A 144,179-nucleotide genomic window follows, 5' to 3' on the forward strand; every position below is an offset into this window, starting at 1 on the left:
AGATTAGCACAGGAGAAGAGAACTGGGATTTAAAGAAGGAGGCGGGTGGAAGAGAGCAGCAGATCAGCACAGGAGAAGAGAACAGGGAGTTAAAGAAGGAGGTGGGGTGGAAGACAGCAGCAGATCAGCACAGGAGAATAGAACAGGGACTTAAAGAAGGAGGCGGGTGGAAGAGAACAGCAGATCGGCACAGGATAAGAGAAGAGAACAGGGAGCTAGAGAAGGAGGCGGTGTAAGAGAGCAGCAGATCAGTTGGGGAGAATAGAATAGAACAGGGAATTAGAGAAGGAGGTGGGTGGAAGAGAGCAGCAAATCAGCACCGCAAAAGAGAACCGTGATTTAAAGAAGGAGGCAGGTGGAAGTGAGCAGCAGATCAGCACAGGAGAAGAGAACAGGGATTTAAAGAAGGAGGCGGGTGGAAGAGAGCAGCAGATCAGCACAGGAGAAGAGAACAGGGAGTTCTAGAAGGAGGCGGGTGGAAGAGAACCGCAGATTGCCACAGGAGAAGAGAACAGGGATTTGGAGAAGGGGCGGGTGGAAGAGAGCAGCAGATCAGCGCGGAAGAAAAGAACAGGGAGTTAAAGAAGGATGCGGGGTGAAAGAGAACAGCAGATTAGCACAGGAGAAGAGAACTGGGAGTTAAAGAAGGAGGCGGGTGGAAGAGAGCAGCAGATCAGCACAGGAGAAGAGAACAGGGAGTTAAAGAAGGAGGTGGGTGGAAGAGAGCAGCAGATCAGCACTGAGTGGTATTTGGAGTGTATGTTGCATTGAGTAGAGTGTAATTATGTGGTGTAGTTATGTGGCACTGAGTGGTATTATGTGAAGTGTATTTATGTTGCATTGAGTAGAGTGTAAGTATGTGGCGTGTAATTATGTGGTACTGAGTGGTATTATGTGGAGTGTATTTATGTTGCATTGAGCGCATTGTAATTATGTGGCTTGTAATTATGTGGCACTGAGTGGTATTTGGAGTGTATGTTGCATTGAGTGCAGTGTAATTATGTTGTAAATAATGATGTGGCACTGCGGCAGAATGAGGCAGAGTGGGTAATGCTGTTACACAGCTGAGCCCATGTACAGAGGCTGGGGCACAATAAGGTGGAATGAGGCACCGTAAGGAACAGTGAGGTAGAGTGAGGCGGAATGAGGCAGAGTGGGGGATGCTGTTTCAGAGCTGACCTGGGTCCCTGGTCTCTGGGATGTCAGTCTGGCGAGGACGATTGCTCCATATGGACCTGGTCAAAGATGCAACATACCAAAATGTCTCTGGTTGGATACATATAACAAGCATTTTCAATGCAATGGTTTCGACTTTGGAAAAGTTGGAGCTATTGGCATTGTAAATGTCAAAATTTTAATTTATGTGTTTTTGTTTTGAGAATAGCCAAATAGATGGCATTGTCAATTACATTGCCATTAGCTGAATCTCTTGCAAATCTTAGACTTATGGTACCCTACGGATGAGCTCAGCAGACAGCAATTACTACTATACACACACCTAGAGTCACAGACACACAATGCAGCCACACATACACTGAGAGACACACACACCCTGTGCCACATATAGCCACAATATAGCCCATCGAACCAAGGAAGGACACCGGAGTGGCGCACGCACCTGGCCGCGTCCTCATCCGGCCCTTCTGAGACCAGCGCATATTTTAGGCCAGAAATGACGCAGTGATGGGATTGGGGTGCGGGCTTTCTGAGGGAGGTAAGGGGGATGCAGCGCCTTCCACCGCAGGCTCGCTCCGCTACCAGCAGCAAGAGCAGGGAGGGGTCTTCGGCGGCCCACGCGGCGCTATTACAGCGCACTGAAGTGGAAAATGGGCTTCCAGGCCCCTTTGTACCGAGGGGAAGGTGCAGCCCCCCCCCCTCCACAGGGGTAAGCAAACTCAATCAACTTATGGACGCTAGTCTTTCACCACAAAACGGAGATGGGGAGGGGGGTCAAACAGCAGAACTCGTCCCTCCCCCCACCCCCAGCACTGTCGCTCTCTCCACCTCACACCAGCTACATTTTATTTTTTATCTATTTTATTTTATGCGGTTTTATATAGCGCGAACTTTACCCGAAGGTGTCAGAGCGCTTTACATAAGAACCAGGTGCAAAACATAAGGATTTAGGATTACATGCGTTATATAAAAGAAACAAACAGAAAAAAATGCAAATGTACAAGATGTAAAGTCACACATCCGGGCCCCCAGCACTGGCCTCTCACACCAGCCCCCCCCCCCCCCTGCCAGGACTCTCCGTCGGGGGAGCCCAGAGACACTGCACCCCGTGAGAATCAGCCCCCCGCACAGACAGACATACATAGGTGGCTGCCAACAGCAGCGTCCCCCTCCCCCCCACCCCGGTGCATGGTCTGGGTGTCTCGGGGGTGTTTCCACTCGTGGGGGGGGGGGGGCTCCTCCAATGCGTTCCGTGCGTCAACAAGTCCCACAAACACGCTCTGGGCGGGGGTTTGTTTGTTATTCTTCTTTTTGTTTTTTTGCTCTGGGAATCGTCCTCTGGGGCTCACTGAGGAGTTAAGAGGGAAAGCGGCACTACACGCGCTTCCCGGATCGTGTGAAGGATTGGGTGGCAACACAAAAACAGCAAACACCCCCTGCCCCAGCCCTCCACACTGCATTAAAGGCAGGGCTGGTTGTGCGTTCAGGGCTGAGGCGGGGGCCTCGGGGCCCCCCTGAGCCTGTGTGCACCGCAGCATCACCGCCGTGGTGATACATGTGAACACACACACCCCGTGCCCCAGCCCTCCACACTGCATTCAAGGAGTCAGGCTTCCTTGTGAGTTCAGGGCTGTGGTGGGAGGCCTCGACGCCTTAAGAGCAGGCCCGCCTGGGCTGCGTGCACCGCAGCACCACCACCGGGCCTGTGTGCAGGAGCATCACCGCCGGGCCTGTGTGCACGAGCATCACCGCCGGGCCTGTGTGCACGAGCATCACCGCCGGGCCTGTGTGCACGAGCATCACCGCCGGGCCTGTGTGCACGAGCATCACCGCCGGGCCTGTGTGCACGAGCATCACCGCCAGGCCTGTGTGCACCGCAGCATCACCACCGTGGTGTCACATATGAACACACGCACGCCGTGCCAGCATGCAGCTTCAGACTGGTGTGTGTGGCACAAAAGCTGTTGTCTCTGCACCCTGGTGCACAGGGCAGGGCTGCCCAGCCCAGGGCCTCGACAGGGGTGCACTGAGGAGGGGGGTCAGCTCCGGAGTTGGAGGGGTGGGGGCGCAGGCACCCGGGGCTCCAGAGACTCTTTGTTGCACCATCTTCGGATCAATGCACATTATTCAGAAACGGAGGTCTGCCCTCCTACAAATGAAACCCCCTCACGCGTGCTCACGTGCTCTAGAAAGAAGAGGCCGAGGGTGCTGTGCACGCTCCGCTGTGCACGCGCTGCACTGGGAGGTCGTCGGTGAGTGTGTGTCACCGCCTGTCAGGAGCACTTTCCGTGTCTAGGCGCTGCACGCATACATGTGACCGCACGACGCGTGTCCTCGCTGCGTGGACGCGGGGTGGCTGCGCGCAGTGTCTGCCGCAGCTGCCCTGTAAACACACGTGTTCATGTGGGCACTTCAAATGTGAACATGTGTGGAGAGCGTTAGTAGAAGGGAGCGTTAGGCCGGCAAGGCATGTTTAATCACATGTGAGGGATTCTGTACAACAGCAGAGAGGTGTGTGCGTGTGTTGTCTGTGCGTGTGTTGTCTGTGCGTGTGTGGTGTGCCCTCGTGTGTTGGGTGTGCGAGTGTGTATGGTTTAGTACTTACCATTGCTTTTTATAGAAAAGTGGTTCCCTTGGACGGTAAAACGCTTGTTTCATCTTCGGAGCGCTAGCTTCGCAGTACCATCTATCTAAATGCAACAAAACCTTTATAAAAAGATAAACAATATGCATCTTACCTGAACGAAAATATAAACAACACCAATCCCGCTGAAGACACTCCCGTAAAGACGAAAACAACAGGGAAAGAAAAAAAAAAGTAAACCCCGCCCACCGCCGCACTGACGTTTCCAAAGGGGCCGGATGAGAAAAACATCCCAGGAACGCCCACGAGTCGCCTCTGGATTTGACGGACGCCTCTATTTGCCAATGGCTAGCGTCCATTTATGGAGCTAGCCAATGACAAACAGAGGCGGTGCCGACATCCATACTGTTGACAAAAGTTTTCGATCTGGGAGGGGCACTTCGTGCCCTCGCCAGGTCGAAACCTAAAAACTTATTGTTGATAAAACGTTCTGCAATGATGAACAGCACAGTTTCCCTGTGTTTTATTTGGGGCACGGGAAGGAGACCGGAAATTGTTAGAAGTTTGCAAACCGTGTATGGACGCTTTTTAACAAAATATAATATAGGAAAGTGAAAGGGCGATGTTTATTTTGACCCAGACCGCGGGCGAGGCTTCTCCAGTCACTGATGCAGTTAAAACTCGCAGAGCGGAGTGTTTGAACACGAGAAAGCTCCTCATTCTTTGGCGTCTCACCTCACACGCTGCAACCCAATTCCCGAGAAGGAAAACAACTAAAGTCTGGTTACTCTAGCCTTGAGTTCCCAAGTAGTGTAAAGCAGGCCTTCTAGCGCTTCAAAGTCTAGTCAACACTAGACATACAATTATAAAACAAGTAACAAAAATAAACCCTTTTGGCAGTTCCTGGCATAGCAATAAATGGCAACTTTCAGATCCAATGAGCCCTTCAGCTCTCTGTGTCCTGGTGCCACTGTGCCTGCTGGACCAATGGGAGCTAAGCCCCTGAGTCTGAGGGATCCGGCCACATGGGACGACTCTGACACTTGTGTTCAGCTGGCTGCACTGCTCTCGCCTTTGTTAGTAAACACAACAGAGACTCGTTTTGTCAGCAGGCTAGGCTGGCAAACACCAAAGGGTGCCCGGGAGGCAGTGCTGCAGCGTGCCAACAGAGCTGCTTCGCGAAGCCTCTCTCAGGAGCAGGGCGCGTAAGAAGAGACGGCACCAGACACTGTAAAGCACATCATAGTTGTTAACTCTCCCTACAGTCACAGTGCCCCGGGCCACAAAGCAACACAAAAGAGGCATTAGGGCCATAGATGAATACATGACTCAGTATGAAGAGGATGGAAACTAGAAAGACAGGACGCACAAGGTGCCTCGGCAGGACAAAGCCATTAGAACAGAAATGTCAATGATCAAAGTAGTAATTCACGTTATCTTCTACTTTGATTTATGTAGTACAGAAATCCAGGCTCCCCAATATCTTCATTTGTTCACGTCTTCAGTAGTACCAAATGGATTAAAATATACTAAAATTAAGACTACATCATGTCGCCTGGGGCACAATGTTACGTTTTGGGGCTTTCATTTACTAAGACTACATCATGTCGCCTGGGGCACAATGTTACATTTTGGGGCTTTCATTTACCAGCACAATGCATTGTGGTACTTGTAGTGTTTATTCATTTCAGCTAAATCAATTGGACTAACCCAACAGAAAGCAATGAATAGTGAAAGGTGGATATAGGACAGTAACCCAGAGCACCTGATGACATAAAACCGTCTGAGAACATGAACTAAAATGGTGCCCAAACAATCAACATGCAATATGTGAGACTTTTGCTGTGGTTAACTTAATAGAAAAGCACGTGCAATTAAGTTTGTATCTGACAATACGGCTTTCCAAACCCTGCCAGGTTAACACCATAACTGATAAAGTGACTTTTACACAGGATGCATATCGAATGCGTGAGAGAATGCTTCAGAATGCTGCGCCTGTTCCTGAAAACTTGGAGCACAGAAACTATTATTTAAGAGGTTTCTTTTTCTAACTATGAAGGAAGGAACGCGCCGGCAACACATTGTTACACTGAAGTCTTCCCTGTTATTCTGCACTCGTCCAATTTGAAGATGGCACGTCAGGTTTATAGAAATTAAGAAACGGACGCAGACTGCACATCTAATTTTAGGGTAAAGATTCATGCACTCAAATACGAGCCTTTGCAGAATGTTAACTCCGTCAATTGCAACAGTCTTTTCAGCTGATCGTTAATTTCCTCATTGCTGTTACCAAACGATGTCTGCAGGAATAAGACATAGAAAACAAGAGAATGCCTAGAGCGAGAACACCAGTTCATTGCGGCTTTTAAGTAAAATGACGTTTATGACCGCTCTAGGAAAGCAGGCGAGATAAGCCTGTTAATGAGTGGAAAGAGAAGGATGTAAGCGTGAGCGGAAGCCTTTGAAGTCTGATGCGATGATGCAAGGCACAGACAAATGGTGGTTTGTGACGTGGCTGGTGTGGCAGGGGGGGGGGGAGCGGGAGGCATTCCTTTGAAGTCTGATGCCGAGGCTCGGGGAGCAAATGGCAAGCGCGCGCACGGTCACATGCACTGTCCATAATCCGCCTGCCAAAGCCCTCTTGGTAAGCTTTCCTGGTGTACCTCTATATCTCTCGCCATAGCGATTGCTTAACAGCAATAACTAGCCGAGACCTAAAAATGCAAATGTACAAGTTGTAAGGTCATTAAAGGAAGAGTTACAAACAAATGAAAACTGCAAATGTTCAAGTTGTAAAGTCACTCAAGGAAGAGATACAAACGGAAAAACTCTAAATCACATAGGGGCAGTAATCGCAATATAAAACGTTGCAATACAATACAAGTCGTTACCTTTTTACTGATACATACTGATGGACTGTATGAATATTCTGAAGGGTCGCATCAGTAAACAAGTATTTTATGCTTTCAAAACTGAAGGCAATTGAGTTGAACCCTGCAAGCGCCACCTGAGAGCTGCCTGCATCCTGGCGGTAGACTTTCTAAGATAAAACAAAAAGAAAAACAATGAATATTCTGGAGGACAAATATAAAACATCCATTCAAACAGGGAGAAATGGTAACCATTGTTGTTTCCCGATTTAATTTAAAAAAAAACGATTTGGCAAGAAGTTTGACACCCAACTATGGAAAGCTTGGGGGAAATCTGGCTCGGGGGCTCCCCTTCATTGGAGTACAAGCACCGGGTCGGAGGGGCTCCCCGGTGTTCCTGCAGCAGGGCTGCTTCCTGCCACAAAGTGCCACGCATAAGCAGCTGAAATGTCACACGCAGTCACGCTGAAAACAAGGAAAATGTCAGAAATAAGACAATTGAAAACCTGACAATTATAAAGTAATTGAGAGAGTCAGACTTTAACATCTCGAAATGAAAGGTTAAAACGTACTGTGCATTTTAAGTCGACAACGTTCCGTATCACCATGCATGCATGATTTAATGCAAGATCGAGGCTTGAGTATGGTGGCCATCTTTGACTGTGCCATATCTGTCACAAGCCACGACCAAACAAAGGCCGAAAATGCTGTTTTATCTTAGAAGCAGCTTTAGAATGTTAAATCCTTTTATTTTTACAGACACGTTACATGTATTTTAAGAAATGTTACCCTATTTAAAAAATGAGTCAGTTTACGGATCACAAGAATTTATTCTGAGTAAAACCTTTAGTTTAATAAACGCGTAAAGCTGCAGCATTCCTCCCATCTTATCTCTGCGCAACTAAACTGGATAATGCATATTTATCTTTCTTATATTCGGATGATGGCTGAGATTGAGGCACAGCCGTACCCTGTCCCTTTTTTGTTTCTAGGGTCACATGGCGTATCTGTTTTAGGGGGCGGGATTTCGCGCGAGATTTTATTTGAACAGTACGGCGCGCTCTCGCTCTGTACAGAAGAAGATCGGTAAAATGTCGCGCCAGCAATTTGTCCAGGAGGGCATCACGTTGAAGGGCAGCGCGCAGATCGTGGCCGAATTCTTCTGTGAGTAGGGCCTCGTCCCCCTCACGGGCGCAGTACCCCACACGCTGCTTCATCTAGTACCGCTGTCCTTCAGAGATGTTCTAGATTTCAAGTTGCTGTGCTTTTAGGCATGCGCTTGATGCTGCATTGTTTCTAAACGTCATTTAAAGCTCTAGGTACAGGCCTTCCAAACTGCCTATCTCACCCCCAACTCCCTACATGTGCTGGCCTGTGTGATTTAAGCTACAACTGCTTCCTTCCTCAGCTTGAGGCGTTTTTGTATGTTGGCAGCCTTAGGTCGTAGCTTGTCTATGCTGCTGAAATGAGATCAAATATGTGTAGATTAGGCTCAATTATGACTACGAGTCTGAAACGGTAATGCAATAGCAACATACATATGCGAGAGTAAAATCAGTGTTTCAAATTACAATCCCGGTAAGATAAACTTTACCAGCCATCTGCTTCTAACCTTCACATTGCTTTTTCCAGTATCCGTAAGATAAATGCAGTAAAACAGGCCACGCGATTAATTTTCTGCTGCGAGTATAGAAAAGATCTGTGCAACCTGCACGTCACATGATCCCTGAGCCGCTTTACTCTGCAACAGGGTGGTCTTCAGTCTTTTTAATTCCCCTCTCCTAAGTGAAAAAATAAAATTAACCTCCCCTCCCAAATCACAATTGTTCTATTGAGCCGACAGTGTTTTACTAGGTCTCGAATTATTTAAACATATATATTTCAAAATATAAAACATATTTCAACATTGCATGTAAATTCTGTCACCGTTTTAAAAATGCAACCAAATACATAATTGCCAAACATACTATTCAGGTCAGGCAGGCCATATGAACGTGTAAAAATATCCACAGTGTAACTATTAGAAATCGGGTGAATATTATAAATGGTGGGATGGGAGGGGGGGAGGGGGTTTGAGAGAATATTTGGAGCCTCTTACTTTTCGACATACTCCCAGCTAGGATGTTAATGACAAGATGTTAATAATGGCTCATTGGAGATTACTGTTGCTCATTCAGTTCGGACTTGAAGCAAAGCACTGTTTTCAGCATAATGCTTCTTTTTGTCAGAGCCCGGAGCCCTCCTTTGGATTGATTTGATTGTAGGATTTATATAGCGCACAAATGCCCAGGACGTCTAGGTGCTCTGCGGAGGAGAATGCGAGATTCATTTTGAAAAGGAGTGCGTTCGTTTGTAAATAGTCAGGTCTTTAGTAGCTTTCTGAATCTGAGCAAAGTTGGACAGCTTTTAATATTTATCGGGAGCGAGTTCCAAAGTTTCACTGTGCCCAGGACAAAGCTTCTTCCTCCCCAGCAAGCTTTTTAAAATTTTTGTGTCTGAAGGAATTTGCTCTATGCCGAACATAGGTGTCTAGGTGGATGTTACCAGGTGAGGAGATGTTTCAAGAATGCTGGCCCTTTTCAGTGTACAGCTTTGTACCCCAGACATAGGGATTTGAAATCTATTCTTTTCTTCATAGGAAGCCAGTGAAGTTTATTCAAGCCTTCTGAGATGGACTGGAATTTGGGAGTGTCCAGCAGCAATTTGGCGGCCGCGTTTTGTGCGTGCTGAAGCTTTACCATGTGTTTTTGAAGGCCAAAGTATAGGGCATGTTAGGAACACCAAGGAGACCGCTTTGTTGACCTGGTGTTGGAAGGTCAGGTTGTCGTAAAAAATGCCACGGTTCCTCATTTTAAATACTGGTTTAGGGTGAGCTCCTATACTGGGGAGCCACCAGTTCTGTGACCAAAAGGAGGTATCTGATCCCAATAGGAGGACCTCTGTTTTGGTTCCATTGAGCTTTAGACAATTTGTCCCCATCCATTGGACACCACATGAAATGGACACCACAATTTGGGTGTCATCCACGTAAGATATTAGTGTGAAGCCAAATTGCCTGATGATATGAACTAGAGGGGGTCACATAAAGGTTGAACAGGGTGGCGCTTAATGAGGAGCCCTGCGGCACCCCTCACAGCAGCGTGAACTGCTCTTAGCAGGAGTCGCTGATCTGAACATATTGATATCTGTTGTTCAGATAGGATTTGATCAGCTTTTGTGCAGCGTTCTTGACTCCTACCTCTTTGAGCCTTTTGACTAAAATGTTGTGGTTCACGGTGTCAAAAGCCGCTAATAGATCCAACAGGATCAAGGCAGCCTTGGCACCTGTGTCCAGTGTTGCCCAGACCTTCTCTGCTGCCATGATCAGGGCAGTTTCTGTGCCATGCCCTTGTCTGAAGCCGTACTGAGAGGAATCCAACAAGTCTGCTGAGGAGCTGAAGGTCGTAAGTTGGAAGTTGAGTTTTTTTCCCAAAATCTTGGCCGGGAAGTGAATCCTTGCTATTGGTCTGTAATGGCTATGATCACTGGGATCTAGATTGGGTTTTTTCAATAAAGGAAGAATTAACACCCTTTTTCAATGCGTTCGGAAAGACCTCTGAAATTATTTCTTTGAAAAGTATACAGAATTTGCGGATATGTCTGGTGCCATGTGAAATATGCTGGGTGGACAGGTTTCTGAGGGTGCTCTGGATTTTATTGATTTGACAGCCAGCAAGACTTGTTCTATATTAGGTGGAGCGAAGGAGTCCAATAACTTGGTGGGGCATGGTATGGCTGTGTCGGGAGTGACTGCCATGCCGTCGTCCCAGTCTGTGAGGGATTCGAATATGGTTTGCACTTTGTCCTTAATGTACCCTGCGAGTTGGTTGCAGAATTCCTTATTTTGTGGTTCGGGAAGTTTGACTAGTTCCTTCAATGTTGTGAATAGTGCTTTGCTGGAGTTGCTTGCCTGTTGTATTTTATCCGAAAAGTAGCTGCTTTTTTGTTCCAGTATCTTATTTTCATAGGTGCTCAGTGATCGGGAGTATAAGGCTTTATCGGATAATGTGTAATTACTTCTCCAGCGTGTCTCTGCAGAGTTGTTTCTGTTTGCGCAAGGTGTTACAGAACCAGGGCTCGGATTTCTTTGTGCGCTTGCTGGTGATGCTTTTTTCCAGCTTTTTGCTAGGTTTGCTTCAGATTTGACATCCGGTTTAGAGGATGTTAAAGTACATTGCATCTGCTGTGGGCCTATATTCCTCCAATTACATCCTTTAATTATTTTATGTGATGTGTGGGCTGGGAATGTGATGAGTGGTGGTTACTGTGAACAGGATGGCTCTAAGGTCTGACCATGGAATTGGCAGGACCTCTTGTAGTTTAAAATGGGGATTGGATGTGAATAATCCATCCAAAGTATGACCGGCTTCATGTGTAGGCTGCATGACTTTCTGTTCTAGCGAGACGCTGGCCATCGTCTCTATTAATGATGCTGTGGTCTTCTACATTTTCGAAGTGGTAGTTAAAATCACCTAGTATGCAGTAGTTCTCTGAGTTAGTGCTTGTTTCTCTTATTGGGCTGATGATTTCCTCGAATTTGTTTTTACTTTTCGTGCTGGGAGGTCTATATAGTAGTGTACCGTTGAAGGTATAGTTAGCGCTTATGGTGATTCTAAATGAAAGTAGTTCGCAGTCAGAGCTACTTCTTGCCGGTGACCCTTTCACGCCCAGAGAGTTGTTGGTTATGATCGCTAATCCTCATCCCCGATTGTCTTGTCTCATTTTTTGTAATTGTAAATCCTTGATGAATAGCTAGGGCCAAGTCAAGATCAGAGGTGCTATTTGCCCAGGTCTCAGTGACGAAAGCCGTGTTTACTTTGTGTGCAGTCAGCAGTTCTGCAAAGTCTGTTATGTTTTAACAGGGAGCGGGTGTTAATAAGCAACCCTATGAATGTCTTGGGGGCTGGTGTTTGCCCACATGAGATTTTTAGGTCTCGCTGAACTAAAGCGCATGTGTTGCTCTGCGAGAGTATAGTAAAGGGGGTTTTCAAAAATGCTCCCAAAGTCTGCAGGCGGATCGGGCACAGTGCATGTGTGCCGGGCGCGCTCACCATTTGTCCGCCTACAGCCTTTGGGAGCATTTTCGCGTCCGCTTTGATGTTCTCAGTGAGCCACGGGGCCACTGAGAACATCAAAGCAGCTGCGAAATGCTCACCATTTGCCACCCCGTCCCTTCCTGCTGGCATTCCCCCCTCCCTTCTCGCCCAGTCCTTGTTTTCTGTCCTCTTTTACACTTTTTTACACTCAATTTCTTTTTCCTCCCACTCCATTCACGCTTGGGTTCCCCTCCCCCTCCAGCCTTTCTTGGACACTCCTGCACCAGCCACCTTAGACCGATCTCTGTCCTTCATATCCTCTCTCCGTGTTTATTTTTAATATCTACTCCCTCTGTTTTACTCTTCCCTTTTACCCTCCTCCGATTCCCCCACCCACTCCATTTGGGTGCAAACCCTTCCCTCCCTCCTTTACTTTCGTCTCCTCTCTGTTCTGATCGTTTCTATCTCCCTGTCTCGTATTTTCAGTTCGTCTCGCTATTATCCCTCCCGCCCACACCAGTTTATGGTTATCTGCAAGAGTGGGAGGAAGGCTGGCGTGCAAACTGATTTTATAGGCGTAAAGTTTTCCAGTGCTGGTACATTCATATAACGAGTGAACCCTATTTTTGAAGTGTAAGTATCTGTACCCTAGGGCAGTCTGATATGTCTGCTGGTATAACACAATCAGCTGCATGAACCGGCAGGCAGTGCTGCATGGCACACGTGTCCAAAGTGTGTCAAGAGAAATGTTCACTACAGACCAACTGCATCAGCATCCACTTAAAGTGTTGCCATTGAAAGTTCTCCAATATGTTCCTGAATGTCTGGTCTGCCTTGAGCGACCCAAGCAAGAAGGGGGCGTACGTCAATGAATATCAGAATTCGCTTGTCTTAATTTTCCGGCTGAAAACTGTTAGGTTGGAATGTTCAGGATTGATATTTTTTTCTACCGTATGTTATATAGCCAAATGCCTATATCCGCGTTTGTTTTCAGTCGTCACTAGAGGGAGCCAAAACATCTATTTCAATAAAAAAAAATGACGCATGCAACTTATTTTGTATTTTCTCGAAACATTACTAAAGATGGAAATTTATGAAAACTAGGCAATGGAAAATATAAAGGCGTTACAGATGTAATTTAGAAGTGATATTTTATTTTGTGTCTGTAATTAATTTAGCTTGTTAACTAAATTACCCCATAGCGCAAACATCTTATTACAAATAGTTCCCCTGTGTCCAACATCCTGGAAGTTTGGTATCTATGGTCAATGAAATGAGGTTCCCCATTAGTCGCAAGCCAAATAGCAGAGAAGTGAAGTGCTTTACAGTGGCGCTTTAATGCGGAATCTTGAAAGAGCCGTAAGCTGACTCTTCTCTGAAGCTTTCTGTGGCAGCATCACGCCAACCAGGCATATGTTAACGAAGGCCTACTGTGCAGGTACAACAATAACCATAACAATATCTGCAGTATTTAAAGAGCTTCAGAAATGATTTTAATATTTGTATATTGGAACCGCCGAAAACCCCTCGACCATTCGCCCCGCCCATGAGTTGTACGCTGAAAGCCGTCTTGTTGTTGCGATGCTCACACTGACCTCAAACAAACTTGTGGTCATTCTGTAGTCTTTATGTGCTGCCTTTCACCCCTTCCACCACTCTCATCCACATCAGTAAGCAACAATTCACCTGGTATTATTTAAAAATCTCTAGTTCCATTTGAAATTTAAACCCTATACACAACAAGTCGCCGTCACACTGAAAGCAAATTATTCCTGTCACCATTTCTGTTCCTCTTCGTTTTTACTGCTTTTTTTTATATATATATTTTTATTATTTTTCAAAGAAAAAGAACCAAATAGCAGGTGATTTACAACGCGTAACGAAAGGATAAGCAGTATACATACAGGGCCCAGTGAACGAAGAACCATCAATAAAGCGTACGCAGCAGCTACACCAGGAATGTGGCTGCACTACATTCAGGATAACCAGACAAATGCCCACCCCAAACCCCACCTCCCCGGAAACAGGATAAACATTGAGCAGCAGACCAAAATAGGAGGGAGGAGGGAGGGTATCGCAGTGAAATGATACGAGGCTACAGCCACATCCTGAATACAACCATATGTTACGTCACCAATGACTGAGTTCTGCAATAATACCTACACCAGAACCCATCCACCCCAAAACACTAATGCGCGCCGCAATGAGGCCACCAATATCCGGATTATAAAGGATTATAAATACAAAAACTACAAACACTAACTAGACGAACACCCAACCCCCCTCCCTGCACCCCTGCATATGGCTTGCGCCTATCCCCAACTAGCAGTGTGCCTGTCGCCCCATCTAACTAATACTACAAAAAGTAAACGTGGAGGAGGACATCTCAATACGGGCCCCCGGTCCCCCCTCCCCCGCCGCCAGAACCACGGATCCCCAGAATGAAACACATGACCAAATCAAGAAGCAATAGTAAAACGAGACCGGGGAAACAATAAACACCACCCGACCTCCCGCAAATACAATGTTGATGAATCCCTCTTCAAACCAGCATTGGAAATGCAATAGGTCTCGCATTAGAAAAGTTGGAGCTATTGGTCTTGTAAATGACAAATATTTTATTTATTTGTTGGTTTTTAAAATAGCTAAATTGATAGCTTTGTCATTTACAATGCCAATAGTTATAACTTTCGCGAATGTGACACCTATAGCATTTGGAATGCAACATGTTTTGTATTTACGTGACTTAGATGGCAGCTCTGGTCGTTAGGCCACATCTCTAGAGAGCAGGAGAGTGCAGCAGGGGAGAGAAGCACAGCAATGCAATAGGTCTCGCATTAGGAAAGTTTGAGCTATTGGTATTGTAAAGGACACATTTTTTATTTATGTGCTTGTTTTGAAAATAGCGAAATTAATAGCTTTGTCATTTACAATGCCAATAGTTTTATCTTTCGCAAATGTGACACCTATTGTAACACAATATGTGTTGTAGCACTGAGGGGTGTGAGGGGGTGTGGGTGTGAGTGGGTGTGAGTGGGTGTGAGTGGGTGTGAGTGGGTGTGAGTGGGTGTGAGTGGGTGTGAGTGGGTGTGAGTGGGTGTGAGTGGGTGTGAGGGAGAGGGTGTGAGTGGGTGTGAGGGAGAGGGTGTGAGTGGGTGTGAGTGGGGGTGTGTGAGGGAGAGGGTGTGAGTGGGTGTGAGTGGGGGTGTGTGAGGGAGAGGGTGTGAGGGTGTGTGAGGGAGAGGGTGTGTGAGGGAGAGGGTGTGAGGGAGAGGGTGTGAGGGTTAGAGGGTGTGAGGGTGTGTGAGGGTGAGGGGATGAGGGTAAGGGTGTGTGAGGGTGTGTGAGGGTGAGGCTGACTGAGGGGGTGTGAGGGGGTGTGAGGGGGTGTGAGGTTGAGGGTGTGAGGGTGAGAGGATGTGAGGGTGTATGAGGGTGAGAGGATGTGAGGGTGTATGAGGGTGAGAGGATGTGAGGGTGTATGAGGGTGAGAGGATGTGAGGGTGTATGAGGGTGAGAGGATGTGAGGGTGTATGAGGGTGAGAGGATGTGAGGGTGTATGAGGGTGAGTGGGTGAGTGAGGGTGAGTGAGGGGGTGTGAGGGTGAGTGGGTGAGTGAGGGGGTGAGTGGGTGAGTGAGGGGGTGTGAGGGTGAGTGAGGGGGTGTGAGGGTGAGGGGGTGTGAGGGTGAGGGGGCGAGGGTGAGGGGTCTGACTTGTTTAATGCCACAGATGCAACAATTATTAGCAGGGACTCCATATACATTCTCAGTAGGACTGCTGCATTTTTAAAAGCCCAGGAGCAGCTCATAGCACAGGAACGGATGTACAAGTAAGAGCACAATACCAGCTACACAGAATAGTGCTCAGCTTTCCTTTTAACAGCCGAATGCATTCTGGGAGTTGTCGTCCTGTTTCATTTCAACTATAACTGATGTACTAATGCACCCTAAAAGGTAAAGGCAAGCCCAGGGCAAAGCTCTGGAATCGCTGATATGGTGTCATCTGGAGAGCATAGTATGGAAGACAACACTTCTTGCAGGAGAACTGATATACATTTAAATGTACAGCAGCAGATACACGTGGAAGAAGGAACTGTAATTGATCTCAATACGACTGCAACTTTCTGTTGAAGGAGCGAAATAACTCAGAAACACATGTCCAGGAATGCATTAAGCATTGGCTGTGCAAACACATATGTTAAAACACATCGAACAGGAACTGCATCTGCCATAATGATTTGCGGTATGTAATGCTGACCTGCAGTGTGCCCCCGCACCCCCTACCCTATTGAAAATTGGACCAATTTGCCCGAAAACAATGACGTGCAAAAGAAAGGCCTGAACTGGGACCCGGAGTGGCAGGGACCCGGAATAGCTGCTGACGTAATGCCATCTAAGAAGGAAAGCAGTTCCCAGGGTTGCCAGGTTCACAGATGGGTGCCATTTTTCCCATTTGTGTGAGGAAAAAAAAACAAGGGGGCAGGGAGAGAACAGACGAGTGGAGGGAGGGAAGGGGTGTGCAGAGGTAAGGGACAGAGAGAAGTAGAGAACGGAAAAAATATATAAAGGGGAGAAAGAAAGGAGTGAGACATATAGTGAAGAGAGTGAGGTGGGGTAAAGGAGGAAACATGGGGAATCGAGAGGGAAAGAAGAGATGGCGAAGCAGAGGGAAGGGGAGAGAAAAAGGTGAAGTAAGAGGGATAGGGAGAGACAAAAGGAAGGCAGACTGCAACAAACAAGACGGAGGGCATTAATGTGGGGAGGGGGGAGGAGAATGATAACAGTAGAACCTGTGATTGATAGAACTTAGAAACGGCAAAACTATGATAAGAAGTGTTATAAAGCCTGTGATTGATAGAACTTAGAAACTGCAAAACTATGATAAGAAGTGTTATAAAGCAAAGCAAGCAGATATCGTTATTATCAACATGCAGCGGATTAAAAAGAAAAAAAAGAAAGAAAAGGAGACACGGCCGGCCAGCCGTGAAACTGAAAGCACGGCCGGCCGTGAAAAAGCCTTTGATGCAGCAGGGGGTAATTAGGGGAGGAGAATGGCTGGGCTGAGGCAGAGCGCCAAGCCTTTGATGCAGCAGGGGGCGGAGCGGGAAGAGCTGCTGGCGGCACTAAGCTGGCGATTTGATGCTGTGCACGCGCATTTTAACTAATTGCGCTTGCGCATTGAGTTAAAAGTGCACATGCACTTCATCGAATCGCCAGTGTAGGTAAGCTCTGTTTAAGCCCCCATAGTCTCGCTCTGCTCAATGCGCATGCGCATTGACAGGCGAGACCTAAAAACCCATGGCGCCAAGCCCCAACAATCAGTCTCAACCTTGACCCTTCCGATCAGTCTTGCAAGCCCCTTCCGGACGGGCAATCACCTCCGCAGGATAGTCAATGTGCAGAAAAAGTTCAATAAAGTTCCGTCCGAAACAAATCAAAGTTGTAAAGTCACTGGGAACTCTATCTGCATCAACAATGTTGCACATCGACAAGAGCTCACGATGACGTTGTCCCTGCAATCGTTGTGAAGGTGTCGGAGAGGGGAAAAACACTGTTTCGTTCCGGAGATAGTTCCCATCAAGTGTGTCCGGAGGGGAAGCACCAATCGATCCAAACATAGTAGGCAATGATGGTGGGCTTGGCGATCCATAGTGAGCATCGAGTGCACGGTCGTCGGCCATCATAGTACCATGAAGCTCCGACACCTCTCGTGGCACAGGGCACACCTCCGTTACAGGGACCTCTGTGGGCGGTATAGAACGAACAGGATACTGGAACGAATCAGGGTCCGGTCCTTCCTGCCCATGTCCCATTGGGACCGCTATCTTTTTCTGAATGATGGAGTCCACATGGGAATGCAGTGCCCAAAGCGCTGCCAGTACAGTCCGAATCGTCGGTTCAGACCCAATCCGTCCCTCCGAATATTTTTTCCGAGTCGACCATGTTCGCGTCCCCCAGAGGCACCGGTTCCCCCGGGGGAGCGGTAAATTCAGGACGGACTGGAATGGAGGGAGACCGAGGACTTATCACGGCCATAGGTCGAGCTCTGGTACCGCAAACGAAGACGCCGAACCAGTAAACACCAGCGGCGGGGAACCGGGTCTCCGGTTCAGGGGCCTCCGCCCACAGCCACAGTCGTGCCTCGTCAACCCTCCATCAATCGTAGGTCAGGGCAACAACCGCCGTCAAAATCGGGCAAAAAAAATAATTCCTCCACATCCATGGACCGGACCCTGTCGACCACCCACGGCCGATGTTATTCAACTGGAACCCAGCTGGGCCAGTACTAGAGTCCCCGGCTCACAAGCTGGTGTAGGCCCCAAATTAAAACTCGACGTAACTCCGTCCACCAAGCTGGTAAAAATCCCGGGATCGCTCCAAAGTACAACACGAAAGTTCACGCACCCGCCCGCCCATGAGTTGTACGCTGAAAGCCATCTTGTTGTTGCGATGCTCACACTGACCTCAAACAAACTTTTGGTCATTCTGTAGTCTTTATGTGCTGCCTTTCACCCCTTCCACCCCTCTCATCCACATCAGTAAGCAACAATTCACCTGGTATTATTTGAAATCCTAGTAAATTCAGGATTTGTAGCAGGATTATCGGGCGGGGGACGGAGGTCGGCGGAGCCGGGAGCCTATGCGGCCATCTTGGTTGTTAGCGTAGCTCCTCCTCCGTTTTTACTGCTTTTAAAGGAAATGTGTGAAACTTATCTCTCAGCGAGTTGTCATAGGAGAGTTGGGCTTCCTTATCACTGGAATGTCTGATTACAGAATACCACTTTCCTGCAACGAGCCAACAGCGCACTCAGGCCACCAGGGCAAAGCATCGCTCATCCACACATCTACCCATCCTCTTACCCACTCATCTAACCACCATCCTCCCCACTCATATCACCATCCTCTCGTCAATTTATCCATCCATCCTTTCACCCACTTATTCAACCATCCTCTCACTCATTCATTATTCTTTCCACCCAACCATCCATCTTTCACCCACCCACACATTCTTCTAGGCGCCCATTCATCTTTCACCCACTCAGTGTTCATCCTTTCACCCATTCATCCATCCATCTTTTCACCCACTCATACACTCATCCATATATCCTTTTATCAACCCATTCTTTCACCTGCTCATCCATCCATCCATCCTTTCCCACTACTAGCCCATCCTTTTTTCTTTATTGCTTTAAAGTTGCCTGTTTATCTGCCAAGTTGCAGACAGAAGAGGTACATATACAGCCCCACCCCGCTCTAGCTAGGGGGGTTCACAATGTCAATGCAATAGATCTATGATCTGTGGCTCGGAAGTTGGGGCGTGGCATTTGGGGATGCTGCCCACCGGTTATTCGCAGCTGTCTCTCCCGTCTCCTTGTAACCCTGCCCCTCCTTTCACCAGAGGCTCTCTATTTCTAACCCGGTCACTTATTTCAACTCAGCCTTTCAGCCTATCCTTGTGGCACTCCCCACCACCACTCTAGGCTGTCTCTGTGCTCTCCTAGTCACCCTGCCCCTTCCTTCACTAGAGTCTCTGCTTCTTACCGGTCTCCTCTATTCACTTCACCCCTTCAGTCTCTCCTAATTGCCCTCCCCATTGGCTGTCTCTCCCTCTCCGAGGCACTCCGTTCCTCCTTTCACTAGAAGCTCTCGACTTCTTAGTGGACTCCTCCTGCCACTGTCTTGTAGTGGTACTGCCATACTGTACTACACGGGCTATCTCTCCCCTCGTCATTATGTCCCTCCTTTCAGCAGAGGCTGTCCTTTTCTCAACCAGTCACCCATTTTATCTCAGTCTTTCAGTCTCTCATGGTGAGGATGGGGATGGAAGAAAGACTTGAAGGGACACCAGGGAGGAATAAAGTGATAACATTTGTGAACCTACATCATTCCAGTGCAGAGAAGCAAGGTGACTGGCCGCCTTCACCAGCTGGCATCTCATCATGCCAGTGCAACTAGGCATGGTAACTGGCTGCCTTAAGCAAATGGCATCTCATCGTGCCAGTGCAGTGAAGCAGAGTGACTTGCTGCCTTCAGTAGCTGGTGCAGGGTGGCTGGCTGCCACACACACACACACAACCACACCCACACCCGCCCAACCAACCACACACCACGCCCACACACAACCACGCCCACACACAACCACGCCCACACACAACCACGCCCACACACAACCACGCCCACACACAACCACACCCACACACAACCACACCCACACACAACCACACCCACACACCTGCTCACACACGCAACCGCACACACACACATGCAACCGCAGCACACAACCGGCAGTGCACACTTTCACCAGTCACACACACGCCACCAGCCGGCAGCGCACACATCAATTTAACGCATCCACAATTAACTATAGTAGCAATCGCAGTATGACGCACTTTACTTTTAAACATATTCATCTAAAGCGCATCATGCCACCATTGCAAAAAAAATAAAAACACATTTTTTGGGCATACAATTTATAGACTTTTGTTGCAATTGGTGTTGCAATATTTAGCAATGCCAATAGCTCAAACTTAATGCGAGACATAGTGCATTGCAAATGCTTGTTATCTTTGGTGCACGCCTTTGTTTTCACGAAGAGAAACTTTGTGTTGCAGTGAGGGCATGACGATATGAACAGCGTGACAGGTAAGGGAGTCAAGTGGTGGGAAACAGTTTAAAATGGATAATCACGTGATTAAGTGCATTAAAAGCAGTGGATCACTTGAGCGCCCCCCCCTTCTCTGTTTGAAGTCCCTTGCTGTCAGGCATGTTGTGGGGGAGTGCTGCATCTTTCAGTCTCACCTAGGCAGAGCATGCACTGTCTTTCGGGACATACTGTAGCTAGAATATGGGCTTTAAGCTCACCCATCTTTCTAATTGGCTCCTGAAATGGCTGCTTTTCTTTGGTTAATGTGATCAGTAGTCTCCTTTTCTAATTTTGTAACCTCCCAGGAGGACTACCCCTGTTAAAAGGCTTTTCCTCATCAGTTTATTTAGGAAACTTCGAAAGCATTATTTTTTTTTTTGTTGGCCTGCCTGGTAATGAGAAGTGTTTTTGTTTTGTTTACTTCGTGTTCACTGCTTCAATTGCTGAGTGCTTGATCTTTCCTCATGACCGCTGTGCTCTTGTTGTTTACTTTAGACGCGCTATGCTAATATTTTAATTCAGTCTGTCTTGGTTTGTGTCCACAAGAATATAGTTGTGTATACATGTGTAAACATACTTTAATTAATTACATGGTTTTGGTTCCCATGAGGCTTGCGCCGTGCTTCGTTTCATATAATTTTTTTTTCCTGTTAGCTGCTCCTCAAGGTAAGTTTGCTAGCTTTTATTTTATTGAAGGCATGGGGAGTCTGTGCTGAGGCTCGTACCCAGTTTCCCAGTTCTAAAATCAACAGCTCTAGATGTTATGCTACATCCTGTCTCCAAGAGAATCCGCATTTTTTGGGACTTTTATCCATTTCTTTCACTGAGTCACCGTCCCAGCCCACCCCGTGGATTCATGGGAAGGACGTTCCCATAATAACTCATGAATGCGTTGGGTCACAGGTTGGCCTTGTTGCTTTTGAGGTGTCCATTTCTAAGAGGTGGAATAAATACTGCTTCATGCACTTCACTCCACCTCCTTCGTGACCAGCGTGTCATCACCTGCAGTCTCCATCCGTTTCTCTTGCTGCTATTTAGAATACGGACCCATCCAGTGTTGCTGTAGTAAAGTTTGCCTTTTGTGCACACAGATCATCTTACAGCTGCGATCCCAGATCAGACAGTTTTTCATCTGACTCTAAAGCTTAATTCGTCGGCCCTACCACTGTTTAGGTCGCTGCATGGTGGGGGAAAGGAAGATGGCGGGCTGATCCCACTGCGGCGAGCACTCTCTCGGACCGCTCCCACCATACAGCTTCGCTTAACTGATTTGGGGTTGTTTCAGCCCCGTAGGCAGTTCCAGACAAAATTCCTCTGGACCAGACATCCTTTCAGTGGAGTTGGCAGCTTTGTCTTGCGGACTCAGTGCTGATGCGGTGGCAGCTCTGTTATCCTGCGGTGCTGTCTGCTGCAGGCGCGGGCCGTCTGCTCGCTGGCAGAGCAGCTCTTTCCTGGCAAGATCAAAAACCAGTGATGGCACCAAAGTGCCGGGCCATGCAGTAGAAGATGCGGGGCCGCACGGCTGCAACTACAGGCGAGGAACTGGCCCACGAGGCAACATCTGCTATGGCTTCCGACTCCTGCGTCGGACGGCCCCTACTTAAACTGCTCAAGTCTGGCAACGTGGCAGGCTTGCAGTAAGGGCAAAGTGGACGCAACAGATTCTACAATGCTGGAAGTGCTCTTGAACGCGGTTCAAAGCACTAAGGAAATTACTGATGGAGCCTTTCATGGATTTGACAACTGGTGCGATCTTGAATTTGGGGCAAGATGTTTCCTGCACTTATGGTGATGTTTTAAAAAAGACTGCAGATGTCCGTGTTTAAGCACACTCCTGGGTGGGGGGGGGGTCACTATCTTTTTGCTGAACCTTGTACCACACATTTCTGGGTCCATTACTGATAGCGCAGCGCTTGGCCTTATGGAAAATGACAATGGCGGACTTCAATCCCTAGTGATATTTGAAATAGCTGAGCAAGTTGAAGTAGGCAGTAACAGCTTGGAAAAACCTGCTTCATATCATTTATATACTTCTGGCTAGGTTGGCAGCAATAGTGGGACAACTGATCAGACAGAGATATGGGGATTTGATGGCCTTGAATGATCACATAGCCGAACCATCTAAAATTAAGGATAAAAAACGCGACATAAGACCGGAAGTGGGGGTAAAAAATGAACCATTCCCGGCTTTTGAGCTTCTGGATAGCAGTATTATTGGCTCTGGGAAGGTCCCAGGTAAGGAACAAGCCAGAGCAAAAGGACTAAGAAAAAAAAGGGATATGGGCAACACATTGATACTCAATCAGATCATATTGTCTCAACTCGCTCACAAACTGGTTCCAAGGATAGCCCTCCGCTTAAATGGGTTTCCTCCAAATGTGAGGTTAAAGCTTTGATTTCGTAGATGTCAAATATCGGCCCTGCTTTATAACCTCAATCCGCACTGCCCAGGTAGGATGATCATGCGTCAAATGGATGCAGCTCTAGCTCAACCTGTCTCTCCCAGATTAGGCAATGATAAATACTCCCCTGGTGGCCCCTCTCTTTGTGTGGCTAGATCTGGTGCTAATGCTATGGGCCATGCTAACTATGCTGATACATTAGGCACTAATGATCCTACTTTGTCAACCATCCTTCAATTTCTCCAGATACATCAGATGGAGTCTTTGGACTATTATGCACAGGTAAAGGCGGACAATGCGGGGATGCACCAGGCTCTCTCGCAAGTTACCAACAGGGTTGCCGCACTTTCGTCTAAGATGGCAAAACTTCAACAATGAGTGGCAAGTGTGGAAGAAGTTGGGTCTGTGACTATTAAAACAGTCTGGCAGCAGGAGAGTCATATGGCGCTTTTCCAGAGTAAAATAGAGCATCTGGAAAACAGACAACACAATTTAAGGCTTTTTGGTGTACCCAAGGGGAAAGAAGGCATCTACCCCAGAACTTTTGTGGTCAATTTTTTACAGAAGGCAATCCCGGAGTTATCAGACTGGGATATGGACTCTGATTCAGCAAGCTCATAGACTACCATTAGTTATAAAGCAAGATGTTCAGAGAGTTACTGCACCCCCGTCCTACTGTAATTTTTGTTTGTTATTTTCTGCTGAGACAGTGCATCTATTTTAAAGCACGTCCTGCCATGCGCCACACACTCCAGGTAGAAGATGGGCCTCTCATTACCAGAATGTGCAGCGCTCTCTGAGTGCTTGAACACTGGAACAGCGCAGTTGGTACACACTGCCAAGAACTAATTGAAGCTGCTTTGAGAGAGGATAGCTTATGAATGTTTTTTCAACTACCCCTCACGCTTTTCAACTACCGCTCGTGCTTTACAACTACCGCTTGCGCTTTTCACATAACCCTTGCGCTTTACAACAACCCTCGTGCTTTTCAACTACCCCTCTTGCTCCTTTACTCTTCAACCACGCCGAGCACCCCGCGCTCTCGAACACCAAACAAACCGAACCTGTCTGTGATTGTTGAAACACCTCAGAGTTGGACGCCAAAGCACACGCAACCACCCGCGCACACGCAACCACCCGCGCACACGCAACCACCCGCGCACACGCAACCACCCGCGCACACGCAACCACCCGCGCACACGCAACCACCCGCGCACACGCAACCACCCGCGCACACGCAACCACCCACCCGCGCGCAACCACCCACGCGCACACACACACACACACCCCGTCAGTGCACACTTTCACCATGCTTAGACCCCATCAGCCGTCAGTGTACTCTTTCACCGGGCACACACACACACACACACACACCACCAGCCATCAGTGCACGCTTTCACCACGCACAGACACACCACCAGCCGTCAGTGCACGCTTTCACCAGGCGCACACACACCACCAGCCGTCAGTGCATGCTTTCACCAGGCACACACACACCACCAGCTGTCATTGCACGCTTTCACCAGCCACACACATCACCAGCCACATACCCCTCCAGCCATCCGTGCACAATTTCTATAGGCACACACACCGCCAGTCATCAGTGCACACATCAATTGTTAATGCATCCACAATTAACTATTGTAGCAATCGCAGTATGGCGCACTTTACTTTTAAACATATTCATCTAAAGCGCAGCATGCCACCATTGCTACAAAAATAAATACACATGTTTGTGGCCTACAATTTATAGACTTTTGTTGCAATTGGTGTTGCAATATTTAGCAATGCCAATAGCTCAAACTTAATTAATGCGATACCTATTGCATTGCAAATGCTTGTTTTGTAAAACCTTATTGGTGTGGGAGCTACTGGGCCCTCACCATTATATCCAACATTGGAAAAAGCAAAAATAGTTTTTGGTCTTAAAGCACACACTGCCGCATTAGTTACTGGCACTGAACAAAACTACGTTGTGTGCTGATATGCTCCTTCTGAAGGAGCAGAAGCTGTCACTCGGTGAATCCAGCAGATGCGGAGAGGGACACAATTTTAATAAGCACAAATGGTTTTGGTCAATGCCACACCAAATTAGGGGCCCAATTAAGAAAGTCTCAAAAGTCCACCCATTGTATGCCCTTGCATTAAGTGCAGCAATACAGCTTTCGTGAATTCCCAAGAATTTACAGAAGTAGGACAAGAAATAGTACTCCTAAAAAATATCTGTGAACTGCATTTTAGCATGAATACAGTAGGGCGCAGTAATCGCACACACTCTAGTCGTGGTTATCAATATAAATATATTTAGTTACTTTTGATGTAGAAAATTCAAAACGGAAATCATAAAACCCAGAAGTATCACTGATGTGGTAGGTAACTGCAGCATGTAAATACTGCTTTGAACCGTTTGTGGTTATGAAGCACTCCTATTTTCAGCTATATTCTAGACACCCTGTGCCGTAGTGCAGGGTTGAATTGGTGTTGGTTACCGAAAGGTCTACATAGGATGTGTAGTGTGTGAGGTTTGGAGACGTGGTCTAAATGTGGTACAACAGCGTTGCTGTGTTTAAGCATGAAGTATTGAGGAAATCTGTGAAATGGATCTTTTACACATGTGGATGCCTCGCAGTTTGTAGGGTCAATTATAATGTAGTTACAATTGTTATGGGCTTTCTGGAATTCAGGCTGTTTTTCAGTAGCTGGTATTGTTGCTGGAATGCAGTTAACCCCAATACTAGACTTGTTCGTTGAATGGAGTAAGAGATGGACCATCCCAAATGAAAGTGGTCCGAACTGTTGGTAGGTACAGACTTTTGCAATATAAATCTAGTACCTGTTCAATGATGGACTGATTTAGAGGTGATGCTTAATTGGTGTTAAGGTTATTATAGCTGTAGCATTTTTATTTTGTCTTTTTTAAATTTATTTTGTATCAATCTGTCCAGTGGTTAGTTATAAACTTTGGCTTTTCACTTGGGATGTGTGATACACACCTGAAGGTTTCTCTAACATTTGGTGGGTTCTTAAGTCACATAAGGTTTATGCTTGGGCATTGATTCATGAAACAGCCTTTTAATTTATCTTGGCACACTTAGTGTCAGGGAGAGGATTGAAACCATGCATTAGATTTCTCACCTGAAGTGATGGCTTAGGCGGATTAGGGCCGCAAACCTTGGCTTTTCTTTGAAGCTTGTGGTAGTACGTACATTTTGTGAAGGGCCGTGTCTGTGTTTAGTTTAAGATACATTTTGTGTACACTGATCTGATTGGTTTAAACTAGAACTGGGGGTGACTGAAAAGTTTCAGCGCTCCGTCTATCATCTCCTGGTGTTTGCTTTGTTTGTCCTAAGTTGGCAGGGTATGCCCAGACGTGGGTCCCTTGCTCACTTTGGCACTGGATTCAAGCTAGCCTGGCTGATGAGGGCGGTTAGCCCGAAACCGGTCCCAGGATGCTTGTTTCCGGTCCAGGAAAGACATGGCTTGGCAGTTCGGGCTGAACTGTTCCCATGAGGCACAGGGTAAGACAGATTTGAATATAGCTGTGTCTGAACCGGGGGTGTCGAAGTGAGCTAAAGAACGATGATGAATTCAACCCAGATCTGTGACTGGGGCTGAGTGTCTGAAAAGCTTCAGCGCTCTGTCCAGCATCTCCTTGTGTAAACTAGAACATAGTCATATGTGTGGAAACATCCAAGTTTTTAGGACTCTTGTTAATTCAGAAGAGTTCCCCCATGTACAAGACTTGTTCAAGAAAGGGAGAGATGGGCGAATGGCCAGCCTGGATCAAAGTGGCCTGTTTTGAAGGAAGGTATGAAGTTTACACTATAAAAACCTGGTCTTGATTTGCAGCTAGAACAATAAGCTTTACAATCCAGAGTTGAATTTATTTTTACTGTACTATATAGAATGTGTGTGTATATATGTGTATGTGTGTGTGTATATATGTATATGCATATATATGTATATGCATATATATGTATATGCATATATATGTATATGCATATGCACGTATATGTATATGCATGTATATACACATATATATTTGTTTGGTTTTGGTACAAAATGCGCCGCATTCAGGAACTCCGTTTAACTTATTTTATTGGCACAGATCCAAAGTCTATCACACCAACGTGTTTTTTGTGTGTATGTATGTATGCTACCATATGTTTTACCTATTTGACGTTTGGCCACAATGGTGCCTTTTATCACCTTGAAGCTAAATATTATGTGACTGCTCTTTGAAACAACTGTATACAATCCAGTGTAGTAACCAGGGAAAACGTAGTGTTGCTTTTGGGGGCAATCGTGAAACTGAGCACCCACCAGGGTTTTCCACATACGATTGGCCACAAGCAGACTTGTTGTAGGTGCCCATGGGAATGAGCACAGCCCACTGGAATCCTACTTAGCACAGCACCTGCTCTTTTTTGTGTGGCAGGGAGAGTTGAAGTACCCCGGAATACCCATGTCAGATGGCACACATTTCATGGTACTGCATCAGGACAATAACTTTGCAGTCACAAATGTATGTACATAGCAGGAGAATATGTACTATCAGATGTATAATCCAATGTCCAAATACCCAGGCCAAGGTTTGCAGGTTGTAGCAGGTGTGTGCTCCCTACTGCTTCAGGAGTTGGTGAGGGGCAAGGGGTGAGTAAGCATACTTCCCCATACTCTTTTTCCCATGTGCCCTGATGTGCATCTCATATTTGTTGTAACAGGTTGCTGCAGGTGACCATTTCGCGGAGCAGACCAAGTTGATCTGCTCCAACCAGTGATCTCAGCAGGTGGGATCTAAACATCACTAGCAGGCAAGAATTCCTTGAAGATGCTTTCATTGTTTTTTCCACAGGCTCGGGGCTATCTTCTCCCAGGGCTTTCTCAGCAAAACTCCTTTCAGGATCTTGGACCTGGCGAATTCTTAGCAAGAGAACAGCCATCAAAGGCTCTATTCTTAGTTCATTCCTTCTCAGTTACACTTGTGTGCAACTCCTTGGGTTAGTTGGTGGTTCTAAAACCTTTTAGTCTTAGGCTTGCTCCTCTGACTCAGACGTGTATAACCACTGCAAAATCTAGACAAGCTTGGGTAGAGTAAACGGGCGCAGTTTCTGGGCTTATGTAAACTTGTCCATATAGAATGTACAACAGTTTGATACATGGTGCAAGATTACTCAGATTTTGATAACCAAATTCCCTGCCTGGAATGGACACACTATTTGTTTCACTTGATTAATGCAGTGCAGGTGCCATTTACACCTCACCACATAGAAACTTCAGCAGCTGCCACTTCACTGATGGCTGCTCGATATTATTTAGAGGTGGTGCTGATTTTTGATTCCATCCCAGGGTAGCCTATCTAAACAGCTGTCAAATTGCTCGAAACTGGACAAAGGATTCTCTTGTGTAAACGATATTGGATTTTATGTAAACTGGTCACTATCTTTATGAAATGCTGACATTCAACTTGACCACGTACAAGAAGCTACATTTCTCAGCCCATTTGGCTTCCTATTGCATTTGGTTTTGCCACTGAGATTGTTACCCTCTATATAATGTTTTTTTTGTTTCTTTTTTAATGGGCTGTTTCTTTTCTTATCCTGGTTCTTTCTACTGCTTTAATTTGATTTTAATTTGAAGTTTTATGGTAACTCATGACTGGCTCTTTCTTGCACAATATGAGTCAACAAGCCTGTATTGTCAATGCCAGCTCAAATGCTGCTATCATACCATGCAGTATTTCAGAAGGTTCCACCATGAGGGATAACGTTTTAGTTTGCATTGAGCTGGAGAACATTGTACACTGGTTGACTGACACATGAGAACTTTATCTGAAACTCCCCATACCGAAGTTCTTAAAAGGCTAAATACTTGAATCCAAATAGTCTTCCAAATCTGACCATGCATAATTTTACACCGCTCCAAACAGAATTAATCATGTCCGATTCGTAGGTTCTATCTTGGCTACAACAGAGTAGGAAGACTCGCATCAATTAACAACTGATTGCTTCACATACCTAAGGAAATTATCCATATACCGCCTCCAAATGACGTGGTGTTTGGTATGAAAGCCTTAGTTGCCTCTTTGGGTATTTAATTTACTTGTTAGTCCCTAGTGAAGTGCACAGTGTGCCAGGGCCAGTAAATCAAATGCTAATAGTGGGCCGGCAGCACTGATTGTGCCACCCACGTGAGTAGCCCTAAAAAGGTAACTCGGACCTGCCATTGCAGAGTCTGCGCGCAGTTTGTAACTGCCATGTTGACTTGGCGAGTGCACCCACTTGCCATGCCCTAAACCTTCCCTTTTCTACAAGTTTGTCACCCCCAAGGTAGGCCCATAGTACCTTTGTGGTCAGGGTTCAGTGTATGTGAAAGGTAGGACATGCCCTGGTGTGTGTGGCATGTCCTGATAGTGAATTAAATCCCATTTCGTTTTTCACTATGGCAAGGCTACCTGTTCCCCTATAGGAGAGAATGTTAAGTTTGTTTATAAAATCTTATAAACATAACTGGCCTTGGGAACTAGGTGGGAAAATAAAGTTTAGTATGCCTGAACCCAGAATCAAAGATGCACCTTTTAGTGAAGGTGATTTTTACATTCTGTTTGAAAATACCACTTTTAGAAAGTATATCTTTTGTTGCTCAGTCATCCTGTGCGCCTCTGCTGGAATGTGGATTGCCTGTCTGGGTTTTGGATGACAGAAGGCTGGGGAGCAGGAGTGGCTCCAGAAAGTCTAGGCAGGGTCAGGAAAGCGCTGAATAGACCTGGACTGCAATGGGGGAAGGGGGAGGAGATTTCCTTACCCCCTCAAAGGGCCTGGTCTGCCTCTGACCATGCCGTCTCCACCTCCTGCCAGGAAATCACACCAGAGAGGGCAGAACTGGTTCTGGTTGAGCACAGACACTCTCTGCCTAAGAGGTCAAAAGTTTTTGGGATATAAATATTGGGGCCCAGACCCCTGAATTTTAGAGATCTTTTGGAGCAAGAAGACTGCCAAGAAGAAGAGCTGGAGAACCTGTGAGGAGGGACTACCACTTTGCTGTGTGCGCCTGCAGTGGGTAATCTGTCTTGGGCAGGGAAAGGACTGGACTGGACTTTCTGCAATGCACTTTTGTTTTTCTACTAGGGCTTGAGGTAGAGCTTGCCCACCTGTTCAAGAAGTCTCAGGAACAGCAACAACTTCAAGCTCTTCTGCCCTCATCACTGGGGACTGTGTGTTTTGTACTGCAACAGAAGAAAAGCAACTAGCCGATGCCTACTTCGGGTACTGAAGGCACCGCGGAAGGCAACGCTGCACTGCGACCCTAGTCTCACCGACAATGCCTGCTGACGCGGCCACTGAGCCGCTGCTCGCACTGCGCCCTGTGGGCTCTGCACTGCTTCACAACGATGCCTGGGCAGCGCAGAGGGCACCGCCGCAACGCCACACCGCGACCCCGGTCTCACCAACACTGTCTGTTGGTGCTGCCACAGAGCCATTGCTTGCATGCACCGCGACCTGTGGGCACCGCACTCTGCCTCGCTTCATGACTTTGCCCTAGTATCCCAGACTACGCCGCTCCACACTGAAATCGACGCTGCTGTTTGCACTGTGGTTCGAAGGCACCGCTCGTAAAGTTACACGACGCATCGCCCTCATCCAGCACTGCAGCCTTGGCCATTGACTGCAGTTCGTCAGCAGACGACAACGCTTCAACGACGACGCTGCTTGCACCTTGACCTGCCAGCACAGTGACTTGCACCGCCTCATCCCACACCGTGACCCTGGTCTCACTGACGCCATCTGACTCACCACCGAGCCTCTGCTCGCACTGCATGCCGCACTGCTGCACTTCGCACCGCAGCACACAACGCCTACCGACTCATGGCTCCTGCCTCCCATCAGAGAAGAGATTGATCTGCAACGCGTGTGACTTCGAGGTCCCCGACGACTCCTGCACCGACCTCCGGGTCCGACGCCTGTGGAAGCCCAATTTTCAGAAGCTCAACGAGTGGTCATCGGCACCCTGCATTTCTAAAAGGTATTGTTTGCAGGTCTTCCCGACACCGTAGCTGGCCCGCGACGCTGCGGTCAGCCAGACCCGTTTGGATTTGTTTGCTCACGATGCCGTGATAGCCCCAGACGGAGCTATCGACATCCAGGAACTATTTTTAAAGTATATTTTGATAAGTGAAGATTTTGAAGTGCTGTATTGTGGATTTTTATCGTTTTTGGTCTTGTCTTCAGTATATAAAAAATATTGGATGTTTTTCTGAACTGGTGTGGTGTCCTTTTGTAGTGCTTACACTGTATTACTGTTGGTTAAGTGCAAATGCTTTTCACACTGCCTCTAAGTTGTGCCTGACTGCTTGTGTCAAGCTACTAAGGGGGTGAGCAGGGGTTATTTTAGAAGTCCAACTCCTTTATCCTGACTAGGAAAAAGGGTCCCTATTTGGACAAAGGTGCAAACCCTTGCCAACTAGAGACCCCCATTTCTAACATTTTGCACCCCAGTTCTCCATCTGTGGAAAGCCTCCGAGCCCCGTCACGGTGGGGAAATCAAGATTGTCCACAATTGGGGACATCGGAGATGGAAAAGTTGTTAGGCGCCTCCTTTTCAGCTACTGTATCCCATACTTTCATAGTGGACTAGGTTACCAGGGAGGAGTATAGTCCCCATGCCCTGTGTTTACTTGGGAGCCAATCTTTCCGCCAGATATTTATGCCTGCCACAGTTTGGTCTATCAAGGACCAGTATTTCTCCAAAAATGGCTGGTTCATTCAACGGTATAGCAGAGGTGTGCTGGCTGCAAATATCTATGAATCAGTGGTAGCCTGCAATACATCCGAACCATGCCAGCTTCAGCCGGGACCACCCGTCTAGGGCCTTTGATCTAAGAGTGCCGCGTAATTAAGCGCTAGGGTCTTGGATATAGTGGGGGCCAGGAGGATGCCCAGATAATGTAGAATTTAATCTGGAGGCCCTCTGCTAGTCTCGAAGATACTGAGAAATTTAAGATCTGTGACTTGTTTAAATTGACTTTGAAGCCCGAGGGTTCTCTAAAGCTTTCAAGCTCTTGGAGTAAACTGGGAGGAACGACATTTCGTTTGTCAGTGAGAGGATCACATCATCTGCATATAGGCTTTCTGAATTTAATGCCCTCAATTCGTGTATGGTCTCTGATCTTTTGTGCTAGCGGCTCCATGTTGAGAGCGAAAAGCAGGGGGGGGGCAAAGGGCAACCTTGTCTGTTGCCCCGAGCTATTGGGAACGAGCCAGATTTCCTGTTGACCCGGACAAATGCCCAGGGAGCTTGACCGATGCAGCCAACCAACTTTATAAACCCTTCTCCAAACCGGAAATGGCGCAGCGTGTCAGATACCTTCATCGGACCCTGTCGAGCGTTTTTTTGGGGGGATTTAGTATCTATTGACAGGAGAAGTGCTTATTTATGGGATTTACAAATCCCATCTATGAGATGGAGGAGTCTTTTGGTATTTTCGCCCCATTGGCATCTGGGGATAAAGCCCACTTGATCTGGGTCCACGAATCCAGTGATCGGTGGATTTAACGGGGCAGCCAAAATCATGGCGAATAGTTTCGCGTGATGTTTAGTAAAGAGAGAGGCCGTTAGGACCCACATTGTCTGGGGTCTTTAGAGGTTTCAAGGATGAAAGATATTGACGCTTCCAACATGTAAACGGTGAGTGTGCCTGTTTCAAGGAACAAGTTGAACCGTGTCAAGAGGCGCTAGCTCCTCGCAGAAGGCTTTGTAGAAGTGCGCCGGGTACCCGTCTGGGCCCGGGGCTTTCTGCACTTTTAGGTGGGCTATTGCTGAGATCACCTCTATTTGTATCGGTTGGGCTGCAATTGTTTCTGGGAGGCGAGTAACTGGGCAGTCTGAGATAAGTGTGGGTCTCAGATCTGTGTCGGAACACAGGGTTTGGTAGATATTCTTAAATGTCTCCGCTATCAGTGCGTCGAAGTATACTTCTTCGCCATTGGGCTTCTTTACTGAGGCGATTGCTCGCACAAAGGCTTAGAGCCAAGACAATTCAATCTGCCACAGCGGTCACTGCTCAAAAAATGTGTCTTAGTCTGAGGAGGGCGTACTCTGGCCTATCCAGATCCAGGCATTTCAGCAGGAGCTTCTTTTTTTTTTTCCAGCCCCCTCCATACACTCGGTGCCCCAGTCAGTTTGTGGATAATTCCATCTCGGCCACTTCCTGTTTTAGTCCCTGTCTTTTCTTCTTGTTCTCCCGGTTCTTTGCTGTAGATACAGCAATAAATTCTCCTCATCACCAGTTTCAAAGCTTCCCAGACTGCCGCCAGAGATGTTTCTCCCACATTGACCCGTAGGTACTCTAAAAGCTTCACGCGCATTTCTGCTGAAACCGCCGCAGATTGCAGGAGGCGCTTTCTTTCTCTATCTGGAGGGGGTGGAGTGTCCAACCTCTGCCTGGATTGTGGACGTGATCATTGCATGGTCAGAGAGGGATCTCAGATCTATGGTTGTGCTCATCAGTTTAGGGGAGAACACGGCGGAGGCCCAAAAAATGGTTTAGTTGCGCGTACGTCTTGTAGGCCGCTGAGTAATAGTTGAAGTTGCGAGACTCCTGGTGTTGTTGCTGCCAAGTGTCGTGTAGACCATAGTCCGCCAGCCAGCTCTTGCTTTCAGCAGAAATTGCCCCGTACTGCGCGGAACGTGAGCAGGACCTGTCTAATTCTGTATCCATTTCCAAATTGAAGTCTTCTCCCCCAAGGATAGCTAAGTCAGGGGTTACCAGAATGTCTGAAAGGGCATTTATGATAAAGGGTTGTTGATTGTCTGGAGCATAAATATTAGCTAAAGTGAAATGTAGGGACTCCCAGTGAATTCGTATCGCAAGCATCCACCCTTTTACTTCTAGCAACGTTGAAACTACTTTGTCCGCAGATTTTGCTCCCAAGAGGATAGCAACCCCATTCTTCTTAAAAGGACTTCAGTACCAAAACTGGCGCGGGAAGCGACGAGAACGCATGTGCATCGTATCCCTTGATAGCATGTGTGTTTCTTGGGGAAGACCTAGATCTCCTCCAGTGTTCTCAAGGATGGAAAGAATCACACGTTTCACTGGGTGATTAAGGCCTCGTACATTGAGGCTAACAATCTTTAGGCCTTTACCTATACTGAATCTATGAATGGGAGAATGCTATAGTGTTTCCTGTCCTCTGTGAAGCTGCAAGGAGGGGGCCGGTATGATCTTATCCATTCGCCCTTCCCAGGTGATGTCGGGGACTGGCATGTGTGAAAATAGAACATACCCTCTAGTTTTCAGTGCAGGAAAATCTCACCCACCCTTAAGGCCCGCCACTAAATTCACGAAAAAAAAGCACAATTAACACACAAACGTTGACAACAGTTTGTCAAGGAAGGAGAGTCCTTTGGGTGCGTCGCCTCACGGTCATCTGGATGTCGGTGGTGGGTCATCCACCCTGGTATCTTCAGCCCTTCTCACTTTGGAGGTGAGGAGGCGGTAGAGGAGTCTCCTGGTCCCACATAGGTTAAAGCCCCTTGCTATAACATAAATCCAGTTGTTTTGGGGCCGCCTAATCCGGTGCTCCAGTTAGAGTATATGACTGCCTACCTCTCCTTTGTTATCGTCTCAAAATCTGGTTTATTGTGGGAGGAGGCCTTCCCCACCCTCTGCCAACGGGGTTGTTTGTTGCGGGACCCACAGACGGCGTTCAGCACTTTCCTACGCCTGGGATTCCGTTGGGCCCAGGAGGTCATGAGCCTCTTTCAAAGAGCGGAGCTGTCTCGTTTGACCGGAATGCTAGTCTCGCGCAGTTTCAGCCAGAAGGGTCCCTGGAGCTAGGTGTCGCCAAGGTTCCTGAAAGCCCTGGGGCTAAGTCCATGCGCCAACCCGCAGAGATCTCACTCACTACCACCGTCTGTTACGTGTGAGGATTCTAGGCTGTGGTTCCCATACAGGGGTGAGGTTGTGTTCCGTGACCAATGTGTACTTGTTTGTGTGCTGCTCTTCAGGGTTGTGACACTTACCGCGCTAGGGACGGTGGCCTCAGTTCAGAAATGTCCAGGGGGGGTACCTCGCTCAAATCTGAGCACACCGCAACCCAGGGGGATCCGCTATCACCGGGCCAGCAATCGTGGGTGCCAGTCGGCTGCTCCAAACTCGGGGCCGCGCTGCATCCTTCGGTAGAGGAATGCCTTTTTCGCTGCACCCTGGTCTGTTTTCATGCCACCGCGGTGGTTTTGAAAGTATGTGCAGCGATTACAGCTGGAGCCTCCGGGCACTCTGCTCGCTTGGCTATTCTTGTTCAGGGGGCCAGTATCCACCCTTCTCCCACCAAGGCCCAGCACACAAGGACGCTGCGCAGATCCATTAAGGTGCCTGCCTGGGGCAATCTCGCTTCTCTCGCCCGGGAGCTCCAAGCGGCGCCACTTTGCCACTCTGTAGGTCCAAGAAGGGTCCCTGGGGCCCCAGGATCAGATCGGCAGGTGTCTTCCCCAGCAAGGTTCTGTGGAGAGGAACCTAGGTATATGCTAGTAATGGCAGGCCGGAGAGACAGAAGTAAGTCTCATCCGACTGCCATCTTGGCCATGCCCCTCAAGGATAAATATTTAGAGAAAATTGGCATGCATCTTTCTCCACCTGACATCAATCCGGAAAGTTTTACTGGATAAAGGATTCACCTTTTGGGGTTTAGGTGGCTATCCTTTGTGTTTGAAGGCAGACATGCAAGGGGTAAATTTTATGTGGCAAACAGAGGACCATCTGTTCTGGGTTGGTAGGATCAAGGCAACCTTCATACCGTTCTAGACCCGAACGGTGTTGATAAAGTATTGTTGGCGAATGATGGTAGTACAATGGGGGAGGAAATGGCAAACGGATAGCCTAAAGCTTTCGGCAAACAGTTGGGTATGCTGCAAAGATTTGAGCATGACATTGTGTTACAGAGTGATGCCATTTCCGAAGTCCACTGGAGGAGAATGGTGCCTAGGATGATATGGAATGAAGTATCCAAAGAATTGGAATAGTTGAAAGATGAATGTTATTGAACCAGTAGAATTCTCACACTGGATCTCTCCAGTAGTTATTGCCTGCCATAGTAATGGCAAGATCCATCTATGTGTTGACTTTCGCTGTGTGAACAATAACATTCTTATTGATCGCTTCCCTTTATCTAAAATCACGGAGATAGTATTGTTTCCCTTTATCTAAAATCAGGAATATGGTATCCGGTCTCAAGGGGGCCACATGGTTTTCCACTATTGACCTTTCGATTGCATACCACCAGATTTCTCTCTCTCACGTCCAGGAGGATAACTTCTCTAATCACTCCATGTTGATGCTTTCAATTTAAGTGCATGCCGTTTGGCCTTGCGTCTGCGGCAACTGTTTTTCAACACCTTATGCATAATTTGTTTGGGAAGGAAAGTGGTGTACGGTTTCTCCAAGATGACGTTTTAGTCTTCGGGGAGAACAGAGCTAAACATGAGATTGCATAAAGTGTTCAGGATCTTGGAGTGTAAAGTGTTGACTGGGTTAAGTGCAGATTTGCAGAGAAAAGTGACTTAGGATATGTGATTGGTGAATGTCAAACCGAAGCCTTCCCTGATCAATGCAATCACTGGAGCACCTGCTCCAACTAACAAGGAAGAGGTAAGGTAATTTTTAGGAATTGCATAAAGTGCCAAATGTATTCCCAATTTTCCTAAAGCGTTCAATGTAAGACAACTACTTTAGAAACACGTGAAGTTTACATGGGAGCCTTTGTGTAAGGAAGAATTTTGTTATATTGGGGATTGGTTAGAAAAAGTACCTACTTTGAACAGTTTTCATCCTAATTTGTAAAGCTGTTACCACTAATGCTAGTAATAAAGGTCTTGGGGCGGTACTTACACAGGAAGATGACCGAGGCAAGGAGAGCAACTTTCTATTTGCCTTGATCTTTGTCACCAGCAGAAGAAAGATATCCTATTATAGAAAAGGAAGCAGTAGCGTTTGTCTGTGCACTTGATATTTTCAATCTTTTGTTTGGGGTAGGTCTATTGTTCGGAGTTATCATAAGCCTTTGTTTACAACAAAGGCAGTATAACCGCTTCGGCGAGATTGTCTATGCGTATGAAAAACTATATTGACCGTATACATATGTTCCAAGGAAGGACGATTTAGTGACTGTCTTATCTAGCATGCCAAGTCCTTTAGAGGCGTGTGACGATGATCCATGGAATGATTTTTAAGTAGCCTTGATCCATGGCTCTGGGTCACCAGCTATTAAGCAAAAGGATTGGGAAGACTAAGGATGGAGTTTTGCAGGAAATTTTGAAGTACATGTCCAATGGCTGGCCTATAAAGAAATCATTATCTGAGGAATGTAGACCATTTTGGGAAATTAGGTCTAAGTTGTAGGTGGATAGACTTTTGTTTTGAGGTTGTAAAATAATTCCTCCAGTTGGTGTGCAGATTTTGATTTTAAATCTGTCATGAGAGCCATTTTCGAGTGGTAAGGAACAAGTGTGGTTAAAGTCGTTTTGGTGGCCTGGAGTGGATAAAGCGGTTGAGAGATTAATCCGCAGCTGTGGAGTTTGCTCTGCATCTGATAAAATTTTAAGTACCTCAAGACCTCCCATGAGTGAAGGTCTTATTCCCAAACAGCCATGAGAGAATGTATCAATTGATTTGTTGGGTCCTGTAGGTGAGGCGCAGGAGCATGATTGTCTTGATAGACTTGTTTACAAAATGGGCAGTTGTGGATATAGTGGAAAAAGGACTGTTACTGTGTTGAAATTTTGGACAGAGCATTTTGGTCGGAGGGGTTTCCAGCTGCACTTTTGAGTGCTAATGGGGTGCAATTTGTTTCAAATGCAGCTGAAATATATTTTGAAAGGGTTGATTTTAAGCATAAGACCACTGCGCTCTATAATCCATAGCAGTAATGGCACGGTTGAAATATAACGGTGTTAAGGGGGCATTTGAAATGCTGTAAAACTGGGTAATGAGAAGGTGTGGGATATGAAACATGTGGCCTTGTGTTCTAAAGAACAGTTCGAGTTTGAGAAGCTTATCTCTACCATAGAAACATATCCCCTTTGAAAGAACAGAACTATACTAGAGAAGTGTTATTGGTGTTGTGGATGGAGAGAAGTGTGCTGGAGCTATGGATGGACCAAGTACTAGTGGGGGTTGAAGATTATTCTAAAGGTAATGGGCAGGAGGATGGTCTGGGTAAGTGGCAGTAAGAGTTACCTGGATGGTTGAAGGATTTTGTTGTGGGGTGATGTATATAGTTTTTGATATAATTTTTTGTTTATTATAAAAAGGTGGTGATGTGTATTTTAGATATTAAAGTTTTTTTTCTCTTACTCTAAAGTTTAATCTTATCTTGCTTAAATGGTTATAGGGAAGGGGGTGTGTTATGGTTGGTATCTAGATGGAATGTAGTTATGACATATGGTTCCACTGTGGAGTTCTAACGTAGTACAGTTGGTGCTGTGGAAACAGACTCCGGTTTCTTGTGCATGTGTTTTACTGGGAATAAAGCCGGTTCCATTTACTACGGAGTTTGTGTCATATATTGGAAGGATCACCATAACGCAGGCATCCGGTACAGCCCAAGTTATGTAGCACTAAACTACTAGATGTGCAAATGACACTATCTTCAACTGTAGAACGTCTATTTTACTTCGATCTACACCAGAAGAGAGAGTAACAGTTTGTCAGTTATACGCTCTATCTGAAACCTATAAACGCAAAAGGATATGAGGGCTCTAATTGGGGAGGGGGGAGAATCATCATTTATTTATCTGCCTTCTCCACAGGAATGTTTCGCAATGGCAGCTCACCCACAAGTAATAGTGGCATGCCTCATCTATGGTGTCTACCCCTATATTCGGGTTGGTAAATACCACCCGAAGGTGCTCAACCACTTAAGTGGGAGCTTGTTGTATAGCGTTCCTTTCTGGAGGCAGATCCATTAATGAGGACCCCCCTTCTCTTCTGTGTCGTCTATTTTACTTACCAAAACGAGGCAGACACAAAACCATTGTTAATGAAAACTTTAATTGTGGGCATCGTAGTGGTTTGTGGCTCGTATTTGGAGTAGCTCAGGACGTTGTTTGTGAACTGCTCTTTGGCTAGCCACCAACATTTCACTGAGCAAACCATTTTTGTTAATTTTGAATGCATTTGGCCTTAATAATGGGCCTGATCAGGCACAGGATGTGGTTGAAAGTGTGGTTTGAGGTGTGAAGGGCTGAGGAATGTTGGGTACTATGAAGATCTTTTTAGATTAAGAATGTTCTTTTTTCTTAACTGAAATGTGTTTCCTCTGTCCTCCAGCCTTTGGCATTAACAGCATTTTATATCAGCGTGGAATCTACCCATCTGAGACCTTCACTCGTATGCAAAAATATGGACTAACTTTACTTGTGACAACAGATCCAGAGCTGAAAAAGTACCTTTCTAACGTGGTGGAGCAGCTTGAAGGTATCACTGTTTTGAATGAGCATACGTTTTATAATACAGAATGCTGGGAATTTTGAACAGCTGTGTGCTAAGCTGAAGCCTTACCCTCGAACGACCTTAAAATTAGTGGCACCCTATTTACCCGTCTTAAGATATTTAAAAGTTGGTGAATTATACTGCTTGGTGTATCTTTTGAGGAACAATGTGCTTTTTTTAGTGTTGCACTCTTTGGACAACAGTCCTTTTGAAAATTGCCCTTTGTGCGTCTGGCTTCTTTTAAAAAAGGCCAGACATTTTTCACATTCTTTGGTTTACTTAAGCTTACCCCACCCCACATCAAACTTAGCATTAAACAGGTTCCTTCTAGGCTGCAGGGTAGTTTGAATGTTTTCACCCACAAATGAGTTCGGCTAAAGACACATACAGCAATAGATGTCTGCTCGCTCATAGCTTTCACATCCAGGCATGAAAACGCCTTCCAATCATGCCACTCATGTATGTTACCAAAAAACCCCTTTAAGGTAATGTATACACGGAGGCAGTTGGATATCTCCCCTCAATGATTCAAGGAAACCCATCCTTTAAGCTTTTGATTCTGCCACCATTGATAATATTGGTAAAGATGTCAGTAGCGACTCTGATGTAGAGATGCAATTGAAGTATACCAGTTACCCGTAGAACAGTTCTGACCTTGAACCATTGCACAGGGAGTACCTTCTGTTAACTCATAATTGCTTACAAGCTAACACCGTGTCACACAGGGCTGGCTGTTTAACAGTCTCCCTAAAGGCATTGTCCCAGGTGTGCACTGGGGCACCCACCCACCGCAATATTTCAGTGTGCAGCTGCTCTGCGGAATGAATTTTCCAGTGCCTGGGAATGGTTCTGGATAGGGTGCTCTGTGCCCTACTCCTTAAAAATGAATGTGGCCCCACTAGATTGGATCCACAGGGCACAGATCCTCTAATTTCACTATAAAAGTACCAAATCTGTTTTTGATTTCCCTCCTCCGGCCCCCCAAAACAGGCCAAAGGGATGTAGTTTATGCCAAATCTGCCCTTTTGTTTTCTTAACCTTGTTTCATGACAGGTCATGGAGTCCCCGAGTCCTCAAATGACTGTCATCACATCTTTGTTGCTGTGGTGGCATGAAGTCTGATCTTATCTCTAGATCTGTTGGCTCTGTGGTGTGAAATACCTATATATTTTTTTACTTTAGTACTCAAACTCCTAAATGGAAGTACACAAAAACACAAAACATGCTTTGTGGACCAAGATCTAGCTTTCTGCCAAATTTGGTATAATTCTGTTTAGCAAGTTTTTCTGTATCACTGTTCAATTTTATTTTGGAATCCTCACTTTTTCTTGGATGCTTGATGGATCACCCTGGAACTTTCCAAGAAAGAGTATTTGAAAGTTTTGGGAAGATTCGTCAAACGGCTCCAAAGTTCTTAGCAAACAAAACAATCCATTTTCAATAGAAGCTTGGGCCCTCATTTATGGGGTATTGGTGTAGGGCAGTGGAGCAACTCACCTTGCTGCACTGCCCTATGCCAAAAAGTCAGAGGGCAGTAATGTATCGTTTTTATCCAATACAGTCCATTCCTGTCCTTTCCACCTGCGCTGGTGCCATTTCTGCAGCCTAGCGCCACTTCAGGCACCCTTGTTCATGGTGCAAGGGTCCCTGTGTTGTCTGCAGGGTTGTTTTGTGTAGGAAGGAGCAACTTCCTGCACAAATGCAATCCAGAGATGCATTTTCCTCTTCCTGTTTGTGCTGTAGAATGCAGCACACAAGAAGAAAATGAGAAATAGAGATTGCTCCTTGTTACGCCCACCTCGGGAAGCGCAAGATGTTGATGCATTCCCAATTTAAATCTGAGAATGTCAAAAACCATGGAAGGGGCAAGCAAATGCCCACTGCAATGCCCATGAAGCGCCTCCTTTTTACAGAGTAAGGAGACTCCTCGATCTTCCCTACTCAAGATTTCAGGTGGCTTTGCGTGGACTCATAAATCTGACTCTGAGCTTTGTGTCCCACATGTACCGCTTTGCATGGTGCAAAAGGGGAACAAGACTAATAAATATGGCTCTCATAAATATGCCCGCCTGGTTCTTACTGTAACTACCTAATGGTAACCTCCACTGAGATGTGGGTGTGTGTATATACATGTTCTAATTGGGTGAGAATTCAAGTGACCACGTAATGTTTTAAGCATATAAAACCATTGAAATTCACTAGTTACAGTTGTCTCTGGTAACTAACTTGTTCTGTAAGGTACCATAACTCTCACTCCTACCATGCACACTTCTCTCAATTTTATTGCAAAAAATGCAGTGATATGATCAATGTCATAGAAGATGTCGTGAATGATGTAGTATATGGTGTAATTTAAAGTGCACACGAGGGTGCAAGTTAGTTACCCTAGGACACAGGTGGGACTGCCACCTCCAGGCCTAGGCAGTTAAGGTTACCCTACACTGCCCCTGTGTTCTTTTTTTTTTTTTTTTTTTTTTTAATTATTGGGGACATTGATTTGGTGGCAACTGGTCCGATCTCGGCAGGAGATCTGAAAGCCCATAGATAATCTACAGCATGAAATGTACATTTTTGAGCATTAATTGCTCAAAAAACACTGAATGGATTTACACCAAACCAAGAAACACTCTTTCTGGACCAAGATCTATTTTTTATACCCAGTTTGGTGTAAATCCTTTCAGTGATTTGGGATGTAGCTGTCTAAATTTCACATAGAAAAATGATGGGGCGTCCACAGCGTTTTGGGAAGTGACCTTCTCTTTTTTTTTCTCTGCCCCTGCTTGATGGGTTCCCCACAACTTTGCAGAACAGAGCTGAGAATTTTCTGGGGAGGGGGCTGGGGGTGTTTATGAATATTTTTCAAATTGTTCCCTCCAAGATGTAAGCAAATAAAATGCATTTCCAATCCTAAATGTTACTAAACTTGCAGGTCTAGTGACTTAAATCTACTATTTGTAATGATCTTGACCCATAAACTGGTTACAAATGATGAGATCGTGGGCAAATCATTTAATCAGATGCTTTTGTTTGATTTAATAGACTAAACTTTCTTTCCATGTACAATACAAGTCGAGCCACATAGGATAAAAAACTCCTCACTTGCCTCTTAGTTAATTAACCAAATTTTCATCAGGGTAGGAACAGGAATTTTTCTCAAATCATGTTAAACCCATTATGTTTAATAAATACATAACTAAAGCATGAAGTGGTGGCACACTGTCATTTGTAATCAGCAGATCTTACATTGAAATGACCATAAACAATCCCACTGACATGCAGCTTTACTGATAAAACTATAGTGTACAAATGATGTTTGGAAATAGTTTTTCCAAATATGTGCAGTTTGCACACAACCAAGTAAAGTGTTCTGGTTTGTTTTTGCTCCTATTTAACTCTTTTTGTATCACACTTCATTACAAAAAAAATGCGCTTCTGTAATTCCTGTTAAATTTTGAAATATTTGTAATTTTCAGGCTATTTAAATGTTGTTAGAAAAAAATAACTGACCTCTTCAGATGGCCCCCTTGGCAAAAACCTCTAACTCTAGTAACAGAAAAATAAACCTCATTTTCCAAACAGCAATTAGTTAAAAGACCAACTGACATTTGACCTCTTTCCTTGAACAGACAGCAAATGTCAAGATAAAAACAAGATTTAATGGCATTTTTATTGCTCATTCACTTTCTGGATGAACAGAACACCTGTTCCTTTCCAGCCTAAGTTTACTGGTGGGGGGGCCGAATAGGTGGTAAAAAAAATAGCTCGACCTAATAAAAGTTTACTTGCAATTGTGGTGCCTAAGTAGATTTTTCGAGGCCTGCATGTGTGTGTATATGTATGTTTATATATTTAACTTGCTTCTTTTAGCTCAGTAATTTGAGGTTTAATGCATCTTTTAACATTTTCCTTTGTTACAGATTGGTTGTACAAATGCTCTGTTCAGAAATTGGTCGTAGTGATCAGTAGTATTGAAAATCACGAAACCCTCGAAAGGTGGCAGTTTGATATTGAATGTGACAAGACTGCAAAGGATGAGAGGTATATTCGAATGGTGCTATTTTTCTCTAGTACTACTGTATTTTAGCTACTTTGTAGATACATTGTGTTTATAAATTGACTTGTGACGTTTATGGCTGATTGTTTTTTGGGTTTACGGAGACTAGGAAAGTGGATTATAGGCGGGAGAAGAAAACAAGACAGACCAAAAGAGATGGGAATGGAAAACCTACCATAAAGTGAAGTCTCTTACTTTGTCATTTGGGCTCTGCAAGATACAAAATCATTACAATATAGATCGAATGAAAATCTGTTAATTGGGAACATGTTCTGTTTGCCCTGGCTGTGATTCTTCGTCACATCTTATAGTTACTATAGCATTGTTTGATTTCTCTTATTTGAGTTAGGTTTGTTAATGTTTGGGTGGAAGGGGGAGGATGGAAAGTGGTGCAAACTAACACCATAGGACCACAATGCATTAGCCTCTTTATATGGGGCACTGTAATGATGTACCAATGCCTCAGTTTTCAAACCTCTAGATTGTACCCTGGAATATAAGGGGCATGAACATGCTATTCAAGGGATTCAAACTGTGGAAAGCTGCCCAGTGTGATTTACTTGCAAGAACCCCACTTGGCTTTAAAAGATGAGATTAGGGTCTAAGCTAACCAGACAAGGGGTGTTCATGATGGCTATACACAAATTCCTGCCGTTACTAATAACAGAAGCAATTGCAGACATGCAAGTGTGAAGATGTAAATAGTAGTAGGCAAATTCAGTGGAAGAGATTCCACTGGTAGCCTCGTGTGCTCCTATCACTGATGAAGAAACACGCAAACATGATCTTTTCAGTATTAGAACTTTTTCTAGAATGAATGAGATTTTGGGTAACTCTGGACACAGCCATATAGGACTGATAACCCTATCGGACCACTTGCCCATTATTTGGTACTTTAGATGGGGAGAACCATGCACGAGGGAGAGAACCTTAGACACAAGATTTATCCATACTACAAGATGGACTTCATACTAAGGTAAAGACCAAATAGAATATTTAACATTTAGTAGTACAAAGATACACAGCAGACCCCATCTTGGCTGCCTTTGAGGTAGTTTGGGAGAAAGCAATTGTGATTAAAACCCAGCAGACCCCTGTGGGCTCTAACAAAAAAACTGGATGCAAATCGAAGGGTAAAAAAAAAAACAATATATGGAAAGGAAAATTGTTCTTGTTCTTCTATGAGAAATGGTCAAAATAAGGAGCTGACCTGACTGATGTTTAAAGGGGTCTGAAGAAAGCCTCCTGTGTCTCAAACAGAAATGTTATGAGAACCCAGTAAAGCTGATAAGCTACTAGCAGCTCAACTGAAATGGAGAAAAGATGGCCATTGAGTATTCTGTTAGACTCCAAGATGGGTTAGTGACTGGGACAGAAATTGAGAAACCGAAAATGTTCCTACCAGACTCTACCAAAGTCCACACCAGCCCTCATCACACAGTAACTAACTTCTTTGCACCCGTCCAATAGCTTCTTTAACTGCAGGACGCAGAATTATCTGGAACTGGAAATCCCATATGAAGTGGGTTGTTAAAAACATTCTGACCCACAAAGCCCAGGGATCCGATGGCCGGATCAATGGGTTCTCTAAAAGATTCACCTTGTTGCTAGCCCCTTAACTGATTAGGTTCTTCAACACTTTCTGTGAAACTGGGTGTGTGATAGTCTATGATTGAAGCAGACGTAATTTGGGTACACAAACGAGGCAACACTAAAGAACAGTGTGCCCCGTATAGACTTGTCTCACTTCCCAGACCTAAACATCTATAAGACAATATTAGAGAACAGACTGTAAGGTTGTAAACGTTTAATAAACCTGGGCCATTCTGGTTTCATAAGAAATCGCCAGATCTTTGGTAAGATTCAGAGTCCAGCATTTGCTCAAGAGGGCCAAGAGTTGCTCCATACCGATGTTAATATTGTCAAATGCAGAAAGCATTTAACTGTTCATGGCTTTTTATCGGAAAAGTACTGTTGCAAGGTGTGAATAGGACACCATATGCAAAAAGACCAAATTTGGATTACTAACTGAGGCAAGGAACTTGGTCAATGGGGATAAGTGAGACTGAGTCTTGTGGGATGAGACAGGGAAGCCCCTTATGTCCACTTTTTTCGCATTTGATTGAGCTTGTAGCCCAACTGACCAGAACAGACGCCAAGAGTAATGGTGATAGATTTGGGTGGGGGGGTCGTCCCATCTTAAAGCTTTACGGAAGGTTATCTGTATTCCAAGTGAACTATAAGAAATCTGGAAACTTGGGGATTAAAATGGACAGGCATGTCGGAGCAGAAATATAAGAAATCTCCCTGTTCAAGTAAGCAAAAAAGGGCTTCAAAGTACTTTTAAATGCTGATTACACAGACCCTTTAAGAACTGTATAAAGCAAACCATGCACCCCCTGTAAGAGAACTGGTGGAGTTGGGCCAGGCAGACAGATTTACTTCACAGCAGCACAATTGTGCATCATCTTTGGTCACTCCATTAAATGGTAATACATGGGCTCATCCTGGCTGGAAATGCACATATTGGGAACGTCAACGTGGGACCTATTTGTCTCCGCAAACACACTAGACAAAAAGTAGCTTATGTATATGCCATTACAAGATTGCTCATGGAAACAGTGGCCTTTTCAGCAGATCTAATGTGATAACTTCCCTTTCCTCCCCTTTTACCCTGGTGCTGAATAACCAATACATCCCATCGGCTCTTGATACAACACAATTTACATCTTGATGGGCCACACAGAGACCTGTTTCAAGGTCAAACAATGCCTTTCACCCTGTGTAGAAATGACTTGAACCCAACAAACTATTTACATTTTTATTTCCAAATGAGAAATACTTGGGCGATGCACCAAACAAATAAGGAGTCCCAGAAAAGAACTTGCAGTATTTAAGAAACAAGCATTCCCAATGCAATCGGTCTCACACTTGTTAAAATTTAAGCTTTTAGTGTTGTAAATGACAAAGTTACTTACGTTTTTTTAGTTTGTAATGCATCCTTTAAAGCAGATAAAATGAGCTACACTAACAACCAAAGGAATGTTTAAATCTGTAGCTGTGAGACCAGGCCTTAAGTTTGAAGAAAATGCACATTTGTTCCTAAAGTGTGGTAGCAATGTATGCGATTCCAGCTTAATCCACGTTGCATTCTGCTTCTTGCAGTCCCCTGGCCCATTATAACTGAAGAACTGCATGGAGGCAAAATGCCATTAAATAAAATAGACCCAGATAAACTGTCAGGAAAGCATGCACAATTTAAGTGCTGCCAAGCTCTGAATGCAGGGAGACAGCTGCTTCATGAGTCATTTATTACAAGGCCTATGTCGGCACACAGGGACAACTAACTGAATGACCTGTGAGCAAGGTTCAGCAAAGCAATGAGGCACCTACCTCACTTTAATTTTTGTTCATATTTGGAGTTGTGCTGACATTCTGCCTGTCCTGTTCCCAGTGCAGTCCCGACTTACTCGGCTTGGCGGCAGTGCTGAATGTCCGCTACCTTTTATAGCTTGGCTGCCGACAGGGCTGGGATGGCCAGGCCTCCGTTATAGAGATTCATCTAGTTTGTTTTGGGGCGTTTCACACCCTCACCACCTGCAACTGAGCTGGACCTAAAGCAGCTGCTTGCCATGCAGCTCGACAATCTTCATCCAGAGGACAGCCTGGTGAGCTGCTACAGCAGAGGCTACCTACGGTTCTCGGACGGAGGGTCACGAGTTCCGGGTCATCAGAGGGGAATACTGTAACCCCAGGAATATCATAGTGCATGCTGGAGTGCCACGACATGCACCACAAAGGCATGTTGTCACCACGCTTTAAAGATGAAGCACGGCTTGCTGCGTGGACCTGGGTATAGCACATGCAGGAGTGCTGCGACATGCTAAACAAAAGAGGCGTTCGGTCGCCATGCGCAAGTATAAAGCGTGGCGTGCCGCACTAATCAGGGCATAGGTCGTGCAAGTGGGCACGCAAACTAAAGAAAGACACGTTGTCGACACACTTTACGATAAAGCAACAGATAAAAAAAATCTGAAGCATGACGCAGCGACCAGACGTGAAACATCTTTAAAAGATAAAGTGCGTCATCCTTGATCTGGTGCTGCACTGAGTCAGGAAAGCAGGGCAGATTGGGAAGCGGGAGTGCTTGTAGTGCCTGCAACTGCAGCTACGAGAGTCTTAAAGAAAATAGTGCTCACAAACTATAAATAAAACATACTTTGTAACAACACATGTAACGGTTGGTTACAACGGGAAAAAAGGAGGTACTAAGGAGGAACTACTACTAAACAAATTAACCAATGGGGGAAAACACTTCCAAAAGACCGTGAAAGGAGCCAATAAAATACATGAGTGGAAAATGGGCGGATCTTAAAGCCCATATTCTGGTACAGCATGTTTAGAAGAGACCGCAAGTGCTGCCTAGACGAGACCTAAAAAAAAATTGTTCCCATACAATAAAATACCCAAACAACTTTTCTCTGCTCACACTGGAAAGCCTCGCGGACACTCATAAGTGGCCTTGGGTGCAGGAATTGGAGAGGGTGCTGAAGATGGGAGTACCACATGAGGAATGGGTAAAACTATGGAGGTGCTTACCAAAGACTATCGGCTTGCAGGTCAAAGAGGTGGTATAAAATTATGTATGACCTTTTGCCATAAACTATGATCAAACAGATTGGAAATATTGGAGAGGGCACAATGAAGAGATATCTGCACTATAAATGTGGGGGACCTGTCCTGTGATTAAATTGTTTGAAGAAATATTGAGCCATATAAAGGCCGCTTGCCTTCCAATTCCAACAGACCCTATAACCGTACCTGCCCAAATAATTGACGCAGACTGAAGAGCAATGGCTAGTCTGTAAAAACACATGCTGCTGGCACAGGAAATTGGAGTGAACTTTAAGAACACAAGACCCTCTGGCATTATGACCAGGGTACGCAGTTTGTGGACATTAATGGCAATAGAATATGTTGTGACCTGTGTGATGAACATACATTTGGTACAGCATGGAACCCAATTATGGACTATTTGCAAGGCGAAACGCTTAATTTGAAATGTACAAGAACAATGAACATAACAGCAGTTCATGCAAACACATGAGTTTGGTGTGCATCTGTCATTGGTGATGGGCGCTTAGACTCAACTTAAAGTTTTAACTTTTCTAAAAACAATCACCCAAAGCGGGAATTTGTTTGGAAAAGTTAGATCTAATAGAACCCATTTTTTATTAATGGTGGTGATGGACAGTAAATAAAAAAAATACAAAATTGCTGCATTCCCCCCCCCCCACACACACACACACAACACACCTCCTCTTAAACTCTAATTACGGTGGTTGAGGGTCGGTTGGCTTACCTCGGACAACCTCCCACAGGCTGTCAGAAGAAGGTTTATGCTGACAGATTTGACTCCACTGGCACAAACCTTGTGTTCTGCCTGACTTTGGTGGCCTGAGTTTGGTGAGCAAAGTACTCAATCCGTATTGCAATAAAGTACCTTTCTGCCAAACTCTAAATTTGACTCCTAATTTAAAATGTTTTAGAACATTGAGGGTGTTGAGATGTAACCAGACCAGAGGGAAACCATGATTATGGTGGTAGAGCACATCTTTGTTGGTACTCTGACACTATGAGGAGAGGGGTTGGGAGGTTGGAACAAAGTTAATTTGGGCTATTGTCTTTATTGTGAGCTGCAAACTAACTCTTTAGATAATGATTCATAGGATGAGATTATCCTAGTGGCTGGTAGAATGGTGTCTCATTCCTTGGAAGCACTTGCTGGGAAGATATATAATGGCTCATCTTTTTTGCTTTGAAGGCAGTTTTGACACTTAAGATTGGCTTCTGCGTTAAGTAGCTCACAGTCCCTGAACATATTATTGCGAAGCTACAAAGTAGCTCTGTCATGACCAACTTCAACGTTCACAGAAATGGAAAGTTCATAGATTTCATGGGCACTATGATAGTCTATTTCACTGCTATGTGAGAAATCTCCTTAACAGAAGTTTTCCATATCAATGCTCGCATGCACTACTAGGTGCCACTGTTAGGCTCCACACTTTCTTTCCCTGTCTCAGAGTACAGTTCGGGTGCCTCGCTGCCTCTTTTGTCAATATTGCGTTTTTTGTTGTTGTTTTTTTAACTCTAATGCAGTGTGCAAGGGAATATTGTTTCTACCTAAAACTAGTGTTTATATCCTGCCATGGCTGTCAGAAACCGATGTCAGTAACTTCGGTGTTCCTTTGGAGTTTATACTCGGGGCATGATTCCAAGTAGTGCCATGAGTTTGCTCTTTGTACCCAAAGGTGATTCAGGTCTGTCACACGAAGCTATTTCTCTGAACATTGAAGGAAGTCATGTGCCTTGCGTTAGTTCTGCTCCAATTTAAGAGAGCAAACTGGGTCCGTTCTAGAGGCAGATTCTGTAACTGGTCTTCACAGTCTGTCACCTGCAAAGTCCAAATCAAAGCAAACATAAGTTCTCCCCACCACCCACTCATCTGGCCAGAGTATCAAAAGAAGTGACGAGAGCATAAGGTGCCACTCTATCTTGCCCCTGATTGAGGATCGTAATCTGCAGATGATTCCGATGCACCCCTAGTTCCATGGGCTATTGGTGATGCCTCAGCAGGCCAATGCTTTTAAGAAAGTCACGCTGCATGTATTTGGCACATTTCCAGCTCCATCTGGTGTACCTTCAGGCCTGATTGATTAGCAAGGGCATCTAGTTGGGTTACCCCTGGCAGATCAGTCCTTGAGGCGCAGAGCCCCTAAAACTCACCTCTGGAGGTTCTGCACAGGGTGATAGCTTATGTTTTTTATACAGCAGTCCCTTCAACCTTTAGTAAACGCCATAGGCTGAATGTTGAATGCCAGGCTCATGTCCAGCTTGGTCAAGCCCTGCTGATGGCAGTCATTGGCTAAATCACATACCAGATATTTTTGGTGATGCTTTTCCCAAAGCGAACATTGATTGTAATCCTATAAATGCATTGGTTGAAATGTGACTTCATTTTAAAGCCTTAAGTAGTAATGATATCCATTTTCAGCAACTTAAATAAGAATCTCCCATTGCCATAAACGTCCATATGAGTGGAGGAAACGTGGCATCCAGAAGGCTGAGCGATGCGTTACAGGATATGATTCAGTTTGCAGCACAAATGAGCAAAGCATACCATTTGCAGGCCTAGGTTCACTGATTCGGGCACCCCTAAAACTAAGCAACAATCTACAACTCTGTGTAACCCAGAACTGGTACAGTACAGGAATCAGGAATACAAGCTTCTCTTGCAACTTATTTCAAGTTGATCTATACATGCAGTACATAGAAATACAGGTACTGCAAGTAAACTGATCTTGCTCACGCTCTGTCAACTCCCAAAATATTTCTTGAGTTATTTGGCTTGTTGGTGAAGAGTACAAGATGGGATAGATTTAATGTAACCTGGAAGTCTGTTCCAAATAGTTAAACATACTTTTGGCTTGTTCTATGGAGGCGCTGAATGATCTAATCTAATGTGTGAGCACAACATAAAGTAAGCTGACTATCAATAAATCTAAGCTTCACATAAATAATTCAAACTACTTAGTACAGACCACCGGTTTGAGAGAAAATAAATGCTGGCCGCTGGTGGAGCTAGTGTGATCTGGTTAAAGTGTGTAGCTTTGGTGCGGTTGTCATGGATAAAGGGCACACTATTTTCCTAAATGTATTGTAAAGTATGCTTTACTTTTAAAGAACAAGTTTGACTTTCTGTAATTTTTTTCAGTGGTCCCAGAGAGAAAACACCAAAAGCTATCCAGGAAGAAATTCGATCTGTTATCAGACAGATCACAGCAACAGTTACTTTCCTGCCCTTGCTAGAAACTGCTTGTAAGTATTGAGCAAAAATACCATTGCTCCAAATCATGTTTGATCTTCATTGTGGACTCATAATGCTGTATTCTCAATCCTGCAGTCAAGCAAGATAGCATTGTATCAATCAACAGAATTGTTCTCTCAAACAGAAGTCTCTTGTCCTGCAGGTTATCATTTGCCAGTACCATTTAGATTTAACAGGCTTTCCTGTACCCACCAACTCTCTCCTTGTTCATGAGCAACTTCAAATCCCCGTTTTGTTTTTATGGTTTGTACTCTTCATGGGAAGGATTTAGAAAAGTAGTAACCCGCTAAATGTTTTCATCCTGGTTTAAAAATAGTGTGTAAGACGTTTTATTTAAAGTAGAACTGGGAAATTTCCATAAATGGTAACTGGGTTCACAGATAAACTGACAGTCTGTGTTCAATGAGGGAGTCTGACACTTTACTTCCTTTATCTGACCATTGCTTGAGATGCCATTAATATTTGTTAAATGCATTGAGTCTGTAAGCCCTGACAAACACATGAAGGGTACCCATTTATTTTAGACTACATTTTATTACGGGAAATGCCACAAAATTGTTTCGAGTCTGAGCGGTGTTGGCTTGTTGGTAGATAGAAGCATCAAATCACTCCTGTTATGGATTCTTGTAAACTAATAGATTGGGGTTCACTCTTAAAGGACTGTGTAATATATTTGTTGTTTATTTAGTACTTATATGGGTTGGTTTCCAAACTAAATCTGCCTTTTGTAGAACTTGAGTGATCTGGCATGCTTTAGGAATGCTCACAAAGATATGAGAGGGACCCCTAGTTGAACCAAGGGAATGGAGGTACTATACCAGAAACAAAAAGGATGTTGCCTTGATTAAAATGCTCACTTTGCTGCATGCAATGCTCAATGAATTGTTTATGTATATGTATTTCTGATAGATACATCTGCCAGTGGATTCCTCACCTTGTGAATATCCCCTGCGCAGCAGCCAATCGGAAACTTTTGTAGCTCTCCACGCTGGCGAGGTCATGGATGACGTCACAGAGGGTACGACTCCGCTCGCGACCCCGTTGACGTCACTGGATCCATAATAGGGCCTCGTCGGCATGATGACGTCAGTTCCCTTTTTTCCGCGCCGTCGACGCCAACGATTTCTTGGGACTCTCCGTAGTAACATTGTTATTATAGTTGTTATGGTCTGTTCTTCTCGTTTCCTTTCGAAAATGTCTGGGAGAAAATCTGGTTTCAAGCCCTGCAGGGAGTGCGGTAAGCAGATGTCCATCACTGACCCGCACGAGGATTGCGTATGGTGCTTGTCTTCCGATCACGATGTCGATAGATGTGCGTGTTGCAGGAAGATGACCTCTAAGGCATTAAAGGAATGGGAGGCGAAGTTATTTATTGCCAAGATGAAGAAGAATAAGAAGGCGAGTAAAAGAAGATCGAGGTCTCGTTCCGAATCCAGATCGGGTTCGCCGTCGGGACATTCGAAGTCGAAGAGACATAAGAGAAAGAAGCACTCTTCGAGGCGTCACTCTGATAAGGAACCGGCACCGAAGTCATCTTCTCCTCGACGTCACGGAGGTGAGGTCGATCCTTCTTATTCAAATCCGGTCTCGCCAGAGAAGGAAGTGTCTCCTGAAGTAGAAGTCTCTCGATCACCGACGCCGGCTCCTTCGGATTCGGTCCATTCTTCGGATCCGGGTGAAGCAGAGCCAGAGCAAGAAGATCAGGAGCAGCTTTCCTGGCTCCAGGTCAAGACTCATCACACTATCTTAACGCATGTATGGTGTCTTTGCAAGGGCCATGTACCCCTCTGGTGCGCCTACGGGCCCCATGGGTCCTTTTGCCTACAATTTGGGTGTTCCTCAGGCATATGCCCAGGCTCCATTTATGCCCTTTCTTCCAGCGACGCCGTCCTGGAATTTTCTGTCGCCGAGGGCTCCGGCGCCTTACCGAGAATCTCCGACGCAGTCTGTTCGTCCTCGTTCGGCGCAAGCGGCATAGTCTGATCCGCGTTCGCCGCTGGTCCCTAATCCGATGGAGTCGGTTGTGGATCCATCGACTCCAGTCCCGAGGATCCGCTCCTGGAGGGAGGCCCAAAGAGTTGTGGAAGAGGCACGCTATCGGCAGGAGATGGAGGAAGGTGAACTTCCTGATTCTGAGGACTATTTTGCAGAATTAAAAGATGCAAGTGGTCTTGATGTTTCCCCTGAGTGGGATTTTTCTCCTGGTTCAGATGCTCCTTCGAAGGAGGTAGCCCCATATCACACAGTTGTGAGAAAAGCTGCTGAATTATTGGACATTAATCTTCCTTCCGCCGAATTTAAGTCCAATCTATTGACTGAAGTGTTGCATTCTCCATCCTCTGTAACTGAACCTTTGTTACCGTTTAATGAGGCAATTCTGGAGCCAGTGTTGGAGGTTTGGAAGAAGCCTTTGTCTGCTCCTGCAGTCTCCAGGACTGTGGCACTGAGATATAGGGTGGCACTGGAAGATCCAGAATTTTTGTCAGCTCACCCTTCGCCTGAGAGTCTTGTAGTTCAGGCGGCTTGCTCGAAGAGGTCTTCAGGAGCTTTCCCTCAGGTTCCAGCTGACAGGGAGTCAACTGATTGACCAGTCTGCTAAGAAGGTGTTTTAATCTGCGAGCATGGCACTGAAATCAACAAATGCAACTTGCTTGATGGGAAGGTATATCCATGCCTTGATGGAATCCTCTAAACAGTTGCTGCCAAAACTGTCTGATTTAGACAGGAAGAAGTTTCAGGAGGTTTTGGATGATACCCAGGCTGCTGCGCGCCAGGTCATTCAAAGTGGCCTGGATACGGCTGACTCAGTGGCTAGAATTATGGGCTCTGCAGTGGCTACGAGAAGGGGAGCTTGGTTAAAGTCTTCAGACTTTTCTCAGGATGTGCAGGCAACTTTGTTGGACTTACCTTTTGATGGTACAGGTCTGTTTGGTAAGAAGGCTGATGCCGCACTTGAAAGATTCAAAGATAGTAAGGCCACGGCAAGATCACTTGGCTTGCAGACCCAATCCAGATCCTTTTGTAGATACAGAGGATTCGGGAAGTCCTCCTTTCGTTTGCAAGGGCAGCCTCGTCAGCAGCAACAGCAACAAAATGCGCTGTATAAATCTTATAGAGGAAGAAACGGAGGTCGTCCACGAGGTAGTCAACCCTCCTCCTCTTCCTCTACCTCTCCTCCTGTCGCCGCAGCAAAGCAGCCCTAGATTCCCTATTACCAGTCATGTTGGTCCTGTGGGGGGTTGGCTTATCCATTTTCTGCGGGATTGGGAATCGGTCACTACAGACCAATGGGTTCTCAATCTTGTAGCAAATGGTTATGCTCTTCCCTTCAGGGAATTTCCTCCAAATTACCCTCCTTGTCAAGGTGTTTGCTCAGAGGAACATCTCGGTCTCCTTCAGGAGAAGGTTCTGACCTTGTTAAAGAAAGGCGCGATAGGTGGTTCCAGAGCAGGAAAGGGGTCAGGGATGCTACTCCCGGTATTTCCTGATTACCAAGAAGGATGGCAGGCTTCGCCCAATCCTGGATCTCAGGATCTTGAATCTTTATCTGAAACAAGAGAAGTTCAAGATGCTTACCCTTGCGCAGGTTCTTCAGGCGCTGCTGGAAGAAGACTGGATGGTGTCGCTCGACTTGCAGGACACGTATCTTCATATCCCGGTCCTGGAGTCGCACAGGAAGTATCTCCGTTTCACGGTGGGGTCGCAACATTATCAGTTTGCGGTCCTTCCGTTTAGAATTACTACTGCACCTCGAATTTTTACCAAGGTGATGGCAGTGGTGGCCGCCCATCTCAGGAGGGCGGGGATTCCTGTATTCCCCTATCTGGACGACTGACTGATCAAAGCAGAGTCTTCAGAGAAGGTGCTCCATCATCTGCAAGAGACAACTCAGTTGTTGTACAGGTTGGGTTTTTCGATAAATGTACCCAAGTCTCACCTGGTGCCCTCACAGCGCAACCTGTTTATAGGGGCAGTACTGGACACTACTGTTTGTCGAGCATTCCCTCCACCTCAAAGGATTCTCGACATTCAGGAAATGATTCCTTTGTTTTACAATGGAGCGGTCGTTCCAGTCCTGAAGGTCCTTCGCCTGCTCGGTCTGTTTGCTTCCTGCATTCTGCTGGTCAACCATGCACGCTGGCACATGAGGGCGCTCCAGTGGTGCCTACGCAGGCAGTGGTATCAGCACAACTGAGATCTCGGGGAGTCTGTGAGGATCTCCAGAGAAACTGCAGCGGATCGGTCTTGGTGGAGCGTGGAGGGCAATCCGTCTCAAGGAAAGCCCTTTCATCTGCCTCCATCGGTTGCCACAGTGATAACGGATGCCTCCACTCTAGGGTGGGGTGCTCATCTGGGGGATCTGGAGATCAAGGGGCTTTGGTCTCCAGAGGAAAGGTTGCTTCACATCAACCTTCTGGAATTGAGGGCGATTTGTTTAGCACTCAAGGCCTTCCTCCCTTCCCTTCGCGGTCAGTCGGTTCAGGTCCTGACGGACAACACAACCGCAATGTGGTATGTCAACAAGCAGGGAGGGGTGGGGTCGCATCTTCTCTGCAAAGAAGCTCTGCGTCTCTGGTCCTGGGTTCAGGACCACCAGATATGTCTGATGGCAAATCATCTGGCCGGAGTTCTGAACGTTCGCGCAGACAGTCTCAGTCGGAAGTTCTCTGCCGACCACGAGTGGAGGCTTCACACAGAGGTGGTTCGTCACGTCTTCCGGACGTGGGGAACTCCTCAGGTGGACCTGTTCGCCGCGCACGAGAACGCTCACTGCCCGTCATTCTGCAGTCTCCAGTATCTGTTGCAGGGAGCTTTGGGGGACGCGTTTCAGTTGAGTTGGGGCTCACAACTCCTTCACGCGTTTCCTCCCATACCCTTGATCCCTCGGGTTCCGAGGAAGATTCGCCAAGACCGGGCCCAAGTTATATTGGTCGCCCCGGATTGGCCAAGAATGGTGTGGTACACAGATCTTCACCTATCCTCGTGCCCGCCGCTCAGTCTCCCTCTCAGGGCAGATCTCTCTCAGATGGAGGGGCAGATTCTACACCCCCACCTCCAGACCTTACACCTTCATGCCTGGAGATTGAACGGGGCAACCTGAATTCTTTTTCTCTCCCGCCTGATGTGGTGGATGTAATTCTTTCGGCCAGGCGTCTTTCCACAAAGTCAATCTATTTCTATAGGTGGTCCAAATTTGTTTCCTGGTGTGGAGAGAAATCTATTGACCTCTTGAGAGCTAGTTTGTCCAACATACTTCAGTTTGCACTTTCTTTGGCCCAGCAGGGTGTTGCTGTGACGACTGTAAAAGGTTATTTATCGGCCTTGTCGGCATTCCTTTGTTTGCCGGACCAGCCGTCTTTATTTAAGTCACCTATTGTATTGAGTTTTATAAAAGGTCTTACCAACAAATTCCCTCCAACTCCATTTATTGTACCTCAATGGGACTTGAATCTTGTCTTAACCTACTTGATGGGTTCACCCTTTGAACCTTTACACAAGTGTCCCATGAGACTTCTGTCTTTTAAGACTGTTTTTCTTGTAGCAATTACCTCAGCAAGGAGGGTAAGTGAGCTTCAAGCTCTTAGTTCAAAACCCCCATTCCTGACCATTCATGCTGAGAGAATGGTACTTAGGACCAGGGCTGCTTTTTTGCCTAATGTGGGAACTCCCTTCCATCTGGGGCAGTCCATTACCCTCCCTACCTTTTTATCCCCCCCCCCACCCTTCCAAGGAGGAAGAGCAGCTTCACCGCCTAGAACCTAAGAGGGAGGTGAGTTTCTACCTCGATAGGACTAAAGACTATCGTGTGGACGACCAGCTTTTTGTTGGATTTGCTGGCTGTAAGAAAGGAAAAGCGGTGCACAAGCGCACGCTGTCGAGATGGATTATCCTGTGTATAAAGATCTGCTACGCCCTGGCTGGTAAGGAACATCCAGAGGGTATAAGGGCTCATTCTACTAGAGCAAAGTCTTCAACATCTGCTTTGGCTAGAGGTGTGCCTGTAGAGGATATTTGTAGAGCCGCAACTTGGGCCTCCCTCCACACTTTTGCAAAGCATTACTGCTTGGATACCGAGGTGAGGAGGGACGGCCACTTTGAGCGCTCTGTCCTCCAGGATTTCTTGGTATAGCAGAGTGGACACCCTCCTCCGGGAGTGGGGACTGCTGTGGGACTCTATTCACAAGGTGAGGAATCCACTGGCAGATGTATCGATCAGAAGAACAAGTTACTTACCTTCGGTAACGCTTTTTCTGGTAGATACAGTATCTGCCTGTGGATTCCTCACTGACCCACCCACCTCCCAGTTTGTCCACTTTTCTATACCACTTCTTGTGGTTCATTCTTTTTTCCAGAGGAGCTGAAAAACAGAGGATAATCTTTATCAGCAGCAAGAATGTATGTCAGACTAGTCTGAAGAATGAAAACTACTAGCACTACTCGTAAAATGCAAAATAATTGTGAAACTCTTTAGATCTTCTTATTGAGCTTCTGGCCCGAGAACATCACCAAAGTAAGGGATATTGTAAGAGATTGTGGTAAAATCTGATCAAACCAAAAATACAGCCAATGATTCACCTAACTTGGAAAATGAGACATCTGTCATGGTCTTTGAGATTTCTAATGGCTCCACCTCACAGTTCTGCTAATTAATCACAGTAAAACATTTTGGACCTACAGTTTTCAGGTTGTTCTTTGTTGACACACATGCAGTATCTAAACATGAGGACCGTGGCAGAAACCATAATCCATGTTCCTTGAAGCGAGGGGTGCTCCACAAGGTGCTCACATACTACTCGTATTTCCAAAGGCAGGCAGCTCAGGCAGGCAAAGCATGTCATCAGCCGACCAAGGGTATGGCTGCCCCTCTTCATAATGATTCATTGTGCTGCTTCTAAACGGCGCCCGTAAAGAATTGGGTTTATTGGGGATAGGGAGGCAGGCATTTCAAACTTTATCCTCATGGCCTAGGATGGCATAACCTTTGTTCTTTTAAAATATTAATGGTTCACTGTTTCTTGGTGCTGAATAACAAATGTTTATCTAGCAATTATATGCAGGTCATTGGTACTTGTGTTGTCTGCCTCAAAAGAATAAAGCTGACTGGATTTAAGCCAGTGACCATGTGGTCAAACAGATCCCTGTTGTGGGTACAGTCTATAAGCCTTTGGCACCTGGCTGACCAGAATACAATGGACTGCTAAATATTGTAAATAACTGGCAGAAAAGCATTGCTTTCCGAGTGTCTAGACCAGCTGGTAGGGGGAGTGCAGTCACATCTGCACAAGACTGCTGTTGCACACACCAAAACTACAAAAGCATACTCCTGATATGTTTTGGTAAATTGAGGTTGCATTCTGAAGGTTTTGTCTGATTCTAACATGTTTGTGTGGCAATAAGTGGCGTGTGTATGTATATTCACAGAAAACAAGGGCTAAAATAACAGTTAGGTGAACATTAACGTTTTGAACTAAGACGTTCATAGGTCATAGTTAGCAGAGCTAACTAACTTACGCACCTGCTGTACACTGCATATTACCTCACATTACATCACTCATATGTTTTATGACATTACTGTTGACATCTCAAATGATCGTTGACATCATCCAATGAGTTAGTTTGATTTACAGTTTCCATAGTAGTGCATAACTGCCAGTTTATTCGTTATCTAATTTAGGGCAGCCTATGTCCAGTTAATGGGTAGGTTTTCAAAACTCATGTGCCTATACTATTTTCTCTTTCTCTCTTAAGTCGAAGAAACTGGGGTATTTTACTGTGTAGATAAAACGTATTTTATGTATTGGAATATTGTGATTATTTTAACTAACTAGACCAATATTTTTCACTTTCATGTGCTCCTAATACATCCTAGATGTGTAAAGGTATTGATCACAATATAAATATTTGCTTTGAAGAGTAACCCTGTGTGCAGGTGACAGTTGATAATGTGTTCAGCATGTTCCATGCCCAGATTAGGCTCTGTAGAAAGCTTGCAAAAGGGTCAAGGATTATACATACTAAGTACTGTTAGCAACCTTGAATTATTAGAATCACCTCAGCATAACATTTTCTACGTAACATGGAAGACTGTGTGCACCAGGTATTAAGCTATTTACGTGTGCTTGTTTTGCTTCAGAAGATGGTTTATCTGTATAGTTTTCACCACAGTATGAAGGCTGCTGGTAGTATCTTTAGCATCTTCAAACGTTCCTTATTTTAAGCGAATAGTGTCTTTTTATGCCGAGTGTTGCATAGTATACACTGTTCCTAGTAAATACTTTTAATTACTCTGTAGTGTATTTCTCATGAGTTTCACTGTCTGCAAACAGTGTGGTGGTAAAGAGTAAACGCTCTCCAGAGTGAATACTGTATACAGTATCCACTTCTCTGCTCATATCAACTTCCTTTCTCAATGTAGATTCGGTGACTGTCAGAAGTGATATACAGATAAAAGCTGTCCGTAGTTGGGCATTCGTTTGGGACATACTTTTAGTGTTTTTAGGAACTTGACATTCTCTGAACAGTATACAATAAGGGTTTTCCTTATACCTGTAGTTAATAGTTAATGTGACTAAGTTACCAATGAAATGTATGGTTAGGGTCAATGTTGCACCTAACCCATGCTTTCTACATTTAAGGGAGTTTTGTCTGTGATCTGATTAATGATAACCTCGTTCATCTGAACTGTTTTGTACTTACTTTGTCTTCTAATGACATACTAATTTATAGCGCAATATGTGCCAAAATGTAGCTTAGATGACATCATGGATGTTATAGAACATGTCATGAGTGATGTAATGTGAGGTCCTAAGCTGTGCATGGGGTGGGGGAGGGGTGCAAGTTATAGTTAGCCATGCTAACTAGAACCTGTGAATTTGTGTTGTCACTGACCTATCCACCCATCTACAACGTTACTTTAGCCTTTGGTTTTTTTCAGTGTATTTCCAGTTTTTTTTCTAACCTAAAGTAATATCTTATTACCATACATAAAGCCAAGCCCCCTGCCATGCACCTAAAGACCCTGCAGCAAATCTCTCCTCATGGCCTTATGTTTTTTGAAGTGGAGGGTGGCCAAGTGCCCTCCCTACCTGACCCTCATTAAGTCAGTTAGATCCTGGGGACCTCAGAGCCTTACGTTTTTTTAAGGGAGAGGGCGTGTGCTCCCCCCCCCCCCCACCCCCCAGAGCCCTGGACATTTTTTTGCTCTTACTGCTCTGAGTTCCTTGCAACCATTCTCCAATACACATCTGGGGTGGGTGAAGGCTACACTTTGTGCATTCCTTCTAGACAGCCACAAACACAGGATTGGTAGGTGTCTGAGTAATCATCTGGGCAGGAATGGGGGATGGGTACTAACACCTGAAGATGCAGTCCCATTTCCCACACAAAGGTATGATTAGCCATCAATCTGGAGCCAGGGCTGGGAAGCAAGGACCTATGTGGACTAGGCACAACTGGTATAAGTACTGGGCCTCTGACTTTTTAGCATGACAGTTCACTACTGGACCGGTGAGGAACTCTGCCAGGAGTAGAGACTGCTGTGCTGCAAGGATTGTCACTCCGCTTGACTGGTGCTCTGGAAGAACTGCTTTTCTGTGCTGCCTTCTGATCTCTGCCCTGCTGAGGAAAAGGATTGGACCCATCATACTTGAACTCAGAGTGACTTCAAGGGCTTTCTGGCGTGCCTCCCTGTTCTGAAGTCTCAGGGCCATCAAAGACTGCCTTCAACCTTGAAACTGCAACTGGACTCCACCATCTGTGAGTCCTTCCCTGCCAAGTGGTGCCAATCCAGTCCTGGGCCCTTGAAAGGTGATTTCTTTTATGCTGATCCATTAAAACCAATGCATCTATGACTTTGCGCCGATCAGAACCAACACGTTGCCCTTTGACACATGCAGTTGCTGCTCAACATAGTTTTGACTGAATGGCTAGACGATGACTGAATGGCTAGACGATGACTGAATGGCTAGACGATGACTGAATGGCTAGACGATGACTGAATGGCTAGACGATGACTGAATGGCTAGACGATGACTGAATGGCTAGACGATGACTGAATGGCTAGACGATGACTGAATGGCTAGACGATGACTGAATGGCTAGACGATGACTGAATGCTTGACGCATCGCCATCACCGAAAAGGGGTTGCTCGACGGCCTTCAACTGCGTGGATCGGAACTGCTGCTTCGCCTCCATCCACTGGATCGACAATGCAACACCTTTGGCTCTTCTCACCAAGTCTTCAACGCTTCCTCCGTCTAATTTACTTTTTCAGCTGGACCTGCATGAGTCGGGTAGCCGGTCTGCCCTCCACCGTGACCAGGTGGAACTTTGGATTTACTCTGTTCTAGTGCGACCAGATGTCCCTGGTTGGCGCTTTGACTCCAAGCACTGTATTTCAATTTAATCTTTAAAAATTAATATCTCCGGTTCTACTTATTGGAATGTTGTCATTTTGATCTTGTTTAACTAAAACATCTGTTTCTAACACTGTGTGGAGTATTTTTGTGGTGTTTTCATTGTTACTGTGTGTTGCACAAATGCTTTAGGTAAGCCCGACTGCTCTGTGCCAAGCTACCAGAAGGTGTGCACAGGTTATCTTTGTGTTCCTCTAGCTTAACCTGACTAGAGTGGTGGTTCCCGCTTGTACAGGGCAAAATAGTCTGAGAGCCAGAAACCCCAGGTCTAACAGTTGGCCACTCGGAGCAGGGGTGCACACCATTCACCATGAAGGGTTCATTCTTGTCCCAACGCGAACTATCTTCATCTCTCATTTTCCCTACCAAAAAAAGTCCTTCATCTCTGAAAAGTAAGTTTACACTAGTGTCTAAATCTTAATTGGTTGTATCTGTAATGAAACGTCCTGTAAATATAGCCCACCAGCTCTACAATTTCCATTGAAATCGAAGAAAACTTTTTTTTATTCTGTGAGAAGGGGGTCTATGGTGGTTGGTCGGAGTTCTTCCTCGATTTCCTACTTAGGTGGTTGGTAGCTTAAGCAAGGGGTGATGTGAAAAAGTAATTTAACTTTTTCTACATATTTCTGCTTACGAGATTGGTTCAGACTTTGCATGAGTGTGGGAGTCTTTAATTTCTTGATATACTACAATGTGTGCAGTTACTCTGCTCTAAACAGCAATAAACATGGTAGGGGTGTTTGGTTTAGAGGACTGCACCGTATCTTAAAAAAATGCGCCATCTTTTGACACGCATGCTGGGATACTCACTAGCAGGGGTGACACGTTCTAAATAGGGATTTCTAACTAAGATGCTGTAGGGTTGCCACTCAAATTCTGTAGGTTATATTTCTTCCTCGGACTTTCTAGTGAAACTGCCATAGAAAGCGAACTAGTTCTTCATTTATTAACCAACTCAACTATTGTAACCTCCTTAATGCTGGTGAAGTGGCTGTTTGAACTGAAACAAGCAGGACCACACCAAGCCTGGGTTAATCTGACACAGGGTCTTGTTTGAATGGATTTGATCTAGATTCCCTATGTACTATGTTTTTTGAGCCACAAATGTATCTACCATAGCCACTTCTCCCATATTCTAAACCCCCTGCATATGTTACCCTGCTGTAATTTGGCAAAAACACTCCCCTCAAATATAAAAGCCCAAGTCCTTTCAATTAGGTACCTTTTTTTTAGCTCTCATCTAAACAGTGCATTTGCTCTGCTGCAAGATGTATTGTTTACAGTTCAATGGGCAATATTTAGATTGCTTAGCTGCTGTAGACTTCCGGAGTGAGGACCAAATACATGTTCTTCCTACTCTTTCGTGCTACCCTGTATTTTTGCAACACTTGTTTATTTTCTAAGCTTTTCTGTTTTTCTGGACGTGTAATGTGCTTTCCTGTTTTTTTAACACAGGCATACTGTTTTACTTTAATTGCTAGAATGCAGAACAGCACAATGTAGAACTCTACAGTGGCAGTCTCAGCTGTCGCACTGAGGGGGTTCAGTTGTGTTTACCCTGTTTCTACAATAAAGCTAATCTAAATCTACCAGACTACTGATGAGCTTCACTGGCGATGAATTAAAGTTGAACCCTGTGAACTTAAGGCATTATCATCTGATAATGGTGTGTGGTGTATATAATCGGACATGGCACATTTTGGAGGCAAAGAACATGCATTTTATGAAGGAAATAACTACGTTAATTTTTGGTGCAAAAATATGCCAGCGTTTTAGAAGGGTTTCCAGCATAATGATCATTAATTTTGTTAGTTTCTTATTTGGATTTTATTTTAACATGAAATCAGTTATAGGGCCTCCTATATTCCCACAGCATCCTGGGCAACCAGTCATGTTGTGGGTAGACTGGAAGGATGCTTTTGAGGCATATTTAGAAGCCATTAGATGAGACCATTTTATCCCTAAATTGAAATTAGCTTTACTTCAGCACAATCTTGGTTTTGAGGGTAGGAAAATTTAGACTTCATCTGTACAGGATGACTGAGGACAATGCGGAGTATGAGACCGCTGTCTGCTTTAAATGTTTATCATGGCAAAAAGTTTAATGTTATACCTTTCCAAGGGGCCAATTACTGGGGAAAAAGCATTGAACAATGTGTAGGTTGTCTGCGTGTGTTGGCACCCTCATGCAAATTCAAAGATCTGCATGAATTATAAGATCAATTGACTAATAATACCATTAACCGTTATTCAATAAAAATTGTTGAGCAGTGGTGAACCTACTTTTGAGAAAGCTGTTGCTAAAAAACTGGAGGAAGCTCTTATCTTTCAGTATTGAAATAAGAAAATAAAGTCTTGTCAGGAGTAGATAGTGGTCAGACTAACCAAAGAGGTGAATCTAGCGGCTAGAAAATTTGATTCACACATGTCCAACTGGGAGAAATAACACTCAATGTTTCATGTGTGGAAGTTTCAAACATTTGGCAACATTTGCTAACTGTCCAGCTGTGAAAGCAAGGTATTATCGCTACTAACGCACTGGCCACTTTTCAAGGGTATGTAAAGCTCATACAAAAAAGCGTAGGACAGGGCAGAAAAAACTACTTCTGTACAAATGAATGAAGAAAATTCATCAGAGGATGAGTAAGTGTTGGTTGTGAGTGTACCGAACTCAAAGTATGAAATGTATGCTGATATTAAACATCACATGCTGATTGTTAAAGAAACCTATAATCAGCCTAAGTGTGGTATTACAATTGCTGGTGAGGAGGTCAATATGTTGGCTGATTCCTGTGCACCATACCTTTATAATTGATTAAAAAAAATGCATTCCTGCAACGACCAAACTTGAAAGTACTGATGTGACCCCAGTAAGTTATTGTGGGAAGAAATTGCCTTATGTGTTGAATCTGTATTGGAATTTAAAGGCATTTCCATCAAGGCTAAGGTGTATGCGTTGAAATGAGGCAAACCTCTCCTGTGGTGGGGGAGCAAAAATATTTTGAATAACACTCAACCCCAACAATCGATGACAAGTGATTGCCATCAATATTGCTGAAGTAGATCATTGGAGTATTTCCCAGAGGGTTCCAGGACAGCCTTGGTAGGTTAAAGGGGTTCTCACATTGGGAACTGCACTTTCTGAGTAAGATGCAGAGTGCACAAGGTAAGAGTGGTCCACTTGGCTATGAAGGAAGCTTTGGGAGTGGAACTCAAGCTATGCTCTGAGGTCGTGATTGAGCCTATAGAGCCCTTGGTATGGCTTAGCCCAATTGTTTTAGCGAAAAAAGCCAATGGTGAAGTTCGAATGTCTGTTGACTTCCTCAACCTAATTTGCTGTATTTAGGTGGATCGCCATCCTGTGCTGAACATAAACCCATGTTAGGCACATTGGAAGAGAGAGTAAGTGCTTTTTCTACTTTTTGTTCAAAGCGTGCCGCCAGATTGTGTTGCATCCCGATACCTGACATAATTTGTGACACAACAAGGTGCATTTAGGTACTTGAGAATGATGTTTGGCTTTGCTCCACTTCTGCAGTTTTCCAACCACTCGTGCAGAAAGTTTTGAAAGGCATAAACCATGTAACTTTATTTCAGGGTTACATTCTGGTGTATGGAAAAATTGGCAGGACCATGACCTTGTATTAGAGATTGCAGGAGTCCGAAATAACAATTGCAATTTTTAAGTGTAAGTTTTCTGAGTCAGAAGTGGGGTACCTGGGTAATATCATAACTCAATCATTCCTCAGCCTAACCGAATATTACACAAAAAAATGTGAATCATTTGCCGGTCTGACCAGGCCCGTGAGAATTGCTCTTTCAGAAAGCGAACAGTAAGAGTGGTTTGATGAATGCTAAAGATCATTTTGTGTGGTGCAGGAGGGTATAATCAAAGCCCCGGTGTTGAAAGTTTACAATCCAAAACTGTACTTGGCACTGATGCCAGTGCGTATGGGCTTGGTGCGGTACTTGTTCAGGTACATCAGGGTAAGGAATTGTGCATTCTTCAATGACTTGAGGGGGGGGGACTAAAAGTTATTAGGTAATTGAAAAGTAAGCACTAGCCTGTTGGTGGCGGGGGGGCGTCAACATTTTAAGACCTATCTGTGGGGAACCAACTTTGAAATAAGAACGGATCACAAACCCCTGGTGCATGTATTCACTATAAAGGGAGCTATGTATGTAGGTTCAAGGAATCTAAAATTGGATGGTCTTTCTCAACTACCAGTAGCATCAACTGGAAACAAATGCATGGAGGAACAGGATAACTACGATTGGGTTGCTGCTGCCATGAGATGTTGCTTGAGGGAGCTATCACTGAGGATGAATGGAAACATGCTTTGGACAATGATGAAGAGTTGAAGAAAGTAAGCAATAATTTGTTTAGTGTGTGGAAGAAAGAATGGACTAGTGATGTACTGTTGGGAAAGTATAAGCTGGTGTGGACGGAATTGTCAGTTGTGGATATTTTACTCCGAGGTGAAGAAAGACTGTTCCAGATTCTGTTCGAAACAAATTGATAGGGTTGCTACATGATGGTCATGCAAGAATGACTGCTATGAAACGGAAGGCACAAATGGATTTTAGGTGGCCAGGGACAATGAAAGGTATGCGAGGGATTGCGATGCTTGCATGAACAGTGAAAATTCGTGTTTGGTGAAGGACTCACCTATTGTACCAATTGGATGTCCTGAGGGAGCATGGAGGCAACTTTGAATGGACATTAGTGGTCCTTTTGGTCAGCGACCGCTATGAGGAAGGTTTGAAAAATCAATCAGGACTAAGACAAAGTGGTCTGAAGTCCGCATCGTTGAGGAGGTAAAGAAAGATGTGGTGGTCAAATTCTGCTAAGATGCTATTGCAAGGGAAGTCTTTCTGTGTAAAGCTGTCAGATATTGGCCCACAGTTTGTTTCTCCAAAAATGTCAGATTTTCTCAGGTTGCATGATATACATCACAGGACAGCATTATATTACCCCAGAGAAAATGGACTAGTAGAGAGGTTGAATAATGCTAGGTGATTGTTTACAACTGGCTACCAAGAATGCGTTGAAGTGGAAGGACTAATTGAGACGTATGTCAAGAAACTATAGATCCAAACAAGACATACCAGTCGTAGGAAGTCTCATTTGATGCTTCTGAGAGGAGGGGGGGGAGAGCAAAAAAGGAGTGTCATGTGGATGAGGTGTAAAAAAGGTGATGGATTTGGTGCCGAAGAAGTGGTGAGGGAGAAGCAAGCTATTGTAGAAAATATAATAAGTGATATTGGATGGGGATGAGAAATGAACATTAGATTAGTTCCTCATGCCTGGGGAAGAAAAAATTGAGGATCGTTCTGGTAGAGTTTAATAGACCCTACCCTAAAAGAAAGAGGGTCCGTCCTACATGGGTGAAGGTCTATCAGATCGTGGATTAACTTCTTGTTTGTATATTACTGCATGCTTCATTTGGTCTAGTGTGACTATGCATATGTAAAGGAAAACCTGTATATATTGTTGGAATGTGGAAATTTCCTTCTAGGATTGGGGGTGTTGTGTTTAACTGTGCTGACAAGGTAGCGCTTCGCTGCTGTGCGCTTGGCGCTTGTGACTGGCGCTTTTATTGCTGATTAGCAAGCTTTTAAATTTCTTGTGAAATACTTTATTTTAATTGGGATTTCCTCCCCTGTTTGTTTGCCCCCTTACCTGCACTATTATTGTGAGAGCACCGCCGCTTGTGCGGGTCCGGTTCTGGGGTGGGGTCCGTTTTTGGATTGGCCGCCATCTTGGAGTGGTGTGGTAGTGGAGTGGGCAGGGACTACTTCCGGCGAGTGCTCTAGTGCGCAGGAGCTACGGAGGGGCAGGTACTTAAAGCTCCCCGCCTAGCGCAGCGGTAACGCGCAGCGGGCGCGTCCTCGCGTGGCCGGAATCGTGCCAGAGTCCTGCCCGTCTGCGCCCGTCCGCAACAGGACGCGCTGGACGTGGCTGGCCTCTGACTTTGCTCCTGGCGGTTTCCTAGTCCATCATGCTGTGTTACTCTAGAGACAATCTTGTTGCCATCAATCAGTCACTGGGGGTCTGTGGCACGCCTCGGGCTGATCCCTTATGCGGCCCTTTTACGTGTGGGTGTGGATGTTTCATTCTTCCCGCCCCCTTAAGTAGGGGCTGCAGGGATGGCAGCACTGTGGCTGTTAGTTCACAGCCCTCTATCAGCATCTGGAATCTAAACGCTAGGTCGCTTGTCAAGCATCATCTAGACATTTTTGACCTGCTAGGCGATGACTCTCCAGACCTATTCTTCTTGACCGAGACCTGGCTGCAGGATGCCGATACGGCCGTTGTCAACTTGGCCTTTCCGCCGGAATACTCGGTATTCACTCTTAACCGAGCCTCCAGAGGTGGCGGGATAGCTCTTGCAGTCAAGTCCTGTTATTCCTGCACCTGGCAGGGTCAAAGAATCTCGGGCTGTGAGAGCGCATTGTTTAAGGTAGCCATTACGCCCAATTTCACCCTGTCTGGGCTTCTGATCTATCGGCCCCCAGGGAGTGAAGTAGCCTTTAGAGCGGCGCTACCAGATGCCATTAGTGTACTGGCTGCAGGGTGTTCTAACTTCTCCATCATAGGGGATTTAAATATGCATTTTGATCTTGCTAGCCCTACGGTGTCCAGTTTCTTGGCAGATCTTGAGGCGCTCCAGCTGACTCAGCTGGTGTTACAGCCCACCCATTCAGGGGGCCATATCCTCGATCCGCTTTTCACCAACCTCTCGGAAGCCTGTATCTCCAGCTATACACCATTGGCATGGACTGATCATTATTTGATACAGATCCGTTGCCCGACACCGGCTTTACAACCTAAGTCAGTGGTGTGTTCCATCCCGAGACGGCGTTGGAACAAGCTAAAGCAGGATGAATTTTTCCATCTTTTATCTTCTGACCCATTTGACACTGCTGGGTCAGCGGATCAGGTCTACGATAGGTTTTGTAACTGGGTCACCCGGGCCTTAGACACCCTCATCCCTATTGTACGCTGTAGAGTGGGGACTGGTAAATCCAGCCCTTGGTATGATGACTCGCTGCGGGCACTGAAGGTTTCCTGTAGGCGCGCAGAGCAGGCTTGGCGCAAATTCTACGATAGCGGGAAGAAAATCTTGTACCTGTCTACGGTGAAATTATATCACCGGGCAGTGTGCAGAACCCGCGCCGCTTCTATGCCGCACAATTCAGGACGAGTTCTAACCCGTCTAAGGCTATCTTCAAGGTGCTGAAAGATCTGACTGCTAAAAAGGTTACGACGAGCCACCAGAGCTCCGATGAGCATTGTGAAAAACTAGCTGGTTTCTTCCTGGAAAAGGTCAATGCCATTTATCGGGCCTTCCCGCTGGCGACTCCCTCAGCTAATTTACCTTTTAAGCCACTTACATCTGAGGAGTTGCATTCTTTTCCCATTTTAACACCGGAAAGCCTCGATAAATTGGCTCACCAAGTGAAGTCGGGGTCCCCTGAGGATCCGCTTTGCTCATCGGTGTTTAAAGACTTAGCGGTACATGACACCTCACAGTTATGCTCGTTGATCAATACGTCGCTCATTTCCGGCATAGTTCCATTAAAGTGGAAACAAGCTGTGGTTCGTCCCATCCTTAAAAAACCTAATTTGGATGGCAGCAAGCCTGAGAGTTATCGACCAATCTCACTTTTACCTTCACCTGCGAAGGTGACTGAGGCGCATGTCAACGCGGTCCTCTCGGAACATCTACTTCATGCTGACGTCCTCGATGTGACGCAGAATGGATTTAGAGCCGGTCACAGCACGGAGACGGCTCTGCTGTATATGGTGGAGCATCTTCGCTCCATGCTCGATGCGGGTCAAACGGCGGCGCTGGTGCTATTAGATCTGAGCGCCGCCTTTGACACCGTATCGCACCCGATCCTTCTGCGGCGCTTAGAGGAAGTTGGTGTCACCGGCATCGCTCTCCAGTGGTTCCGGTCTTTTTTAGCCAATCGGGCCTTTAGCGTGACCGTCCCGCCGTACCAGTCCAAATACCATCCTTTGGACCTGGGGGTTCCTCAAGGCTCCTCGCTGAGTCCTACGCTGTTTAATCTTTACGTAAGGCCGCTAGCTGAGGTTGTCAGGCAATGGGGTATGACAATGGTGTCATACGCCGATGACACCCAGCTAGCGGTTACGATCAGCGGGGATGCCGATGTTGATGCCCCCAGGTTCCAGCAAGGACTGCGGGCGGTCGCCGGCTGGATGACGTCCAACTGTCTCCAGTTGAACGCTAGTAAGACCGAGGTCATGATTTTCGGCAAACAACCGGAACGCTGGGGAGAGAGATGGTGGCCAGGGGACCTGGGTCCGATTCCCATCCCAGTTGCCGAGCTTAAAAACCTCGGGGTCTGGCTGGACCCGTCCCTTACGTTTGCTTGCCATACCAAGCGTACGGCGGCCTGCTGTTTTGGTATTCTGCGCGGGCTCCGTCCAGTGCTTAAGTTCTTCGATGCCTCCACGAGGCAGCTCATGATCCAAGCCACTGTCATCTCGAGGCTGGATTATGCGAGCTCCCTGTTGGTAGGTTTGAACCAGGCTGAGATTGGACGTCTGCAACGGATCCAGAACGCTGCAGCAAGATCGGTGGTAGGATTACCTAGATCTTGCCCCACTTCCAGCACTCTGCGCTCATTGCACTGGCTCCCGGTGGCCCAGCGGATCCAGTTTAAGGTCCTCTGTGTCGCATACAAGATCCTGAAGGGGTCTCCAGCTGTGATTCTGTTGACACTCTTGGCCCATTACATTCCAGCCCGTGCTTTAAGATCTGCTGATCTAGAACTGGCTGTTGTCCCGCGCTTTAAGCGGAGTAGAGCTGGCGGGCGCTCCTTTAAAGTTCGGGCAGCGGTGCTGTGGAACTCCCTTCCCCCGGCGATTCGTGCCCTTGGGGATCTGCTTTCTTTTCGCCGAGCGGTGAAAACCTTTTTATTCCCTTAGTTTATTTGTGCTTGATTATTGTTTCGTTGTGTTGTGCAGCTGCCTTGTCTGGCGCCAGGACGCTCCTTGGCTGGAGCATCTGTGCGCCTAATAAAAACACATAACATAACATAACATAACTGTAATTGCTAGAATACAGAACAGTTCGATGTAGATCTGTGTCCGCTGTCAGAGGGTTTAGTAGTGTTTATCCTGTGTGTACAGTAAAGATTATCTAAATTTACCAGACTGCTGATCAGCTTTTCCACATACTGATCCATATTTGTTACTTTCACTCTATCTACTGTCTCCACTAAGGCTTCAGTTACTTACACCTACAATTTTACTACTCTCCCCTGCTCCACTCTATGCCATCTTGCATCACTTCACTCTGCTCCACTGCTCTCCGCCACGCCACTCTCCTTTACGCTCTGCTCTACTCTACTTATGTACTTTATACCAACAACTTTTAGCCATGCTGTTGCATAACATGCCTAAAAGGCAGTGGCCAAGCCGACGCTTGTTTACATTTATTTTGTCACGAAATATTCATGTTGTGTAACGGAACATAGAATATTCAGAGTCCTCTTTATGAAACACTACAAAAACTATCATTACAGAACGTTTTCAGGCTCTGCTCTCAAACGTGGTAAAGGTATGGGTAGCACCTCAAACTGACAGCTTGATACGGTCATATTAATGCCACTGTGTATTATACAACTGGCCCTAGTATTACTTGACCACATCTGCAGATGGCTGTGTTAACTGTACAGATATTGCTGTTTCGTCCTTGATGTTTGTGTTCGAAGTTGCACTATGATGGTAGATCTTCAATATGCCTGCACTACACAAACACTAGTAAATATATGGATTCCTTACTCCATGTTACTCTGATCTGTTCTAGGTGCGTTTGACTTGTTAATCTACACAGACAAGGATTTGGATGTCCCAGAGAAATGGGAGGAATCTGGGCCCCAGCTCGTCTCCAATTCGGAAGAAGTTCGTCTTCGATCTTTCACCACCACAATCCACAAAGTTAACAGTATGGTGGCCTACAAACGATCGGATTCCCTTTAAGCCGAAAACTGCGGTTTTATAGTTGTAGCTCACTTTTTGTAAAATGCAACAACGAACTATACTATTTTCAGCAGACCATCCATTTTAAATTGCATTTCAGGATAAGTGGAAAAACTGTTCACTAGAGTCTAGGTTTGCAGGACAATTGTATTTTGTTGCTGTTTGAGTAATTATTTTTTCACCTTGATTTGCCTTTCAATGGCAACCAATTCATGATTTAATGTTCGATTTTTTTTTTTGATTCCTACACTGGTTCTGATGGCCTACTTTCTTTAATTGTGAAGCAAAGCATTTCAATTGTTTTGGAGCCCATTTAACTATTAATATGTGTGTTTGCTCTGGAAGTGAAATAGCACCAATGTTCTACAGTAAACAATATTTTTATTTGGTGACTTCAGTGTGTCGCAGAAAAAAAACCTGTGGGCCTGTTATTACAAGTTTTGATGGCTCTTAACAGACCCACTTCAGAAGTCAGGAAATTGTTGCATGCAGTACTGAACACCCTAAAATGTTCGGAAGTACTGCATTTATCCACGAGCTTAGAGAATGTCCGTGCCAATGTCTTCTCGAAGCTGTCTTTAAATGTTGTTTGCAATGTACACTGTATATAATGTATTGTTCGTTTTTATACATGTGGATTGTCCTGTGTTTGTATTTTATAGAATAAAATTTTAAATGTTGCAGCCCTCTCCGAATGTACAAGCAGGTTATTCATACACTTTTTTTTTTCTTCGTTTTGTTTGCTTAACTTTCTTTCGTACTTTACCAGCACAACAGCTTGCCATAACTCAATTGCTAGATAGTGTTAAAGATGGGAAAAATCTTGAGTGGCCGCATGGACTTGGGCCGAGGGTGGGGAACAATGTCCTTAACCACTGGCGTGACATAAACCGATGTGGCCCCATTGTATACAGTGAAAAGGCCCCCGAGTTTAGCATATTTCAGATATTCGTTAGCCTTGGACAGAATGGGGCCACCTGGAGGACACCCTGAAAGGTTTCCCCTCCATCCACCAAACTGCGCAGCAGGGTCCTGCGTTACACTACGGCCAATTACACCTTTTGACAGAGGCATACACTTTTTGAGATGACTGAAAACAGGAGGCCATGAGACACATGGTTTGGATGGTTGAGCGGAGACATTTCGAGGCTGGAAACGTTGATTGACGTTTTCTGTTTTAATCTAATAGATAACCAGCTCATCTTCCCCATGTTCTCTCCATGACTGTCCACAAAAGAACATCGGATGTAGGGGCGAGAAGATGGTAACGATTTTTCATGATTGTCCTTGGAATTATCAAGATACCAGTAACTCAAGCTTTGTTTCTGTACCTTCCAGATTGATATGAAGTCATGGTTGGTGGGTGGGGATAGTGGGACACTCGCACAAAGACCATTAAAACTCGGGCAACACCTTTTTAAATGATCAATGGGTTTGTCAGTATGGTCTACAATGTGGTAAGCTCATGGAGTGACAGAAGGACCCACAGAGGGATTCCCGTTTACACTTAAATTAGATTTCTTTTTTTATAGGCCTGGATTATGGGCACCAGAACTTGGACTTCAAGTTCTGGCCCAGTGAGATTTTTCTAGGCAATTATCTAATGGCTGCCCTGAGGTTCTTGGTTCTAGCCTTGTGATGTATACAGATTTCATCCTTCCCACCTGCATACACCTATTAAGGCTGATTTTACATATTCCTTCTGCTCCTCTACTGATGAACGACTCCTGGACTCTCATCTCTCACCCTCCCTCTTACTTCTGGGGAATCTGGATTCTGAGGAGGATGAAAATGGTACTGTCCGAGGCCCAGTTCTTGTGACTTTGGATGAAGTGGTAGTCTTGTTGGAGTCGTAGGAGAACCTGTCAATGGTCTGAAATTCTGATGGCAGTTCTACCGGAAGTTCTACCCTCTGCTCCTTACGTATTATTTTTTTAATTAGTCCTGAGAGCAGCCTCCCTCTCAAAGCGGTTGGTGTAGAGTTCTAGAATTTTGCAGTGGCTAGAAGACCCCATCAGTGGTGGCGAGTGAGTCTGTTTTTGTGGATTTAGCTTCAGGAAATTGCAAGACATCTTCATACTTGCAAGGGACGTGTTCCGAGTCCTCAATGATGTTGAGGCTGACTGAAGGTGAGGTAACCTTAAGGCAAGCTGGATGTTGTCTGTGCCTAACTACAAACGATCCACTGCCTGCTGGAGTAATTTAACCAGGGATGCATGTAAAAATAAAATAAGATCTAATTGATCATTGCTTGTTAGCTCGGCTCAGTAACCTGGCTTCTGTAGTAGGGGATCTATGTGTATAGTCATAATCTAGTGAATAGTCCCGCCCAGGTGCGTGGATCCTGGAGCAATCAAAAATAATCTAAGTTGTCTTCTCTGCAGTCCTGTATAGACACTTCAGAGAAAATTAAAGACAATAATGCAGCCTGTATCTACAAGGCTACACTGTCCAGTACTTCAACTGGAAATGCCAAGGATATTTTACCAACATCACATTTCCAAAATGTGTTAAGTTCCATCCATAGACACTTCCCCTTCACAAAAACCTTGGAATGATAGAGAGGAAGGGATGGACAGACAAGCCTCCATAGGCTGCCATTATATGTCTGGAAAAGGGATACCGTGCCTTTAAGGAACTCTCCAGAGACCCTCGGTATCCCATGATGCACAGCAAACTCCTTTGACTTTCAGTTCTTTTTTCCGGCTCCTGCTAGCAGGATCCTGGAGCATTCAGCTCTCCCTTTTTGGGTTTAATTCTAATTTTTTGATACTTTTCAGTGTTTAGAGTGTTTCACTCGACAACCACCTGGTCCTTCTTCCTTTTGCTGGAGTTTTTTGCCAGTTTCTACCACTTTTTCTGTCAAATGCCTGCATTGTTCGACAGATGCCCTGAGTGTGCCAGGAAGAAGGCCAAATCGGATGGCCATCAACGTCGGAGTCGTCGACGTCGTGATGGTTCCAGGCACCGGCGCTCGCCGTCTAGGACCAGGCACTTGACGTCGAGGAGGAGATCGCCGTTGAGGAATGTGTCGACGTCGAGGCATTCGACGTCGAAGAAGAGGTCGACATCTAGAAGAGAGAAGTCAACCTCCAGGAGGTGATCCAGGGCAAGGACGGCGTCACCGGACTCGGTGGTCAGCCTGTCCTCTGCTTCCACGAGCCCCCGGGCGTGCCGGCGCTCGTCCAGTAGAAGGTCTGCTTCTAGGGCTTTGTCGCGAAGGCCGACAAAGAAGAGAGTAGTTAGATCTTCCGACTTGGAGTACTCTCAAACCTACTCCCCTTCTCGGCCAAGGTCGCCTACACTTCCTACGTTGCCGCAGAAGAGTCCCACTCCTCCACCGCTTCTGCCTCTTCCAAGGACTCCTCCTCCTCCTCTTCCGAAGACTCCGCCTCCGCATCGTATTCCGCCTCTTCCACCACGACTTCCTCCACGGTCAGTCTCGCTGCCACGCTTCCCGTCACCACCTAAGGGGACGCCACAGCCGAAGACTTCGGCTCTACCTCCGCAGCCAACCAGGCAGGTGGATCGTCCACGACCTCTGAGATCCAGATCACGGTCCAGGTCGCGATCCAGGTGAGGACGCCGTTCTAGGAGTGACCGACGTTCATCTACAAGGTCCCGGCGGCGTCAGTCGAGATCCCGTCATACAGATTCATCTTGTGCTCGGGGGTATTCACCCACCCTGTCAGATTCACCCCACACGAGAGTCACCAGTGGACGACATTGTCTTGTTTCAAGAGGTGTTAATGCCAGGGGCGGTGAAGCTGGGTATTACCCTGATGGTGCCTACGCCGTCTACGTCCGTGATCTTCGAGACTCTCCATAAGCGGCAGCTGGCTCGCCCCCTGTTGCCCTTGGTGACGGTGTTGGAAGAACCGGCAATGGAACTCTTTCTGGCGTCGACAAGATCCGCCCCCTCACGCCTGCAGAAGAAATACAGACCACCTGATACAGATCCGGCCTTTCTCAGATCGGACCCGATCCCAGATTCGGTGATTGTCACGGCAGCCAGAAAACATGCTACCGCTCCATCCTCCACGGTGCCCCCAGACAAAGAAAGTAAGCAGATGGATTCTGCGGGACGTATGGTCTGTGGGACGGCGGCTACGTCCATGAAAGCCGCCAGTGCCACGGCTCTCCTGGGGCGCTACGACCGATCGTTGTGGGATTCCCTCCAACAGTTTTTGGAGCATCTCCCTAGAGACAAGTGAGAGGATTTTCAGGAGATCATCAACAAGGGGATGATGGTGTCCAATCAAATAATTAGTGCGGCAGCGGATTCCTCGCTATTGGCGGCCCATGGATACTGCCATGGGATAAATCTGAGACGCCATGCCTGGCTGCGACTGACGTCGTTTAAGCCAGAGGCCCAGCAGAGGGTTATCAATTTGCCGTTCTCGGGGGGCGACATTATTTGGCAGACATGCTGATGAGGAGATGGCCCGCATGAAGGCGGAGGCTGAAACCCTGACGGTTGTCGGGTTAGAGAAGCCGAAGGAGCAGAAGAAGACTTTCCGCCCCTTCCAGAGGCGTTTTGGTGCCCAGGGCAGAGGGCAAGGTAGTCAGACTGGCTTGCAGCAAAATCAACAGCAGCAGTACCAGAGGCGGCCTTTCCAAAAGCGACAGAGGCAGAGGCGGCTAGCAGTCCTCCTCGACGCCCAAAGCCCGGCTGGCTCTAGCCCCTGAGGTGCTACTTCCCCCTCATTCGTTACCCGCTCCGGTGGGGGGAAGCATCCAACATTACTTGACAGAGTGGAGAAAAATTACTCCGGACAAGTGGGTGCTGAATATTGTTTGCAATGGATACAGTCTTCGTTTCACCAGCCCGCCTCCAGCAATTCCACCAATTTGCTCGCAGTTCCAACTGCGCGAGTTCCAGGCGGAGGCCGATATCCTGTTGCGAAAAAGGGCGATAGAAGATTTCCCTCTGTCTCAAAGGGGAAAGGGCCTGTACTCACGTTTCTTCCTGGTACAGAAGGACAAGAACGAGTTCAGGCCCATTCTGGATTTGTGACCAGCAAACAAATGGATTCGCAGGGAAAGGTTTTGCATGCTGTCTTTGCACTAGATCTATACTCGGCTGCAAAGGGGAGACTGGCTTTGCGCAATAGATCTACAAGATGCATACTTCCATGTGCCCATTGCACGGAAACACCGGAAGTTCCTGCGATTTCTAGTCGGCACCAATCACTATCAGTACACCGTACTACCGTTTGAACTGAAGTCTGCACCCAGGACGTTTTCAAAATGCATGGCAGTTGTGGCAGCGCACCTGAGAAAGAACAAGGTGTTTGTCTACCCGTACCTGGACGATTGGTTGATCAAAGCCTCCACCTTCCAGGAGGCACAACTGCACTTCAACAAGACGGCTGTTCTGTTGAGCCAGCTGGGGTTGTACATAAACATGTCTAAGTCTTTCCCGATTCCTGTCCAGTGCCTGCAGTACTTGGGAGCCTCCAATACGCTGTCAGCAACCGTGTCTCCTTCGGAGGAGATGCTTATCGATCCTTCGGAAGGCTCAGGCTCTCATAGCGGCTCCATCTACAACAGTGAGGACGGTGTCTTCTCTACTGGGGTCGATGGCTTCTTGCATCTTCCTCACTCCACATGCGTGCCTCCACATGAGGCCGCTGCAGGAATGCTTGGAGGATCAGTGGGACCAGAGAAAAGGGTGCTGGGACGACAGGATCCAGTTGTATCGTCACGCCCAACAGTCCCTGAGATGGTGGTACTCAGCAGAGAATCTCCACAGAGGGGTTCCTCATCGCTCCGGAATGGCCCAGGCAGTGGTGGTTCACGGACCTGCTTCACCGGTCGCTCCTACCTCACCGACGGCTGCCGTGTCGACCGGACCTTCTCACGAAGTTCGGGGGCAGATGGTGCACCCCAACCTCTCATCGTTGAGTTTGGTGGCATGGCTCCTGAGATAGTGCAATATGGCCACTTGAATCTTCCGGAGGATTGCATGGACATATTGAAGGAGGCTAAGAGGCCTTCCACTAGGACTTCTTACGCTTACAAGTGGAAGAGATTCTGCATCTGGTGCACGTCTAAGAACTATGATCCGACGACCTGCAAGGAAGATGTCATCCTTCCATACCTTCTGCATTTAGGTCTGTCTGGACTTAATTTCTCTTCCATTAGGGTTCACCTCGCAGCATTGACTGCATACAGGAAATGTCCTTCGCAGACGTCCTTCTTCCAAATTCCTGTGATAAAGGATTTTTTGGAAGGATTGAAGAAAGTGTTCCCTCTTGTTCGGCTTCCTTCGCCTTCGTGGGAGCTGAATGTGGTGCTGTCCAGGTTGATGAAGGAACCTTTCGAGCCTATTCACAAGGCTTAACTGCAGCACCTGTCGTGGAAGGCGGCGTTCCTCGTGGCCATTACATCGGCCTGCAAGGTGAGTGAAATTCAGGCATTGTGTTGCCAGGAACCTTATACTGTTTCATGCTGTTAAGGTTATGCGTACTCACCCTAAGTTCCTTCCTAAGGTGATCTCTGATTTTCATGTTAATCAGACTAACTTTACTAATGTTTTTTCAGAACCCTTCCACTCCAGTGGAGCGTTCTGTTCATTTCCTGGATGTCAGGAGGGTGTTGAAATTCTATCTGGATAAGACCAAGGATATTCGTAGGTCCGACCAATTGTTTATCAACTATGGGTCGGTCAGGACCGGTCTGGCTACCTCTAAATAGTCCATCTCCAGGTGGATTGTGTCATGTATCCAGCTATGTTATCAGAAAGCGAACAAGACCTTAGGGGGAAAGCCTAAGGCTCATTCTACCAGGGGCAAAGAAGCTACAACAGCTTTGCTCCGTAATGTTCCCATTGCAGAGATCTTGAGGGCGGCCATTTGGAAGTCGGTCCACACCTTTGCTAAGCATTACTGTCTGGAATCTGATGCCAGGGCAGATGCTCAGGTTGGGCAGGCTTCGTTGCGAAATCTGTTTGCACAGTAGTGGTGTGGCCTGCCATTTCTCCACCGCAGGGTTGGTTTTTGGGATGGGCTTGCCATTCTATTCACTAGATTATGACTATACACAGAGATCCCCTACTACAGAAGGAGTAGTTTCTTACCTGTAACTCCAGTTCTGTAGTAGGGGTATCTCGGTTATAGTCATAAGCGGCCGCCCTCCTCCCCGGTGGAGAAAATGGTACCGTAGTGTATGCTACAGGCCTTGCTGGATGCACATTAAAAAAGAACTGAAAGTAAAAGGAGTTCGCTGTGCATCATGGGATACCGAGGGCCTCTGGAGAGTTCCTTAAAGGCACGGAATCCCTCTTCCAGACATATAATGGCAGCTTATGGAGGCTTGTCTGTCCATCCCTTCCTCTCTATCATTCCAAGGTTTTTGTGAAGGGGAAGTGTCTCTATGGATGGAACTTTTCACATGTTGGAAATGTGATGTTGGTAAAATATCCTTGGCATTTCTAGTTGAAGTACTGGACAATGTAGCCTTGTAGATACAGGCTGCATTATTGTCTTTAATTTTCTCAAGTGTCTATGCAGGACTGCAGAGAAGACGACTTAGATTATTTTTGATTGCTCTGGGGTCCACGCACATGGGCGGGACTATTCACTAGATTGTGACTATAACAGAGATACCCCTACTACAGAACTGGAGTTACAGGTAAGAAACTACTCCTTCTGTCGAATGGGCAATTGCCTGATCTCTGTTGGCTAAAGGATTTCAGAAAGTCCAGGATAATGCCTTGGAACACTGCTTTGTCCAAAGTCTTAAAATATTATGATCTCTGGTAGTCGACTGGCCTAAACTTTCTGGTACTAATATTGTCAATTTCCCTCTGCGGATTCTCGTACAGATGTTCTACCATAGTGCTGTGCCCAGGTTATACAGGCAACCCTACATGAGAAGAACATGTTTTCTTGGCAGATTTCAGAAGCTGGCCGAAGGCAAAATGTCTATTTGCTCAAAGTAAGAGATGGGCCAAAATTACTAGTCTTCCGTGCTCTAGAAGAGTTTAGGTACAATCTTTATCACTGCAGATTATTAAGCTCCAGAGACGATACAACATTTAAAGGAGCTTTTGAAAAAAGTGAAGCTCATTAATCGCTTTATAACTGGTAGGATAAGGGTTCATTGGAGAGCCAGATTCTAATCTTCCATTGATGGCTGTCCATAATTGGAACTCTAACCGTTTCAAAGCTTTCTAGCCTTTAGTAAGCATCTTCATCAGAGAGATCGAAGTTAACAAGTATTTGGCCAAGAGGTGCCCATAGAGTGCAAGATGATGTCCTACTGTGAAAGGAGCCTCCTTCACCACTTATGATTGCCCTGAAGCATTAACTGATACTTATCAAATGTACTTGTATGGTAACCTGTCCTCTGGTTTAATCCTTTTTAGTGACTTAAGCTCTTAGCATTATACAGAGCTCTTTGTCCGCTGCACTGCTGGATAAGAATGCCAAGTTCATTGGCACAGTTGCAAAACTGTATGCTAAAATCCAGCCCTACATATGTAGCAGGCTAATTCCAATGAAATTGTGGTGAAATTAAACAGATGTACATATTTTATCAATATCACAGATCTTTGCTGAAGATGTTTGGGTAGAATTTGAGATTGTGTGGAATGATGTACTGCAGTCTTGCACTTTTAATATTATATTTGCCTATTTCAAAAAGTATATATTCTGTTGCAAATGTGGAAGCTGTACACTTCAAAGATCTAAGAGCGCAGGTTTCCAATTGAAAATTCTAAGAAAAGCTTCCAAGGGGTAGACAACAGACCAGTTTTATTCATTGTCTGCCAAATAAGATGTATTAACATGCCAACCTGAGCAGATTTTAATTGGACCGAACTAATACTAGCAGAAAGCCCAAACAAAAGTCTAGAAGACTGGCACAGTGCAGTGTCGCCCCACGTGATAGCTGACTGGAAAGCAACTGCCCCATAGTTCAAAGTCTCCCATTATATGTAGTATTGAACTTCACAAAGGACCGGTCAACTTGCTGCACAGACTTAGTAGTCCAGCAAAAGCTTTCCTCCCACAATGAATATTACTGTGAACATCATTGCCTTGGTTAAGATGGTTTATGACTTTTCATTAATCATTGTGTGTTGTATTCTGATATACTGGTATTGCCTTATGGGCCCCTGTGCATGGGCATTCATGGAGTTCTGTATACCAGTGTCGACTCATATGCATTTGGTAGGTATTGGCATCTTTTTCCTTCTATTTAGTGGCTGGAGAATAAAATGCCTCCATAGCTTTCATTGGAGGGTGGGAAGTGGGAAGGTTTCACCTGTTTTTATCCTTTCAAAAATGTGTAAATATCCATCTGGTTATCTTGTTGCCCAGATTTTCCAGAATGACGGCATTGTCGTTTTTAGGTATTGCTAACCAACAGCTTCTATCTTCCTGTGGTGTAACACCTATTGTGAAAATACAAATGCCAATGGGCCATCCCATTGCTTACTACTGGTTGACTTTCTTGTCAAAATAATTTGCTTGATTCTTATTTGGTTGTTTTAATTCAGCAGTTTGTAATTTTTCCTCCTGAACCATAGCTTTTTTCCTGTTCTCTTGATTGGATGGCTAGATCCCTATGTTTTCTCCACGTTGCTCCCTGCCAAGCTCTTCCACTCCACCATTACCCCTGGGTCGTTTTTATTTTTTACTCAATGTTACTTTTTTTGGTTTTGCAGCTGCAATTTGCTTCTGGCCGCTCCTGTCTGAATCTGGCTTCTTCCCTCACACCCACTTTCATGCACTGTGTTCTCAAAGATTTTATTTGCGATGTTAGAACTTTTCTTCTAAATCCTATTTTACATGTCATGAGTAAAAATATAAAAGATTATATAATAAGGGTATGGAGAAGGCACGAGTTATAGCTAATGTAGTGTGGCTTCAGAGTTGAATACACTGAAGGTGTGCAACTTCTAATAATTAGGAGGTGTTGCGTTACTTTGAAGGTGGTGCGTAAATTATACATTTTAAAGTAAAACTGAAGAATTTCTAATGTTTTTGTATAGAAAGAATGAATAGTTTATGCTTAGCTTTTTCATTGAATTTCAATTGCATTTTATTTGTTATAGTGGTTTTTTGGAATTGTAGTTTATGGTCATCGAATGTAGTGTCATTCAGTGAAGTGTCGTGCAGTAAAGTGTACTGTTGTACAGTGGAGTGACGTACAATGAAGTGGCGAAGAGTAGTCTAGTGTGACTGAATGTAATAGTCTACAGTGAAGTAGAAGGGCGTACAGTGTAGTGAGGTACCGTACAAGTGTGGAGCAGTGTACAGTGGAATACAGTATTAGTGGCGTACAGTGGAGTGGCATAACAGATAAGCATGGAGAGGCATACAGCGGAGTGTTCTGGAGTTGACTGACGGATAGTGGAATAGCATAGTGTTCACTGAAGTGGCATGCTGTTGAATATTGTATACTGGAGTGGTATTGAGTGGAGCAGGCTAGTGGGGTAGACTGTAGTAGTATACAGTGGAATAGAGATCTGTGGTGTACAGTGGAATGGCGTACTGTGGAGTTGCATACACTAGTTATGTAGAGTGAAATATTTGTTACTGACGTACAGTGGAGTGAAAGGATGAGCGGCATATAATGGAGTGTCGTACAATGCAATAGGGTATAGCAGCGTGAAATGGAGTGATGTACAGAGTAATAGAGTACAGTGGGTTGTATTCTAGTGGCATGTACTGGTGTAGACTGGAGTAGCATAGCACTTAGTTATCAAATCAAAATACTTTATTCAGTTTCCAAGTTCATAGAAAACCATAAAAGTTCATAAGAAAAACAGTGGCAGCATAAAATTACAGTACATACAGAATAAAAATTAATTTTGTAGTTATTAAGAACAATATAAAATACAGTTAAAAATTCATAGTTCATCAGTATTCGCACAGACCAAAACCCAGGTTTCAATTTCTCATTCCCTCGGTTATATTATCAAAACATGAATACTTTAAATCTTGTTAGCCAAGGTTTACTCTGTGCCTAACACACAATCTTAGGAAGCGGGCAAGACTCTTTGTGTAGGACACATCCTCAGCAAATTGTAGGGCTAGAAAGGCTGGGTGACAGGTACGCAGACCCATCATTCTTAAAATTGGAATAATCCAAATCTTTGTGGGGTCAGTGTAAAATTTGCAAAATAATACAATGTGTATCGAGGACTGGGGAGAGACATCACATGGGCAGAGTGGGAGATTCCTAGACCAATCATTGACGTGTGGAAATGAGACCAAGCGGTGGAAGATATTAAACCTGAGACGGGTCAACAACAGTTTATCATAATTACTCATCTAAAATGTTAAATAAGGCTGAATACAGAGGGTAACCTGAGTATTCAGAGAATGCTGAACCAAGCTTTTTCCATTCTCCACGGTTAGTCTTAACTAATCGAGGTGTGACATGCAAATCTTTAATGTAGATTTGGAGACTTCAGCGATAGACAGGGGAGACAGATAGTATTTCTCTAAACCCAAATCATAGAAGAAACTTTTCACATAGGCTAGCCAACTAATTTTCTGCCTGTTTTGTAACAGAAGGCAGTCGCTAAGGAAGTTTCGTGTGAGTTCATTTTTGGGGGGAAGTCGGCACCCGAAAAGTATCGGTTGCATTTTAATAATGTCTGAGATATAGGCCAGACCCAGTTCTAGATGACGACAATAAGATGGGAACTTTGCGGTAGTGCTAGCAGGTACCTTAGGAACGAATTTTCGATTTTCTGTAATGATTCCACCTTCCTATGACCCCAGACCCCCGCTACATAGCAAGCTACACTTACACATTTAGCTTGGTATATTTTTAACATTTCAGGATCCGACTTTTTACCCAGCCTTTGTGCAAATGCTATCAAGGCTGTCGTTGCACAGAGGAACATTAGTTTCCTAGCCTCTATCGCTTGCTTCATGAGGATTTGTTGTCAATTAGGATCCCCAAGAATGGGTATGTAGACGTTCTTTCCAGTTTTGTGTCATCAATAAAAATATTCTTTATTTTCTTGAACCCCGTCCCTGCGTACATTGAAAATGTTTTTCTGATGTTAATTCGGAGGTCCAGCCCCTTCATAAAATTCCTGTATCTCCCTACGTTACGTTGCAGCTCCACTGGGGTTCTGACTAATATCACGGCGTCATCGGCGTAGAGAAGAGCCGTATCGGATGGGATCCGACACACTGCTAGTCCTGGCTACCCTTCAGCATTGCTTTTTCCAACCCATTGGTGTAAAGGGTGAAAAAGAAGGGAGCCAGGACACACCCTGTCTGACCCCCCCTCTCCACCCCAAATGACGTCGTGAGTTCACCTTTGAGCCCATATCTGACTCTGGCAGTTGCGCCAGAGTAAAGTTCTCTGAGGAAATTGATCAATGACTGGTCAATTCCCAAATCTAGAAGAATTGTCCATAATTTGGGATGACTTACACAGTCGAAGGTGGCTGTGAGGTCAACATAGGTCATGTATAATTGCCCTTCCTTGGCTCCAACATATTTCCCAATTGAGAGACAGATTTAGTGCTTGCTCCACAGTACCCAAACCCTCTCTGAAACCGTACTGTATATCAGCAACTATTTTGTTATTTTCTGCCTAAGATTCAAGCCTGCCAAGAAGAATTCGGCCTGCCCCCTTACCAAGGGAATCTGGGAGAGAGATCGGACAGTAACATGAGGGATTATGGGGGTCGCCTTTTTTAAAGATTGGCACAAGTATCGAGGCCGACCATGAGTCAATTAAACCTATTGTACATGCTGCTTCCAGCACCCTGGTCCGAATAGGAGTCCATAAATCTAGATTATGTTTAAAAAGATCCACCGGGACCCCATCTGGACCTGGAGCTTTCCCACCTTTACTAACAGTGCTTCTTCTACCTCCTGCAGGGTAAACATAAGTTGAATAGGGAAGACAGATGTATTCCCAGCTGGATCAGGTAGATCGGTGGACTTGCTGGAATTATAGCCAAAGATCTCCGAATAATGTTTAACCCATGCACTGGCATCGATCGACGGTTGTTCAGTTTCGCCCTGTAAGAAGGGTTTTTTTATGACCTTCCAAAAGTTGGTACCATCCTTCATGGCGCAACTTTCGTGGAGTTGATCCCACAAGTCATTTTTTAATTCCACGTTATGTGCTTTTAATGTTTTATTATAGATGTTTCTAAGATTAATGATTTCTAACCTATCCCATGGTAATTTATGCAGTGCAGATTTCAGTGAGGAGTATGCTTTAGTACAAGCCTTGTTAAACCATTCGCTCTTTGTTTGTCCTTTCCCCTTCACTTTCCGGATTAGAACTTCTTGGATTACCTTGGTGATGGCAGCATAGCTGTTGACTATCATACTGGGCGGTGAATCATCGTTTAGGCACTTCTCAATCTCTGGCATCGCTTTCCTGACAATTTTTTTTAGACGTCTCAACAAAGTTAATATTAAGCCATTTTAATGCAAAGCCATTTAGTCTATCCAGACTTAATATCTGTCCCAAATTAGTTAGTGAATCCTGAGTAGTTTGATTAATTGGGATGTCTATTGTTAGTTATTGGATAGTGATCGCTTGTAGCGTTATTTACGTTACAAAATCTCGGATGCTCAGCGCTAAGCTGCTGGTTACCAGAATATAATCAATTACACTCTGTAAGCCCCTTCCATTAAAAGTTGCAGAAAAAGGAGTTGGGTTAGCCATTTGTTCGTTTGCAAAACCCAACTCTAATGCGACCATTATTTCGTTCAAAATAATTACAAAAAGGGGGGTGGTGATGGACAGAGTATCTGAGTTAATCAGAACACTCCTACCCAGTCAACAGATCAGGGCTTGATCCATCACCGTTTTTTAGCTCACTGCACCATCCCAGTTCAGAACCTGGCTATATGCAAATTAGTCTGTCCCTGGCCCAGTGCATCATGGGAACAGGGCAGACCAAACTACCAAGCCAATTCTTCACTGGAAAGGAAACAAGCTTCCGGGGACCGGTTTCTGGCATTACAGCCGTCTTCGGCCCGGCTTGCTTGAATCCTGATGGTGCAATGAGCAAGGGACTCATGTCTGAGCATACCCTTCCACACTCATGGTGGCCAAAATAATTACAAAAAGGGGGGTGGTGATGGACAGAGTATCTGAGTTAATCAGAACACTCCTACCCAGTCAACAGATCAGGGCATACAGCCAGGTTCTGAAACTGGGATGGTGCAATGAGCTAAAAAACGGTGTTGGATCTAGCCCTGATCTCTTGACTGGGTAGGAGTATTCTGCTTAATTCAGAGACTCTGTCCATCACCACCCCTTGTTGTAAATATTTTTGTCCACCCTAAGCGTGGAAGGGTATACTCAGATGTGAGTCCCTTGCTCATTGCACCATCAGGATTCAAGCAAGCCGGGCCGAAGACGGCTGTAATGCCAGAAACCGGTCCCCGGAAGCTTGTTTCCTTCCCAGTGTAAGAATTGGCTTGTGTAGTCTGGTCTGCCCTGTTCCCATGATGCACTGGGCCAGGGACAGACTAATTTGCATACAGCCAGGTTCTGAAACTGGGATGGTGCAATGAGCTAAAAAACGGTGTTGGATCTAGCCCTGATCTCTTGACTGGGTAGGAGTATTCTGCTTAATTCAGAGACTCTGTCCATCACCACCCCTTGTTGTAAATATTTTTGTCCACCCTAAGCGTGGAAGGGTATACTCAGATGTGAGTCCCTTGCTCATTGCACCATCAGGATTCAAGCAAGCCGGGCCGAAGACGGCTGTAATGCCAGAAACCGGTCCCCGGAAGCTTGTTTCCTTCCCAGTGTAAGAATTGGCTTTTGTAGTCTGGTCTGCCCTGTTCCCATTATGCACTGGGCCAGGGACAGACTAATTTGCATACAGCCAGGTTCTGAAACTGGGATGGTGCAATGAGTAAAAAACGGTGTTGGATCTAGCCCTGATCTCTTGACTGGGTAGGAGTATTCTGCTTAATTCAGAGACTCTGTCCATCACCACCCCTTGTTGTAAACATTATTTCGTTCAGACGCATGCCACTAGGTGAGTGAAAAAAATGGGTCACTGCGTTATGTTAATCAACTATTCCACAATTTTTATTGGTAATATTGGAGCAGAGAGATAGATTAAAATCTCCCCCAAATTAATTTAAAGGTCTCTCTAGGATGTTTGCTCTTTTGATCTAGGAACGTAAGCAAAATATCATTCACGGCTGTTAGTAGGTCCGGTGACGATAAATTATTGTAGAAATTGACCAGAAAATAATCATTGATCTTATTTACTTTCAAGCTCAAAACTTGGAAATTAGGTTCTGTTCATAAAATGTTAATTTTTTCAATTGGTACAGTATTTGCAAGAAAGATAGTTGGCCCACCACGTGGCCTACCTGAAGTTGATGGAAGGGCGTACGAACAATAAGTTTTAAAGCTTCAAGATGTAAATCTATTGTTGCCCATGTCTCCTGAAGGCATAGAATGGAATAATTCCTTGCTAGATCTAACCACGCATCATTAGTTAATGTTGATCGAAGGCCAGCCATGTTCCAGAAGATGATATTAAGTTTCAAGGAGTCCCGGTTACTGGAAATTTTTATGGGAGTACTGGGTGGTGGGTCTAATCCAATGTCACCAACTGCTACTGCTATAGGGGGTTACCTCTTTTTGACCACCCCCCAAAGCTGCAAGTAAGTTGGCCGTGGGACCCAAAATTATTGGGGGAACTAGTGTCTGCAATTGACCCGGGAGTTGTGCCACAATCTGTTTGTCCTAGGCTTGAGGTAATTAAATGGCAGTCAGTCATTGTCATCCAGACCTGAGAGGATATTAAATCTATTACTGGTCGGGAGAAAGTACCGCCATGGGTCATTAAATGTGTGAAGACCAGGTTCAGCGGCGTTGTTACTCAATACAGGGGGGAGGGGGTAGAAAAAGCCCAGCGGTAAGATGTTTATTCCTACTGGGTCTAGAAAGTGGTTATCTCCACCCACTAATCTTTTTTTACCAATGAGGGAGACGCCAAAGTTAAAACAATACACTCTCCAGTTAGTCTTTTTTCCGATCCACCCACCCACGGTGCCCTTCTTACCATCTTAAAATTGTTGAATAGTTGATCTGGCAGGCCAACCTTCCTACCCAGCCAGTGAAGGATGAACCTGTGCGCCGTAGTGTAGGACTTTGGCCGGGGCCTGTCTGCGTAGTGTGTTAGAAGAGCTAGTTGGTTGGGCTAGGTCAGAGGGGCCTATCCGACTCGCAGTGGGGACATCCACTCCCTTCACTTGCCTGCTATCACGGGTGGCCACGGGTTCAATAGCTAGCCTACTTGTCATGTTCTCGGGGGGAGTTTGTTCTACGAAGATCTCTTTTCCATTCTCGTTCCTTGCATTACTATTACGATGCCCTTGAGGTGGGGGTTTATCACACCCAGGATATACATTCTCACCCAGGATATACATTCTCACCCAAGTCTGGATGATTAGATAATAAGCAACCATTAACCACCTCCCCTTTAGTGCTTTTGTTTAGGATAAAATCCTCCACTCTGGTGAGCCTAGATGATAGTTGATCCATTCTAATTCTCATATGTAGATCTATGCTCCTCCAGGTTTATCAGGTTCTTCATGTCATTGTGCATTTCCACATTATCATTTGGTGTTAGCTTGCCCTTCATTTGACCTTTATTTTGGCCCGCCGTTTCTTCCCTTGTGGAGTCTGTTTGGCTAATTTTTGGGTCTTATTCACTGACTGAGTCCTGGCGGGGTTATTAATAGTTTGAATTTCAGTCATGCCAGGATTCTTTTCACTTTTGCGGTGGTTGGGTGGGGAGAATCATTATCAATAGAGACGATCTCCTCGGAGCTCAGATGGACGCAACCGTTAGACTGGGCTACTTTTGAAGTGCCCTGGCCTAGTTGAAGGGACTCGTCCAGCGGTGTGACCCCCGAGCTCCCCCTAGAGGATCCTGCTTCAATAGATTCCTCCACAGACCATATCTGTTTATCTAGGACCCCGACCGCCCCGTCAGATAATTCAGTACAGTCTGTTGGGAATCAACCCCTGTCTTAGCAGCATGTGTGGTTTTGGGCTTGCTAGTTTCCTTTTGCCCATTATGCTATATAAATCAGTTGTTCCCACAATGCAAGTATATATATCGGGGGAAGCAATTATAATTGCTACTCAATGACGAGAGACGTGGTAACCACTAAATATGGAAGTAGTTTACAATAAAACCAAAGGAGTAGGGCCAGCCCCATACGGGCAAGGACGGGCCCGCCCTTGGCCCGGGCGAGCCCGCGCGTGTCCTGCGGCTTGTTGGCCCGCGCTTGATTTGAAGGTCCCTGGGCAGACTAGCTCACCTGCAAAAACACAGAGGGACCCCCAGCAAATGGCGAGTAGACAGGCAGCAGTACAGGTACTATCCCGGTCTTAGGTCAGTTCTCCAAGGCGTCATACAGTAGAGCAGCATACAGTGGAATACCATGGAGTGGTGTGCAGTGGTGTACACTGAAGTGTTGTGGTGGAGTGGCATCGTAGAGTAGCCTAGATTAGAGTGGTGTACAATATAATTATATGCATGGTAGTGTTGTAGATTGCATGGAGTACACTGTAGTGGCATACTTTGAAGTGAAGTGGCGTATACTGGAGTGGCATACATTAAGATAGGGTGGAGTGGTGTAGTGTAATAGCAGGGAGTGGCGTACAGTTGAATAGTGCAGAGGGGTACAGTAGTTACATGAAGTGGCATATAGTGACATAGCGTACATCAGTGATGTACCACGGCGTGTTGAACAGTGGATTAGCATACAGTGGAAGAGCGCATATTGGAGTGGAGTAAAGTTGTGTACAGTGGAATAGTGTTGTGTGTATTGGTGTGTAGTGGAGTGTCAAACAGTTGAGCAGCGTACAGTGGCATACTAGAGTGTTAGAGTGGAGTGTTGTACAGTAGACTAGCCTAGATTATAGTGGTGTACAATTGGGTTGTGTACTGGTGTAGAGTAGTGGCATACATTGAAGTGGAATGGCATCCTGTAGAATAGCATACATCGGAGTGGCGTAGAGTGTAATAGCTTACAATGGGGTCTTGTGCAGTGGAATAGGGTTGAGTGGCGTAGAATGGAATGATGTACAGTTTAATAGTTGGATTGACATGGAATGGTGTGCAGTGGAATAGACTAGTGGTGTACTGTAAAATAGCGTAAATTACAGTAGTGTTGTATGCAACTCCACTTTACAATGGAATAGTGTAGTGGCGTATAGTGGCGTAGACTGTTGTCCTAGTTTATCAGCATACAGTGAAATAGTGTACAATGCAGTGGCGTACATCGAAGTATTAGTGGTGCGCAATAGAATAGCGTAGAGGTAAGTGACGTATTGTACAGTAGACTAGCATACAGTGGAGCTTTGTAGAATGGACTAATGTATAGTGTATTGGCCTATATTGGAGTAGCGTATCCTGAAGTGGCATGCAGTGGAAATGTCCACTGGAGTGGGATACAGTGGAATATTGTGATGTACAGTGTAGTGGCATATACTCTAATGTTGTAGAGTGCAGTACCGTAGAGTAGTGGTACTCAAAGTACAACCAGTGAGCCACTTGCGGTCGCCAGGCCTTTTCCATGCGCCCCCTTGGGGGACCCCGCAGGCATGGTATCTACGCCATTTCTGCCTGTTGTGATTCCTCAGGGGCCACATTCGCCGGTAATAGCATGAAAGGGGCATGCGCAATCAGTGTCTCGCATGCTAACCAGAAGCCCCCTGCCCTTATCTGCATCCGACATCACTTGCTCCCCCTACCATTGAGTGCGTTCTCTGTGCTGCCTGTACATGCTGCTCACACAGTGTGGTCTCAATATCTCAATTGGTGCCACTAAAACAGAGCGGTCTGTGAGGTTAAATTTGTTTTTATTGCCTCAGGTTAAGGCTTCAGCTAAGCCCGGCCTTTCCTTCATCGTGGTCCCTGAGCCAGCATGTGGTGTAAATAAAATAAGGATCCAGCCATGTCCCCATGTGGATCCTAGGGGTGTGCCTAGCCTTTTGTTTTAAGGCATAGCTTCACGAGGTACGTGGGATGCTTCAGGCTCTCAGTTGACAACAATAGTGCTACAGAATGTTTACAGCTGGTTAATTGGGGGAGATGTAGTTTAGACGGTGTTATGCCTCGGAAGCAGCCAGGTACTTTGGTAAAAATCCGGGCTTCTCCACTTTAAAAAAAAGATTCTTTCAATAACAAAAACAAGGACCAGAAAAAATATATTGAGCAATAACGTATATCTGCTCCAGTGATACATAAAGTAATGAAGAAATAAATAACACTTATGACAAGGGGGCGAAACCCCATATGCGCGCGAATATCACATGTTTTATTTCACAGAGATTTCGCAGAGAAAGTAATCCGCATGTCTGCTTTGGCATGGCTGTGAGAACCTATATGAAGGAACAAGGTCAATGTGGACTATCAACAGAGGTGAAGACGTGTGTGGTGCTATAGCATCAAGATATCAACTAGTGTTGGTGGGTGTGTTAAGTATAGGATCTTTGGAAAGTTGCTGATGGTCGGGAGATGATGTAGGGGAGGAGTCGCGTATCTGTCTCAAATAGCATCTGTAGACATGCCATGTGTCTTTAGGTCAAGAGGACGGGGGTTGTAGTGTAGCGTATATTTGTCTGCAGATCGCAGTATGACATGCTGCGCATCCAAGCAGTTTTAGTGGGGTAATGCTTGGTTCCTTAGGGTGATGCCATTTCCCTCTTTGCCAACATCAGTCCTTTAGCAACAAACCTATGGTGGCATAGTTTTATATTGCTGACAAACTTCGGAGATGGGAAAAGTGGTTTGGTAGCTATTGTCTGGAATACCTCTACCCAATAGGTGTTGATTTGAGGACACGGCCAGGTCATGTGGGCAAAGTCTGCATCTGGCTCTTTGCATTTGAGGCAATGAGATGGTTTAGTAGGGTCATATTGGGCCAGTTGGCATGGAGTGATGTATATCCTGTGTATGAATTTAAAACTAAGAACTTTGTCTGGATCATGTACAGAGAGTGTCCCCTAACCACAGACAATTGGTCCACTCCTTATGAGTTAGAGTGCAGCCCAGATCGTCCTCCCCTCACTCCTGTCTCGAACCTGCCTAAGTGTCATACATGCCCGATACAATTTAGTAACCAAATGTGTTCCTTATCAGTAACAAGCCATGTGAGAGAAGCGAAATCCACAGGAGGAGATGGGAAGAAGAGACCGTTGAAGGAAGTGCTTGAGCATTCTGGCAGCTATGAATTTATCTGTCAGGTCAGAGCGTGAGGAGATATCAGACATCGTGAGTGCCTATCCGTCCGGAAATAGCGAGCCAAGAGTACATAAACCAAGTTTAGTAAGGGTGTGTTGTACAAGTTTCTTGGATGTGAGTGGCAGAAAAGGATTGCTGTGGAGTGGAATGTCAGGGGAATACAAAGGACCAGTGCCCAGCATTGTATGAAGTTTTCGCCAAGCCCAGCATGTAGTCGAAAGGTTTTGAATGTCATGGGGGTCAAGTGGGAAACCCGTAGGAAACAGATTCCAGTGTTGTAGGGGCAGCCAGGTCACATTCAGGTTTCGAATGAGGTATACGGACAGCGATATGAAACCAGTGATATGCAAGCTCCAGAAAGTAAAGGTGTAGATCTGGAACTGTGAACCGTCCCGGTTGTACGGTAGTAGCAATGTCCTAAGCGATCTGCGGTCTATGTCCTGCTCATATTAGTTGACTAAGCAAACCCCATAGTTTTGGAAAAAAAGGTATTTGTGAGTGGGATAGGTATGCTAACGAATAAATGTAGAAGTTGCAGCAGGACGTTCATTTTCATAAGGGGGGTATACCCAGCCATTGAGAGAGGTAATTGAATCTACCGGTCAACTTGCGCAGTAAGTTGCTCAATCGCAGGCCCATTGTTCTGGCGAATAACCGGTTCCTTGTGTAAGTGTATACCAAGATACATGGTGGTGTCTGCCATCTGGGCTGGAACTCCATCTTATCTGTGGTGGTGGCGTCAGTAATCGTGAACATCACGGATTTTCCCCAGTTAATTTGAAGCCCGGACATGGCACCAAAGTGGCTAATCTCATCCATTAGAGGCTGTAAATTAGTGTTGGGATGTGCAATTAAAAGTAGGATATCGTCTGCGTACATGGACATCTTCAGAGGCCCCGAATGAAACTGCAAGCCATGAAACATGTGCTTTTCTTGTAAATGGCTAACCAGAGGTTACATGGTTATTATGAAAAGCAAAGGAGACAAAGGGCAACCCTACTAGGTCCCGTGGGAGATCAGAATTTTGGAGGATAAGGAGCCATTTACTCTGAGCCCAATTTACGGAGCATGGTCGCCAAAAATGGCCATTCCAGGGAATCTAAGGCCTTCTACCCGTCGAAGGGCTATTGCTGCAGGAGTACTCAGCTCAATTTGATTGACAGAAATGACAGTGCTCAGGTTTAATGCAGTAGACCTTTGTGGGATAAAGCCCGACTGTACTTGTAAAAGGATTTGCTTCAATAAAGACAATCTAGAGGATAACATTTTAGCCAGCATTTTGTTATTGAAGTTTATTAAAGAAATGGGGCGATATGACTAGCAGTTGGTAGGTTCCTTACCTGGTTTTGTAATAGTGAAATAGCTGCCTCCCTCATAGAGGGGGAAGTACGCTGTCCTCCAGGGCCTCTGCGTACACCTCCAATATCTGTGGCGCCAAACTGTCCTTGAATGTTTTATAGAATATCCCTGACATTCCGTCAAGGTCCGGTGCCTTGGCTCCAGCCAGTGCATCAATAGCCAGCGTGACCTCAATAGGGAAGGGTTTGGCTGAAAATTAAGCCTGTCCTTTAGTAAGTCATACCATTGCGACTTCTTCTAAATCGGCATGGTGTTGAGAGAAATCTTTAGGAAGAGTGGTTGTGTAGAGAGAACGATAGTATGCGACCAGTTCGCTATTATTTCCGTATAATCAAGTGGCTATGGAGTTGTCTGATCGTTTAATCTCTGCTATGTGTCTAGCTCCCCTAGGGGGCTGTACCAAATGCGCCAGAGTTCTACCGGCTGTTCTACACAACAAGGGAAAACCCAAAAGGAATAACACTAGGGTCCTTGGGCGGTAACTTATTGCACAAAACAGAGGACCCTAGTCATTTAGGATCACGTGAAATGATAGACTCACACTAAATAGTATGTGTGTCCTTTGTCCAGCCGGACAGAACTTTATTTAGCTAGGATTAATTTATATTGGTTCACATAATCAACATTTATACACAAGTGGGCACAACCTGTGACCCACAGAACACAAGACAAAACAAGTGAAAATTATTTATGTAAGGGCGCACAAGGCGGTCTGCACTAGTAATTCAGTTCAGCAGACTTGGATTCTTATTAGCAGCAAACCATTGTAAAAAGCGTTTGTGACTTTTATAACAAACATATGGTGCTTTTAGGTCGATGACGTTTCGATGCAGAGAAAAATGCAAGCATCATCATCAGGACAAAAAACATTATGTCATGTTTGTCTTGAGAGCGTAATAGCTAGGCCTCTTCGTGAGGGACGCGAATTGCACAGCGGGGGCGGGGGTACCGGTTGTGCACAATCGCAGTATAACACGGTTAGTCTCCGTCCTAGCCGCAGGCGCGTCGCGTGGTTGGGGGGATTTTAGTAATTCAGGAGATCCTGGATAATCGGCACGGCGGGAGGTATCTCCGGCAGGCAGAGTCTGGATATGGTCTTGCTCGTTGGCCGGATAATGGGGTTCTGGCTATTATGCTCTCAAGACAAACATGACATAATGTTTTTTGTCCTGATGATGATGCTTGCATTTTTCTCTGCATCGAAACGTCGTCGACCTAAAAGCACCATATGTTTGTTATAAAAGTCACAAACGGTTTTTACAGTGGTTTGCTGCTAATAAGAATCCAAGTCTGCTGAACTGAATTACTAGTGCAGACCGCCTTGTGCGCCCTTACATAATTTATTTTCACTTGTTTTGTCTTGTCTTCTGTGGGTCACAGGCTGTGCCCACTTGTGTATAAATGTTGATTATGTGAACCAATATAAATTAATCCTAGCTAAATAAAGTTCTGTCCGGCTGGACAAAGGACACACATACTATTTAGTGTGAGTCTATCATTTCACGTGATCCTAAATGACTAGGGTCCTCTGTTGTGTGTAATAAGAGTTCTACCGGGGCATTTCTACTCACCATATTTACGCACTGCGCGCAACTTGCCCGGCAGGGAAGCATCCCTATCAGTGTGCATTACATTTCAAAATTAGAGCATTGTGCTAAATTTGGGCTTGTAATGTGGGTTGTGTCCCCTCAACCCGGGCGAGAGTCCCGCAGATCAATTGAAGAACCGCCGCCTGTTTCGATATACTGGCGTACCATAACGTATCGTATTTGGCCCCATACCAGTGTTCAAGGTAAAATATTCTGTGATAGCCTCTGGTAATTTGGATCAAAACAACGCGTCTTACAGCGCTGTTGCGGGAAAGGACCTTTTGTGTTCCCAGCCAGCTGGGTGTGGAATGTGTAGGTAAAGAAGCACCGGCGCATGGTCTGACAGTGTACACGGCATCGTATTAATGCCCTTAGCCCATTGACACCCTCAGGCGTCCGTTAACTGGTAATCTATACACGTACGTGTGGAGTTATGTGCTGAGTGGAAGGTATACCCAGGGGCCACAGTGTGATGGGTACGCCAAAGGTCGCGGAGATCTAGGGACTATGAAATCACGTGCCACTCGAAGAGCCTGGTGTTTCGGGGTAGCCATTGGGTTGGAGGAATCATGACGGATCAAGCCCGAGGTTGGCTTCCGCCCTCCCCAAAAAAAGATTGCTTAGTAATCAAATCGATTTAACATAGCATGAAGGTTCCCAATAAAACCGCTATCGTCTGTGTTGGGTGCATAGACGTTGAGAAAAAGCAACGTTCTGCCCAGCAATGGTCCCACCATCAGCAGATATCACCCCTGTGCGTCGGCTATGGTATCTTTGTGTGTGAACGGGAGAGAATGATGGATGAGAAGACATACCCCTGGGAATAGGTACTGTAACTAGCAAAACATCTGTGGGTTCCCCAGGAGGGTGCAAGTTGGCGAGTTCTCTTTACTGGGAGATGAGTTTCTTGCAGAAATGCTATTTTTACATTGTCTCCGTAGGTATGCCAGTACCAATTTACATTTCCTAGGATTGGTGAGCCCTCGCATATTCCAAGTGATAAGATTTACACCCACAGAGGGGTCTAGGATCATGACCTTAGGAAGGGGAGAGTGTGTGCCTCCTGCCAGCGGCCACCAGTCGCAAAGCACATAATGAAGGGAGGGACTTTTCAGAAAGACCTATTCAGGGAACAAAATTAAAAAAAACAATACAATAACACAATAAGCAACAGCTTCAGCAAAATCTTTAAAACCCACCCACACCTAGACTCAAGTGTCCTGTGAACTCGTTCCCTCCTCAGTTACTGCAACATAAAAGAAAAAGAAAAAACAAAAGTTACCTGATGGTAATCATGCAGAGGAAGCGGGCAACGCCTTGGATGCCCGATGCCCATTTATCAAACAATGCTAAATAACTACTAGAAGAAATAGAAACTAGTTGAACTTCAAAAACCACACGCCCACAATTCCTCAAAAGATCAGCGTCCTATTTAGATAGCTTAGGTGATGGTAAACCACAAATCTAAAACCATGTTGTCACTCCGAAGTACAGAGCTCGGCGGTCGCAGCCAGTTGCCTGTCTGGATAGGAGTGTCCACAGGATCGCGCTGGGCTGCTGTGAGTTTCCTTTTGACGTTTGCAGAAGGCCAGCGTATCTGTAGCATTTTCGAAGAAGTGGGGTTTACGGTCCGCAATCACCCGCTGCTTAACTGGATAAAGCATGGCATATTTGAGTCCAGAGTTGGTGCTTCACCTCCAAGAATTTGCGTTGGGCCTCCTGGACTGTGATGGTATGGTCTGGGTAAAAGGAAAGCACAGCGCCCTGGCACTGCACGGGGGAGTTTTCCCAGGTGAAACGTAGAATTGTACCACGGTCCCTGTAGATGAGCAGGTGGGCTGTGATGGAACGTGTGGCTCCCTGGAGGGGGCCTCGTGCCCAGGAAACGATGTGCTTGCTCGACCACGAAGTTTCGGGGTAGGTTATCGGCGCTAAACAGCTTGCTCAGCAATAAAAGGCTCTGGGCACCCGGTGTTCGTGGACTCCGCCAGGACCATGATGTGGATATTATTTCTTCGCGACCTAGCCTCTAGGTCCTCGTTCTTAATTGCCACTGTCTTGAGCAGCCGCTCTACCCGCTCCAACCTACATGTCGTGTCCCTGGTCTGATCTTCCTGGGCGGAGATTCAATTTTCAGCCTAGTCAAGCCTGGTGTTGTGCCCCTCCAGACGTTCTCCCACCCTATCTAGTCTGGAGGTTAGTGTGTCAAACCTTGCGTCTATTCTGCGAAACCCTGCCTGGAGCTCCGCCATTATGGCAGCTGTGCCATCCAGGGATTGCGGTGGCTCAGTGTGTGCCGGTCTGTCCCCTCTTTCCAGGCTTTGGTCAGGCCTATCTGAATTACCATGTTAAAGTTCAATTTGCGTTGCTTGGGGTCCCCACAACCCATCTTCGTAATGTGGGGGGCAGGGATCATCCGACAATGACTTGTACATAGTACAGAACACCTGGTGGTGTTCCCAACGTAGGACAGAGTCTGTGATTCGTTGTGGGAGTTGTCTGGTCAACACTAGTCCCACGCGTGGGGGGGAGTGTGTGTTCTAAGATTGTTGCCAAAGTGTATTGCCATAAAATAGAGCCCAGCATGACCCCGCGATGAGATCACAGCAAAGTGGAGGGGGGCCCGCATATACCAGTAGGCCCCAAATGTGGCCTCTCGTAGGGGCTCCGATATCAGAATGACCCCTTGTCATAAGGATGTTTCTGGTTCCAATAAGGGCCAGAGCGGTGCTAGTCTCCACATTTTCCCCAATTGAAGGGCCCTATTCCCAGATCTGCTATATCGAAGGTGTCTGCCCCCCCTCCCTCCAGCGGCCTTGCGTACTTCAAGAACATGGCACAGTAGGAGGGAGGTTTCTCCCTTGCGCAACTGTAAGTCACTGCAGGATGGGGGGGGGGGGGGTACTATTGCCCTTTCCGGCTGTTGGAGGGGGCAGGGTCTACTATAGTATATCTGTGTAGCGTAGTTAGTAGGCCCCATGGGTATTGAGAGCCCTCACAGCTTTTCCCACAACTCTGCGTTGCCCCTGGGGGGTGCCGAGCAAGCGGCTGCAGCCCCCTCTAATGTACTAGTACCAATGCTTGTGGCAAAGCAGGATCGCTGGGCCTAGTTAGCTGCGATCCACCCCGCACTCGCCTGTACTCCAGCAGCAGCTAAAACCGCTAAAGCTGGTCAGCGTTCCCCCGCTAATATTTCTCTTCCTTTTTCCACCGGGCCAGGTGTCTCAGCTGAGCAAGGGGACCCGGCAGAGCTCCGCAGTTCCGGCCTGCCCATGGACCCTGTCACCATGGGTCCTCCAATGCATGCCGGGTCTCCTACTCTCGCTCCAATGACGCCGCCAGCAGATCAGAGCTGCAAGGGCCCCGCCTGATTTATCTTCCTCCCAGGATGCTTACCACCGGCCTGCCGTGTATTGCATCGGCTTTCACTGCGTGTGGCGGTGCCGGATCATGTTGTCTCTGGCGATGTTAGGGCATCGGGCGCCGGAGCTTCAATGCTGTGCGCTCATCATGGTCGACGGCTTGGCCACACCCCGCCTTCCCCACTTTATTAAATAGAGTGATTCTGATTGAAACATTTATGTGCCTGTGTCTTGGACAATATTTCTAACATTTCTTACAGGCAATTCAACTTGCTTTGTGCATTTCTCAAAGTGTATTAATGTAGTCATCCAACACTGAGCCGTGGCACAGGTGCAGCATCAGGTATTTTATGCTGCAGAATTGAACAGCAAATAGTTATTGGTTTTGGCACGCATTGGTTAGTGTCGGACTGGTGGGGACAGGGACACAGTGTGACCATAAAGAAGAATGGGCAGAGGCAGAAGAGACGGGAAGGGGCAGAGAAAGGAAAAACGAGTACTGCAGACTCTTGAGTAAAGCATAAAAGAAGAATGAGTGAGGATGTATGGAAAGGTGAGGGCTTAACAGAAGAGTGAGGGAGTAGGAGCAATGTGAAATATGAGAGCAGATTAATGGAATTGCAGATTATGATTGAGTGGGTAGGAGCAGAGTAAGGATAGGAAGAGGGGGCTACTTTGCACATAAGAACTATACTGAACGATATGTATGGAAGGTGAGTGCCAAAGCGTAAATGGGCAAGGAAATGGTGAGGGGTACGACACCATGGAAGCAACAGCTATGAGCTAGCAGCAGAGAGAAGTGAAGATGTAAAGCATAACTGCAGGAAGTACAGAGGAACTATCTTATCAATACAGTGACCCTTCAGTAGAGAAGGTGTACAGGCACAATGAGTGGATAGACGTTTAGTGACACGGGAGGGTACAACGAGAGGGTAGGCGTACAGTGGTGCATTAGGGTCCAATGAGCAGTTAAGTGTAGGATGAGGTATTGAGGAACAATGAGAGAGTAGGTGGTTTGATAGGGTATGATGAGGAGAGTGAGAAATAATGCTAAATACAGTCGACCAGTGTAGCACCAAAACGGTGCCACTAGATGGGGTAGAGGGTGCTGGAGGGTAATGGAGAAGGAGCAACATTGAAGTTGGGCCAGTGTAGGTGCAAAATGACAGGCTATGAACATAGTGAAATAGATGGGCCAGGAAATGAGTGGGTGTGAAGAGGGGTGGAATGAGGTTGGTGGATCAGACAGAGGAAGCTTATGAGCTGAGCAAAGAGGTACTGGGAGCAGACTGAGATAATGGGAATAGAAAACTGGGTTAGCGTGAGGCATTTGAGATAAGGAAAGAAGCAAGGCTAGGGGTAGAAGTATGAGTGGTGTACATCAAGGGCAAAACAATAAGAGAAGAGTAAAGTTGTGACTGAGTGACAGGCTGCAGGACGGGTCAGGTAAAAAGTGAACTAAGGCCATAGTGGTGGGTAGAGGTAGGATGGGGTGAAAAGTAGAGGACTATCGCAAGCATGAAACAGTCATACGGTAGGGCCAGAGTTATTGCTGGATTAGAGTGAAATCCTAGGATCACAGTGGACCCTATGAGCAGAGTCACTGAGTGTGGTGCTCAGGGAAGAATAGTAGTAGACGTGCTGCCTGATACATGCATTATGAAATGACATGCATCTATCTGAGATGAGCCATTATGGAGATTACACTACAATACCTCTGCTGCACTGACTAGAAGGCAGCAGGTATCTTGCTGGCCATTGTCCCATTGTAATTGTGCATTACAGCTTGAGTAAATAAATGCATGTATTGTGTGGGTCCATGCATGTACATTACAGTATGGGACCATTTATGCCTGCAGTCACTGATGCTTGTATTGCCTGGTATTACATGAATGTGGTAAGTTTCATGAGCTAGGGTGTGTACAGTGGGCTGCACAGAGGACAGGAAGTCTACATCTATCAATGCACTTTGCATTTAAACTTTCTGAGTTTTGCTGGATGATCTTGGGGATTGGTACTGTAAACTCGCAACAGGGCCGTTAAGGAGTTGTTTGGAGCGACTTTAAGAGGTGTAGGGGTATGAGCGGTCTTCTACTGGGTGTGTCCATGAACGTTTAGTAGATGGAAGTGATACGTGTCACTCATGTCACGCAGGATGCAACAGTGGCACACAAGCACTTCTCAAACATGGAAATGTTACAAATAAGCTAACTGAAAACTTGGTGGGCCTGCCAAAGCGTAGTGGTTTCCCTTGGCAGGTGTGTCCTGATTTACACAACCTATGACGGGCCAATATAAGGTGAATGTTGATTTGTTTGGTTTTAAAATCCACGTAAGGGATATAACTTGTGGTCATTGAAGTAATGGCAATGCAGACAAAGCTGCCACGTGTACTTGAGAGTGAGGTTCCACAACCAAATGTATTCCACATAAAGTGGCACTTTCTTTGCAAGCAAAACGAAGCAATGAAGTCAACCAGAAAAGATAGGTATTGGAAATTACACTATTTTGAGCTAGGAGAAGCTCTAAAAATATCTTGAAACTGCTTCAAATCCCCTGAGAAAGAAGTTCCCTAAACGAGATGTTGATGTAATTTGGACGGCCTGACTAATAAGGCGTTGCTCTTGGTAGGTAGTAGGGTGAAGCTGGACATGCAGATTCCATTGTGCAAGGTTTTGCAACGTCCATAACAAGTCTAAAGAACTGCAAATAGTTTTCTTCATTTATAACCTTGTATATAAAATGCAACATTTCCCCCCAATTTTGATATGCCCCCTGGTGGAACGTATACTACTGATTTGAGTTGCGCATTCTCACCAAAAGTACAACTTTTCAGATTTCCATCAGTTCCATGCATTTGCTGAACAGCATAACCCAGTAGGTGGCAGGCCTACACCAATTAAGTCATTTTTTTAATTTAACATTTATTGCTGATCACCATGTGGTAGATCTGCTCTGGGCAACCGAGGACCTAAGAGCAGGGAACTGGGTGCTTCTCAAAACAAGGCAAAGATGGCAAACTATGGTCAAACACATAGATCCTAGTAAAAATAAAAATATTGACAGTATTTATGAGGGGGACATACATATATTGCATTTTGAAATAAAGCATCGTCTAGGAATGTTTTGAGAAGGGGTAATTTTTTTCTTTTTAACCCCAGTAGCCCTGCCCATCTACTGACCCCCCCCCCCCCCCTCTCCACTGCCTTATCGCACAGTCTCATCTGTCCAACCCTTGCCCACAAATCACTCATTTTGGTCCCTGAGGAAGTTTACCCATGCTGTTGAGTGGAGCGGAGTATAGTGTAGTGGCGTATACTCTGATGTTGTAGAGCGGAATAACATTGAGTGTAACTGGCATACAGTGATGGAGTGGCATATAGTAAAATTGAGTGTCCTATAGTGGAGCATATTTTTTATTGGAAAGGTAATAAACAACATTACGTTGTGGTATTCGTGAATCAACTAATAAATACAAATCGACATCTCATGACGATTTAGGTAAATTTGACATCACAGGTATAAAATGTATTGTGAGTAGGTGAAGACCTACACTTGAATTGGGGAAACGAGACAGAATAGAAAACATACACAACTACTACAAAGGGAAAAATAAACATTTATTTGTAACACCTAGCCAGGTATGCGAGTAAGTGGTTCCCAGGTTTTTTGTTGTTGTTGCAAAGTCTCATTTTGTATTACCGTAATTTCCAGCCTGCAGAGATTTTTTTTATCCACCAAGCCAGGGGATCTGGGACTTTTTTCTGAAGTCATGCTCGGGCTATAGACAATTTAGCAGAAGTACAGCGAAGAGGAAGACTCCTATGACATTGACTGGGACATTGGATATGTAGTACAACATGATGATATTAGGCTCCGGACGAATACAGATCTTAAGAAATTGATTAAATCAAAGACTTTATCCAATTATGGTACTATGATGTTTCAGGTAGCGTAGATTTGTGGTATCTGCCTGAAATTTGCTACATCAAGCACTCCGATGTCGCCCTAAGACCACATTTATGTAGTTTATAAGGTGTGCAATACAAATCATAGAGTTGGGAAAAAAAAGTGAATCTTAAGGAAAGATACATGCAAAGTGTTCTAGGCAAGTAAGTATACATGTGATTTCGGCAAGCGCCACCCTAGTATCCAATCTGGAAGATCAACTATGCGATATTACATCAAGTAATCCTTATTTATTATGGGTTTTGTGGAAAAAAAATAAAGCTGAAACTTTTATATTTCCTCATTTATTTGACCAATAAATATGCAGTCATGCTTGAAAGGTTTCAGTGATATGAACACCCGCAGAAGATAAATCAATGCACTTATATGAAAATATGCACATTTCAGTATCGGTCTTGTGCATAGCTGCTGCTGTTTAAGCCTCTTTACTAAAATTCTTTTTTTTTTTTTAAAAACCTCATTACCAATCAATCCACACAATTATTGGCCTGGCAGTCATGGCAATGTGTATTTAGAATCGCTCAAAAAGCACCCAATTTCCATTTTTATCCACACTTAAAAATAAATACAGACAAGAAAATAAATGGTTTTCTGTCTGTATTTATCTGTATAAACGGAAAACTGGGAGCCTTAATTATAATTAACCAAGATATGATAAAAGATGCGTATATATTTGCACCTTGTAACTTTAATAAACTTTTGCAAAAATTCATTCTGATGGATACATCTGCCTCTGGATTCCTAACCTTTTGAATTACCCCACAGCATTCCACGGAAACTTTTCTCCTCAGCTTTCCCACGTCGACGAGGATGTCACAGTGGAACGGCCCTGCATGTGACTCCACGTGACTTCATCTGAGCCATAAGAGAACCTCGATGGCGTGCTGACATCTGTTCCCTCTTTTCCGTGCCGACGATGTATAACAGTTTTTTTTCCCCAGGCTCTCCATTTGTGGGAGTTTCTTTGTTGCTGCTGTGGTAACTTTGTTGCTGCACGAAGATGACTGCTCCAAGGAAGTCTGGTTTCAAGCCTTGCAGAGAATGTGGGGGCCAGATGACCATCACTGACCCCCATGAAGATTGTTTGTGGTGTCTCTTGTCGGACCAGGCGCTTCATGCACGCGCATGAACTCAAAGGTGCTTCAAGAGAGGGAGGCCAAATTATTCATGGCCAAGACGAAGAAGCAGAAGAGAGGTTGCAGGAGGTCAAGGACTGTTCGAAGTCACTGACTCAACACACTTTGAGGTCTTCGAAGAAACCCAAGAATAAGTGGCGCCATGGTTCTCGGTGTCGCTCTTTCGAAGGATGCAATTCCTAAGTCTGTGTCCCAGATGTCATCGTAGGAATGATCTCTCTGACTCTGTCACTAGGGCTGAGTCTTGCCCTTCTCAGAGCAGTGAGTCCTCCGGCTCTGAGAGATGCAACGCCTCCACTGTTGCCGAAGTCAACCACTCCACCTCTGGCTCACTGTTCTCTGATGCCGCAACCAGAGCCTAATTTAGTGCCTCCCTGAATGGCTCCAGAGCCTGTGATAATGGATCTGGCCTATCTGCTTTCTTTGCTCCGGAATCGGATCCAGCGTATTTTTTTTAATGCAATGTGTGGTTTGATGCCAGAGCGGCAGGTGTGCCTGTTGACCCCATCCCATGGGTCTGTTGACATATTCCCTGGGATGCTTGCCACCTCACTTTCCCCAGGCACCAGTCATGCCTTTCGTACCTATGTCTCCAGAGAGTTGGCCTCTACGCTGCTGATATTTTCGAAGCTGTTGCAATCCTTGGAGGGTCGAGCCCCTCTAGATGGTGCATCCCCGATGCCGCCTGGTACCGAACAGGTGCTGACTTGGCCTCGACAGGCTGCTACTCCTGTTCCTGTTAACATGCCTTTGCCGATACAGAAGTCACGGGTGCTGCAGCTGTCGACGACGGTTCCAAGGATTAGGTCTTGGAGAGAGCCTCAAAGGCTGTTGGAGGAAGAAGAGTATCAGGGGGAACATGGAGGGGGTGAGGAAGGTGAGATTATAGATCCTGACCTGGATTTTGAGGGTTTGCAGGAGGCTAGTGGCCTGGACACTTCTCCTGAGTGGGAGCTTTCACTACCCAAACGCTTGCCGACACAGGAGATGACCACTTAGGCTGCAGACCTCTTGGAGTTTCCTCTTGCAGCTGAGTTGAGGTCTAATGTGCTGACGGAGATGTTCCATGTCCCCTTCCTCTATTTCAGGTCCTTTTCTTCAAGGAGATGTCGACGGAGCCCATTCTCGATGTCTGGGAGAAGCCAATGTAATAATAATAATAATAATCCATATTTGTAAAGTGCACAATCACCCGTAAGGGTCTCTAGGCGCTGGGGGCCTTCGGGAAGATTAAGCAAGCTATTGCCCAGAGTCACATGGTGCTGGGCTAATCTGCCGCCGGTGCCGGGGATCGAACCGTGATCCCCAGATTCCGGTGTCAGTCGCCCTAGCTGCGGCGCCACACCTCTTCCCTGTCTACTCCGACGGTTTCTAGGACCGTGGCAAGGGGATACAAAGTGGCTCCCGGGTATCCTGTTTTCCTGTTCAACCATCATTTGTCATAAAGCTTGGTGATCAAGACTGCATTTTCTTTGAGGCTGTCTGCAGGTTCTTTCCCATCTACACCTGTGGGTAGGGAGTCCAGGTTCATGGAGCAATCACCAAAGAAAGTGTTCTTGTTGGGGAGTATGGAACTCAAGTCTACAAATGCCACATGTCTTTTGGGTTGCTACATCCATGCCCTCATGGACTCAGCCAGAGAGGTTGTCCCAAAGGTTCCAGAGGAGGTAAAAGGGCATTTCTCAGAAGAGTCGGATGCCCAAGCTGCTGTACGCCATGTGTTGCAATCTGGTCTGAACACATCCGATTTTGTAGCCACGGCCATGGGATCAGCTGTGGCTACTAGGAGAAACGCATGGTTGCGTGGTTTGTGATTCTCTCCTGATGTCCAGGCTACATTACTAGATTTGCCTTTTGATGGATTGTGCCTGTTTGAGGCTAAGGTGGATTCAGGGCTGCATCGCTTTAAGGACAGTAAAGCCACAGCAAGGTCTTTGAGGCTTCAGTCTCAACCCAGGAACTTTGGGTAGTTCCACAAGTTTCGTGGCTTTGGAAGAAACTAGTCCGGCAAATCCCTTGCATGACCGCAAGTCTCCCCCTCTGCCTCCTTGTGCCCCTCCAGCTGGTGGCAGGGAAGCAGCTCTAGCTCCACCATCCTAGAGCATACGTGTCCTGTGTGAGGATGGGTGTCCCACTTTCTACAGCATCAGAGGTCTGTTACTACAGATCTCTGGATGTTGAACATCGTAGAGAATGGGTATGTCCTACCATTCCGAAGACCCAGCCACTCTCCCCCTTTCCTTCCCTACAGGGCTTTTGCTCGGAAGAGTACCTTCTGCTTCGCCAACAGGAGCTTGTCATTGCTGCAAAAAGGTGCGATCAAGGTGGTTCTGGAGCAGGAAAGGGGTCAAGAGTGCTACTCTCTGTACTTCCTGAATCCCAAAAAGGGTGTTTTTTAGTCCAATCCTAGACTAATTTTTATCATGGTGGTGATCAATACAATATTCCCATAACCTTCATTAATACAAATAAAGCATCACTATCGATTTTGTCATAGTTAATAAGGCATTATAATTCCAATAAAATACAAGCATGAACTTCTTTCTACTGCTGATCTGAGCCCCATGCCGACACTTTGATGTGGTGGATGCAGGGAAACCTGTTTTTTAAAAATACATTTAATAATGGGGTGCCACGATCCCACGCAGGCTACCGCAGCACTTTCTATTGTTGAGGGCTGTGTGGGAGCCAGAAAGTCCTCTGTGACCCCTGCCGGCTCTTCACATTTACGAAGTAGCTGTTCTGTGCCACACAGGAGTCTGCCACCTACCCTGCTCCCTGCCCGGACTGACAGCACGCAGGAGCAGGAATAAAGCACTCTTACCAACTGTGTTTAGTGTCGGCAGGAAAGTTTCGTGTGGCAGCTTCTGCCTTCACCCCAAAGAGATGGGCAATGGGGCAAGAGGAACACCTGGCCTTTCTCCTTCCTCTAGGTCCCTGAGGAAATGTGTGATCCAGACACAAAAAATGGAGAAGTGCAGTGGCCCTTACTTCTGTCGGGGATATGCCCACCCATCATCAGCCCCCTCAGGAGCCTGTAGTCACGCGTGGGAAGCTCTAAACCTCTTTATACACACCCTGTGCTCCTTTTTAGAAGCTAATTTCTCAAAATGAGTTGAACAGATTAACAAGTAGCAAAACACACACTTTCTGATAAACGTTCTAACTTTTTGTCGAATTTGTTGAAATTCCGTTAAACTGTTTTTGTGTATATGAGAGCAAAGACTATTATGAGAATTAACACAGAAATTAGGTTTTGGTTTTAAAAAAATCGTGCAAATTAGTTAAACTGTGCCAAAGTTACGGAGGAAACAATAAATACCTTTCCTAAAGAGTGTGTTAGCTGGAAACAGCTACTGTGCAATATATATTTTAAACATCAAAATCCCACTTTGAAGCTGGGGAATCAGGCTCGAGTCCAGCTATCGGTTCAAACATCCTGTGATTCTGGGCAAAATCACTTGCTCTCCCCTGCCTAAAAATGATCGTGTCCGTCTGTAATGCATCTCACCAGATGCATCTCGGCACGAAAAACACCACACCTGGCAGTTTCCTGGTCCCGTAGGCCGTGAGGGGAACGGCCCTTGCACATTGCTCATCTCTGCCAGAACCACCAAGGCAGCAACACCGCCAGCTGGAACGCCGCGAGGGCAGGGACTACAATCCCCAGGTGCCCTGGCGAACACGGCGCGACTCTGACTTCACCACTGCGCCCGGAGGCCCTAGAAAAGCGAGGAGGGCCGAGCACTCTGTGGGGCATGAAAAACACCACACCTGGCAGTTTCCTGGTCATGTAGGCCGTGAGAGGAACGGCCCTTGCACATTGCTCATCTCTGCCAGAACCACCAAGGCAGCAACACCGCCAGCTGGAACATCGCGATGGCAGGGACTACAATCCCCAGGTGCCCCGGCGAACACGGAGCGACTCTGACCTCACCACTGCGCCCGGAGGCTCTAGAAAAGCGAGGAGGGCCGAGCACTCTGTGGGGCACGAAAAACACCACACCTGGCAGTTTCCTGGTCCCGTAGGCCGTGAGGGGAACGGCCCTTGCACATTGCTCATCTCTGCCAGAACCACCAAGGCAGCAACACCGCCAGCTGGAACGCCGCGAGGGCAGGGACTACAATCCCCAGGTGCCCGGCGAACACCGCACGACTCTGACCTCACCACTGCGCCCGGAGGCCCTAGAAAAGCGAGGAGAGCCTCTCGCGGGACGCGCGCGGGTGCGCCCGGGAGAAGCCCGGGACAAGGGCGGGGCCATCTGTGGCCACCAGGGGCCAGAAGAGGCCGGGCGGGGCTACCCCCTTAAGGAGCACAAATGGGTAATCGGAAACAAGTTTGTAATGAGGGGTCTGGGGGCCAGAAAGCTAAAGTGCCTAGGAAAGCAGAGACAATAATCTCTTATCTGACATCAGCTGTGGGAGTGATCAGTAAGGAAATCGCTAACGCTAAAAAGGAGCTAGGCATGTCACCATCAGCCGGGGGGCGAGACTGATCCTGGTGAGGAGGGAGTCACACAAGACATTGTGTCCCCGCAGCCAGGCCCCGTGGTTGACCCTGGTTCCTCGCTAATTCTTGTCGCAGAAACGAGTGCAGGCACCCAGGCATCGTCGCCCCATAAGGAGGACACCCAGAGTATATCTGGGCAACAAGGAATAGGGTCAGGGCCGCGAGAAATGCCAAAGGAAGACTAAGCACACCAACAACTGTTTCCCAGACATGGACGATGAGATAATAAATAGACTGAGTTTGAAAATTGAAGGTCTAATTGACTCACACCTGGAGCCCGTCTTGACAAATATCGCTAAAGACATAGTGGACAAGTTAAACACATGTGTAGCGGGACTATTGAAGAGATGCGAGGCACTAGACATGTTTATCCAAGAATTTCGCAGGTCCCTGAGTCTAGCACCCACTATGCAGAACCCCATTACTACTAATCCTAATCGGATAAATAACGCTGCGACTAGTGTTTTGGGTAATCTCCCTTCAAATGCTAATATTCCGGTTGTAGATATGGCAACTACTGCAATTGTCAAGCCCCCCTCCCTAGGGCACTTATACCAGAAAAGGCCAACAGGCATAGCCCAGTAGTCCTGCATCAGCCTGCTAAAGAGTCAAACATTGTTCCCTGCCAATCCAAGTTGCATCTTCCACCTCAGGCCGCACCCTTAGGGGCGGTCCTAACAGGGGTACCTCCTCTTAAGCTGAATGCGTTAGAAAGTACACAGGAACTTTTGAGAATAACTAGGAACTGGTGTACTCAGTATTCTAGTGGGGAAGCTGATATAGCTGACTGTATAAGTATGGTAAGGCGAGTGGGGTGGGTGGGTCCCAGAGAAAAATCAGTAAAAGGGGATTGTGTTATCAATTTTAAGGCACAGGCCATGGCGAACCGACTCTTTTGGAACGAGTCAGAACTGACAAACTCAGGCATTAGGCCGCTTCCCCTGGGATTTTTCTACCCACCATCCATACGAAGGGGGCAGAATTCGGAAGCTCAGTCAATTAGACCCCCTACACTCCCCCTAAACGCCCCAAGTTACCCTCAGCACAACCCAGCAGGGAACCCCCTGCGGGCCTTAGAGACTCCCAGAAATCTGGGAAAACCATTAGCCAATCGTTTTTCTCCCTTATCAGGTATGGACGAAAACGACTGACTAAACGGTAACATAGAGATTGCAACCCATACGCTGAAGCAAGTCCCGCCGTGCAGAATTGTAAGTTGGAACGTAGCAGGTGTAAGGGCAAAGATGGGGGATGAAAAATGGGTGGGGTTCTTAAAAACGTTTGACATAATATCACTTCAGGAGACCTGGGACCCAACAAACTGCTTCTCCTTAGATGGCTACCAGCACTTCTTCATCCCAGCTCAACGTAGTAGGGCGGTTAGAGCTAAAGGGGGGCCTGATTAGCCTGTTCTCCTTAGAACTAAAGGGTTCGTTTACTCAACTCGATATGGGTTCCGAAAATAGTCTAATAGTGGAACTGTCAGTCTCGGGGAGTGACAAAATATTATTTATAAACTTTTACAATTCTATGGATAGCGAAGACAATCACTTAGCGCTATTAGAAAAGTTTCTTTTATCGTATTGTCTAAAGTCTAATACATTCGAGATTATATTCATGGGAGACTTCAATACCCATCCCTGTGATAAATTGTGTGGAATTGAAGGTTATGAGGGTCTCCCGCTTTCAGCCCTGTCCCATTTTGAACATTCAAAGCAGGGTGAGGAACTGGAATTATTTCTAGCCAGCTGGAACCTTTATGAGTCCAGTTGTCGGAAGGCTAGTACTAGGACCCCAACGTTTAAGGGGAGAGACATAGGGACAATCATAGACTATATTTTCTTAACATCTTTTATGCTGTGTAGGGTATTAAGTTATCTTACGGAGGTCTCCGTCTATAGTGATCACAACCCTGTGATATTATATATATTAGCCGGGGGACCTCCTTTGTTTTAAGGCTGCGTTGCAAAAGGGGGGGAAAGATATGACCTTGAAACACCAAGGTAGAAGACTGAGGTGGTCCAAAGTGGTCCCCGAAACCTAATTAGGTGAGGTTTTACCCAAGGTTGAAAGGGAGGTTAATATATGTCTGGATACTGAGTCACAAGGCACACACACGATAGACGCCTTTGGCACCATCTGTCAACAAATTAATCTAAGCCTACAGATAGAGGGAAGGCAGACAATTCATACTGGCAAGTGGTGGTTCAACAGCAGCTGCACCAGAGCCCATGCTGCCCTTCTTAAAGCACTAAAAGCTTCCCCAAAGGACAGAGGGATCATAGCTAGCCTTAGATCAGCATATAAACAGGCACTATTAGCTAGAAAACGGGAACTGAAGGAGGAGGCCTGGATTAAACTTCTATCTCCCGAAGTTTTGCGAGACAGCGGGAAATTCTGGGCCACTGTAAATCAATCCCTGTTATCAGCTGATGAGAATTCCCCCCTGAGCTGTAATATTGCGGATAGTGACTGGATTGCTCACTTTGAGAAAATCTATAGGCTGGCAGGAGACGACTATAGGACAGACAATAGTCTCCTGGACAACGTTACCCCCGCGGTGGTCTTTGATGTCACCGAAGTGGAAAGGGCCCAGAATAAGGCCCCGGGCCCTGATGGGGTCCCTGCAACTTATTTAAAGCTGCTCCACACTTTTGGTCCAAAATCCTGACAAACGTGTTTAATTCTCTGGGACCAAATAGTTTGCCAGCTACCTGGGCCACCTCAATCATAATTCCAGTTTTCAAAAAGGGGAACAGACAGGACCCGTCCTGCTACAGGCCGATTTCTTTTATTGATTCGTCTGTAAAAATATTGGGCTGTGTGGTCCTACGTAAATTAACAGATTGGCTGTTTGAAAGAGGGGTCCTGTCCAACGCACAATACGGTTTTAGAGCCAAAAGGAGTACCCTTGACCAATGTCTTAACCTCCAACTTTTAATTAGCAAGTACACTGTAGCTAAGGAGGGGGTCACTTTATATGGGGTTTATGGACCTCTCCTCAGCATTTGACCTAGTAAATAGGTCAAAGCTATGGCACATATTATTATACATGGGTATTGACCCACCATTAGTGCACTTTCTAGCGGACCTGCACTCTGGTCTTTTAGCTGCAATTAGAGTAAATATTGAGGGGCGATGCACAAGTCATTTTAGGTCAGAGAGGGGGGTCAGACAGGGGTGTATTCTGGCCCCCCTCCTGTTTACATTATACATTAACGCCCTGGAGCCTGCTTTGGAGGACGTGTCACATGATGTACCGCGTATTGGCGAACTGGTTATTCCGGTTCTCCTTTACGCGGATGATGCCGTCCTCCTGGCCCGCACAGGGGTGGGTCTGCAAAAACTGTTAGATGCTTTTGGGAGTTTTATGGAGGAATTAGATTTGAAAATTAACACAAAGAAGTCCCAAGTTATGATTACAGGGAAGGCACGTAGGGATACAAAGGTTAAAACCTTCTACTGCTGTGGGGAAGAAGTTCGTAGGATACCCACATTCCCATATCTGAGAGATCTTTTCGACGAAAGTGATAACTGGGGCCCTAAAAAAAACAGCCGCAGTACGGCTTTCGCTAGAACCGCATCTGCACTTATGGGTTTCTCAAAAAAGCCGGGGCTAAGCCGATAGAAGCCCTTATGAAGGTTTATAAAGCTAAATGTCTAGCGGTAGTCACATATGGTTCTCAGATATGGGGCTATTCGCCCCAAGTTGAAATCCAGGTTATTGAGAATAAATTCCTAAGATCAGTACTGACTGTTCCTCAGTCTACCCCAACCTTCTCTATTCACACCGAGCTGGGGCTAGGATACGTAACTGACCAAATTAAAATAGCCCCGTTAATATGTTGGTTGAAAACCTGGTTAAACCAAGAAATCACTCTGAACCATATCATACTGCTAGACTGAACCTGGATAAGTCCAATAAAATTCCTTGGTTGGCTTATATAAAATCGGGTTTTCACAATTTGGGACGTCCTGAACTCTTTTCGTCTCCAGACTCCATAGTGAGGAAGGACATCGGACTGACCAAAAATGCTATGATGCACTTACTCTCTCTAAAGCGGGAGGAGGTTGAGGAGGCTGAAACCAACAGTCAGAACTAATTATGCCCTAATTAGCTCCCTGGGCCCTGAACCTTACCTCACCATAGTGAATCGCCCCTTTCATCGGCACCTTCTAACAAGATTTCGTTTTAATTTGATTCATTTTTCCTTAGGTTGTTTTAAAAATTGGTGCCCCCCAGAATGGGCAGATCCTTGTCAATGTGACGATTTCTCGACCCAGGACACCTTACACTTTATTATGTTCTGTGAACACTATCGAGAAATTAGAAAGACATTTTTGTTCCCAATTCTGAGGGAAGTGGGTTTCATACAGGTTAGGCCAGCCCTTCTGTACTTACAACAATTAAACACCCCACGAATAATATTCCATGTTGCTAGTTTTCTAGTTGCTGCTACTCGGATAAGGAACAAGATTGTCAAGGTCACACCTATCCCTGCCGATATTTTCTGAATTAGATTGTCCGTCTTTTTACTCCATGATTTTATTATAGGACAAAAGATCCTGCAACTTTTTATTACATTTTTAAGATATATTTATATTGTATAAAATTTACTCTGACATAATGAACTTCTTTGTCTATGATGTTTTTGTGTGTAATTAATTGTTTGTATTGTACTATGTCTTTTTATGATATTAATTTATCGAATAAAGTATTTGACTGACTGACTGGCATCTCTTCACATGTAAAGCGCTCAGACACCTCCAGGTCGAGTTCGCGCTATATAAAAGTGCAACAAAAAAAAGCCATATTTTTTTCGGTAAAACTCTCAACGCAAATGCCTTTGCATTTGAAGTTGAACGTGTGTTTATTGGTGCTCCTTAACTCTGTTTTAGAAAGCTCTTTTTATTCTTGAAGAATTGTGAATAGTGCTCAGTCGGTATAAGCTCTTTCGCCTTGGGATTTAGGAAATTAATTCTGGAGCATAGCAATAAAAGAAGAAATCTCAAAATGTTTAGTGTTATTCCCTAATCTGTTATGGAAACAATTAAACTGAGGAATATTTATAAGTGCAGATGGGCATGTTTAAGTATCAATTTAAGGTAGATCCTTTTAGGATGAAGAGTTGAGCCATGTTAGTGTGACAGGTGAAGCACAGAGTACCGACGACCTTAACGCTGAATTTTGTGACTCAAACATAAATTCTAAATGTATATGGCAGTGTATGAAACAATAAATACATTAATTCATAGCTCCTTGATTCACGTAATGATTACAAAAAATATTCTATTCAAATTTCATTCTATTTCATCATTGAATCAATGTTATAATCTCAAATTCTCATACATGTTCCAGACATGAAGACAAACAATAAATTAATTCTGGAACATTGAAAAACTGAAAATATATGCACTGAGGTCTGTAAGACCCTGCTGCTTATAATCTTATCACATGTAGCGGGGCTTTTCAACACAAAGAAATGAACATGGAAAACTCTGCCACCATGTAAGGATGCTATTTATACTTTTACGATATTTAAGGACAATAATTCCAGGATTTTTGGTAAGCTTACTATCTTTCGTGGCACATTTTCCTTGGTTTAGTTGGTTAGCTATCTACATATCTTGCATGGTTTTTCCAAAATGTTTTATGAATTATTCTTCCGGCTATTTCCTGAAAATTCAGAATTTGCTATCCTTGATTACATGGAAGGGGGAAGGGTCAACTACTAAAGATGGATCAGCGTTTCTCCCCAAACGACATGGCAAACCACCACTAATTAAGTTATTGAGGACCACGTAAGAGATGCCAAGAATTTAGATGGAGAGAGTATCGCTATCTTCAGATTGTAGGTGAAGTGTTACTCCAGATAGTTGTGTGCGTCATGCATTCAGGTATGGAAGAAATGTATGATTTTGTTTTTTAACTAAATGCTCCTCGCCCCTTAAGAATTTTGGCATATTTCAAGGTTTCTTGCCAGAAATCCGTACCATTGAGTAGACCATTTCACGAATGCTGCTGAACTGGGTCAGTGGGACTTTTGAAAGTGAATGCCGTGTTCCATTGTTGAATTTTATGTTTAGTTAGTCCCATAAAAGATCGTTTTGAGTTTTAGGCTGGAACAATGCAGCATTTAACCTTGTGTCATGACCCGATTGCCCAGTACCAAAGTACTCTTTAGTAAATCTGGACTGCTTCATGCTCCAGGGACCCCCTTTCCTCATCATGCTCCCCACTATAATAACTTTGTTTCCTCTCCATCCCTCCCCTTACCCCGCTCCCCCTCCAACAGCCTTATTCCACCTCCCTCTTCTCTTTACCTAGAAATAAAATGTCTCGGGACTGGTGGCTCAGGACTTAGCGATCAGCACTATATGAATGCACTCCTCATTCCCGGATCTTCCCCTCTTCTCAGGCCTGCTATTTGCTCTGAGACAAGGCACAGATAGTACTGATAAACACGATACCCAACATTAGGGCCCCTGTGCTCCTTGGCACTCCAGGACCCCGAGCCTGTGGCCATTCCTTTTCCATGCCTCTTCCCTGCCTGCTGCTTCAGTAGGCTGGGTGGCGCTGATAGCACGTACCCTACTGGATGGGACACGCACGCTAGGAGCGTCTCGTAATAAGTCCCCAAATACAGTGCTACAGAATAGCCCCATTTTGACCCAACCCAGCTGCTTACATAGCAGTGGTACCCCTGAGGCTGAGGCCCACCTGTGCCCCAGTAAAGATGACCACACCTTTTTGTTTGGACGGGTAAAGGCTACAGTTTATTGTCTGTTTTCACTTTCACTTACAAGCAATTCTATCAATTTGCTTTACTTTGCATTTAAATAGAAGATAGCTTTGTAATATTTCCTTCTTGTGAACGTACTTTGCTGTGCTCTCATTTTTCTCTGTCCGCTGACCTCTGTACCGGTACCATCCAATGCTTCATCCAATCACGGGTAACAGGTGGCCGTGAAGATGTGACCTTATGGTAGCCTGTGCACAATCATTAATGACAAACCAATAGACTGTGGTCATAATCTACACACCGACAAATTCATATACCTTCAGTTACACAGGCATGCCGGTGGCCCTCCACTTCCAGTAGCAGTGCTTCATTCAATGTGGAACATAGAGTGCCCCTTCACTTTTGGCGGCTGTGCTTCAACGATTGCAGTGTACGCCCGCCATGTTTTGTTCCCATCAGGCTTGCCGGGTGGCCGTCTACTTCCAGCAGCTGGGCCTCAGTAATACAGACACTGTGTGAGCCTTCACTTTCGGTGACTGTGGTTCGACAGTCACCCGCAAGCATACGCCCTGTTTCATTTTGCTTCATGCAATCAGGCATGCCGGGTGGCTATCCACTTCCGGTAGCCATGTTTCAGGCTGTCAGGCTCTCTGGGTTGTCTTCCACTTCCAGAGCGGTGCTTCACTCTCCTTCACTTTAAACAGGGCGACCCTAGGGCAGTATCACTCTTTATCCCTGCTTGCCCTTACAGCTGAATGTTCACTGCAGACACTAAGGACCAGATGTAGGTAATTTTATTTTACCGACTCTAAAATACCTAATCTTATCGAATCTGTATTTTTTAATCGGAAAATGGTATGTAGGTAAAAAATCTGTAAATTTTACCGATTCGGTAAAATTCGGATTCTCCGAATCGGTATTTACCTACCGAATCGGAAATACCTATACAACCCTATGGGCCTCCAGGCCCATAGGAATGAATGGGAATTACCGAATCAGTATTTACCGATTCGGTATTTACCGATTCGGTAAATACAGATTCGGTAACACAAAATACACCCAATTGAGCCTGTGAACCAATCAGGATCATCTACCACACCCCAAAACAAAGCAACAGAGGAACAAACCAATCAAATGCATCAACCCCACCCCAATACCAGGAAGTGGCCACACCCATACAGGTGCAGAGTAACTGAACATTCAGGCGAGCTTGAGACACTGAGGAACTGGCTGCCCTGAGCTGAGCTGAGCATTACAATGGAGTCCCAGGAACCACAGAGGGATGGATCTGAGCGCAAAAGGAAACTGAAATTCAGCACAGCTGAACTGCAGGTGCTGGTGGAGGAGGTAGTGAGACACCACAGCTAGCTATTTGGTAAGCAGTCTCTGCATGTTGCAGAGTCTGTGAAGAGAAACACCTGGCTGGGGATCCAGTCCAAGGTGAATGCCATTTGGGTCACAACAAGAGAAATAGATGACCTGAAAAAACGGTGGTATGATCTTAGGATCATAACCAAAAAAAAGCTGGCAGCGAGTGATGATGCTGACACAAGTGCTGGCCAAAGCACTGACCCGCCACACGCACCCACAGCACAACCTTTTTCGCCTCTGCTGTACGAATCCCCACAGCAGGAACCACCAGCACTCTCCACCCCCCACCAACTACAGTTTCTTCAGAACTGGTAAGGCCAAGGAGGCAGGATGTGCCCCCTCTCAGACTTTTGGAGACGTCTGATGAGGATGATGGGGAGGGAGACACACAAACGGATCCACTGGAGGCTGACAACGCTGGGCAGCAGCCCGCAGCTGAAGTTGTGTGTACCGGTGCCAGACGCCGAAGGGTACGGGAGCGAAGCGATGCTCAGGATGGAGAGGGGGTCTTCTGTGGGCTGGAGACCGCTATGGTCAAAGTGCAGCGCCTGCAAGCAAAGGGAATATTAGCAGTACAGAGACAGGTGCGCCATTTGAATACCAAGATGGGCAACATTGACCGGGGGATTGGCTCCATGGCAGAGAGCATGAAAGACATGGCGGAGGGAATGAGGGACATGTCGCTGTGCATGATGGCTCTCTGTGAGAAACTCGATTCTGACCACACTGAGAGGCGCCGGGATAGGCAGTGAATGCGGCAACACACCAAGGCCATGAACCGGCTTGCTACAGCCACCTCCCTGCTATGTCGGCGCTCTGTCGCCATGTAAGATGGCATTGTGCACTGCTGCACGGATTTGTCTAGGGGGATGGGGAGAGTCACCTCTGCCATGGAACTACTACTGACAAACCAGTCAGCCAACACTGGGGACACAGGTGTGGGGGACACAGAAGACACCACAGCAGGAGCAGCTGTAGCACTCCCATTCAATACATTCGCAGAAGCAGCAGGCGCCAATCTGCTGAGCCTGGCTCCACTGCCAATGTTCCCACCCAGCCTCGGGCATCCCGCACTGTTGTGCGTGGGCGCAAACAATAATGTTACCCACACTTCACAGGACATGTCAGGGTGAAGTAACCTGTGGCCGCCCAGTGAGGTATTCAGACATTGAAGTAGGATGGTGTGCCATCAGTACATTGCCGTAGTGACCATTAAACTACGTTATTCATATAGAAAACCTGCCTGTGTCTACTTACTTACTTAGAAATAGCTGCGTGTGATCTCTGCCCGTCTCAGTCTCCCATCTGTGGCTGGCGCTGCTCCTGATGCATAGGGCTCTGGCTGTTCAGTTCCATCATCAATGTCCTCATGATATGTCATTTCCACTTCTGTGCCTTTTTTGGTGGCAAGGTTGTGCAGCATGTCACAGGTCGCAATGATCTTACAGCATATGATAGGAGTGTACTGCCGTGTACCTCCGCTCTTGTGGAGGCAGCGGAACCTGCTTTTTAGAAGTCCAAATATGTGTTCTACGACGCTGCGTGTTGCTCTGTGTTCCACATTGTAACGCCTCTCACTCCTGGTAGATGGACTTAGGTAGGGGGTGAGCACAAAGGACCGCATAGCATAAGCGCTATCGCCTAGGTGGAAAAGAGAGTGCCATTACTTACATATTCAAATTACATTCATCTGCTGTAACTTTCAGGGTGTTTCACAGTTATATACCTAGCAGGTAGCCTTCCCCAAAATCTCCAGCTGCAAGGCATGTGTGGATCCCACTGTTCTGGAATATGTAGGAGTCGTGGGTGCTCCCAGGGAATTTGGCCACAATGTCTGTTATGATGTTGCCAGCGTTGCATATCACCTGCACATTGATTGAGTGTGTTGATTTCCCTGTTCCTATATATGTATTCTGTGGCTGCTGGTGTGCAGATTGGGATGTGGGTGCCATCTATACAGCCTATGATGTGAGGGAAGTGTGCCAGTTGATAGAACTCAGTTTTGGTATTCACAAGTTCCGCATGTGTGTCAGGGAAGCTAATGTAATGATGCATTCTCTGCATCATGGCCTCCAGGAACTTCCTGAAGAAACGGGACAGGCAGCTCTGGGACACCCCACCTACCGCAGCAATCACACTCTGGTAACTCCCAGATGCAAGCAGGTGTAGGCTACACAGCACCTGCACATGGGGTGGGATGGAGTGCGCCCTTGGTGTTGGGTGCTCCAGGAGTGGGTGCAGGTCCCTGATCAAGTCCAGGATGGTTTGTGAGTCAAGCCTGTACCTTTGCAATATCTCAGGCTCAGTGAGTTGGAAAAGCGTAATCCTCTGCCTGTAGACTTGCTCCTCCCTTCTCCAGACCCTCTCTCCTGCTCCCTGTAGCCGTAGCCGCCTTGCAATGACGTAGAATGCCGCCATTCTGGTCACGCTGTTGCATTTTGGGGCCTTTTTTATAGCCTGCACCTGGTTACCACCTGCTTTCACTCCATGGTAAATACCGACTCTTAAATACCGAATTTCATTAAATTCGTATTTTTTAGATTTCCTACATCTCATGGTCATTTTTTACCATTTCTTATTTACCGATTTGGTAAATAAGAATTCGGTATTTAAGAATTCGGAAAATTAGAATTCGGTAAATTCCGAGTCGGTAAAATACCGTCTCGTATTTACCGAATCGGTGTATTTTTGACTCCTACATCTCAAGGAGCGAATTCCGGTCGGTAACGGCCGAAATTCAGTATTTTCGTCCGTTCTCGACCGGTATTTGGCTACCTACATCTGGCCACCTACATCTGGCCCTAAATCCCTTGCCCTGTCATTTGTGTCATTGTCCCTTTGGCCGTCTCATAGTGACTCATTTTATGGCTGGGGTTCCTCATGCTGCCTTTCCTTGGGCTGACAGTTGGGCTTGTGGCTAAAGGGGATTGTCTTATACGTAGGAGCACCTGTTATAAGAAAGAAATTATTCGATGCCCTAAAGTTATGTGTTCAACTCCTTGTCCCGCCTGCCCTTTGCTGTTGGGGTGGGTGGATGGTCTTCGCACTGCTTCCGTGAGGATCAGTAATGCAGCTCAGGCTTACATGCTCTCGCCATCCCCCTTCCTCCTTCCCAGGGTGCAGCAAACGGCCTTTGAAGTGACCGGTCTTGGCTCAGAGAGGAGAGAATCCTTCCCTCACCTGGTGGCACCTGTCTTACTATCTAGCACCAGTTCCTTGTCTTGGGGCGGCCCTGCCCCTCCCCACTAACATGTAAGGTGTTCCCCCAGGGGACCCCTGCTAGTACCCTGGCCCTTTGATCTCTCATACAGGGAAGGACCAGGGGCACAGTAAGACCTGAAGAGTTTTCTGGGGCACATACCCCTGACTATGCCCAGGAGTGAAGATCTTCCGCACTGTGGGACTGGCCAGGGTACCTGCGACCTTTTCATGGCTCGGGGGAGATCTGCAAACACCAACAGCTTGTATGACTTTTCAGTACTGGCACTCTCCCATGACCTTCCCTGGATATAATCATATATTAGCACCGTTCATGTAGACTTGCCTTGTTCCGGACCTTGCTGAGAGTCTGTATGTTAAGTTACGGTATTGTACAAGTCAATGGGCTGTATTCTTATGCTCCTTTCCTTAATGCAACCATTTTCTATGCCTACTAAATATACATTGTCTTGCCTGTGCACTATCAGTGCTCAATCAGAGTGCCAGGGCACCAACTGTTTGCTGTAACATGTTCCCTCACTTTGAACTCCCAAATAAAGAATAACAATAAAACAATGTACTCATGCCACCTACTTCAGAAATAGCTTTTGGTGTCATATGTCTAGCATGATCTGCTCTGAGGCTCTCAACAGATCCTAGGAGGGTGTTGAGCTAGGTGCAGGGGGTCGGAGGTCATCCTAATCCAGTGTCCAGTTCAGTTAGTAGAACCTTCATGGTGTAATGCTGAGTGAGATTGCAATGTGGCTAATATCGTACACCTGTCTAGCGATTGAGCTAAATGCCCATAATTCATGGAGGTATAGCATAAGCACTGCTGCCTACAACATGGAAACAATGAAGCTGGGTATGCACTGGATAAAGTATTAGGTACAGTGGCGGTGCGTCCATTGGGGCGCCGGGGCATTGCCTCACTAATGCCACTTGGCCACATTATTTCTTCCTTGTTATTACACGTCGTTCTACTTCGTACGTTCTTAATACTGACTCGAATTCCCGAGGCAGTCAGGACGCTGAAGGGGGTGGGGCAGCACTGCAGTGTTTTATTGACTGACAACGGTGGTCTAGTAGCACAGCAGCAATAGTATTAGTGCGCATGTTCGGTTTTGGGTTGGTCATTTTTCTGACCAGCCCGAACATGCACACTCTAGCCTGCACATTTGAGAGCGAGGGTTGCTTCATGCCGTAGCCCCTGTCTCCTAATGGGCAGGGAATATCCCTACTGAAGCCAATCCTGGCACTGCTAGAGCAGCGTCTGGATTGGCTGTCTGAGAGGCACGCGGCATTCACCGCGCAGTCAGTCCTGAGAGGCATTGGGTGCCGCGCGTGGGTGGCACTATGGAAACTATGACCAATCACTGTGGCTGATGTGAAGCCATGCAGACAGTGATTGGCCATTTGCATGTAATGATGACGTGACGTTGTCGCGGTACTGTAGAAGCTTCAAGTAACTAAACATCTGGGTACTGTTCATAGCAATTAGCAAAAAAACTTACTGCGCCTAACCTAAAGAATTCAAAGGAACTAACCTCGTGTAAATGCCATTTAGAGCTTCTAACAAACCAAGTGGATACACTAAGATAGAAAAGTCTGATGGCAAAATACAAAACCTGTGAGTGTGCAATATAGCAATCAGAGTTTGTAAATCTATGTAAAGTCGTTAAGTGCCTGTCAGCAAACATCATAGCTTGTCTGCTATTTAGGTAGGATTGAGAAAGCTGCATTTATTTGGAAGGTTTGATAGATCTATTGTACACATTCGGGTATAGTCTTGTGATACGACAGAAATGCTGGTGTGATGTTTTATGCTATGCTTTCCTCTTATTAGACTGAGTTCCTTCATCGAGAGGCCTCCAGTTCAGCAGACACAAGAACCCTGGCAACTGACAGGGGTGAAACTCATTGCAGTCCTCAATAGTACTGACCCCCCCCCCCCCACATGCTTGTGTCCCCTACCATGTTATTCTTCTGCAGTGTTTGCAAGAGTGCCATTGCTCTTGCAGGATTCTGGATCTGAGGTTTATTTGGTGTCTTTCCTCACCAGGACAAGAGGGACAGTTAAGACTACTAGGTCTACTGAGGTAAGGAAATTAGATTGTGTTTGGAATGCCTCGGGCTGGTCTAACTCTAGCTCATTTCAAATGCAATCCGCTTCATCCTTTCGCAAGAATGTTGAATCTGAAAAGAACTGTCACATGTAACAAAGACCTAGAAGAGATACATTATAGAATAATGCTGCTTCTAGCCATACAACTTTCTTCTACAATACTTTAAGTGCAATAGAGCACCCTTAACCAATGTGTAAGAATGAGGAAAAGCATAATCTCCACCAATATGGAGTTAACTTGGTGGCGGACTTCTGAAGGACAGAGTCTGTAGCAATGGCTATACAACCTCAGCTGATTTTTTAATTTCCACCTTGATCTTCCAGAAGACAAAAATACTATTGCTATTTTATACTGAACAAAGCTACCCACTCAGCTGGACACATCTTCGATGGAATTTTTACTAATGTTGTGAATAAAGATTTCTTGCCCCTAGCTTAGTACGACCATTCTGCAATTAAGTTTGAACTTCATACCCCTAACCTGGTCCAAACAGTAGAACACACAGAACTCCCGCTAGATATAAAGCCTGGAATTCATTGGATATTAAACAACTGTTGCAACAGCTTGCTCACTTTTAGCCCACTCTCTCCCTGGACCCAGAGTCAGCCTCTAGGGAATACTCTAACTGATTAAACTCAGTCATATCTGGACTAGTTCCTTTTAAAAATCCAAACCAGTCAGAAAGAAACCATCGGCACCATGGTTTGCAGAGTCTCTCCAACTTGGAAAACAAAATTGTAGAGGGCTTGAGAGGAAATGGAGGTCTCACTACGATGCCCTTGAGAAAGAAATTTATAAACTTGCTCCAACTAAATACAAAGGGCGACTCATTAAAGAAAAGACAGATTTTTCACAAAGCAAACTGAATCTGCGAAGAATTCCTCCAGGGAACTCTTTCAAGTTATCAACACACTTACTAAACCTCCTTACAAGAAGGGAGCCAATAGTAGTCAAACTTTCTGTGACTCTTTTGCCCAACACTTTTGTAACATGGTTGATCAAAGTTATAAGCTTTTCACTACTTGTAATACTTTGACTAATAGTGCTGATTTGTACAACAACTCCAAAACCCAAAATGAATCGGTTCAAATAACCTTAACTGAATTTGTCTCGGTTACCCTGAAGCAGGTCGTTGAGTTTATACTCTCCACTAAATCAGGTGCCTCTAATGATCATTGTCCACCCTCAGTGCTAAAACTGATTCCTAAGCCCATAGCACTAAACCGGAATAAGATATTCAATGATATGTTTGAGATCAGACTTTTTCCAACTATTTGGAAAATAGTTTCAATTCTCTCCCCTTAAAAAAAGCGAAGTCTTAATGCGGAGTATCCGGCCAACTATCGGCCCATCTCCAGACTACCGTTTCCCACACAAATTGATGAGAAAGTTATGAATCTTCAATTGTCTCATTTCATCCAGGTTAACCAGCTGCTAGATTCTACACAGTTTGGATTCTGGCCCAGTCATAGCACCGAGACTACCTTGATCAAGGCCACAGATGAGTTAAGGGCTACCTTAGACAAGGGAGGCACTGCAGCCCTTATTCTCCTTGACTTATCGGTGGCCTTTGACATGGTCGACCATGCTGTCTCTGATCAGCCTCCTCAAGACACTAGATAAAAAAAATCAAGGCTCTTGCACTTTTGAAAGCCTTCCTGGAAGGAAGGGAGAACTCTATAAAGCTAGACAATTTCATTTCTTAACATTTTAGGCTTCTGTGCGTGGTCCCATGGGGTCCTCATTTAGCCCACCTTTTTCAACTTATATTTTGTAGACCTAGCATCATTAATTCGATCCTTTGGTTTCTCCCTGATGTCATACGTAGATGACACTCAAATTGTGTTTCAATTAAACAAAACAAGGGGACCCGATAGGATCGCTTCGGACCGCGGGTAACTAATTTTTATGAGGAACAGTGGTCCTAAGCTTAGAAAACAGTATCCGAACAAATCCAATTATAGACCACAATGAGTACTATAAGTTCAATTCCAATGTCCAGCCGGACATGGAATATTTATTTCATAAATGTAGAAGATTTTTAGGAATTAGAACACACACAAATGAAGAGGGCACAGTCCTGTACCCAGTATGAGGGAAAGAAAAAATCAAGAGAAAGGTAGAAAACAAATTAGATTTTCAGATAATACTTTTTGGAGCAGAACGTGGCTTGCATCTTAATACATAGTACTGCAAGCTCCAAACGTCAGTGACAGCAATATATTAACACAATGGTACAATTGCGACACTGTATGTGAAAGTCGACGTTTCGATCCCTTGCCCCTATACTAGCGGGATCATCATCAGGACCAATAATAATTGCCTGGTTATATGAATAATGCCTTGAAGTGGCGCATACTTGAATGCCACGGTTTCTATGTCTCAGAGTCGAGTTCAGTTAAAAAGGACCCTGCTTGTGAGGGTAAATGCGGGTTCAGTTAGAGGGAGGTTGCTTGTCCGGGGTGGAGGTTAGCACAAGTTACGGCGAATCAACGCTTCGACCCACGATGGGGTTCCTAGCGTAGCTCCGATGGGTCTCTTGACGCGATGGTCATACGAGCTGGTCGTGCTACTGTGCACTTCCCATGATCCTTTGCGGACCCGGAAGCGAACGCGACTGAGACACGGCGTTTTGCAAACACCGAAGAAGACCTCATTGTGCAGCACTGGGCCCCGTTTATCAAAGGTTGTTCAGGCGGAGGCACAGACTCGTGTTCCTAGCTGCCCGTGCCCCACCCCAAGGGGTGCGAGAGCCAGGCAGGTCATATTGAAAATTGGGACACTGACAGACATTTATAAATTTGTGTTGACGATGGGGATAATTCACCTTCCTCTGGTCTCTGATGAGCGAGAGACTATGGTCCTGATGAGAACTCAAAACTGACATGAGTTCGAAACGCGTAGACTGCTTCAAAAAAGCCTGAAATAGAGATAAAGTCACAGAATTCTTTTTGAATAGGTGTTCTGTTGAGAACAGGAAATGTCTATGGCTTTGTTGTGAATATTTGTATTCCGACACTCACTTAATTCGTATATTTGTACACTGTTTGTTTCATTTGTTATGGTATGAAAGAGTGATGATTGATGGTTTGAATGAGGAAATTTGGAATGTTTTATTGATGCTGTAAATAGGAATGTAATTGTTTTTGTGTTTTCTTTCATGTACACAAGGTCTTAAAAAATGCAAATTTGGAAAAACTAAAATACCAAATGGATGAAATTTGAGTAATTTTCAAAAGTAAATAAATAATCGTAATTCAGATTACAAAACATAGTGTTTTATTTCAGATGTTTTGTGAAAAATATGTTAGATAACTTGGTACCAGCACATGCACCTCTTTTTGTTTATTACAAGTTGTGCTAGCGTCAAGACAACCCAAGGTAGACGTGCGCTTTATACATTTTTTTAACATCAGATAACTTCATAGCTTTTTAATATCGAATCAATGTGGTTTACTTAATTTTGTATGGATGGTAATTCTGTTCAAAATATATCCTGCGCATTGGCTATGCGTTGGATTCCATTATGACATGAAATGCTTTATTTTTGAGGGGATGTACAAATTGCTTTTCTTTTACTTTCAAGACTGAAATGTAATGGTGTCACACAGTCTACTAAATGGGCTATGATTCTCTAGCACCCACTTTAGTTAAGAATTATATCTAACAGGAGTGTTTTTAGTATTCGATTGCTTATTATAAAATTAAAGAACACTTGAAAAGTGGACAAGTCTCCTGCGGGCTATGCTCTGTTTCCCCACTAGATGTCCCCAGAGTTGTAAATTTTGCTCAATGGAAGCGGCATTAGCTTTCTCAATTATTTTCTAGAAACCATTTAAGGGAATTTTCTGTCAGGAGAAACTGAAGGCACATGTTGCAGTTTTCCCTCTGCGTCACTGGTATGCTGGACACACCTTCGTTGAACTGCCTTTGTTTGGCATGTTTTTCATGTTTATTTTGACTAGTAAAATAAAGAATAGTTAGTTCATTCAATTACAGAGTGCCGTTTGTACCTTTTTAATTTGTTAGTGTCTGCAGTGTTTTCAGAATTATTAGATCTCATCTCTGTACTCAAAGTTCCTGTCCAACGCAGTGTGCATCAGAGTATTTCATCCTTATTAAGTGTTTTAGGATTTTTTGATTCCAATAAAAATATTTTAACGAAAAGTGTCTTAGGATATTTCATTGGCGCCTACTTTTTAAATGGCTTTTATTAAAATATGATTTAGTCTTTATAGCTGTTATTCTGACGACAGCATTACCATAACTTCCTTCTCTAACTTTGAGGCATTTCAACTGATGCCAAGACAAGCTATTTAAGGGAAACGAATGTAAACAAAATGCACGCATAAAAGCCACCACCGGCCTAGGAAAAAAACATAATTCAGGTCTAGTTGTTATGAGACTTGTTATAAGAGCCACCACAAAATGCATTTCACACTGTTCACGAAGGTGATCAAATGAAAGCGTTAAAGTAAATATCTTTGAAAGAACCAGGCCCCAGACCGTTCCAACGAATTGGTTGGTTGTTCTGTAGGTGAATGAAATATCATTGACGAATCATATATTTAAACCTAATTTCTAGTCGCATATTAATTACCTTAGATTTATCCACAAGCGTCGGACTGGATCCAGAAATATTTTGTGAACAGTACCCTTGTGCACCGGTAGGTGGCGTTCTTTGGCTCCACGTTGCCTTGTGACGTGCGCTGTGCTTATATAGCTCCAACGGCGGCTCCTCCACTATGGCAGAGGAGTGTTCCTCCACCCCCTGCCAGCAGCCCCGAAAAGTAAAACGATAATAACACTGGTTTATTATCATTTTATTTTTAGCACGAATGAGTCTTGGGGGCGGGGCAGATGATGACAGGCTGGAGTGTGAGTGTTGGGCAGCACTGCTGTCAGTACGTAAGTGGGTTTGACCGGCCTTCTCAGGACTGCCAAATCCACATGCGCACTGAAGCTCGCTCCAATCCTGCTGTGCGGCAGGGCTGGAGAAAGCAAACTTCAGGCTCCCAGGCTCTGGGAACGCAAATTCACAGCGCAGGCCAATCCTGATGCTTCTTTCAAACACGAGCAACGTCAGGATTGGCCACAGGGGAGCCTGTCCAGTGCAGCAGCAGAAGAGTACCAAGTTGGTGAAGCGCCAAGAGGCAGGTAGTGGTTTTATTAATTCATTTATTTTGGTCCCTCCAGGTCACTCTGCCTTGATACCAGCTGCCACTGTATAGGTGCCACCCCCATCATGCTGACATGAGAACTTTTCTTTCTGCACCAGTCAGCGCAGATCCGGAAAGAGCTACCCCCAGTAACTTTTTGACTACCCTTTTTTTCGCTTTTGTCAACATGTTTTGAGTTCTTTCTCCTGGTGTGGCAAGGACGTCCCGTAGGAAAGCTGGCTTCAACCTGCATATGTCAGTGATGCACACCCATCTTGTTTGCCTGTGGTGCCTGGAGTGCAAGCATGACACGAAGACCAGTGTCTACTGCCGCAGCATGCACCCCAAGGCCTTGCAGGAGCGGCCCGTCAAGCTCCTTGCCCCTCGATGTGTGACGCTGTGACGGTCTCAATCCTGGCTGAGAGATGGGGTCTGGAATTGGTCGACAGCCATTGAGCTTTGTTGCAGTTGCCTGGGCGTTCGTGTAAGTCTCACAGAAAGAAGAAAAGCCTTAGAAGTCGAAGAGATCTTCAACTTCACCCCACCCTTAAAAGACATCCAAAGAGACAAGGGAGGGTTGTCATTCAAGGGCCGGCTCCGAAATTGAGCCTGCTCCTGCATCGGGTTTGTGCCTTCCTGAGTTTCCGGCTGGAGCAACCCCTGCCCTACTCCATGAATATTATGAAGCCAAGTACCTCATATTTGGGTAGCCCATCTCCGCTGCACGCCTTTGGGCCCAATGGGTTCAGGAGCGGGCTTACTGGTTCCCAGCCGACTGGTTCCCCATCAGTGCAAGTTGTGCCCCTTTGTTCCACGGATAGATCTGAACCAGCACCGGTTGTACCACCTCGATCTTCCCCGCCGCTGGTCCAGATGTCAATGTTCCCAGTGCTGTTGGTGACCTCCGGTGGTGCCATCCCCATTCTCATCCCCAACTTCGAAATGGAGCTGGAGGAGCAAGACACAACATCGACCCCGAAGCTGACTGGAGCCTTGCCCCCCCCAGACGAGAGACTGAACTCTTACAGCAGTGGGAGGGACCACTGAACCCTGAGGAATACCAGCCCCTACCCCCCAATGTAGACTGGTGTGAGGAATTGGCAGGCCACCATTTTACTAGACACCTCTCTAGCTACTGGCATGCTCTCTCCTCTTACCGTGGCTACTGAGGAGGGAGATTCTTTTGCTATGGTGGTGAGAAGGGCAGCTGAGACAGTGGACCTTAGCCTGCCCTCAGTGGCAGTCAAGACTAGCGTCTTGACAGAGGTGCTGGGAGTGACCACCTCAAAACTGCTTCTCCCTTTTAATGAAACCCTAACGGACTTCCTGCTTTGGTCCTGATCTAATCCCAGCACATGGGCTCCTGCGAACAAGACAATTGCCAGCCACCAGCGCCCTACCCCATTGGACCCCTATTTTCTCAAGTTACACCCTACCTCAGAGAGCTTGGATGGTCCAAGCCTCCACTTCCCACGTAAACCTTTATACATTCCCTACCACCCCACCAGATAGGGAATCCAAGAGGGGGGACACCATTGGCAAGAACATCTTTTCTTCCAAGAGCCTGGTACTGCGGTCTGTGAATGCTGTGTGTCTTTTTAGCCATTACACTTATGTACTGTGGTATTTAGTTGCGCAGGTGCTGTCCATGGTCCCGCAGGAGGCCTGGACCATACTCTCCCAAGCTTTGGCAGACGGGAGGCATGCAGTCAAGTTCATGGTCAGATGTTGCCTGGATATGACCAAATCACTGGGCAGAGTGGTTTCTTCATTGGTGGCCTTAGGATGCCATGCTTGGCTGAGAACTACTGTTTTTTCCTTGGGGTGTCCAAGCCTTGCTTATGGAAATGCCCTTTGATGGTTCCCGTCTCTTTGGAGACAAGTTGGACCCAGATCTGGGCTTCTCCATGGCCCCCCACAAACCTTAGTCCATCTTTCGCAGCCACAGAAGGGGCTTCCAGCCACGTGCTTTCCCACCAAGCCACCACAGCATGCATGCTCCTCAGGCTCTGCATGACAAAGGATGTGGTACCCCCAGACCTTGTGGATCAGGCAGCCAGATGTCTAGCCAGCCCATCACCCACCTAGCAGCCGTACCCTCCATACCTCTTTAGTTCACCCTCCAACCATCATAAGCTGTCATTGGAAGGCAGGATACTCCTTCATCTACACCACTAGAGATCGATGACATCAGAGTGCTGGGTTCTCCAGACTGTCCAAAGGGCTACCCCCTTCCCAATTAACCTTCCATCAATGCCACCCACTTGTGACAGTTATACAACAATGGAGTAACCCGATAGACCACTGGACTCGGGTAAATCACAGTACAGAAAAGCAGTGGTCACAGCAGTACCCACTTTAAAATATATAACATACCATCACCATGTAGTCAAATCTTACAATGGATTTAGTTTAAAACATATTGACCTATTCAATGAAAGACAGCATGGGTAGTCTGTACATCATTAGTATATAATACAGGTGCTCCAGGTGGAGGTGAATATGTGCTCAAAAAGAAAGGTGTGTTCTTGTGAGGGGAGGAAGAATTATGTGCAAGTGACACGCATCAGAACAGTGTTAGAAACCAATCCAGCCACATTGAGGCAAAATTAATACATGGACATAGTAACATCCAGACATGCATATTTAATCTCTCTTATGTCAGTACTTGTCCGCTCTGAAAAGACTGTTGATATTTCCACCCCCAAGAACTTGTAGGTATATTAATCCTTACATGGGGTCTTCATCAGGACAAGGGGTGAAGGGAGACACCGTGTGAGACCGTCTTGCAACTCCAGGCGGTCAAAATTTAAATAATGGGGCCCAAAGTAATAACATGACCAGGTTTTGATTCATTCATTCCGGATCCAGTCTGATACCTGGAGATAATTCTAAGGTAAAGAATCTACGGCTAGATAGAGCCTCTTCCAGGTAAGGGTTTACCGAAGGTAAGTAACTTCTTCTACAAACTTAATTGTACTCAGTTTTTCACTCATGAGATGGCATTTAGTTTTATGCACTTTGTAGAGCATTCTGGTTCTAGAGCTATTTTCCGAAAGTCTATCAAAGTGTTTCCAAAGAAAAATGGAGCCAGTTCTCCAAAATAAAAAGGATAGAGGAATGATATTATCCACATTTACAATGCCAATAGCACTAACCCGCGTACATGCGAGACCTATTGCATTGCAAATGCTTGTTTACAATGTTAACACCATCTGGGCAGAGGTTGCTCATAATTAGTTGCATTTTAATACCTAAAATCAGCAATCGGAAAGAGAAAAGTGACCTGTCACTCTGTAGTAAAGGGACTGCCACTGCGTGGCAACATGGGTCACTTTCGACGTAGAGGGATCACGTCGCACCATTGCGAACCACTAGGGTCGCTGGTGCTGGAAATTACATTTTACCTATGGAAAGCTCTTTTACCGCATTCAGAAATCCCGAAGTAACAGAACTTAGCTCCCTCGCCGTCTGTATTTATTTGAGATCCTCGTTTTGATAAATACGAAATATATGAGTATACTGTGAACCTTTATCAACACGGACATCCTGCGACCATCTGGCCATCAACACGGAACACTGTGACTACCCAATCTATTATATGAAGCTTTAAAGCTTATCTGTTCCCTGTTTCCATCGTGAGTGGCACCATTGAAGCTGTGTACCGGATTTCATCTTGCCCTTGATTTCACTGATAATATTTTTTGAAAAGATACTCTTATGTTACACTGCAATTCTTCCTTCTTTGTTTGATCCCCTGGTATCTGCACTAGATGATGAACAAGGTCCTGATGAAGGTGGCTTGAACCACCGAAACGCGCGTAGACCTGCTACAAGGGCCGACTATTACATCTTGGGGCCCTTGAATCATATTAGCATTGTTATCTAGCTAATTGGAATTCAGTTCCTTCTTTCCATCTGAGTATGTGGTGTGGTTGCAGTATGACTGGTAGCACGTGAGTAAGTTGTTTGGTATGATTGTTGCCAAGGGGTATTATTCTTGTTGCCTATTTTTATGATTGTAATGTGCGATTTGTGATTTTTGTAATTAATAGATGGATTTTCTATGTAACTTTCTGATTTAAAACAGTATTTATATGAATTTATATGTATAAAAAAGAAAAATAAATACAATTTTTGAATAATTATTGTCCATAATTAACTTGTTACTGTCACTCTATCTGGACATTTATAGATGCATACACACTTTTGATGTATATGGCCACTGAAGGAACTTCTCTCACATTTTTTTTATTTTTTTTTTAGCTTTTTTAAAAGTAACTTTTGATTCGTTTGAGCTAGAAATACATTTTTTGGGGGAAACTCTTTAATTTATGCACAAGATAAAGGATTATATGGGTGCAGCAAATCCATATTAATTATTATGCCGAAAACCCCAGGTATAAATCCAATGGCTTTGACAATATCTATATTTGAAAGTTGGGAACATTGCTTAATTCTCATGCTCCATAGTCAACCAAAATTTAATTTCCTGCTGAGTATGTATACAACAAGACATCCTATGAACTATTAGAACATTGGAATGTTGGGAGCTCCATTGAAAACAATGGAGTGCTCTGGGCTTATAATGGCTGGTATAAGCCTGGATCACCAACATTCTAATGCTTCTTTGTTCACAGCTCTGGCTGTGAACAAAGGCTTCAGGGAACCTGAGGGGATTCCAATCCCCTCACACTCCCAAAAGGCTTTGGTTTTTTTGTTAGAACATTCTGTCCTCTAGTGACAGAATGTTCTAATAGCCTTATAGCCCTTCGTAGATGGGCTATACCGCTATTAAAGTCCCTCTCCCTTGTTAAAGGCCCTCGCCTTCGGCTCGGGCCCTTTAACGCTGGAGAGGGCCTTTAATAGCCGGTATAGCCCTCTACGGCGGGCTATAAGGCTATATTATCTCCCTCCATTCTCTTTGCCAGTATGATAAAGAGAGGAGGATATGTCAGAATGAAAAAATGCCCCTCATACTATAGCAGATGCAGATTATAATAGAGGGTTATCTTCCCGTGTGTCTGTGTCTTCTTTCTGACATAAGACAAGTGAGAGAGTGGAGGGAGTTTTTGGTCATACCGTACGAGTGAGACACAAAGCTGCCCCTGTCATCCTATCTGTTGATAAAAGAGTATGAGGAAGCACCTTTGTATTTATATATTGCTTACTACCCTCGACGAGGCATTGAATCGCTTTTCGGCAAGTAGCAAAGTAGCATGCTAATCCGTAACCCATAGGATTAGTGGTGGATGAGTATAAGGAAATATAAGATGTTAATTTGAGAGGTAGACATGTGAGTCTGTTAGTTTGCTTGAATAGGATAAAGTAGAGAAGGAGTGTAGAGTCTAGATAGTGTTATTTGGGAGATCATATTATTTAGATGAGGTTTGTGATTAGTCGACGGAAAGATAGATGGGGAGAGTCTTTGCAATTTCTTACTTGCTGAGTGAGCGCTGTAGACCTGCTGAGATCTCCTAATCAATACTTGCAAATTTAGGTTTGGTTGCCTAGGGCTTATCCTGATTACTTGCAGGTCTCTGTTTGGGAAAAATATACTGGATTGCATTCACAATTTCTTTCTTTATTCCGTTTATGAACTCCTGCTCCATTATTGTTGTTAAACCATAGTGATTTTAGCAGCTGAATCCTTTTCTGGACTAGACTGTCTTTTGATTCTTACACCAAGCTTTGCATCTTTAAAACCCAGCCTTCCATTCTATATCCAGGAAGCAGCACCTGGGAAACCAGTCTCAATGACAGTGGCACGTACCTCAGATAGTCCTTCTACCTGCTCATTATCACCTCAGGGCATGCATAAATTGACAAAAGCCACTTCAATATCATTGCCTTTGTGCTGATGTTCCACTCCTTTCTCCATGGCTCCTCACTTGACTCTGTTGTCTCGTTTACCACTCCTACAAGGAAATAGTTTGCGCTCTGTACCTCTGGTATGGGGCAGTAGTCTGATGAGATGGTGGGTAGTATCTTCTCTCATCACTTTTTATAACATCAAGGGCCCGATGTAGGTAAATCAGATTTACCGCTTCATAAATACCGAATTTTACAGATTCGGTATTCATGAATCAGTAAATCTGATGTAGGTATTCATTCGATAACAAATACCGAATCGGTATGATTCGGTATTTACCGATTCTGTAATTACAGAATCGGTATTTGCCATTGATTCCTATGGGCCTTGAAGCCCATAGGAATCAATGGCAAATACCGATTCGGTAATTACAGAATCGGTAAAAATACCGAATTGCCAAGGGGGACAGGGTGTCACTTTGACACCCTGTAGCACGCCAGTTTTTGGCTAGTGTGCAATGTGGCACACATACATGCCCTTAGGGCATGTATGTGTGCCACATTGCACAGGTGTACATGCACAGATGTGCATGTACACAGAAATTCGTAATTTACCATGCAACAGTATTACATGGTAAATAACGAATTTCTAAGGGCCTGTGGCACTGTAAACTGTGCCACCTACATTTGGAATTACAGAATCGGTATATTTACTGATTCGGTAATTTACCGAATCGGTAATTTTACTGAATCGGTAAATATACAGATACTGTAATTTTCAGCCCCTACATAGCAAAACCCAAATACCGGTCGGTAACGGCCGAAATCGGCCGTTACCGACCGGTATTTGGGCTCCTACATCTTGCCCCTAGACTTCTAATCTGTTGGAATTAAAGGCCTCATTATGATGACAGTGGGACCTCCACCAAAAGCCCGTCGGTGGCTGTCCCACCACCATCGGTGACTGCTTTACCACCCGCCTTATTATGATGGCGGGCGGTTCTTTGGCGGTCGGAGAGACTGACCGCCACAAATCCGATGGGCACAGGGAGCTTGTCAGTCCTTCGTAGTTGAAGTAATACCTACAATGGTGGCTGTGCCTGCCAGGCAGTGCAGTAGGTATTACAAAGTTATTTTCCACCGGCCCTTTCATGGCGGTGAACCCGCCATGAAAAGGCAGGCATAAAGGGCCATTGGGGGCCCCTAGCAGGGCCCCCCTTCCTCCCTGGGCCTTCGATATTGGCCTGCAGCACCTGCCGCAATACAAAATATAGACATTGCGACCGCAGTGGTGGTGGTCGTATCCTAATTTGGCTTGCGGGACCGTCGACTTGTAGTTGGGCGGTTCCCTTTCTGAATGGATGGTGACCGGACGTAAGTCCAACCGCCATCTTAACGAGGCCCTAAATTTCGCATATTATGAAGAACATACACTGCAAAGTAATATGGAAAAGGGTATTCGGACAAAATATCATGTAAAAAAATGTCGAGATGCGGAAATATCGAGTTTTTGATATCATAATCCACAAATATTGTGATGCAGTGATATCGTTAACAAGAATATTGATTTTTCTACGGTAAGTAATATCGATGCCAAAAATATCTATGTTGTTGGTATTGTTGAAAACGTATCTGTTCATATCGATGGTAAAAATATCTATGTTGTTAACATCATTTACAAAAATATTGTTCAATGCTTTCTCTATTGTTGCAAATACTAGAGTGGGAATAGTATATTTATTATTTTCGTTGTTGAATCGTTTCATAGTATTGTTTACATATGTATTATTATTATGTGTTTATGTGTTTAATTTAATATTTTGTATATATACAATTATGTACCTTTTTAACCATTTTTAGTCAAACAAATTTTAATATATTGTTTACTGTTTTATTTAAAATAAAATTTGAAATATTGTAAATTCCTTTACTGTTTTTGTTATATTTATTATTTTTATGTTTGTAAATATATATATATAGATATATACATATATATATATATAGTTATCGGTATATTTAAAAACTATTAGAACATTAAAATATAGATTATAATTATACACACATTCAAATAAGTGTTTTTTTTAATAAGTTTGTATTCATATATATATATATGTATATAAAAGCAAGGGCCAGGGATGACCTTTTAACATATAGGGTCAAAACAACATATGGTGATGCTAATATGAAATTCAAGTCCCCCAGCCTACTAGACTCATCCTATTGTATTCCAGACAGAAGAGGCAACTAAGAACCATAGTAAGGCGTAATTGGCATTTTATTCAAGATGACCCAGTGATTGGGAGGTTCATGCCTTCCAATCCCTCTATCACGTTTAGAAAAACCATGAGTATGGGGAATATGCTGGTGAGCAATAGTCATGAAGAACATCATAAGGATATGTGGTTAACGGCGAGAAAGTTTTTTTTTAAATGCCTTTCGTGCTAAGCTTGCCAATTTGGCTCTAATGTGAAAACCTATACAACTGCATTCTCTACTAAAGCTAGAGAGAATAAACAACATCTTACATGTAAAACAGAGTTTTCTGTTTATGTTCTTGAGTGTAGTTGTAACTTTAAATATATAGGAAGCACAAAATTGGCCGTCCACAAGCGAATCCTGCAGCATATCCGGCTATAACTAAAAATTATCAAAATTACCTGGTGGCCAGGCATTTTCAAACCACGCATTGTGGCCATCCAAGACATTTAAAATATTATGTCATTGAAGCTATCCCCATTACGAAAAGAGGCGGTGATAGAGAAGCAATGTTGAGATGCCTGGAAATCAGCTTCGTACTGGAGTTCCATTCTAAGTATCCAGGTGGTCTCGACACCTCAGAAGACCTTCACACCTTTTTATAATATTGATGAATTTTTAACTTCTTCAAAATAATATCTGTTTAGGTCACTTATAATCTGCAGTAGTAATGAATTGGTAATTTTGGTTTTCTGTATACTAGGTTAGCACATTTTATGGGGCTTTTATCAATATTTATATGCATATTTCGTTTTTAACGATGTTTTAAAGGTTGGTCTAGGGAATATTGTTTTATCTTACGTGTCATATTTCTAATCATTGAGACATGGTTTTTACGGTTAAATCAAATTATGAACATATTTATTGATGATTTTTAAGAGTCACAATGTTATATACCATGAAATCTATGATTTGGAAATCCCTGTAGCACTTGTTATAACGGACACATGTTATTCGAATATATGGTCTCTGAACATTTCCACATCCAAAGCCACCAGATCCCCTAGCACTTATGCACTTTATGATATTCAGGCACTTTGTAATCAGGTACTGTAGCACTGAGTCACTTTATATGTGTAAAGGAAATTAGTGTGGTTTATGTACCGTTGGGTCAGGAAATAAGGAAACCCGCAGAATATATTAGGTAGTTCTTATACAATATAATTATACATTCTTTCAATATTGTATAAACCCTGGAATATATGAAAATTCTATTATTTGTTATTCCGAAGAACCAAGTGACAGATTGAACATGTACCTATAGTTCAATTTTAAATATTAATTTCTTTTTTTATATCTTTTTCATTTCCACATGTATGAGTGGTCACTTTTTATGTTCAATTTAATTCTGAATTCTGGACTAGGAAAAAGATTCAAACACGTGGGATATCCTGGAAAGACATTTAAGTCTGTTATATTATTTTGAAATACCATGGTATTTTACAACTATTATGTATGGTATCTGCAATATTATGTTTTTTCAACAAAAAAGTATTTAAGCATGAAATGTACCTAAAGTGGTCAAGTTTATTTTCTATGTCCATGATTTATGTGAAGCACTGGCACTTCAAAAAACGGTGGTAAAACCTAAGTAATGTCATGTGATCAAGGCTGGTTGTTCAGCTGAAACGCGTAATGGCAGACAATGGCGAAATAAAATGATTGCAGCACTTATCTGCGTCCACGCTCGTTTTTCTGAGGAGTTGGAGTTTGTGACGAGGTGTTGATATATATATATATATATATATATATATATATATATATATATATATATATATATATATATAAAGCTCCAATTTTCGCCCCAATCCTGTGGCAAAGAATAAACCGCACTCACACGGGGGGAACGTTTGGTTATCGCTTCTTTAATGGAACGCAAACAGACACGTTTCGGCTGAAAGCCTTCGTCGGTGTTTACTACACCAGGAAGTTACACCATAGATATAGTTTCAGTATGGTCATAGACACTAAGAAGGGACTAATAACCCCTATGTTGGTGCGAGTGCCATATTGGAATTCGTATCCCCGTTCAACATGTCAACAAATGCAAACATTAACATACATGAGGTTAAACAACATTCGGCCGTGTATCGGCACATATCCCAGTTGGTATTATACCCAGCAGAAGGCAGCCAACCTAGTATGCATATATTAGTGCAATAATAAAACGACCATTAGATGTCGAACTTTTACGCTAAGCCTGATCTGCAGGAATTCTTCATTCAGCCGTGTATCTGCAATAGTCCCTTCTACAAATAATTTGTCACACACTGTACTAAGCTCTAAATTGAAAGAAACATGAGCACATCCTATTACACATCCAATTCATTGACGATACCTTCATATCCAATTTTATATCAATTACATACAAGTTAATTCCTGATGCTATATCCTTTAAAAAGCAGCACTTGAATGACATTCTACCTGAGTACTGTCCCGGGGGAGCCCCCCCATTTCATTTGTACACAGACAGAAACAGAAACTGCCACAATTTCATTATTACAAGATTAAATTAGTAGACTACAAACTGTCACATCTCGATTAATATAGAAGATCGTGTACCCTTCATATGATCATCATCCCTCATCATCTGGTGCACCACCCCCTGTGAGTATGTCACACGAGCCATAGTGAGGCTCTCAACTGATCGTTCTACTTGCCCAAATGAACCAGCAAATCCTCCCCGCTATTCATGCCACCCGGGTGCTTGGTTCTTAAGTCAATGATGTACCTTGACTCAAGGCGATGCAGCTTTCGTAGCCGGTCTCCTCCCCTAATACTAAAAGGGATGAAATCAAGTCCAAAAAATGACAAATTATTTCGGTCCTTTCGGTGTAGCTCAGCAAAGTGCCTCGCGACCGGGTATGCCGGGTCCACCTTATCTATGGGTCTCATATGTTCCAATACTCGAATCTTTAATTGATGCACCGTACTCCCCACATACCTGAGCCCGCATGGGCACATCAGGCAGTAGACAGCAAAAGGAGTGCTGCAAGTAATAAATTTACTTATAGTCTTGGTTTTACCAGTGTCTGGGAGGGTATAGGATAGAACTCGTTTGCTACCTGCGCAGGCTTTACATTTTCCGCATGGGAAAAAGCCTTTCATATCTTTTAATGTGCCGACCTTTGGCGAGATGTTCTCCAAATGGCTCCTCACTAGTAGATCCTTCAATGATCTAGACTTCTTAAATGTTATTAGAGGGAATGCTGGTAAATCCTCTCTAATCACGGCATCCGCTTTTAAGATGTGCCAATTCCTGCGCAGAATCCTTCTTAATTCATTAGATTCCGATGAATATGGTGTAATCATACGGAATTTCCCATCAGCTTTTTTCAAACCACTAGTGTTCTTATCCTGTAATAGTTTCAACCTGGGGATTGATTTCACTTTGTTCAGGGTTTTGTCTAAGTTCTCCTGTTCATACCCCCTCATTCTGAATCTTTTTATGCAATCAATTGCAGCTGTCTCAAAATCTTCATCTTTGGAGCTATTTCTGCGTAACCTTAACAGCTCACCATAAGGTATACTCTGTACCAATTTAGGTGGGTGATTACTGTTAGCGCACAAAATGGAGTTCCCTGCAGTCGGTTTACGGAAGAGGGCAGTCTGTATCTTTCCCTCTTCAATGAAGACCCTGAGGTCCAAGTAGTCCGCTGCCACCGGACTAATTGTCCCCGAAAATTGTAGGCCATAATCATTATCAACAAGAAAGATACCAAAAGTCTGTATACAGGAGCCTAAGTAGTGCTCACTCTGTAAAACAAAACCAAGAGGTTAATGTTCAGGTCATAACAATCCTAATTGATGTGTGACAGCAGGAGAAGCAGAGAGATCAGAAAGATAGCCCCACAGGTGCTAGAAAAATCCCCATCAGCCCGCTCAATAGCGGAGTATCGTCATCTGGGTAGTATGGTTGACAAATGTAGTGTCCAGAGTGCCCTTCCTTAGGAACAACCCAAGGCTAGCATAACTTGGACCATCACGTTGACCCTCAACCAACAGAGATGCAGACTGAAAGGGTTAGGTTGCAGTGCTCAGAAAATGTGAAAAAGGAAAAGAACCAAAATTCATAATCCAAGTGTTCTAAAAATACCTACCTTGATGTCATGGGAAAAACTTTATTGGGTCTGACCATCAAGGTGGTATGGTTAAAAGCAGAGTGACAAATAGCATGCAAGGAATTGCTATTCACCATGAATCTTATTTGGTCGACATGTTTCAGCCTAGATAGGCTTTCTTCAGGACCTATGATGCACTACTGCAACATACACTTGGGTTGTTCCTAAGGAAGGGCACTCTGGACACTACATTGAACATTAACCTCTTGGTTTTGTTTTACAGAGTGAGCACTACTTAGGCTCCTGTATACAGACTTTTGGTATCTTTCTTGTTGTTCATTGCTAAGTTGGGGGACAAGGTACCACAATAGTCTATAAACACTATTCCCCTCAGGCCCTCCCCTACCTAGTGTGTTTTGTCATAATCATTATCATTCAGGACATCTACATACCGACCGGCCTCCTCCACCGTCCCCTGCCACACGATAAAGAGGTCGTCGATATATCGATGCCACTGGATGACCCTGCCTCCACAAGGAGTCTGTCCCGTCCTGGGCACCCGCTCCTCCCACCAGCCCACGAAAAGATTTGCAAAGCTGGGAGCAAAGCAGGTGCCCATCGCGCTCCCAGACATCTGTCTGTAAAATTGCTCCTCGAACAAAAATATATTGTTCGTGAGGCAAAATTCTGCGAACTCCATTACCATCTCATTGTGTTTCGCAAAACGTAATTGCCGTTGCTCCAAAAAATACTTTATGGCTAAGAGACCATGTTCGTGCTTGATGCTTGTATAGAAGCTGGTAATATCTAGTACCATAAGTACATAGCTCGGGTCCCAAGTGATTGCAGTGATTTTATTAAAAAAATCTTCGGTGTCCTTTACATACGACTGTAACTGAACAACAAAGGGAAAAAGGTAGTGGTCCACAAACATTGATAAAGTATGATGGCATGATACAGAAATGGTATGATATCGGCATGTTAGGGATGGACGAATACCTGTTCCTGCGGAGTACCAATCCTACCATTCCCACGTTCTACCACCTCCCTGAGCTCCATAAGAACAGTAAGGAACCACCTGGTAGACCCATCGTGTCCTCAGTCAATGGACTAACTGAACATTTATCAATGTTTGTGGACCACTACCTTTTTCCCTTTGTTGTCCAGTTACAGTCGTATGTAAAGGACACCAAAGATTTTTTGAATAAAATCACTGCAATCACTTGGGACCCGACCTATGTACTTATGGTACTAGATATTACCAGCTTGTATACAAGCATCAAGCACGAACATGGTCTCTTAGCCATAAAGTATTTTTTTGGAGCAACGGCAATTACGTTTTGTGAAACACAATGAAATGGTAATGGAGTTCGCAGAATTTTGCCTCACGAACAATATATTTTTGTTCAAGGAGCAATTTTACAGACAGATGTCTGGGACCGCGATGGGCACCTGCTTCGCTCCCAGCTTTGCGAATCTTTTCGTGGGCTGGTGGGAGGAGCGGGTGCCCAGGATGGGACAGACTCCTTGTGGAGGCAGGGTCATCCAGTGGCATCGATATATCGACGACCTCTTTATCGTGTGGCAGGGGACGGTGGAGGAGGCCAGTCGGTATGTAGATGTCCTGAATGATAATGATTATGGCCTACAATTTTCGGGGACAATTAGTCCGGTGGCAGCGGACTACTTGGACCTCAGGGTCTTCATTGAAGAGGGAAAGATACAGACTGCCCTCTTCCGTAAACCGACTGCAGGGAACTCCATTTTGTGCGCTAACAGTAATCACCCACCTAAATTGGTACAGAGTATTCCTTATGGTGAGCTGTTAAGGTTACGCAGAAATAGCTCCAAGGATGAAGATTTTGAGACAGCTGCAATTGATTGCATAAAAAGATTCAGAATGAGAGGGGTATAAACAAGAGAACTTGGACAAAACCCTGAACAAAGTGAAATCAATCCCCAGGTTGAAACTATTACAGGATAAGAACCCTAGTGGTTTGAAAAAAGCTGATGGGAAATTCCGTATGATTACACCATATTCATCGGAATCTAATGAATTAAGAAGGATTCTGCGCAGGAATTGGCACATCTTAAAAGCGGATGCCGTGATTAGAGAGGATTTACCAGCATTCCCTCTAATAACATTTAAGAAGTCTAGATCATTGAAGGATCTACTAGTGAGGAGCCATTTGGAGAAGATCCCGCCAAAGGTCGGCACATTAAAAGATATGAAAGGCTTTTTCCCATGCGGAAAATGTAAAGCCTGCGCAGGTAGCAAACGAGTTCTATCCTATACCCTCCCAGACACTGGTAGGACCAAGACTATAAGTAAATTTATTACTTGCAGCAGTCCTTTTTCTGTCTACTGCCTGATGTGCCCATGCGGGCTCAGGTATGTGGGGAGTATGGTGCATCAATTAAAGATTTTAGTATTGGAACATATGAGAGCCATAGATAAGGTGGACCCGGCATACCCGGTCGCAAGGCACTTTGCTGAGCTACACCGAAAGGACCAAAATAATTTGTCATTTTTTGGACTTGATTTCATCCCTTTTAGTATTAGGGGAGGAGACCGGCTACGAAAGCTGCATCGCCTTGAGTCAAGGTACATCATTGACTTAAGAACCAAGCACCCGGGTGGCATGAATAGCGGGGAGGATTTGCTGGTTCATTTTGGGCAAGTAGAACGATCAGTTGAGAGCCTCACTATGGCTCCTGTGACATACTCGCAGGGGGTGGTGCACCAGATCATGAGGGATGATGATCATATGAAGGGTACACGATCATCTATATTAATCGAGAAGTGACAGTTTGTAGTCTACTAATTTAATCTTGTAATCATGAAATTGTGGCAGTTTCTGTTTCTGTCTGTGTACAAATGAAATGGGGGGGCTCCCCCGGGACAGTACTCAGGTAGAATGTCATTCAAGTGCTGCTTTTTAAAGGATATAGCATCAGGAATTAACTTGTATGTAATTGATATAAAATTGGATATGAAGGTATTGTCAATGAATTGGATGTGTAATAGGATGTGCTCATGTTTCTTTCAATTTAGAGCTTAGTGCAGTGTGTGACGAATTATTTGTAGAAGGGACTATTTCCGATACACGGCTGAATGAAGAATTCCTGCAGATCAGGCTTAGCGTAAAAGTTCGACATCTAATGGTCGTTTTATTATTGCACTAATATATGCATAATAGGTTGGCTGCCTGCTGCGGGGTATTCCCAGTATAATAACAACTGGGATATGTGCCGATACATGGCCGAATGTTGTTTAACCTCATGTATGTTAATGTTTGCATTTGTCGACATGTTGAACGGGGATGCGAATTCCAATATGGCACTCGCACCAACATAGGGGTTATTAGTCCCTTCTTAGTGTCTATGACCATACTGAAACTATATCTATGATGTAACTTCCTGGTGTAGTAAACACCGACGAAGGCTTTCAGCCGAAACGCGTCTGTTTGCGTTCCATTAAAGAAGCGATAACCAAACGTTCCCCCCGTGTGAGTGCGGTTTATTCTTTGCCACAGGATTGGGGCGAAAATTGGAGCTTTATGTACTAGCGGACTCCCACAGCCGCTTGCCGCACCCGCCGAAGAGTGCTCTGTACTGAGGTGGGAATCGAGCGAAAAATAAAATAAAATATATATATATATATATATATATATATATATATATATATATATATATATATATATATATATATATATATATATATGTATATATATATATATATATACACATACATATATATATATATATACATATATATATATATATATATATATATATATATATATATATATATATATATATATATATATATATATATATATATATATATATATAATGTTTAAATATCACCAAAAATATTTCATGTACATTATATTAATCTTATATGTTACAATATTTAATATTTACAGTTGTTAACTATATATTAAAAACACAAAATATTGAATATATTTTTTTTCAAGATTAGTGCAGAAAAACAATATTTGACGAAGCTTAAATGTGTGCAGGTACCAGTCCATCGTGGTCTTCATATGGGCATCTCTAAGCTCTAAGGATTGGTTAAATTTTGAGATATCCGACCACAAGTGTGACCACTCCTCGTCAGTGATTTCTCGCTGTAGGATCCCCTCCCACATGGACATATACCTGGGCCGGGGAGTAAACGCCGTGGAGAGTAGGAACCCATATAGAAAAGAAATAACACCCTTCATCGAGGAGGTTCTGGTAAGATAGGCCTCGAATTTCGTGAGGGGGCGCGTAACAGCGTCCCGTACCTGAGGGGTGAGTGCCCAATGGAGTAGTTGTGCATGATGGTATCTCTCTGTGTCCCCCACCCCATAATCCCGCTTACAGTTGTCAAAAGAGAGTGGGTCGTAATTATGGAACAGATGCGTTAATGCAAGACAACCTCCCTCCTTCCATGCCGCAAAGGGGCCCTCACGTAGCGCTGGAGGAAAAGCAGGTTTAAAGTGGATAGGTGTAAACGGGGAGGGAAAGGTCATCCATCTGTCATCCCCGGACACCGAATCCCATACGCCCAGGGTCGTACTGGTGGGATGGCTAAGGTAAACGTTCTTAGGTCTATCACTCTTGGGCCTCCCGATCAGATCCCAGATGGTCCTCCCCGCGACACTACGGTCCATATGCAGCCAATGCTTTTCCGATTCTAACTGAGTCCATTCCACCAGCACCCGAAGCTGCGCTGCCTTATAGTATAGGTGAATATCCGGAAGACCCACTCCGCCTTCCTTCCGTGGGCGGCGCAGAATAGAATAGGAAAATCACGCCCGGCCCCCCTGCCAGATAAAGCGTAAAATCATAGTCTTCATTCTCCTAAAAAAGTCCCTGTCCAACTCAATCGGAAGGGCTTGAAACAAGTATAGTAGCTTAGGGAGAAGGGACATTTTAATCGCATGGATCCGGCCCATCCAGGATAGAAATAAAGGCTTCCACCGGGCAAGTTCAGTCCGAATCTGCGCCAATATAGGGGGGAAGTTAGCTGCGTACAATTTCCCTAACGTAGTCATCAACTGGACCCCCAGGTATTGAACAGAGGCTGTTGCCCATGGGAGAGGCATGAGTGCTCGAAGCCGAAGTACTTCTGAATGGGGAAGAGTGAGATTAAGGATGTACGACATGTCTAAATTAACTTTAAAGCCCGCAACTGCCTCGAAGCGCTCTAATTCTAACTGCACAGCTGGGAGGGAGTGGGCCGGTTCAGAGAGTGGTAGAAGAACATCATCCGCGAAGAGGGTGATTATGTGCGACTCTCCTGTAAAGGGCAGACCCCTGACATCGGGGTTAGCTCTGATCGCCAGTGCCAGGGGCTCCATGCTCAAGGCAAAAAGCAGAGGGGAAAGGGGACACCCCTGCCTGGTACCCTTCGAATGATGGAAAAAGGAGGATTGGCACCCGTTCACCGCAACTCTGGACCGGGGGGACAAGTAGTTGGCCCGAAGCATGGTCATGAACCTGGAAGAAAAGCCGAATGCGGTCAGCGTCTGGAATAAATAGACCCAGTCCACCCTATCAAATGCCTTTTCGGCATCGAGCCCCACTAGCACTGCTGGGATTTTAAACTTATTGGCCTTCTCAATCAGATGGATTATACGTCGAGTGTTGTCATGGGTCTATCGCCCCTTAATAAGCCCTGACTGGTCCGGG

The 144,179-nt window shown here is 45.2% G+C and overlaps 1 protein-coding gene across 1 annotated transcript; it reads left to right on the top strand.

The window, feature by feature from the left end:
• Positions 1-7,652: 7,652 nt before the first annotated feature.
• On the top strand, positions 7,653-72,306 carry MAD2L1 (mitotic arrest deficient 2 like 1). Its single transcript, XM_078677440.1, has 5 exons — positions 7,653-7,794; positions 39,080-39,226; positions 43,159-43,279; positions 51,070-51,173; positions 71,445-72,306. The coding sequence occupies exons 1-5, from the start codon at positions 7,722-7,724 to the stop codon at positions 71,615-71,617; spliced, it is 618 nt and encodes a 205-aa protein (XP_078533566.1). The 5' UTR covers positions 7,653-7,721; the 3' UTR covers positions 71,618-72,306.
• The last annotated feature ends 71,873 nt before the right edge of the window (positions 72,307-144,179 follow it).

Source organism: Lissotriton helveticus, chromosome 2_1 (genome assembly GCF_964261635.1).
Source record: "Lissotriton helveticus chromosome 2_1, aLisHel1.1, whole genome shotgun sequence".
NCBI lineage: Eukaryota > Metazoa > Chordata > Amphibia > Caudata > Salamandridae > Lissotriton > Lissotriton helveticus.

Excerpts from the sequence above, each read along its gene's own strand:
- MAD2L1 (XM_078677440.1), top strand. The coding sequence starts at position 7,722 with ATGTCGCGCCAGCAATTTGTCCAGGAGGGCATCACGTTGAAGGGCAGC. Across the intron at positions 39,227-43,158 it reads CGTGGTGGAGCAGCTTGAAG|ATTGGTTGTACAAATGCTCT; the intron begins GTATCACTGTTT and ends CCTTTGTTACAG. Across the intron at positions 51,174-71,444 it reads GCCCTTGCTAGAAACTGCTT|GTGCGTTTGACTTGTTAATC; the intron begins GTAAGTATTGAG and ends GATCTGTTCTAG.